The sequence below is a fragment of the Amphiprion ocellaris genome, chromosome 13 (genome assembly GCF_022539595.1).
Source record: "Amphiprion ocellaris isolate individual 3 ecotype Okinawa chromosome 13, ASM2253959v1, whole genome shotgun sequence".
NCBI classification, from domain to species: domain Eukaryota; kingdom Metazoa; phylum Chordata; class Actinopteri; family Pomacentridae; genus Amphiprion; species Amphiprion ocellaris.
In genome coordinates this window covers 13,207,051-13,351,229 of record NC_072778.1, presented here as the reverse complement: position 1 = coordinate 13,351,229, position 144,179 = coordinate 13,207,051, and the positions used below count along the sequence as shown (strand labels likewise).

General features: G+C 40.8%; 1 protein-coding gene across 8 annotated transcripts; it reads left to right on the top strand.

Annotated features, from left to right (window-relative positions):
• The first annotated feature begins 59,268 nt into the window (after window positions 1-59,268).
• On the top strand, window positions 59,269-115,379 carry pcdh19 (protocadherin 19). 8 transcript variants are annotated; one of them, XM_055016639.1, is made up of 5 exons: window positions 59,269-62,593; window positions 65,149-65,263; window positions 89,374-89,433; window positions 91,237-91,420; window positions 112,693-115,379. In XM_055016639.1, the coding sequence occupies exons 1-5, from the start codon at window positions 60,447-60,449 to the stop codon at window positions 113,250-113,252; spliced, it is 3,066 nt and encodes a 1,021-aa protein (XP_054872614.1). In that variant the 5' UTR covers window positions 59,269-60,446; the 3' UTR covers window positions 113,253-115,379. The 8 variants fall into 8 exon arrangements, with proteins under 8 accessions (XP_054872614.1, XP_035805170.2, XP_054872613.1 ...); XM_035949277.2 differs by having other exon boundaries at window positions 65,131-65,263; window positions 89,374-89,432; window positions 91,248-91,420; XM_055016638.1 differs by having other exon boundaries at window positions 65,131-65,263.
• The last annotated feature ends 28,800 nt before the right edge of the window (window positions 115,380-144,179 follow it).

The window sequence follows — 144,179 nt, the reverse complement described above, 5'->3', positions numbered from 1 at the left end:
GCGACAGGGAGGACTGCAATGAATGGATGAATGGGTTGACACGAAGTTCAAGGAAGAAGCTCGGCACATGAATATGAATTGGCTCTCTCTGTTTGTGTTCACTAGGCTGGAATTAGTGCTTTTCATTACTGATGGCTTATAGGCTGACTGTTGGGCTGCCGTCTGGGGTCACAATAAAATGATGTGTTTGCCAAAGGCAGAGAGGCTGGGTCACAAGGGACTAAATGGCCCAGTTATGAAGAGCAGAGCTTATCTCCCTCTCTGAGTCAGCCCCTACCTCCAGCTAAACTAAACATACTCCATGTCCTGTGGGGAGCATATCTGTAAGAAAACTGGGGACAATAAAAGATCACTATCTGTCTTCCCCTTTATCACATTACTTTAAAACACATTTTATGCTATGTATTTTCTATGAGGTCATTTTTACTCACATTGATTTGAAAACATGTCTCTGAATGGTTTCATTCAAGATACAGTATAGCAGTTGCTTCATTTGCTCAGTGCGCAGGAATTCAAAGCATGATGGCAGAGCCTGCTCTGTTCCAGCTCAACTGTTGGATTTTAACCAAAAAAACAGACTTGTACATTTAAAGAGCATGTCCTTTATTGATTAGACCCCCTGCCAGGATCACTGAGTATGATATAAAGCCATCACCATATGCCTGTGTTTAAAGTCCCCTCTTAGAACATAAGCTTGAAATGAGCTTGGGTTATGCGTACTGTGGGGAACTGTTACCACTACTCTTGGCTGCTTTTAATCATACAATGAATAACAGTGAATTATATCAGGGTTTTAGGGTGAAGAGTTGAAATAAATTCTGCCGGTTTTAAAAGATTTCCTTGATGTGTTGGCTTTTAAGCTGGATGTTCCCATTATACTCATCTTCTTTTGACTCTGCTAACATGTTTTGTTCGGGAATATTTGGTAACATGACTCATTTCATTTCTTTTCTTTGTTTAGTACACGATTATCTGTCCACTGAACATGAGTAATGCTGTAGTACTTCTTTCAGGATTTGTTCTCATGTCTGGTCTCAAGACTACTCTTTGATGGTCTTATTCTTTGAAACTAATTTCCATATCTGCAAACAAATGTTGTAGAACTATCACTGTAAACGACAGCTGAATTCTCTAGTGGACCTCAGTCATGCTGCGCTGACATGCTACAACCCCCACCATTAATCTATGGGCTGACATGTATATATTTAAAGGGTGATCATAATGGCACAATAACATCACATTATAATACAGTCTGACAGTCATTAACCCTACAGCTACAGATGCATCAAGTCATATGTGAGTTGATGTCAACTGACACCTTTCAAATTTATTTTTAATTTTGTTTCCATCCTAAACTGTCATTTTCCAGGTCTACAACTTTGACATTAAATAGACTACACTATGTCAGTGTCTATGGCAACAGGAAGAAATTGATCTTAGTTTCTGTGGCGTCTTTGCAAAGGCTGAATGACTGTTTAATAGCAGGCAGACTTAAAGAAATTTTTGCTGCTTTGTCTTGTTTTTTTTGTTGAAAACATTTAGAGAAATAGTTTTCTCGTCACTGCATGTTACCTAACTTGACCAGCTAATTTATACTCTGTACGAAACTAAATGTTGATCTAATGCAGTTTCTTTTGGGTCTCTTCATCAAGTGCTCTCTCATCTACTTGACAACATACATTGTTTATCTTTTGCTCTATACAAAAGAACACATTTAAGTGTTGTTCTGTAGTGAGCAGTGGTATAATGGTGCCATTCCAGGATACAACAGAGCACATTCTGAAGAAGAAAAGCACTGAGAGAGCGCAATACTCCACCAAGGCTGCTCAGTCATTATATGATTTCCGACACATAAGTCCCGATAAGTCCACAGCGGTTGATTTTTAGTAGGATCGCAATCATGTGATCGTCAGCAGGCAGCTGGCGTAGTGTTTACGTTGTCATAGTTACAGTGACGCCGTGCCGCTATCTCGCAATGATACAAAAATCTTTAACAAATCCTTGGATCCAGACTATAATCCGTATCACTGCCAAAATCTAATCAGGTAGTCCTTGTGTCATTTCTGAACTTCCCTGAAAATTTTATTGAAATATATTATTTCATTTTTGAGTAATGTTGCACACAGACAGATTATCAGACTAACAGACGGACAAACGTACACCGATCATCACATACTCTGCCGCATTCCTTGGTGGAGTAAAAGAAGGTATTGTCCAGTTTATCATTGTCATTAGTGAGGTTTAGATAAGTTAAGGCATGAAAACTAATTTTTCAAAGCTGGGGAAACCTTATAATCAGCCCACTTCAGCATCGTATCATTTCCTCCCCCGCTACCAATGCAGTATAATTCATATATGTAAGAATATGTGTATACACCGGTCAGCCACAATATATGTATGTATGTGTGTGCGTGTGTGTGTGTGTGTGTGTGTATATATACATGAAAATGATAGATGCTGTTATTTTTCTTTGGTGTGCAGTGTCGGCCTATTCTATTTGACTTCAGCACCAACATGTTGGTTCACTTTGCTTTGTTCCATAGCTGCTGCTGCAAGTATTCATTGTAAAGTCAAACTGGATGAGGACAAGCGGGTGCATCAAAGTAAAAATAAAGATGAGGAAAAGAGAGTGGATGCTTTCAAGAATGATGCCATGAATAGTCTTTATTTATCAGTCAGCTCCATAGCGCAATAAACAAAAAAGAATCAAATCAAAAATTGTTGTGATCACCCTTTGCTTTTAAAACAACTTCAGTTCTCCCACTTGCACATAGTTTTTCAAGGTTGTTTGGCAGTTAGGTTGTTCGAAGCATTTTGGAGAACTTGCCACGGTCCTCTTGTTGATTTAGGCTGCCTCAGTAGCTTCTGTCTCTTCATGTAGTTCCACATGTATGATGTTGAGATCAGGGCTCTGTTGGGACCAAACCATATGTTGCGGGACTCATTGTTATTCTTGTTGCTGAAGACATTTCCTTAGGTTGTATTTTGGGTCATTTTAATACTGTGGAACTAATTTGGAACCAATCAGATGCCTCCCTGAAGGTAATTTGTAGCTTTTTTTTTTTTAGCTATAATAGCAATCAAAACATCAATGTAATATGAGTCAACATGTTAGCAAATACTAACGGAGGGAGAACTGCCCAAAGCTTTCTAGGAGCTACCCATATTTTCTGTCTGTCCCCTAAAGATTTATTAGGCATGCTTTAACTAACAGGAGGCTCAGGGAACTCCTCCTTGCTGAATTATAGAAATCATTTCCCATTAACTATTTTAATAGAGAGAAGAAATTCAAGGACACCCTCAATGTTAAGATTATCACTTCAAAGACAAGCTGTTGACACTCTGGAAACTGTTAACGATGTAATGAATGAATCATGAGCATCGTTTTTGGTCAGAGGGCTGTTCCTCCTCCCAGCAGTGTGGTCTGGCCCTCATCTGTGTTGTGTTTGTGACACTCTGTAGAAAGGGCCCTTACCTGACTTTCAGTCTACGTCGCAATGACAGGTGGGGAAAGGCGTGAGGAGAGAGAAGTTGTTTTTGAGACGGTGAGGTACAAAGGGGCTTTTGTCGGTCACCTCTATTTCTTGATCATGTGCTGTCATGTCAGAATAACAAGACAATTAAGCAGGGACAAATGACATGGTAATCTCTCTTCTGTGCTGCAGATCAGCAAGAAGACTGCAAAACATGCCTCGGCCTGTGTATTATATGTATCTTGGTAATTAGGTGCATTAGTATACCACCGATAACTTACCACTCACTAAACAGTGTCATCCACATAATCATTTAATTAAAGCCCTCCGGTGAAAATCGAGTTATTTTGCCTTGTTACGTGCCCATATGCTGTCTTTTATATCCTTGAAAAATGAGCAAAATAAGCAGTCAATACCATGGCTGAGCATTTCCACCTTGAAACTGCAATGTACCGACTCAAAAACATAGATTCAGACTTCTAGGGTTTCTGATGTAACAAACCTATAGAACCAATCCTGTCAGCTTGCAGGGTGGACTTCGCAGAACATGTATGACTAAAATACTCCCATATTACAGCTTGTCATTGTGTAGAGCAGAGTACTTTTACAGTGTTTCAGACTTGTAGGTGTGCTGGTGTGCTTGAGCTGCACTTGGGGTGAATGGAAAAAGTGGGGAGTGCACCGTTAATTTGAGAATACAGTGATGCAGAGCCACATCTAAGCCAATGTCATGTAGTAAAAGAATATATTTAAAAAAAAAATGCAAATTTGATACAGATAGGTGAGTTTTGGGGGTTTAATTTTAACGACAGGAGAGGAACCTTTAATACATAACTGAACTCATAGACAGTTTCTGTCTGTAGAATGACAAAGAGTGGAATAAAGAATTGTGATGCTGAATCCTGTGAAGATTTTTCACTGATACGGATCATTCCTTAAAAAAAAATTGATGCGATGATTTATGCCTCATTGAAATGTTGATTAGTCAGTATTTGGGCATTATACATTTTAAAGCCAAACATTTTTAAAAAAATATTACATTTTTTTGTTTAAATGTCAAAATGAAGAGAACTGCTGCCTGTTCCGTCTTTATCTTCATTGGAGGACAGGAACAGGACAAGAACAGCGATTTCATAAACATGTCTAGCTGCATCTATTTTATCAGATTTTTCCGTCCTATCTTGTTTATCCTGCCTTCTGAAGGTGAAGGCTGGAAGGATTCAGCTTTTGTTGTCAAGTTATGTCTGCAGAGCAGTAGGTGGTTCTTTATGGATTTGCTGTTGCTCTCCTATTGAAAACAATGAATGTCATGTTTTTTTCTCCTACAAGGTGATGCAACATGTTCATGGTGATATGTGGAAAGAAATGTACATTGCTGACCACTTCACAGGGCTATAGACAAAGTTTTCATTTGAAGTTTCCAGCCACATCAGTTGAATGTATGGTATGTGTGTTTTTGTGTGATTGTATTGGATTAAAAACATTTATTTGTTACATAATGGAATAATAAAGTGGTGTCAAGCTTCAGTTCAGAACCCGTCCAAAAGGTCACATAAGAAATGACTCAATAATAGCACTGTTTTCAGTGTAACAACTCAAAAAACAGAGCAAAAAACATTTTTTTTAAATGAAGTGTCATCGTGTTGGATATTGCTGGCTGGCTATGAATGGGCTGGTTCCATTTACACTTGTGTATTTCAAAGCTTTTCTTACATTATCACGCTTGTATTTTTAGATTGTTGTCATGAAAGACAAACAAAGCGTGACACAAAGCAGAGATTATTAAACCTTGACTGGTTAGAAAGTCTACCACCCCTATTTATTCCTTTTAAATGACATAAAAACAAATCAAAACTTCATGCATGGAGTCTTGCACAGCTTGCAATGATTTTTTTAAACCACTCCCTAGTGTTAGCTCATATGCTCTGGATTTCTATTCCTCACAGACTTCTGTGAAATCACAAACAGGAAAGGATAAAATATATTTCTAAATTGACAAAGATAAGAAAACAAAACCTTGTTATTCGTGTCTCACAGCTCTCAAAATGCCCTGTGAATAGTTCAACGCTCTGTTGAAATGGAATTACTGAAGAGAGGAGCTCCGCGTGAACTTGACCTAAGAGGCAGCATTTAATGAGAACAAAACTCTGTAGGTGATCAATATGGTATATCAATTCAAACTTTAAATGGAGTGTGCTCACCAGGCTCCTGTTCCATAAATCCACACATGGATTCAAAGTTCTTTCAGACTCTAAATATGTATTCAAAAACCTTTGATGTGGGTTTATTCCATCTGTCTAGTCTTCATTTAAGAGAAATATGCCAGCAGTTTACAGTAAAATCTGCAAAAGAAAACATCATCTGCTAAAAAAAACTAATTAACTGTGTAAGACCCTTGTTCTAAATTGGCATGTCAGCATTGAAAATCCATCAGAATGAGTGCAGTAAACATGCAGCTCTGAGAGCTGTCAGTCAAGGCTATCAGACATGGTTGGAAGGAGAGGACCGCTGTGTTGTGACTGCGGCTCAGAGTCTAAGGTCAACACTCAACTCCCTGCTCCCTCCTCCCATTTTCCATGAGAGCTCCCCACGCAAGCCGACAGGCCAACGATGTCCCCACTGACCGCTGTGATCTGCGGCCAAGTGGCGTCTCCCTCTGCCCGATCAGACCCAGCACCTCTTGTTCGCTGGCCAACTGGCCTTCTTCCCTGCTAGCCGAGGCCAGAGCTCCTCCTGGTTCCGTATGTTCTGTGCTTTTTTTAGGCCTGTGATAGATGCCAGCCGTCCCTGGGCGCCCTGCGAAGCTGCACCAGAGAGGGGGATTAAACAGATTTCTCTTTTTTTCTGAAAAAAGGGGATGGATGAGTGTAATCACCTATAATCTCAAATTCTAGGCCTCTTGATAATGAACCAGGGGCTGTTTCGGCCATTTGGATCAGCTCCCTCCAGTCGCCTACTTAAACCATGAAAAGGACCTGTCATAACAGCCTGAAACTTGTGGAGAGGAAATGAAGTTGAAGTAGATGGGCTCAGTTCTTCTGGGCTGTTTTTTCTGCTCATGCGGGCGCTCAGAAGTCTGAATGCTGAGGACCAAAGTCACTTCGGCCAGCGAGCACTTGGCTATTGATCCTGGCTAAAATGGAAACCCTTAGGAAGTTAAGCTCTCGTCCTGCATGTAATGGGGAGGATAAAACGGCAGACCAGGACATGCACTCTCTCTAATCTTATGAAAACTAAGAAGTAGAGCAGCGTTTTAATTTAGAGGGCTAAGAAAGAAACGGGGAAATGTGCCTTCTTTGCTCTTTCATACAACAAACACATGCATGGCTCAAAAAGAGAAGAATAGAGAATGAGCCTCAAAATTGAATACAAGAAAAACTCAAGAAAATTCTGCTGCTTCTGATTTTAAATATTTTAATTAAAAAAAATTCATGAGTAAAATTTTGCTACAGTACAGGATGAAAATAATCCAAACAAGCAAGACTATATTATATTGTCAAGCAAACAGGTGTTAAAAGATGTATTTTTCCTTACTCAGTGTAGTAACATGTAGAGAGAAAGACGAAGAAATGGGTGTAACTGTATGGATAAATATGCAAATGTGCTCTAACTATGCATTGTTGAGGTGACATCATATTTCAAGGGATGACTTACCTTTGTCATAATACATTGTTAGTGGAAGAAAGTCAAAGGTAGTGGGAGTGTTCATTTGAGTTAAAGACTTACATACTGTCAGAGATATCGATACTGCCAGACAGTCAATGCACTGGGGGTGTGCTTGAAAATAAAATTCATGAAAGAAAGAATAGCAGAGAGAAGAGGTGTGAAAATTAAATGTCATTTCTTGACAGGGATGTCTGAGAATTAATCTGGCAGTGAAGTGTGACAAAGTTGTTTGGTGACAAGGCAGGAGAAGACAATTGTCAACACTTCTTTCCTTCCAACAAGTGCTGGCACCAAAGAAGTGGGTGCAAAGCTAAGAGATGTCGCAGAGCCGGAGACAAGCAGAGGGAGAGAGGTGAACGTGTGTTTTTTGTGCACAGGTATACATGTGTGTGTGTGTGTGTGTGTGTGTGTGTGTGTGTGTGTGTGGTCACGAATACCAGCGAAAGTGTATGTTTTCGTCAGGTGAATATATGAAAGATGCATGACATTTATTGGTTTTCCTGTGTGAAATTTGCAGTGTCTGTATGTAATTCATGTCAGTTTAGAGACATGTAAGTCAGGTAGAGTGAAGAATCATGCAAGTGTCTACAGAATCACACACAACCTCGTCTTAACCATTTTAATGTCTGATTTTTCTTCATTCAGTTTTTTAAAAGTTTAATTAAAACTAGCTTTTCATTTGAAAATGTTTTGGCAGCTCATACAACAGACTGATGGCTGGCATCACTGCAGAACTAAGCTTGTTTGTGGGTATAAGGTTTCTGAACAAAATAGAATTTTTTTTGTGATAAAAGACTTTTTTTTTCATTTCCTTACTTGAAAAAAACAACAGCCTTAGTCGTTTATTGAAATTGTTAAAGGAGTAGTTCAACATTTTAAGAAATACTCTCATATGCTGAGGATATTGATAATCCATCAATGTCCAAACACTAAATGTGGAGCCACAGCAGTAGATTAGTTTCGCAAAGCAGTAACACTGGAAGCCAAGGAGAACAACACACTTGACTCTGTCTAAAGGTAGCAAAAAAATGTTATTATCCCCTCTTTCAAGCATTCATAGTAAATTAAGCCTACTGTGTGCTATAGCTGCGGCACCATTAAAGACTTAAATGGTGCCACATGGGAGTGAAAATGGTTTCGGTCTTTGATTCTTGGCAAGAAAGCGAATAAGCTTATTTTCCATAATTTTCAACAGTATTTAGAGAATGACCCATGTTCACATTTTTCTAATATCGTGCATGTTTCTCAAGAAAAATGCTAGTGGTTAAGTTTAAGTTGATACACTACAAAATAAAAGTCAAAGTAGGACGGAGGTTGGGGTGAATTTGGGATGGGGGGTCAGACAGTGACTTGTTTTCAGCTATTTCACCTTAACAAAGAAGTTTTAATTTGGTTACATGTATCAACCAGGGCAGCAGGATAATTGTAGCTCTTGTATGGCTGATTCTTCACGGTATTATATTTTACAATAATGGATTTTGCACAAAATGACATTGAATTTTACTAAAGCATCATGAAACAAAGTCCCGTCTATGTCTTTGTTTTCGCTTGTTTTATTATATTCAGTTTTGTAATCAGGATTTTCTGACAACTTTTTCTTTTCTTGATTTTGAAAAGGTGTTTGCAAGTTGAAGAATTCGTTTTTTTTGGAATACCTCATGATTTTTTTGTACCCTCCATCCTGGGAGCAAATATGTTCCCTCTAATGGGAACCTTGGTCCAAAAGCTTGACGTCAGTCTGTGCTATCTCTTCACATCTGATGCATCTCATGATTATATCCTGAGTCTCACATTGATCAAAGTCCCCAGTAAGCAGCTAGTTTCACCATAATGGCCTCATTCGATTACAACGTGTAAAGTACTCCATTAGTTCCTCTGTTCATGAATCATTAAGTGCTGGTTATGATCAGCCAGCTTCATGATGAACTGCAGATTGAGGAAATGGAAATTGCTGGAGCTGCCTGAGGTTATAGGTGGATAGAATATTCTTAAAGGCTAAATGAACAATCACATATTAAGGTAGCCTTTGAGATGAGGTACTGTGTGGAGGATAAAAGATCAAGAACCATTTGACCATAAAAAAGATAAAACATGTCAAAACAAAGCAATGGATGGCAGCTTTATTGCATTTTTAGATCTAGGAAATCCACTGAGATAAAGATGAACACAGAAAAACAAATTAACTTTATGGAAAATACTCTCTTTGCTTTGGTGTCATGCCTTCACCCTGTTCCTGTGCGAGTCACTGCACAGTTTTAAGTTTCAAACCTTTATTTATTCAATGAAAATCCAAAATTGTCTGAAGAGAACACCAAAGAGAGGAAAATGTATTTTTTGTGCACATATTTATTTTGTTATTTGATTTTTAAGACTCTCTTAGCGAAGAATGATGAATATGTGTGTCTAAACAAGCCATCCGAATAAAATACGCTGTAACTTTGTGAGCTTCTGGTGCCACATTGACTGGAGATGTATCCATTAGTTTGCTCTGCAAAAGAGGGGGTAAAGGGAATAGAGAAATAGAGAGAACCATATTATCTAAACAGTTTGGCTGATAAAGTTCAACTTGATAAAGGGTGACAGAATTGCCTGTGCACGGAGAGGTGAAGATGTTAAAAGAGGGTGGCAAGTAGACAGAGTCTTGGAGGAACAGACAGCGACTGTTATCCATACGCAATGTGCACTTCTTGGGAGAGTGAAATTGATGAGTTCATCTTCGTCTCATTATTGTCATGATGGATCAGATTGCTGACTTCCCTCAAAGGCGGCTTAATGACTCGTTGACACAAATCTGAATGACTGGCTTCACTGGTGGCATCCATTAGTGTGCCACACAAAGCTCTCAGATGTGCTTAAACAAAATTGATAATTACCAAGAGGTTTCATCATTGTAATGAATGGCATTAATAAAGGGACAATCCATGTTGCATTTAATGCATTCAGTCCTGCCATTGAGGATGCCCAGGCTGTTATGAAGATGATTTTTAACTCCCATCTGTCATTGCTTTGTTTTGATGCAGAAATTAAATAATAATTTAATAATAAACACAGAGAGATGCTGCAGAGTAGGATGTACCAGCACAGTGGAAAGCCAGGTACAAGATCAACTGACTGTATCATTGAATCTGTGTCTTTGATTGAGCTATTTTCACAGCCGGACCTCATGCAATACAGGCTGTAATAACAAGGTGGCAATATTACCATAATTACAGCTCCTTCTTTCTTGTCCAGCCAGCTCTTCCCTCTCTTCCTCCACACCACATCCACCCCTCAGCCCCTTTCTGGTTTGTGTTGTTTCTTGCCGTCGTTAATGCTCAGCCTCTAATGGCCATGGCGTCTTCTTCGACAAGGCTTAAAAACATTTGTCTGCCTCCTCCATCCCCTTACTTATTTAATAATGAGACCACACAAGGCAGTGTCTCTATTCATAATGGGGCAGCAGCGGAGCCATCTTGTTTGGCATACAAATCATGAAGGACTGAGGCAATACGGCATAAGAGATCTAATTGAGAGATAAATTAGACCTCTGCTACTGATTGACTCAAGAATCGGTTGAACTTAGTCCCTGTCGGTATGAGAGCCTGTTGAAAGTCAGTGCCTCCTGCGCATACACACACCGCACGTATCTAAATATGGAGATCTGAAGGCATGGCTGTGTTTGTGCCGGTGTTGTTTCGACATCCTGATGGTTGTTGGCGGCTGTGACAAGCACGCTTCGATGTTTATTTCCCTCTATTTGTGCTGGAGAGTTCAGGATCCCATGCCACCTTGTCTCGTCTCATCTAAAAGAAAACAACAAATCATTTCTCCCAGTTTGAAACAACAGACCGGCAGAGTTGTGGGTGAGGTGGGGAATATTTGCTCAAAGTATGATTTCAGCATGGTTGGCTGACACACAGTCACTCTGACAGCTCCCTGTGTTTCAACATACACAAGAACTCTAAGGTAAACATATACCATCACCACACCACTGTATCATGCTAGTTATACATCCTGGTTCGCTTCACCATTCACTGTGATCTGATTCATTCACACTATTGTATTTCTAGCACACACACAACCTAGTTCATCTCTAGCCTCGTTTAGAAAATGGTAATGTTCCAGCTGCACTGTGTTGCATGCAGTCAAATAGGAGCCCTTCATATTTCACCCCTACAATCCCCAGAGTCTGACTTGTGTTGACGATGGGAGGGGAGGCAGCGATAAACCAGAAAACAGGGACGACACTTAGTACGCAGGTGCTTGTATGAGCTTTACAAAAAGCCAAGGAAGGCCAGCAACTGTCTGTGGGGATTTAACCATGTTACAGCTTTGATGCATTTTAAATTGACCTCGAGCATACTTTGGAGACAAGGATAGAGGGCAGAAACACACAAAGCAGACGATCAATTACTATTCTATAATTGGACAGGGCTTTAATGAGGCTGGCGGATGCAGCCTTGTGCACCTTTGTCAGCCGGAGTCACTGACGTGGGTGGCCCAATCAAAGCATGTCCTCATTAGCATATCTCCGCACATGCAACACTAGCCCTCAGAGTGAACAGCACTTAAAACAGAAACGTTTCTTCTAGGTTCCAATTTCCCTGCGATGACTGACCCTGACTCATTTCTGCATTGCATAATAACTTGCAACTGGCATAGCAACATATTTTATTCTTTAAGCCAAAAAATAAAACCAAGGCAAACTGGCAAGTACAAAAAGAGACAAAAGACACAACAAAAATGGGATATATTATATTTTTAGAAATCACTGAATTGTTGCTTTCAGAGAGAATAACAACAGATCTTTAATTATGCTGCAATAAAAATACTTGAGCTATTCATTTTTTTTGGGCTTGAAATCCTTTAACATTTTAACAGGCAGTGGGAGGCTGAAGGTTGCAGGAAGTGTTTTGGCCTCATAGATGTGCTCCGGTGACCCACTCATCCCCTACATCAGGAATTAGAGATGATTCGGAGGTTCACAATACAGTAAGTCAAAATCAAAACAACAGGGTTTAAGCAATCCTTCTCTCCTCTATTAAAATGTCGAACAGCTGCCACTAAATCTGCGCCATGTGTGATGTTGGTATTTAGGATTACTTCTTCATATATTTCATTGTCACACATTAATTTATTCATATGATTATGATCACTGCTGCTTTATCTGCGTGTGTGTGATGTAAGTGGGGGGTGGACTCGCACAGCTGTTTTTCTTTCCTGTGTGTGTCTGTTTGTGTGTTTAGTGAGGGGTAGAAGCAGATGATGAGGAGGCATCATCTCTGGATGATGCATTGTTTTGTGCAGAGTGTTTGCCTTTTTCTCTACTGTTTACTGTCTTTGTGAGTGTTAGCAAGAACCACTGACCAAAGGAGTTTCCTCTATGCATAATATACCTCAGCCTGACTTGATTATACGCCAACGGTAATAATAACACATACACAAAGGTTACATAACGTGTGTGCAGACTGAATATATTTGGGCATCAGCAGGGGGGAGAAACTGGATGTCGAACATCAGGAAGAAATGTCTTCACTCTTTGTGCTTGTGTCTGACACACATAAGCAGTTTTGATTGAAGGCTGAAATTACATGGGAATGTTGTAAATGGGTGCAAAGGAAGTTCTGTTACACTGTCTGATCATCCTACAAACATGTATTCTGTAGCTTCATGCTGTCAGCAGGAAGACAAAACCTGCTGGCGCTCTCACTCATATGTCCAGCACATTCATTTTATAGGTTTACTACTTTAATACTTGGCTATTTGCCTCCTCTTTACTTCTTGTACAAAGCTGAATAATGCAAAATACAGTATTTACCCACACCTGATGCTCCAGTACTATTTTTTTACAGATAGGGTTATCTCATATCATGCTGCTGGTAACAATGAGTTAACTTGAAGACAAAAGTATTAATTAAGTTGATGATGTATTGCATTCAGTATAGGTGTGAACACTAACTACATACCTATATGGCACTGTGTAATTAGGATGAGGGAATGTGTGAAGGAGTGCGATTAAAAAAGTAAAAACAATGTTTATCTTTTCTCAGAGTGTTAAGAGAAGTGTTTGATTTTGAGGTTTAACCTTTTATTCGGTAGACGTGAATAAAACAGGTGTTTAAGTGTTTTCTAACTTTCCAAAAACAAACACTCTGTGGTTTGGGCAGGACCCCAACAGATGGTTGTCACTGAGTGTAAAATGGAAAGTCTTTGCTAATTTACTGTTTTAAGATTTTTATTGCTAAAAATATATCAAACAATACTGTCTGCATAATTACCATTGTGGTCAAATGTACCAAATAAATCTTCTTTCATTTAATAATAATTGCTCTATGAAATTTGTATTACTACTGAATTAGTGTACAATTATTGTTGTATTTCTGTCTTAGCAACTTTATAGATAGTTACACATGACTTCTGTTTTTGCTTTTTTCTGTTATTCATTTATTAGTTAGTAAATAATGTATTTGTTTTGTGAAAGCAAAATCCAGTCTGTTTAATCATGTATTAACATAAGTAATAGGTTGACCTCATTAACATAATTACTAAAAATGAAAACAAAGTCAACAATAAATAAGATTGCAAACATGCAACATAAACTAAAGAAAATAGTCAAGAAAGCATTTTTCTCTAGCACATTCAAGGTGCTGTGACAAAGTGTCTAACAGTAAAAACATGATGATGGGCATTACAGAAGTAGTCGAACCACACTAAACATTGCAGGTAACTAGTGTTATTTAAGGTGTGATTATACTGGAGTAATTTACATATTATGGATTTAAATGTAGAAAGTGTAAAATACTGATGTACTTGCCTGAAATACGTATTAAGGCCAAAACCCTACTGTGATTTAATTATAGATGCTGACCTAGTTAATGTAATCATATAGCTAGATGCTACAGTATACAGTATAAATTACACAGCGTAACCTAACTAATATAAAAATTGAGGCTAAAACTGCATTATTACTATTATTTTTACATTGAATTATTATATTCATTATTTTTCAACTAAAGCTTTTCTTTCTTTCTTTCTTTCTTGTTTTCTTGCTTTCTTTCTGTGTGCATGTTAGTGCGTATTACTGTATGTTAGTTCATTTACTTCCTCCTTCTGAAACTGTCTACTGTCCCCCTGTTTATCAGGAGAAAGGACTTTTTTGAATTTAAAAAAAAAAAAAGCGTTGTCATTAGCCTCATTCATATGCATTTGTTTCATTAAAGCTAAGTATGATTTTGCTGTTTTGCAGCTCTCCTCTGCTCTCTGTTTCACCATATGTGTGTCTCAGTTTAACCCTGTGTGTTTTCTCTGCTGTTTGGATGAAACAGACACACAGAGCCGAGTAGACATAAAGGGGTAAAGGAGTGACAATTGGTCAATGGTTGCTGCTGTGTTTTACTTTTTATTTTTTGGCTCTTATGCACAATTCCTTCCTGGATGTAAATGAAACTCAAATGGAGAGAGGTATGGTCGTTTTTATGTAAGATGCTGGTGCTTAAGCGTGACATCCAGTGGTTCTAAATGTTGTATGCAGCACCTTTACCAGGTACATGTGCAGTATTGACAAATACATCACATAAGTAGACAGTTAAGTAGCTGGAAATACATGTCCCATAACTGTAGTGTATTAGGTCCCGAGAGTCTAGAGTTTAATATGTGATTCATCATATCCTCAACTGCCTGCTGAGCTCTCTGCATCGATACAAAGCAAGTTGAAATGACTCTGTGTTTTTACAATCAAAGTCAACATCCTGTGTTTTGTCTGTACAGCTGACGCCTCATTATGGTTAGATCACTTAAACCGTAATGTTGTCTCCAGGAAGCAGCCAAGTATTCATGTTTATGCAGCCTGAAACATAAAAATTGACATTTCAAACTTTCCTGTCTCAAAAGTTTGGAGTCGAGATATCGAAGCAGCATATCATATTAGAAAATGTGTATTCAGTTAAACGTTGGACGGATATTTGAACCTTTTCACTAGAGTTCTTTCTAAGTCTGACAATTTGGATTACTTTAAAATACAATGAGCACACAGAAAGAGTTTTGATCACAGCTGTCAGGTAGTAAATAGAACATTTTCTATAAACACACAGTATAATCTCATATCTTTGTGATTCCTTTTTTTTTGCTGCAACAAGATATCTTTGAAGAGAAATGTAATGCACCCTGACACATTTTTTTAATCAACATTTTAAGGAAATGTTTTTCATCAGTATATCTGCCAAATTGGAAAACGTCCCTGAAAGCATCAGGGAAATATTCATTTGTTTTTCATAAAACAACCGCTCACAATTTTTTGTCGTTATAATTAGGCAGCCTTTGTTTAAGGTTTGACAAAGAATGGTGGGGGAAAAAATTTAAAAATCAGTACCGTCATTTAACTAAAACCAAGATCTTTTGTTAACCTGAACCCAAATTTTTTTTGTTTCCTAAACCTAACCACACCTGGTAAACAAAGTTCAACATCAAGACTCTAGTGACGAAGACTATGTTCACCACAACCTCCTCCCAATGACAAGCTTACCAGTTTGCAAGTTCATTTCTTTTTTGTTCTTGTTTTTACCAAAAGTTTTTATACAAAGCCTGAGCAGGGATACACAAGCCGTGCGATTATCTGTCATATTCTCCTCTTCCATCGTGTACATTTTTATGACTGTGAATATATCAGCTCACTTTGAAGTACACAAGGACATACATTGTAAAATGATATTGAGCATGCCCGAGCGTTAGGTACCAGCCAGTGTCACTTACAATCTGTGGTGTACTCACATAAAATTCGCCCCCCTCCCTGCTTCTGTCAGCTGCTAATGGGAATGGACAAGGATATTTCCAATGTTTGACAGGCGGCTAAAGTATACAGAACGCAGAATCAAGAAAGGAACAGAGAGCACAAATGCAAATCTCCCTCTTGGTTAGTCCAACTAGACAAAGTCAAGCCCTTATAAATCTTAACCCAATCTTCCGTTGAATAAAAGTGGTAATCCTTTATTTATTAATAAAATCAAATTGAGCAAATGGGACTTTTGGTTGCTGTCGTCTATTATGCTGAAACTTGAACCCATGGAATGTCTTTCAAACAAATTGAGGCCACATCTCCATGCACGCTGGACATTTTATGGTAGGTTTAGCAGGGAAATCTCAAAGGCTCATTAGATGTCTTCTAGCTGTGCTTGGCAGCTAAAGGGTATCTGCAATTCTTATGTGAAGTGGCAGGCTCCACTCAAATAAGACAAGAGCTATTATGAAACTAGTCCTTTCCAAACTTTAAGAGACATGTTGGAATATTTAATGTCTTTGCCATAGTGGAGGACAGAGGCACCCATGACGATGCCTCCAAGCCCTGGAGTGCTGTAGCCCGTCTCCAGCTAAACTGATAGGCCGCATCATTACCGGGCTTCCACACCGCTGTGGATAGAGTGGGAGAGGCAGGCACCGACAAGGTGAAAAGTGACTGGGATCAGCTCAGTGTAGCTGCTGGGGCTCAGCTGCCCACATATGCGATTCAAATGCAGAGGCTGGCGCGCTGCGACAGGGCTGTGCTGGACCAGGTACATCTGTATCTCTTCCGGCGCAATGTGGAGGAGGTGGTGAGTGACAGCAGGTGGGGATGCAGCCCAATTAGAGCAGGGCTGTTGGAGGATGATGAATGGGGCTGGCTTAGAGAGCCTAGGAGAAACATAGGCATAGGCAGGCTCGAGATGCCCACAGCTGTCTCACTGAATGAGTATAAACATGCTGAGGGGCTGCTCCATACAGAGTAAATGCAGCCACCATCTGCAGCCTGGTGCGCTCTCTCCCGTCTCTTTCCACCTCTCTTTCACAGGCTCTGACAGTTACGTGCTTACCCCCTTGACTGGCGTGGCCTTGAACTAAATTTAGAAAATCATGTAGCTTGACACTGACCCACTGTAGATTCACACAGAGGTACAACTATATATTGCGCACGCACAGTACAAAATGCAGCTTTGTGTGAGTGTAGCGGGTTTCACAGTGCGAAGAGAAGGCTATTGTGTGAAGTGTGAGCACAGCCCCATCACCTGTTGCTAGGGGATATAATCATGCTGCCACTTCAATGTCAAGCTGTCATGGCACACTCAAAAACCTCGGTGATAGTTTAGAGGGGGCAGTTTTACCCACAACATTAATATTTCACATCTATGTAGAAGACCGGCTAAAATGTAATGCACACGTTCTAGTTTAATTCAGCTATTTTCTTTTTTCTTTGAAGAATTTAGGTTCAACCTAAAGAAAGAGAGAATGTAATGCAAACAAATTAGATAAATAATCTACTATCAAAAGCAAAAATCACTGATAGAACACTGTATGTGCTGCAGGAAGCACTGTACTTTGTGTCTAGAGTAAGTCTTTGACAAGAAATCTATATCAAATGTGGAGGGGCTCTGACACACCTGCAGGTGGAGAATATCCCCCAAACCTTTGTGGAAGAGATTAGGGGAGATTTATAATTCAATTTCATTACTGTATGAAATAGGAGGAGACTTCTCGCAGGCCACCTGTCTACTCCTGTCTTTCTATGTCATTACCTTAATCCCCCGGAGTTATGGGGGAAAGGCGCTTAGCTCCCCTTCTCCTCTATAATGTAGGGTTGGTTCAACAGTGTCTTTGAAAGTTAATTATATAAACTTCTTGTTTGCGCAGTGTGAGAAAGACATCGGTTGGCCCTATGCAGGAAAGGGAGTAATGCAGCACAGCAGTGCTTGAGATAAAGAGCATACATTTCACCTGTTAATTCCCTCAAGAGTTACCTTGGCTTGCATCAGTTAGTTGGCGGGGGTGCATGAGTGAGACGATCGAAGAACAGATACAGTAGATTAAGAAAGATAAACAGCATTAGACGACTGTAAGAGAGGAAGGAAGAGGAAGAGAAGGGTGAGATGCAAAGAGGAAAGAGAGCACATGAATGAAAGAAAGTGGGAGAGAGATGCTGTAATGGTTTCCTGTATTGGTGAATACATTTGTCTCATTGCGCCATCTGCTACAAAAACTAACCCTCTTCAAGATCAATGATAATCCATGACTGAAACAAAGCAGATCATTACCATACTGTATGTGGATAGCCTCCATTATATAGCCAATTCTATAAAACAGAGCTAAGAAATGAGGGAGGGCGTGAAATTTACACTGCCCACATCCACCAAATGGTGAAAATGACACCATGCAGAGGATGTGTAAACCCAACAGTCCCCCCAGTTTCACAACAGCAAGCAAGTCTCATACAAGCCTGCCAAGCTCACCATTTGAACACTGATGTGTATCGTGAATTAATACGAGCCATGTTTTAGCTTTTAAAATTTTACAGAGAAAATGAGAAGCCAAGCAGCTTAGACACAACTGTACAGATACATAAGAAGTTGAAAACAGATACATCACAGGAAATACCATTATCATTCTGAGTACATGAATGCCATTCAAGCTACCTGGTCTCCTTGAGAACTGCATTTAGATGTTAGTAATTTGCTTCCTCAGATATGCTTTAAAGTAAAGATAATTATTCTGTGCTTTATGTTCTCTGTGTATGAATGTATTTGCTTGTGTGCATTATCACTAAATAAATGTAATTTCTGTAACACAGAGGGGCAGTTTGAACACTTACCAATAATAAGATATGTCAGATCTGCTGTAGCTTGTGTTTGTGGTCGATCTTCTTATCATTCCTTAGTCGCTATGGATCTCATGCCAAGTTAACTTTTCACTTGCTGTTTGGTTAAGTATATGAAAACGTCATATTTGGGTTGAAACTGACCCTTTCCCAATATGTCTAAAGGTCCTACTCTATTGTCTGGGTTAGCAGGGTGATGAGTTCTGCCACATATTATCTATGATTGGTTTGCTGAAAAGACGTGACAGTATGAAAGCAATGCAACAAATTGCAAAGATCACTTGATTAGAAACGTTTTTGTGATGCATCATGACCGAATGTGATTCAGAAAAAAATGCATTTCCCTCAAAGCATAATTGAGAGCACAGTTCTATAGGCATGTCATTTTTTTTTGAGAGAGTGCTCCATGTCAAGGTCCTGGATCCTAAGATGTCCCAAACAATGACATAAGTAGATGTAAAAATAACAGCAGGCCATCATCATATTTGAAAAGCTAGGACTAGATATCAGCTAAGGTTTTTTGCTTGATAACTGTCTTCATTTGGAATTACTGATTCATTTTCTTTTAAACAACCAGTAGTTTCGCCTACAGCCAGACCTAAACAGGCAGAAGAATACATCAATTTCAGTTCAAAATCCACTAGTTTTAATAAATGTTAATGGTTTAGTTATCTGGGCTCACCTTGATCTGTCATTATGGGTGATTTAATTAAATAAAGATATTTTTACAAGAGCATAGTTGCAGTTTATTGGTCTTAAGACATGAGCAGAGTTTCGGTTCTACATTTTGCTGAAGTCATGATTTTCACCTTGTAAAGGTGAAGGTTGGGGTCCTCTCTTGGCTGACAGGGATAATCCCTCCCTCCAAAACGGTTGTGTTCAAACACTAATCACCGCCCCCAGCATAATTGACTGATCCGAGTTTGGCTCAGGCTAATTTATGTGTGCAGCGCTAAGAAAGCTTAAAGACAATCCTGGGGTGTCATCTATGTGATAGATATCTCCCCTCATGCCCTTGTTGCTGTGTGAAGTCTCGCATGTTTACATATCTAGATTTGACAGGCTTGATGTTAAAATGCAGGCTTCTGGGCATTTTCATGAACGGGTCCCACCCACACCTCAAAGCTCCAAACATACGTGTCTTTGAATATTACGTGTAAATTTCGCTACCGGTGGCAAACATCTTGAATGCCACAATTAATAAACCAGTTTGAACCACAATTCAAGCATCAGACTGACAAATGTACATGTATTTTTGAGATGTGTAGCATGTTCAGATATGTATTGTTTGGTTTTTCAGTTTTTATTGGGGGGTATTTCGGAGGAATTCTCAGGGGATGAATTAATGAAATGCACTGGTTCTGCTTCAAGCCTGATCTTTGGCTTTTGACGTTACCATCCTTTGCTACCCTGAACCAGCGAGTCAGGGATCTGCATTTGAGATGAAGGATTGCTGAATATGTAAATTATATATTCAAGGCACTCATGCTACAACTGCTTCATTTTTTTTTTCGAATTCCACCCATTCAGAATTCTCAGTGCTTTTTTAGAAACATGTTTGTAACGTTAAAAGAGGTAAACAAAAGTCTGTGATCAAGAATTGAACTTATATTGATGATGATGATGTAGTACCTTTATGTCCTCTGTTACAGATTCAATCCACTCTATAAAACTTGTTCAAAAAGATTGTGAATAAAATAAATGTCCAACTATGGGCCATTGTACTATATAATGATCATTCCATGTCCATTATAAAACGCTAAAATCCATTCTCAAGTTTTCCAATTGGAGCTAGCCCTGAAAGGTATTATTATGGGGAGCTGGGACAGAATGTATGCAGGCTTTTTGTACAGTGACCAGGTCTTTTCAGTTGGATACCAGCTCACACTTGTTTTATAAGACTGACTGAGTAAAAGTACTTATTGTCTGTGTGTCCCATGAAAAAACAACAACAACAAAATGATGCATTAGTCCATTTTTAACTATGTTCTTGTATCTCTAGCTTTTAGCTGTATATTCCTTTCTCAGGGGCATAAAATCTGAGCGCTTGCAAGTATATACAGCAACGGGACAGTTTATTTTGGATTCACTCAAAATATATTACTGTGTCCATGTTCATTGTGAGCAAGGAACATGACACAGAGTGCAATACCGTGACTTACTAATGTATATTTAATAGTTTTTGGACAATAATTGAGATGTATCACTGAGAGGAAAAAGCTGTATTAGGTTTTGGATGCATCAACAATACCTGTCAGAGTTTTTGTAGGTGTTGCTGACTGGTAAAAATATGGAATATCATCAGACCTAATCTATGTTTGAGTCATGTCTGTAAACAACCTGCATATAAATGCATTTCCGATAAAGCCTCATCATATGAGCGTAGCCAAATTGGCATCTGTAGTGGCTGCAAACAAGATGGAAATAACAATTCAAGCTGGAGGGTCAGCTGGGGTTGGCATAAGGACTTGGAGACACGGTCTGAATTTGGAGGGTCATCTGGAGGAGTGGCAGTGCTCTGTAACTCATTGCCAGGCACTAAGTACTCGTCTTCCCCGTTGTTATTTGGAAAACACCAGAGAGGAAAAAAATCTACTTTTTCTCCCTGCACAACCCTGTCTCACGGAAGTCATAATTGAAAACTACTAATCTGCAACAGCTAATGCGTTTTAGTTTGCAAATGTTCATCGAGAATGTATCTGTTAAATGATGACTGATAAAGTGTTTAATTTGTTTTCCCAGCAATATCCACTCTTGCAAGACAATGTGTTATCATAACAACTAGAGCATGATTCAATTTGTGAAAGGTTTTGGCACTGGAAAGACTCGGCTGAAGACTCTCCCTTTGATGAAAATCCAGTTTTTCACCCTCTTAACGTGCCTGTAAGATTTTTATACTAGAAGATGTCAAATCATCACTGTCTTCCTTGGAACTGCAGTGTATCAATGAGCATCTGAAAAAGACTGAATCAGACTTTCAGGGTTTTATTTGTAACAAAGTTAAGGAGCCAATCGCTTCAACTTACAGAGTCGGACTCTCCATATTGTTGTTCTTCTACAGAATTGGTTTCCGGCTCAAATATATGTGGCTGAATTGCTCCAGTATTAAACTTTTGGCCATTATAGAGCGTAGAGTAGTTTTACAGTGTTTTATCAGAGTCAAAGTTAAGCAGGTTTGCTCGAGTTGCAGGTCAGCGGCAGCAAGGTGGGTGGAGATAGAGGTGGGAACTAATTACTAGCTTCAAAAATCCACATATTTTGTTCAAACACAGGTGAGTTTTAAGGGGGATAATCAATACCAGGAAAGGAAGGGATGGATTGTGATCTTGGCTAGGTATTGCAAAGGTCAAAAGTGACTTGAAGCCTTAGATGAGATTTATTTATGTTTAACCAAACCAAAAGCACCCCTTTCCAGACTTATTACAGGATTAAAGCCACCCTCCCGACAGTTCTGGTGGAATACAGGCACATAGCAGTTCTTTCATTAAAAGCTGCCACTGAACAGAATCTAAGCAGGAGTTTCCATTAACATATTGTATATTTGGCAAAAACGTAAGGATTCTGTACTTTATAGCAGTGGTAGAATATGCTCATCTAAACCACAGCACGATATTTAGGAAAGCCAAACTGCTGATGATTCTTTTTTTTATTTAAACAATTGTCTGATTTTATCAAATGCACGCACTGCACATGGTAAATGCAAGCACATAAACAGACAATTGCTTTTTATCTTGTTCATTTATTATTAACTGATATGTGATCTGAGAGTAGACACTGTATGTGTTATGAATGTGTTTGATCTACGTGTGACAAAAAGCAGAAACTGGGTCACTACCTGCCGGTATGCAGGCATATCTGTGGTTTGGGGATGCAGTTAGTTGTCTGTTTCAAGGTAAACATATGGCAAGATGGCCACAAAGTTGCCTTATGTATAAAGAGGACTGTGTCAGATAGCCTGCATCATGTACCAGTTGTTACTGGTAGCCACAGGCTCAGTTCCTTAGTCAGGGAGTAGAAAAAAAAATTGCATCACCTACCACTTTGAAAAATTCAAACCCTGAGCACAACACTGACCTGCCCGAAAAATTGTTGTTTGGAGAATTAAATGAATTATGAAAGTGCAGAAAAACAATTTAGTCTTGCATATCCAGCTGCCGTTCTAATAAATCACTGCCACCCAAAAAGAACTAATTTGTGTTGTTGTACTGTGAGCATGATTGATGAGCATGCTCTGGGTTGCAGTAAAGGAGACACAGTTCAACAATGCTCCACTATATCTTTAAAAGTCTCAGTAAAAAAAGAAAAACAGTGTTTCATCTCTTCAACTGCATCCATTATTGATATTGATGTCCTCATACTTTTACATATGACCAGGACTCCTCCCAAACAAAATCCAAAAGAATTATCCCCCCACTAGTTGTTTTGTTGGTGTTTTTGTTTAGCGCTACAAAGACAAACATTTGGCAATCACTCCACCTTGAAATCATGCGGAGCAGCTGTCATTGGTGATTGTACAGTCTGAATTTATTCCTGTCCAGTCTGTATTCTCACTCTGCAGAATCTTAATTGTTGTTGACTATAATGAAAGCTTAACTTCTCCATTTCTCATTCATGCAGTTTTTATAAAAATATTACCTGCCAAAAATAAAAAGCCCCACCAGCTGAGATCATGTCCTAATAATAATGAGCATGGAGTGCATTAGCCTAGCGTGTAGTGTCACACCATGTTATTTCCTATGCTGTGATATTTTTTTGTGAATCTTTTGTTGTCACTGGCAGATGTCCTCTAATTATTAGACCTTTCCTACATGCCAATAAAATTACTAAGGCACATGGGCATTGTTACATACTAACCACACACAAGACAAATGTAAATGTACTCTACATAGCCCGCATGTATGCACAATTTCTGTCTTTGAAACTGGGAGAGAAAGACACAGTGGCAGCACTGACTAGTGCAGCCCTATTGTTGAGTTGGGGCAGATTTGACACCACAGACATCAAATTGATATTAATATGAGAAGCCTTTACCTTTTGAGTTATCGCTCTAGCGGTCAAATGCCTTCCAGGAGCGAGGCACAGCTGAGAACATGAATGTTTAACAAGACTGCTGCATAGTTCACCTCAATGCAAGCCCTCCAGCTCTGAGCTGAATTATTAACCGCTGCAAGCCTGGTCCAAATTCCTACTGAGATTACATTTATAGGTCTACATTCAGCAAAGCGTTGGGGAGCAAGAGATTTTGAAATTTGAGAAATCCCTAATGTAATTACACCCATCGCAAGTGACACTGGTGGCAGCTCCAGGAACACGGCACACTAACTACACTCACTGACTCTATAGGATACCAGTGATTCATTACTGTTATTAAACAAAGTGATGAAAGAAGGACATACAGAATGAGTCAAATAACATCTGATATTTATAGTTCAAGAGCGTTTCGCTTTGTGTACACACAGAGTGACAGGAGAGAAAGACGGTGCTCATTTTAAATGAGAGCTTGAAGACTAAGAGCAAAGGTCTGACCAACATGGCAAACAAACAGGCAAAGACATGTAACTCACTTGTCGACAGACAAAAGTTGACTTCAGTTCAACTTTTTGCAAAAGAGTAAAATTCAACAACAGCCAGCTGAAGGGCAGGTGTGCTCACCTTTTGTTCTTCCATGGTGAAACTTATATTGATTGTAATTTCTATCATGCCTTTTCTGTCTCTGCCAAAATCGTAGAAAAGCTCTTCGTGCTTATTGCTGCTTTACCTGAAGAATACAGTGTGACCCTGTCTGTCTAAGTCACGGAAGGAGGTGTCTGGAATCACACCAATTCCTAGTAAGCCATTTTTATAGTCTGTTTCTTAATATTGCAACTTTATGTTGAATATTGGAAAACAAAAACAGGTCATTAAACAGTAAATATGGCCTGAATTAACAAATATTTATGTTTATTAACAATGTTATGCAGTTAAAATGATCCTACAGCTGTACACTGCATAAGTTGCGTAGGGCCCAAAAGTGAGAGTACAATATAATTATTTATTTATTTACATTAGATAAGCACCAACAGTATTATTGAAAAAAATGACCACCTCATAAATGAACATGTAGCATGCATGTTTAAATGGAGGGAGGATTGTAGTGGAAGCACTGGGGTGTCAGATGTGACTGTGTAGTGGTGGCAAATGGGTTTACATGGCTCATGGGTCAGGTGGAAGGGGAGTTCAGTACCAGCTGTGCTTGATGCATACATACATGATGGATACATACATGATGGATACATACATGATGGATACATACATGATATTGTGCTGAAGCTGCATGTCACTGCAAAAAGTCAGAATCCTCACCAACTGATGATTGATGTTGTTGGTCCTCTGACTACTTTTACTGAAAAGCCCAACCAGGGACGGGGGTTGAAAATTAGCTTCATGCTATATGCAATACATCAGATGTGTTCTATGTTAATTGCATGGTCCCTGATCAAATAAATGAATAAAATGAAAAAAAAAACAAAAACGTGTGTTAGACATGTAAATAAAGACACAGTGGTATTGTGGTCTTGAAGTGTAAAGCTAAGTTCTAGCATTGTAAGTTCAAGGAAAAATGTAAGTAAGAGCTAGGATGAGACATAATCGATGTGTTTGACAAATGTAATTTCATCTGCTGGTGTTGCAGAGTGTAAACATCCAAAAATCCAATAAAGAGGAGGACAGATCTGCTAAGTTCACCCTAAACTGTGATTGCATCCAGGACGGGCTTCCACACAGTGGGGAAATACTGCGCAGTGGATGTGCTAAACAGGAACAGGACTTGTAAGCTATTTAGCCAAATATGCAAACTTTTTTCTTTCTTTCTTTCTTTTTTTTTTTTTAACTTTCTGTGCTTTTAAAAAGTCAAAATAAAATAACAATAATTATCCAAACTCTTTAAATTAAAAAAATAATAATAATAAAAAATTATAATTTGGACCACTGCTATTTGGGGAATGATTTAGAAGCCAGACATCTGTACACCCAGTGAAAAACTTTGTGTTTGACTGTGTGTTTGACAAGATGAATGTCTGTCATATTTTTATTCTGTAACAGAAATGGGATCTCTCTTTATTTGTGCCACTCTGTCCTCCTTTTCCTGTCCTCACTGATGTAAACACACACTTGCAGCCATCTGCACAGACAAGAGCTTTGCAGTCTTTTGACATGCACAGTTTACCTGCGGCTCGCCTGGAATTGCATTAGGAGTGTGATCGGCGAGCTCATGCCATACATAATGAACAGAACGTGCACTATATGTTGCAGTGATGATGTCCAGATTAGAAGGGGCAAACCAGGAGTTGGCCTGATGGGCAGCTGCATTGATAAACAGCTCTCTAATAGGCTGTGGATAGGAACATCCCATCCATGACTGACTCTGACAGCTATCCTGCTCTGCTTCAAAGCAACACATCCACTCTCCTCACTCTCACTCTCCTCAGTAGGCCTCATTTTCACCAGCTGCCTCGGAAAAAGACATGGATGGCAGCCATCTCAACATCCAAACCAACCGCGACACCCATCCACTTTCTCCAGTCTACAAGGTATACTGTACTAAGTAATGCTGTTGTCTGTTAACACTGGGAGTTACCTTCTCATGGTAATTGCTCCATCTGTCTAAGAAGCACCAGTGATGAATGCAGCATGTAACCTGCATGGCGAGCAGAAGCCTGGTTAGAGTGGCTTCCTTTGTGGATGTTGCAGAGGGCAGCGGGGCGATGTGGAGCGAGAGGCCAGTGTGGTATGATAGGAAATCAAGTACACAGACATGTTGCTCATAAAACGCATACGCTCTCCTCGGTACACTGCTAGAAGCACCTTGTACTGCTGCCTGAAATACCGTCAAGCTTCCCCAGGCGCTGGTACAAGTGAGATATGTTAGCAGGTTGGCCTTCTCCATCAAACAGCAGTATATAAGGAACTGTACTGTACACCCATGTGCTATATACTGCCAAAAGGGACTGCGCTGCTTTAGAAATAGTCACTGTAAAGAAGGATACATACATTGCAGAATGTATTATTATCCTTGCTGTTTTAGTAATGAAGGACTTGAGGTTTTGGTTACGGCGCTCTACAACAGATTGATGTAGGTTAAAGTTAGTATCACGATCACTACAATTAATTATATATCCATTATACATGAGAAAGCTTTGACATGCCTTCCCTTCATCATGTGTGAAATCTTGGAATAATTACTGCTGCCTCTGTGGACTAACTGCTGGTGCATAAGAGCTTAATATTGGCTATGTATTATTAAGGGGGTAAAATACAGTATTTTCTGCCTTTTTCTATGCTTCTGATGAGTAGAGGAAGAAAATCAGTGTTTCTGGGCCCTTTCACACTTGTTGTTGACATTATGTGAAAATCCTGCTGCGTGTATAGGAATTCGTCCTACAAGGTGTTTAGCATGTTTAACCCCACTACTGTAATACATCAGTTTTTAAAATCTGATTTCTGCCTTATACTAGTCCATGTAAGTTTAGTCCTCTAATTTTTAGTCATCATGTTAATTAGTCCTCGCTTATCTTGGATTTTGTTCAGTTTTTATGCTTGCAAAATATAGTTCGCTGCAGTATTGCACTACCACTATGTCTGTGTGAATTAATTGCAAATGCAAGGAGCAAAAGGCGCCAACCTGTCACTCACACAATCCACCATTTTTCTGCCTGTGAATACAAAACAGCTGAAAAACAACGGCAAACACGACAAAGAAAAAGTCCACAGCATGTTTTATAAAAGAATAAAATGCTGACAGGGATAATTTTTCTCTCCTCTGAGAGCAGAGCAGGACAACCTAAATGTCAAAACATTCTCAGTCGAACCAACAACAGGGAAGCAACAATGATGAGTGTTATCACCTGCAGATATGAATGTTGCTTCCCGATCTGCACTCAGTTGACTTGGCTGTGTTATTATTCGCCTGCAATCGCGTAGCTCGCTACAGGGTAAAGGAGAGGAAAAAGCGGCCTCGGTCAGGTGAGCCAGGGCAGGAGGGCAGCTAAAATCAATGTCCTGCTCAATAATATTCACTGGGCTCTGAATCTAAAGCCATACATGAAACTCCGCTAACAACAGGGCTGCGCTGCAATTGCTGAGAATTTGAGGAAATGAAAAGAATGGAAACATATTGTGACACTCTGAGCAAATAAATAATGCATTCTTACATATGAGGTTACTTGTAAGGTGTACAGTGAGTGTGATATGTTTGACAAATGAAGCAGATAATCAGGTTTTCACATACTTAACCTGATTTTTAATAATGACAATGATAAGCCTGCTATTTACTACATATTTTCAATACACTGAGACTGAACCTAACCTTTTTTTTATGATCATTGAAGTAGACTACAGGGGAGACACTGGACATGCATTACATCTGCTGAGTCAGTTATCAATACGATTGATGCTTAATGACTGATTGGACCATGTTGGACTACAGACTGCCACAGCCATTTTAAAAGATGCTTCTGATCCAGTTTACATAAAGATTTTATAATCACGTGTTGATGTTTTTGACTGACATCGGTATAGCTGATCAAGCCATTGGTGTCTGCCTTAGTGAAACATTTCCATAGATAACCATACAAGAAGCAAAGCAAACAAGACTACCTCTGGTGTTAAAATGCACTGAACTGGCACAGAGGGAAAACTTTCTAAACTGAGCTTCAACAAAAAATCAAAGAGGCACCACAACCTGACTAATCAGAAACAGTGCAAGGTGCTGATTGTAATCTATGTTCGTTTTGGCGCACAAATGCTTAACAATTGCATAATTGGTTCCTCATTTGTAAGGTTTAAGACTGCCAAAGACTACAAGCAATCTTTGGTGTTGTTTGGCCCAAGTTTATGATTACTACATTATGGTAGAATTGTCTAACAAAAGAGCTGCATTCTATCTCTAACACTTAGTTAAGCTGAACATTTTGTTTCTCCTTCCACCCCTTCTTATATTGTAATACAATATCCACACGTCCCTTCAATTCTGTTACCATACATTCATAGAGCACTTCATTTCCCCACAATAGCACTGTCACTGATCATATTGTACTTTATATTTTCGAAAGAAAAGGTTGAATATTTCTTACTGTGTCATTTATTTTTCTAAAAGTCATAGTATCGTGATTTTATCCTTAACCCTCGTCCTAAATACTGTTAACCCGACCTTTTACCATATATTTTTAAAGCGCTTGAAATGAAAACAACTGCATTTTCAAGGAAAGCAAGGAAACACTGTCCTGGAAAACATAAATGGGGAATTTGACTTTAGCACTGGGAGATCACAGCTTGAATTAACTAACTCAGAACCCTCAGGCTGACTTTAGCTTCAATTTTAAAGGTATTTTTTAAATAGGAGTCATGAGGATTTTAACTCCCATCTCTTAAACTGGAAATATTTGGAATATTAGGAAATTAGAGCAACCAAAAACATTTTAATGCATAGTAGGCTTGTGAGTGATGCTTGAAAAATATCATCCTACTCTTTCATACATGTAGTTGGTAGTTTGTCTAAACAGAATGTCAACAACCAGGTATTAAAAAATAACTACTGGGTCAAGGAATCAGCATAAGCGCATGGAATTTGAATATGTTCCCATACATTTTTAATACATTCTCTATTGAATCAGGGAGTGCTTGCTCTTCAGATTTTCCTCTAACATATAGCTTTCTGTTTTTGTTGTAGGCAGGTTTTTTTGTTTTTTTTTCCCCCCATCCATAGAGCGTGCAGGTCAGGAGCATAGAGTAAAATGAGCAAACACTTTGCCAACCCGCCAGGTCACTTCCCAACTGGGAGCTCTTAAATAAGTGCAACCTTTGAAAGAACTGTTGTTTGCTGAACCAAAAAAGCCGTGGTCGCGCTGGAAATGAGAACACAAGTACTTTTTCTTGTAAGCACTGAGATATCACAGCCAAGAACCTGGTACTCACATTGCCTTGTCAGTCTGGCAAGGTCATTTCGACAAAGGCTTACGGATGAATCAAGCATCTCTGGTTTTGCAGTTTGAGTTGTTCTGAGCCTCACAATGTTAGTTTTGCTTGTCACCGTGCCATTGTGAATGCAATGCGTCCTCCTCCGCCTTTTGTGTCATGTGGCCTCTGTGAAATCAAAATGTAGACTAAATAGAAAGTATGAAGGAAATGAGGCACTTTCTATAAACTCCAGTTCTGAAAGACGAGCCTTGACTATTATTAGAGTTTTCATGCTGTGATTTTAATTGGGTTTCAATTAAATTCAGACCCACAAGCATTTTGCAAATAAAGTTAGTAATAGGATGGAGCAGTCCTTGGTTAAGAATGGAGCAAGGACACAAACACAAACACATTTCCATGTTGTAAGAAGTCCTCACAATAACGCAGTCGGCATACTTACAAATAGGCCAATTATCCTATGTGTGATTGACAGTCAGATAGAATCAAATGCAGCTGCTTGCTTTAAATCCCTGTTCCAAAATGTTCAGATGTTAACATGATAGTTGCTCAGATACTGAAGAGTTTTTATCAGTCTGCACCACAAGTTTATACACAATTAGTATCCAGTTTGTCATTCTTCCTCTGAACAATGCCATTAAACGAAAAATGAGTTTTGTTTTTTCTGTCAACACCAAGATATAGCCACAAACTAATTTAGTGAAGCCTCTAATTTGTAACAAAGAAGGTTCTCTCTGCCAAACGATTCTGTTTCTAGTGACTGTCGACTTTTTTTTTTTTTTTTTTTTACATCCACCATTATGTCAGATTTAGGATGAACTAAACATTGACAGCTATTGGTTATCCACCCTTAAAATCTCCTTGTTGGATAATTATCTGTATTATTTTAACCATTTTGTTACTGTAACTTATTTATCTAATGTGTTAGTAATGAATCTTCAGAAATAAATATGCAAATTCATGTTGTTTTTACCGTAGTGGTATGAAATATGTGGAGTTATTATTTGATATCATAACTCCTACAAGGACTCACATTTGCTCTCTACATATTCTATCATTTCCCTACAATAAAGAACAGTCTAACATAATTGATTCTTCACATTAGCTTCAGTATGATTTGTATTGTTAATCATTGCTTTTTGTTGTGTTTTATCCACTATTGTTTTTTCATTCTTGTAGTTGCTTTCAGGAAAAACTTCAAAGGCCAGCTGCTGTCTTCAGCCTTCATTTGAAGTGTGTTTTGTTCACTGCATAGCTGTGCTCCTACTGTACATGCATAGTGCAGGCAGAATAAGGTTAGAGCCTGGTTTCTCTGTTAGTCATTCTGTCTTTCCTTTTTTCCTGTTTGTAATGAATTCCTGGAATAAATTTGGCAGGTTTGGCACCTTTCTGTGCTCGATTGTAATGCTGCTATTGTTTTAATGGCTTTATACACCAGCCAACCACAACATTAAAACCACAGATAGGTGATGTGAATAACACTGATTATCCCATTACAGTGGCACTTGTCAAGGGGTGAGATATATTAGGCTACAAATGAATAGTCAATTCTTGAAGCTGATGGATTGTAAGCAGGAATAAATGGGCAAGCATAAGAATCTAATTTAAGAAAGTCCAAATTGTGATGGTTAGATGACTGGATCACAGCATCTCGAAAACAGCAGTGTTGTTGCAGGCATGCAGTGGTTAATACCTGCCAAAAGTGCTCCAAGGAAGGGCGACTGGTGTCTCTCATTTAATGTGAGAGAAAGATGCCAGAACACATAGTGCATCACAACATGCTGTGTATGTGACCGCAATGCTGCAGAGCAGTCAGAGTTCCCAAGCTGACCTCAGTCCAATGCCCAAAAAAGCCTACAATGGGCAGGTGAGAGTCAGAGCTGGAGAATGGAGGAATGAAAGAAGGTGTCCTGGTGTGATCACGGTTTCTTTTACATCATGTGGACAGCCATGTGAATGAATAGAGTAGAATAGAACAGAATAGAATAGAATACTCTTTATTGTCATTATACAATGTATAACGAAATTGCAGAGCTTCTTTTCAGTGCAAGGAAATCTTAAAGATAGTGCAAAAACAATCTATTTTTATATATATATATATATATATATATATATATATATATATACAGTGTAAATAACAGAGATAAATAACAAAGTGAATATAAATAACAGTGAATGAGACAGTGGTGTATATTGCACAGATACACTATATTGTTCACTTTGTGTGAGACCTGTGAGAGTTCAGGGTGGTGATGGCTCTCGGAAAGAAACTGTTTTTAAGTCTGTTTGTCCTCGCTTTAATGCATCTGTAGCACCTTCCAGAGGGCAACAGATCAAAAAGCTGAGAACAGGGATGTGAACTGTCCTTGATGATGTTCTGAGCTCTGCTGAGGCACCGGGTGGAGTAGATGTCCATGAGGGAGGGGAGAGGACAGCCAACAATCCTTTGTGCTGCTTTGTTTAATGAAGAAATGGCAGCAGGATGCACTGTCAAAAGAGAGTCTAACGCTGTCTGCTCTTGACAATGTCCAGCTGGGAAACCTTCGACACTTAAACATTGTTGCTGATGACGTACAGTCCTTTTTGGCAGTTTTATGTCTTGATGGCTGTGGCCATTGTTCAAAATGGTTTGAGGAGCATCGCAAAGAATTCAAGGTGTTGAGCTTGCCTCCAATTTCCAGAGATCTTAGTCTGATAAAGAATGTGTCCAGTTTGCTGGAAAACTCTGATTCATGGAAGCCCCACTTTGCCACTTTGGTTTCGTGGAGTCCCTGCCACTATGGCTTACAGCTGTTTTGCAGTGCAAAGGGGTCCTACACAAAAATAGATGCATGGTTTTAATGCTGTACATGGTTTATTTGTAATTGTACATTGTTTACATAATTCAGTACAGCTGATTCCCACACTCAGTAATCATACACGCGATCAATTATTTTATCCATTCACTGAATAATTCACCTTTGTTTAGAGCACCATTTCTTTAGATGATTGCAAAAGACACCATTATGTTAAAAGCAAAAAAAAAAAAAAAGACTCATAAACATGAAATGCTCGCAATCTTAGTCTGACTGCAAAGTCATTCAGATTTTAATTGCTATCAGTGATTTACTAGCACATGTTTTGTGTGAGGGAAAACAATTTGGCTTAGTCATATGTTCAAAGACACATAAAAGACATTACTCCGGAATAGGAAGCCAGCAAGAGCTCTCATCTTTGTTATGGCCCTTGTAACTTGTACTGGTTGATTGGGGCACCTGCAATGAGTAGGATGGGATCTGCATGTTAAAACTTTGTCGTGAAGCCAATGGCTGACAGGTGGAAAGAAGCATCGTAGTGAAACACTACAAAGAAGAGGCAACATTAAGCCCTTCGGTGTGTCCTAACAAGACGTTATCTTGCATGTTGTGAGGTGATTTTTTCTGCTTTACAAGAGTATGCCATCGATCATAGGGTTTGCCACTTGCCAGTTTGTTCCAGTTAGAAAAGCCACCAAATGCATACAGATCAAATCTGATTCTGCTGCTTAAATTTACGTCCATCATCTGTACCCCAAGTGTCTGACATCCACATCCATTTGACAGCTTTGAAGAGAGAAGAAAAAATAGTTTTTTGATGATTATTGTGGGTGAGTGTAAGAGAGCAAATTTTCGAATTCTGGACATCCTTAAATTATTCCACTTGTGCATATTCAAGGCTAAATAGCTAAATGAGGGCTGATATGAAAAGCAGAGAAAGAGGAAAGCATGAGTTGCAATGCTGATGCTTTCGTGCTGCAGGCCCTGAGGCCGCTGCTCCTCTGCCTTCCAGTGGGAGGCAGATAGAGTCATCATTAGAAAAGGCTTGAGAAGAGAGAGAGCTGGAATCAAACAGAGAGCGAGGGAGAAAGAGAGAGAGAAATAACAGGTTTCACCTCAACTCTCTGCTCTCACTGATTCTCTTTGAACTCACAGCCAATTTTGCATGCTTGCACAGACCTACGCCTCTAAGCCACAAGAGCCCAGCGCTTCCGACATCTAACCCCTGCGCTCAACCTGTGGAGCCAACTCCCGCTCGCTACCTCAACCGCCTGCCTCAGAACAAGGGCCAAAGTTGAAGGAGGCAAGTTGACACACCCCTTAGCTCCAGTAATCACCTGTGGCATATACTTCTTTTTCTCTGCTGCCTGTGTGAAACTGCTTTAGCCTGAAGATAAGCTGTTTTACTACAGGAAGCGCAGCAAAGCACATTTTGACAAAATGTGTTGAATAGCAAGTGGGGATGCACTCATTTTTATTACTTAAACCAAGCCAGCTGATATTTCACATTTTATTTCAGGCATAGATATTATAAGCACAGTAATTTATACCATTTTTTGCTGACAAATCTTTTGTGTTTGCTCTTTTTTCAAGTTGGAGTTAAGTTCTACTTATACCATGAATCACAAAACATCCAATATTTATTAATATGCTCTGTAAGACTATGATCAGTGTTCCACTGTCCCTCTGCTGTATTTGCCTACATTGTTGTATTTTAGTATACACTTCAGTAATTCAAGGTTTGTTTATTTTCATTGCTGTATATAATATAGTATCTTTTTAATTGAACCTGTTTCTCACCTACCTCATTTGCTTTTGTTATTTATATGAAATGACTGCTGTGATTGAGATTGCTGGAACTGACAAAGAACTGTTTTATTTGCAGTATCTATAACTATGCATGTTATGTGAAATCCATTTTAATGGGCCATATTATACCTATTGCTAACAAGTTCCCCAGAATGTGTTTTTCAGGTTTCAGCTCAAAATACTGAACAAAATATCCTTATTTCAGCCAAATGGGCAGTTTCAGTGTCTGTAACTTTAAATCCAATCGAACCTTTCATTGCCAGGGCTGATGGCACATCTTTGTTGTAGAGAAGAGCCAGAGGGGGAAGAGGAGGAGTCGGCAAGAGGCCACGCTTGTCCTTTTGTCAAATCATAACAGGATACAAACCTGAACAGTTTGTTCAGAGACAGACTTTCTGACTTTTAAAGAAAGGAAAGAAAACATTTGATGGTCTTTTCTCATTATTTTGCAGTTCTTTAGATGCACAGAGGGACATAATTATGTTCAAAACCAATGAAAGCCTTAATTTTGCATAACATAACCCATTTCAATAGATTTACCTTGAATTTGTTGTCAGAATTCTGTTCATAAAACAGGGAATGCCATAGATCATGTACAGAAAGCTCTTCACATTGGTCAGGATAAAAAATCTTTTACATCCAATGCCACCATTTTAAAAATGACAGCTTTTTATAATATCTGTGCAAGGCAATTACTTTACAGATAATGTTAGATAATTAAAGCTCTTGTTAAAGGTTAAGAAATTGTTCTGGTTGCACAGAATGAAAACGACACAATTTATTGAAGTAATTCTCATCTGCTGAATGAAAGTCAGATGTGCTGAACTCTCCATCACCACCCAGACCTTCATCCTCCTGCTTTACGCCTTGCTTGGCATTGGAGTGTTGGTACAATTATGTACAATATGAATTTAATCACTATGGAGACTGATACTGTGTAGCAGCATCTCACAGACACATTTCTATACTATACAACGACGTTGAACCTCTCCACAGTCTTCACTCTTGCGCCTCATCAACTAGGGGTAGGAACCTTTGGCAATCACCAGATGCAGCTAAGTGAGGAACAAAACCAAACAAATTGCGGTCTTGTTACAGAGAACAGCCTCTGTGTTGCAAAGTTAGTGCTGGGGAAACACTGTATAGACTAACAAAACAGACTATTCCCTCCAGAGTTGTATGAAATATTGTAAAGTGGTGTGGTGTGTTGGTCAGCAAGTCTTGGTTGTTAGGGCAGGAATTCAGTGCTTCCTCTGCTCCCCGAGGTTTTTAGGCAAGGAAGAAGTATTATTGTGGCAATTCAGTGCTGCTGTGTGTCATGTCCTAATGGTACATTTCATCCTAGTTTGTGTTATGATACTTATGTCATGTGAATTGTTTTTTTTTTCATCCATCCGTTTTAGTAACCCTGAGACCACTCTTGAACGCTTTGGTTCTCAGAGAACCTTAACTGCTCTTTTATACAGAGCATCTCTTATTATTCTTGCGTCAGACACTGAACAGAAGATTCTTCACCTTGCATGACCCAACAAAACTCTCCTCCACACACGTCTTCTGTTCTTGTCTCCGCAGGTGAATCCCACAAGAGAGGAATGAGGAGACAATCCTGGAGGTGGCATAGCCCTGAGCTGGATCCCAAATTAGATGAACTGAGAATTAACAAGAGAGGTGACAACCCAGATCCATGAGTCATCCCTTGGTAAGTCTAACACTGCTCCAAAGCTGAGCAAAATGCCACCAGTTTAAGAGGAAGTCATTCATTCCACAGCTGAGGAACGTCTTTGTGTTCTGGAGCTACATTTGCATTGAAAGCCTTTTGTTCTCCATTCTAATTTTTGTTGATGTTGCTGTACTTATTGCATTATTTTCAGTCACATCAATTAACTGAACTTCATGTTAAAAATGACACAACATCTGGGTGGGCTGTACAGATTTAAAAAGTTTCGAATTTGATTTGGAATTAGCTTTAGTTGCTGTCTTTAGGCTTTTAGTCATTCCATCATTGTTACATTCACCAATAAAAGACATTCTAGTCTAGCTATTGCTGTTTCTCACTTCAAAGCCTTCTCAGCAATCTGAGTCTGCAGTTCTCACCATCTTTGATGTATACAGTTACTGTGTTTACAGGTGTTGTTCGTGTCTATTGAGAGGTGAGCAAAGGGTCTCTGTATCTGTTTATGTTGAAGGTAATAAAGTAGTCTCTCTTTCTAAGGTAAATACACTTTACATTTAGGAACTCTGGGTGTTTGAACATTGCCAGACAGACACTGTCGAACACAAAAACACTTTTTACCAGGCATCTACAGATGTCAACGATGGATAGTCTATATTAAAACGCACTCCTTCCTACTGACTGCTTGCTGCTTTTTGAATAGGTTACAGTGGGTAGTGGACAAATATATTACTTTTTAGACACCATTCGCAGCGAGTTCAGGTTGCAACTTATTAGTGTAATAGTTCAAGCAGATAGATCTTTCAAAGTACCTTGAAGTAGAGAAATTTATTTTCTCTCTCTTTGTTAATAAAAAAATCCTGTGCATCTCATTAACAATAATATTTAAAGGTCATTATATGTTGGGTCTTAAAAAAGGTACACTATATTGCCAGAAGTATTCGCTCACTTGCCTTGACATATGAACATAAGTGACACCCATTCCTAATTCCTAATTCCTAGAGTTCAATATGACGTCGGTCCACCCTTTGCAGCTAGAACAGCTTCAACTCTTCTGGGAAGGCTGTCCACAAGGTTTAGGAGTGTGTTTATGGGAATTTTTGACCATTCTTCCAGAAGTGCATTTGTGAGGTCACACACTGATGTTGGACCAGAAGGCCTGGCTCTCAGTCTCCACTCTAATTCATCCCAAAGGTGTTCTATCAGGTAGAGGTCAGGACTCTGTGCAGGCCAGTCAAGTTCATCCACACCAGACTCTGTCATCCATGTCTTTATGGACCTTGCTTTGTGCACTGGTGCACAGTCATGTTGGAAGAGGAAGGGACCAGCTCTAAACTGTTCCCACAAAGTTGGGAGCATGGAATTGTCCAAAATGTCTTGGTATGCTGAAGCATTCAGTTCCTTTCACTGGAACTAAGGGGCCAAGCCCAGCTCCTGAAAAACAAGCCCACACCATAATCCCCCCTCCACCAAACTTTACACTTGGCACAATGCAGTCCCACAAGTACGGTTCTCCTGGCAACCGCCAAACCCAGATTCATCCATCAGATTGCCAGATGGAGAAGCGTGATTCGTCACTCCAGAGAAGGCGTCTCCACTGCTCTAGAGTCCAGTGGTGGCTGCTTTACACCACTGCATCCAACGCTTTGCATTGCACTTGGTGATGTATGGCTTGGATGCAGCTGCTCGGCCATGGAAACGCATTCCATGAAGCTCTCTGCTGAAGCACTGTTCTTGAGCTAATCTGAAGGCCACATGAAGTTTGAAGGTCTGTAGTGATTGACTCTGCAGAAAGTTGGCGACCTCTTGGCACTATGCGCCTCAGCATCCGCTGACCCCGCTCCGTCAGTTTACGTGGCCTACCACTTGGTGGCTGAGTTGCTGTCATTCCCACACACTTCCACTTTCTTATAATACAGCTGACAGTTGACTGTGGAATATTTAGGAGCGAGGAAATGTCACGACTGGATTTGTTGCACAGGTGGCATCCTATCACAGTTCCACGCTGGAATTCACTGAGCTCCTGAGAGCGACCCATTCTTTCACAAATGTTTGTAAAAGCAGTCTGCATGCCTAGGTGCTTGATTTTATACACCTGTGGCCATGGAAGTGATTGGAACACCTGATTCTGATTATTTGGGTGGGTGAGCGAATACTTTTGGCAATATAGTGTAATTGATGAATATTTTCTGCCAGAAATTTTCTTAACAAAATTAACACTGGTTCCATGACTTTTTTTTCCCCAGAATATCATAGCTGAAGACAAAAAAAAATGTAACTCAGTGGAAATCTGACACAAGTCCTCTTTTTAGTTTTCAGTCTATTTAAATATTCTTTCAGCAGTCTCACCTTTGCATTGATACTGCTGCCACATGTTACAGTAGCTCTGTCCAGGCAAGCGACTCTTTATACAAGTTTGAAACATGCATTGGTATGGTCTCCTAAAAATGACTGTGTCAGTTCATGCCATGCATGATGGAACAGGAGATTATACAGCGATGTGAGGTCCAGAATCCAAAAAGACCGGTGGGATCGAACTGTTCACACTGTTTTTCTCCCACAGTTCTCTAAAAATATATGTAATTCACAGCGGAGAAAAATACACATCAGTGTTCACCTGCAGTGTTAATGAAGACCGAGGTAGGCAAGCTGGAGGATGATGGAGCATACCTGTTGAGAAATAGGTTTCACGTTTGGTCATTGCATGTTTTTCTTAAATGTTCAGGAATATCATTAGATCATAATTGCAGTAGCATACTGAGTGTACGGTACTACTATTAATGTCACTAAGTGGGCCTGTTTCCCAGGGAGTGACAGTGGAGCACCTGGAGCTGCATCTATGACAGATCAATTAAAAGTGCCAGGCTCCTGGGTGACTCACTACCACGTGTTTACAGAAAGAGCAGAGATATAATTGTACCTGATTTGCAGTGGAGCACCTGTAGCACTTTATTTGTGCTTTAGGTGCTCCATTCTTTCAAGAAACATGAATGCGGTTTAATTGTAGGTTATAGGAGTGTAATTTATGGAGACAGGGTTGTTTAAGTTAATGCTGTAAATCTGCCAGGGGCAATGGCGATCAAATAGACACTCCTTTAGTTTTAGGTAAGATCAGAGGCATTTTAATTCACCACTTAAAGAATCCTGAATAGAAAACTCTGACAGAATTTCATAACTCCAAAGAGGGGAAACTGTTTGACACATGCCCCTGCCCTCTCCTCAAGAAGTCAATTATCAGCTTTATAACAGCTGGACCAGATGTTGGACACTTATCAAAACTTATTTTGAGTTTCCAGATTTGACAGATATTCTGCTATCTTCCTAGTGGCCATTGAAACTGCAGTCATGGATCTCTCCTTATTATTTAAATAAGGACTTGGTTTAGCTGTTAGTCCAAAATAACTGCCCCGGAGGCATTACCAAGATGGTTGCTGAGTGGCAAGACTTGCTCTAGAGGGACTTTGGTGAGATAAAGTTCGTTAAGCTGTCTACATGGAAACATTTCACATTGTGAAATATCGTACAATCACATGACTATAGTTTCAACTTATGATTTTCTTTCTGTATTAGTTTGTCTGCTGATGCCTGATTAACCAGTTTAATCTCTGAAAATAGTTAAAAATGTGCCTCCAATGCTCCAGTACTCAGGTTGACGTATTGTGTGGTGTTTTTTCAATCAGTAGTCCAAAAGCAAAAGATAGTCATTTACCTAGAAAGTATTCACAGTTTAAAGGCTAAAATTTGTGATTTTTTTGGGTTGCTTTTTTCATTTTAAAGAATTGCTTGAATGATTTTTTTGCTTGTTGTCAATTTTCTTGTTAAAATACTAATCTAAGAATAAATCTACGGAACACCCGACTCATTCTGTTATTAACACAAGAGAGAGATTGTGAAAATAAAAAACATTAAAAGATATAATGTAATATAATATAATATAATATAATATAATATAATATAATATAATATAATATAATATAATATAATATAATATAATATAATATAATATAATATAACATAATATAATATAATATAATATAATAAAAACCTGCATTACCTGTAAACATCAGGGTAGCTTAATGCTAGCGCTCTAATTTTCAGAGAGTCTTAAATAAGCAGAGAGGCAATTTGTCCTTGTAACTCACAGGTGCCACTGAGAACAGCAGAGTGGTCCAGATTGTGGCCCAGACAAGTAATGTTCATTACATTCCTAAGAGACAAAAAAGCATACCATTTGGAATGCATTTGACTTTCTTTTCTATCAAAGAAAGCAAACATCTGGGGGGCAGAACAGCCACTCTGTGCTCTCTACACTCATCCACCCACATGTAGAACGTCTCCTTACTTTGCAGCCATGGTGTGTAGTGAAAGGAAGCCTCTATTACAAATGGTTCTATTAAGTGCCCTCAGTGGAGGATTTTTAAGTAGCCTTGTGGTAATGATGGCTCCCACCTTCTCTGTCTGCTTTCTCTCTGACTGTCTAGCACTTTTCGTCTTTCTTTTTCTTTGCTCCAACCGACCCTGAGAGCACTTGTCTCTTCATCTCTTTTCAGCGACACAGAAAAGAAGATGACTTCTCTCTCTTATTCTACCCCCTTATGCATATCTTAGGCACCGTTAAAAGGGGGGCTTCAGAATTTAGCAGGGCCGTTTAGTATTCAGCCAGGCCAGCTTATGGTAGGAATGAATGCAGATCACTGCTTTCACTTGAGAATGTTTGATACATCCAAAAAATCCCTCGTAGAAATGATTATGGATTCTGGGGGAATCTTGGGCCCTGTTTGAATAGGGCGAGCTGTAGGCTGATTCCACCGCTAAGAAGAACAGAGGAGATCAGCCTTCATTGTCAAGCCTGACAAGATTAAGCTGACTCAAAAAGCTGATCAAACCAAGCGAGATTCTGCGTGGTGAGGCGAGAAGTGGTGGCATAGGTGGCTGCTCTGAGGTGTAAACAGAGTTCTGACATTGACAGGGACACTTCTCATTTCACCCTGCAGGGCCAGACAGAGGCCGTACCCTCCCTTGCAGCACTGCAACCACCTTGTGAGGTGACGCGATGACCATGAAATCCTTATCTCCCTCACTTCAGCACTAGCAGACACTGCTACACAGCGGCGTGGCTGCTGCGGTAAACTCAGTGGCAGTCAGGTTTCATCTGTCTGCTAAGAGATGAATCAACTGGTTTTGTTTCATTTTTCTCCAAAAAAAAAAAATCATTATCTTTAACCTCATTAATCTTGTATGTCTTTATGTATGTTTCCTGAGAAATTCCCCTCACCTCAGTTGCAGACGTTTTATTTTTTTTGCTTCTTTTTGCTCTGTTAATAACTGTCACTTGGTAATGAATGTGGTTATTAAAGGAACAGCTGTACAGAATGGTACCAACATAAATCGGAATTTCTGCTGGAGCAGACAACCCATTTAATAGTGTTACAGATAAATACATCTCATTTGAAATGTCACCTCATGCACCCCTCACCCATCTTCAGTTATTCTGTTTTATGTGTGGTCTCTTATGAGCAGCCATGCTAGTTGATTATAACATTAGAAGAGTTGCCTGCTCAGCAGTCAAAAGTATTACAGCCTCCACTACTGTAACAGCCATGTGTCTTCCCCTCGACATTTTCATCTCCTATGCAAATACAGACCCAATGGAGCCAGTAATCATTCATCAGGAAACTGTCTCCAAATGGTAACTGCTTCTGTCCTGCTCATTCATTATTCATCACCATGGACGGGTCAGGCAGCAAGAGGCTCCACTAGCACCACATACACAGTCAGCCTCATTCCACTGTTTATCTCTGTCACTCTGAGTGTTGAAATAAGGGAAAAGTCCAATGTTCACTTACTTAGCTCTTTGCTAAGCGTCACAACTGAGGCCGTGTAGCTTGGTTCACTTCTCCGCCCCTGGTTTTGATGAAACACTTTGCCCGCTGCTCATACTCCTGTTCATTACTGTGCTTAATGAGAAACTTCTGCATACACTGCAAAGAAACACACAGCCAGAGCACATTTCACAAATAAGAGGGAACTGTATTAAGGAGGAGCTGCGAGTAGAGTTTCATCACAAATGTGACAGGCGATGGGACATGTAAGGAACACCTTCATTCATATCTATAGTCCCTCTCTCTCTCGCTGTCATGTGCAGAGTTCAATTCAAATTACAGGGAAGCAGCAAGAACATCAAACCAACATGTTAACCCAGCAAAGGAAGAAAAATGAGCTTCGTTGGACGCAGCAGCACTGTGCTACTGTGTCTTTTCTTCCGTCTCATCTTGATCCCTGCAGGAATTTTCTGTCTGTGTATTAATAACCACTTCAAAGCGAAAATGCTCCCCTGAATGTGTTGTGCATGCATTTAGAGGTCTATCTTCCTCTGTTATGAACCCCCAGAGCAAACTGCATGTAAACATATCAAAGGCAAATGCACGCCGACCTGCTGGCTGTAGTCTGTCATCGTGTAAGTCAATTGTTTGGGTTTTTAGTTTGATTTGGTTTTTTGTGCAAACGGCTATACCTATGATGAACGATTTCCACGTACCGTTACTTGTCACAATGCAAATAAATGAGAAAAATATCTCTGAAATACTATGAAACTATAGATTGGGAATATTTAAATTTACTTTGCTAATGGAACAAATCCGAAAATAATATATGCTTCCTGTCTTCAAGTTGGCTGATAAGCCAAATTTACGGTAGTTGACTTTTGCCCTACAGCGACAACTTCAGCAGGGAATGCCAGGAGTTTTAGTTTTCAGCTGTGAGGGTTTTGTGAAGTTTATAGAAGGGGCCTGGGTACATCCCCTCTAGTCTGTCATCATACTTAAGTGAAGCATTGTCTAGGCCCTGCAGCTCCCCCAGATAAAACTGCCAGTGGTGCAATTTCCCCAAGACCCCTCGGGGCCCATAATTCTCTTTGTAGGTTGTCTGACAATTTGCTAAGCAGTTGAGTCAGGGACACAGGAAGACTGAGAAGTGCTGTAGCTTGCCGAGTGTTCGATGAACAAGAGGTTCTACAGACAATTCTGCAAGGTTATGTGAGCCATTTAACTTTCAAATTTCACATATTGCAGTAAATGGAAGCAGCCGACAGTGTATACACACACGCACACACACACACCTACACACACACACACACACACGCACACACACACACCTACACACACGCACACACACTGATAAAATGTATACATTCAAATAGCATAGTGTGGCTGTTATTTCGGAGAGCAAATATTTCTTTAGTGGTGATCATCAAAAGAAAAATAAATCCAGCAGATATACAGTAAAAGCCCGAGGAGCCAGAAGGCAAAAGAAGAAAAGGATATTGAGTCCTACTTTATCGAGCATGGTGCTTTCTGGGCAACCCAGATTTAGCGCATCACATGCGTTAATCAACCTGCCAAGTGTAAAAATTGCACCAAAGGAGTATGTTGGCTGTAAGCTAGAATGACATACATTCAGCATGCATGAGGCGCTGCGACTGATGTACAACTGTACGTGGAAGGTGCCAAACCCTGTAATGATGCACACTGTTCCCTTCCACTTGTCATGTTGCAGACATGATTATGAGGAAAGTTTTATTTTTCTGACTGCTTCATATCAAGCCATCTGTAATGCTGCAAAACCATCACTATGCCATTCACAAGGACACCAGTTCCTCTGAAAAAGTTTAATTTATGCAAAAATCTGTTGCGCTGCCTGTAAAGAACTTTATATTTGTGGTGATTTGTGTGTGTCAGGGGAACAGAAGGACAGCAAGAGATGGTCATAAAACCTTTTTTTCTTCTTTTTTTTCCATATTGCTACAGTTAGCCACGGAAGTCAAATCATGTTTCCAATCTTTTCCACATTTTTCCCCTCACAGTAAACCATTCACAATCAACCTGTAATTGATTGTAAGAATGAAATTGCCTGTTACAATCTGGGATAGAATTGCCGGAGGGATGGCATGAGGGAACTAAATAACAAATGAGAGGACAGGATGAAAGACACTGCTTTAATTCACCACAACTGATTTGATAATAAAACTTGAGCCCATTTCACAGTATATCCAATTATGTCTTCAGTGAGTTCTGTCATCACGGCTGTTGGGAGTTTTAAACCTCACAATCAAGTTTGTGGCATATTCAAAACCAGTTTGATGTCTGTCACCTAATGATGTATTTTGAAAACACCTTGACATATTGAGTTATGCATTAGACATAATTAAACAGCAAATGATAATTACATCATAACTTTACATTATTATAAGTTGTCAAAACATTTTAAAGCCATCCCTACCTGGGAAACTTTTATTTCATTGCAAGCTCTCTGGACTAATTTTGCAATTCAAAACACACAAGAGGGCTCCAAGGTGACATGAAGTATGAGACAATTCTTCATGTGAAGGAACTAATTAATTAGGATGTCAAATTCAGGGCGCATCCTTGCCTTCATTTTTCTTCTTAATTGGGGAATAATTTGGAATTTGGAGAGGTGGCAGATCACATTTAATGAAGATTGACACCTGTTATTTCTCCCCGTCTCCGCCACCCACCACTGACTACGATTTATTAATGGCCATGCCCTTCTGTAAGGTACATGTGCTTCCTCAGAGCTCACTGTCGCGGGGGTCATGTCCCAACAGAGAGCGACGATTGGTGGGCTACCAGGTGCCACTCTTAAGGGCAGACCTGGTTGACAGAATACGACTGCTCTTGGGCTTGACTACTCATAAGCCATGTACCAGCTGTCTCTCCCAGAGTGATGACTTCATTTTGACTGCAATGATCCTCCCTGAAAGGCCCCTTGATGCTATTGTCCCCCTGAAACTAATATCAGCTTTAACATATGTCAAAAGGTCAAATACGTGCTTTTTCACCTTTCACACAGCAAATGTTGGCAATGATCAGCCCACACCAAAATTAAAGCGGCTGCCTGGATGTGTAAGGAAGATTAATTGCCCTCTACAGTCTGGTTGTACTTAATCTCGCGTCCTCAAAGTGTGGCTATGTGAGATTAGGTTGCACTAAGCCACTAAGCGCTCGGTGTATACACAGACAGGGACACATTTAGGTGCACGCACACATATGTAAAACATAAAAGACACAGCTCTGTGGGTGGTTGCTCAGAGATACACGGGTTCAACCTGAACAAATGTACGTGGAAACAAACGCTGCACACAGCCAAGCACACACACACACACACAGAGAGAGAGAGAGAGAGAAAGGTGCTAAACCAACCACCAAATGTCAATCTTCAATCCAGAGTAATTCACCGGAGACAGACCCATGCTGCGTTGTCACAGGACAGAGAATCTTAATCAAACCTGAGCTCTGTCAGTCCACTGCTCGCCTTTTTTCCCCCCACACAAAATCAAATTAGAAGAGAGAGGGTGGGATGTTTGTGTGTGGAGAATTACTGGTCTGAAACAAGAGCAACGCTTCCATCAGAATTAATGCTAAATAATCATTGTTTGTGTGTAGCAGATTGGGCAGCTTGAAAGGGTTAAGCATGAGTGGATTAAAACGCCAGCACACATCCATTTCCATACTCTAATCCTCTTAGTGCCCACTCCTAATACGTTTTTATATCTTTCCTATCTCTCACTGAGGTGAAATATCAGATTAGTTGCCAGGCTTTGACTATATCTTATTACAACCTTATCTAACACTGAGGAGTCGTGAGCTTCCAGTCAGGCGGGGCAGACTCTGTGCTGGGCACCAGCCTCACTGCTGCTTGTTTAAAAAATGCAAAATTATGGCTTTAGTGTTGCTGTTGGCTTATAATGGATGATTTGTACATCATCTTTAGATTTGCTCAAGTATTACACTTGCAGATTGCTTTGTTTATAGTGGCATCTCAGAAGTCACTTCTCACCAGTGTGGTGGCAGTTTGACATAAATTAGTTTTGGTGACTGTAGCAGGAAATGTGATATAGTCGCTGTGTTTGGTTGAGGCAGGTAAAAATGACGCCAAGCCTTCCTCTTTGCATCTGGTGCCTACTGTGAGAAAAACAAAGTGCTCTGCAGACATCACGTCTATTGACTCTGACATGTATAAACTTGTTTGCTCACATCCATATGCACACACACACACACACATATATATATATATATATAATAATCCACACTGGGTGTAAATACTGTAAACAAATAGTCTATCAACCTGAGACCTAAATTCAATTTAACACTGCCCCTAGCTGAACTAGATTTCATACTGTTAAAATCAATCATTTTCTTGCAAAAGTTAATGAAACACATGAGAACACAGGAGTTAAATCAATGAATGTGTTCTCATAGAAGGGTCTCTGATGCCATTTTATGGAGATCCATATTTCACAACTATCTCATATAGACAGGAAAAGCCACAGTATTGCTATTGATAGTCTTTATAGTGAATTTTCTGGCATGATAAACTACAGATTAAGTATTTATTTGGAAAATTAGTTTTAGGCACAATGGTGAGCAGTACAGCTTGTACAGTGACATACGAGGTTATGAGATACACTTCAAGTTGCTGTGGCCGGGGGAATGCCTAATCAGGTTACCTTTACAGTGAGCTTTATTCAGAGCTGCTAAAGTGACACTATGCAGAGTTACTTTCTTGTATTTTCCTATAGAAGACATGACCTTTCTGGCTCCTATATGACCTCCAATTTCAGTCTTAGAATATCACAGAGGGGAATATTCAGAGTTGGCTTGTTAAATTCATGTCATTTTAGGAGAACAGGAAGGAAAATAAAACATCCTCTTGTTACCTTTCAAGCCCTCCCAGTCATTCAAAAATAGTAACTTACTATGCCAGCCCTTTACTCACAACACATAAATGGAAAAGTAGCCGAAATTAGCGGTCGTAATTAAATGGCATAGCTTTAATTGACAAGGTAAATCAGATATAAACAAACTGTAGCTCCATTTAAATGAACAGGATCAATTGTAGTTGTGTTAATATTGGATTCTGTTTACACTGAACCACTAACAGTGTTGCTTTGCAGAAATGTTGGTGTTTGTTTTCTTTTTTTCAAGGAAATGGGAGATATTGCAGCTGTCAGACATTTTCATATTTCTCCTACTTGTAATAACTACTGGGAGGAGGGCGTGACTGTTTATTTCCTCATCAAAACCTCAATCAGTACAATATGACATGAAAGCAGCATACAGCGTGTTAGACGTATAGAAATAGTCACGTTAAGTGGTAGTCACAAATAGTACAGGATGTTTTCAATGTTTTGTCAATGTTGTTGCTGCTTTCTTGTTATTGCTATACTATTTCATTTTCCTGTTATTATTTCTTTATAGTTGCTATTGATGGGATGTCAGTGGTAATTTCATTGTTTTCATTTGTTTTGCCATCACTTGTTCTTTTCTCCATTATGTAATTTACATCACCAGCGAAGTATTGAGTGCACACCTCTGCCAGCGTACCCGTCAGCTAACAAAACACTATCAGTTGCCTGTTCACAGTGCCAAACAATTCACCTTTGACTTACAGTTTATACTCTGACTGCAATGCTCATGTACTGTGCCTGCAATGCAGTGCACTTTCATATCAGCATAGTGAGGGGACCAGTTAATCCACGGGGTTAGGATAGTGAAAGTTCTTCTTTATCCACCTTAAGATGATCCTGCTTTGCAGTCCTGTGCAGCTCAGATATCAGTCAAGAGCTGAACAGAGAAAAAGTACATGGGTGTGTATTGAATGTACATCCCGAGGTCTGCAAAGGGCCATGATGGCTCACCCACAGTGTGGAGTTGTTCCACCTTTGTGATCACTGAGGGGCAGAGGAGGACAGCAGTATAAACACATATTGATGGGAAAGTTTAACAGTGTGGCTGCAGGAGAGGCTGGGAGAAGGTGTTTCTAGCTCCACTGTTGTTTGACTCAACTTAATAAGGTGGGCAGTAGTAAGAAAAATGGTCCGTGTGTGGTAGTTGCAGAGTGCATAATTTAGAAGTACCCTGCAGTATTGCGCAAAGTGACCTAACATTGAACTAGAGACTAGACAGAAGGAAAAATTTAGTCTAATGAAAGATAATGTAAACAATGCATCATTTAAAATATTCTGAAAAATATGAAAAACTACCAGAAAGATATGCATTCAGCACATTTGTTTGGTGTCATACATAGACAAACTGAATGTTTACAAGCAACCAACAGAGAACAAAGACTGTCATTTGAGTTTCTAATGTCTGAAAAAAAAACATATTTGAGAAGTACAACCACCTGAAAATATAAGTAAAAAGAAATATTAAAGAGCAGGCACTGCTGCTCTAAACCATATGAAATATCCCACATATAACATTTCAGAGTTCACAGTCAATGCACAGGTCTGAGTGAGTTTTACCACCAGCGCTGCCATTCAGGGTTCACTTCCACGGTGCATTGATCCTGAACTACGTCTTGGAAGATAGCCAGAGCCCAGGGAGCAAGAAGAAAACTGTTGAGTAGCGGTTCCAGAGATGCCCCCCGCCCCCCTCTCTTAAAAGAACTGCTGACATCATCTGCAACTTGACTTATATAGCTCTCATAAATTCAAATACGTGGTTGGCTAAAACACATGAATGAGAAGGAACAACTCAGGTGGAATACAAATAGCCTGGCTTTACAACCAAATCATGAAGCAGTTTCCAGGGAAGCAGAGCACTTGAGTGTGGACATCTCTCTTGCTATCTCTTCCTTTCTCTCTCTCGCTGCCTCTATCTCTGACTGCAGCATGAGGGTAGCTATGGGGAAATTACCCATGAATGAAACAACTGTTGACACAAAGAGAATTATTTTTTTGCCCTTGCTCTACTGTACGGGCAGTGGATTATGAAATCCTGTGATCCATCCTCAGTCCTCAGGCCTCGGTAAACATTAGCTGACACATGGGGGAAAGGAATCCCCATAGCCTCAGGGCCAGATTGCCTCCTGCCAAAATAAGCAACACCACTGTGCTACATAGTACGAGAGATAATGAAGCCAGGAGACTCTAGAAAGAGCAATTATCTTAGATATCCAGGTATTAATGACCTTAGAATACCTTGAGGTTGTGTTGAATAAATGAAAAAGTGAAGCAACATGTGGCTGAAATAGAAATAGAGATATTAAGTGTTATCTTGACATCTGTGAATATATGTAGCCTAATTTTGGGACACCTCTCTTACACTTCTACCGTTTGTCACTGAACAGTGAACACAAATCAAGCAGTGGCTGCTGATGATTAAAGAAGTGTTAAATCAGGCTGATTGTTTAAAAAGATGGGTTAATTGCCATCTATGCAGCCCACACCAACAAAAGACAGCACTGCTTGTTGATTCTGATGACAATTCTGACCTGATTACCTGACAAGGACCTCTAGTGGACATGCCAATTATAACTGTTAGCTGACAGAAAGAAGAGTGGAAAAAGAGTACCGAATAACAGTCATTCTTGAAACCAGTACTGTGATCTTTCAATCCTAACCTAAAAATAAGCCATGTAGTCTTAATGATAGTGGTGGCGAACAGGAAAAAGAATCATAAAAATCAGTTTTGTCATGATCACATTTTTTTGTCATGTCATCCTGGCAATAAAATCAATAAATACTTAACTAGGTCCATTTGGAAAGCAACTGTCCATGACCTTTTTCATTATTTAGTATGGAGGACTTGTTACAGCAGATGTCTGCATCTCTAAACGTGAAGCTGGTTGCTGTGGAAAAATACCATCCTAGATCAACCCTTTATTGATTAAATTAAGGTTAAAATGAACGTATAGTGTCTACACATGGAAAGATAAAAAATTCTCTGCACTTCAGGCCAAATTGATGCAGCGACCAATTAAATAAACACATAACCTCACACCTTGTCTCCATCGTAAAGTCCTAGAAATTGTGAATAAGCTAACAACCCAAAAGCTGCAAAATACAGGATACCGTTTGAGTATAGTGGAGTCATACTGTACCAAACTGCAACTGATGGGCCACAGCACGATTACATTGTTCACACATTACCACACTGTAGCACAATGTTCAGTGCAGCTGATATCACATCTCAAAGGAGCATTGAGCTCAAGTATATCTATCACCAGCTCACAGCAGACCAACACTGTGCTGCCAGTATACATATGAAACTCTTGTATGTCTTTGCATAATTAATTTGTTAATAACCAAAAAATGTGTTGCTATTTTTCCTTTTCTTGGGAACTAAATGTCTCTTGATTATCTCAGATCTGTAGGGGGTATAAGTTTATGCTCCGAATAAGATCGTCGAGATGATCTTAGTGGGAGTTTCGGCATGAGCTAAGATGCTAATTTTACCTTTAAATTTGGTTTAATTGTGGACGTTTGCACTGTGACTGCCGCCTTGGTAATTTGGCTGAAGCTCACAGAGAATCCAGTTGTTCTTGCGTGTGCTGTAACAGTCAAAATCTGCCCTGAACAGTGTCATGGAAGTCTTAAAGCATCTTAAACTCGGCTCAACATGCCAAAGTAAAACATGCTGTCAGGGTTTTGGAAAATATATGTTGCTATGTACAATTTATGCATTCATTTTCAAATTTTAGTTGATATAAACCTTCTGAACCTTTAAAGAACCCACAGTTTACTGCAGCGTAGCTTCAATATGTGCCAATTTGTCATCTGTCCTAATTCCAAGAAGAAGTGAGGAAAGGATCAAAATGCAAACCAGACTCATCTCTCACGCCTGGGCTTGCTTCCATTAGGTAAAGATTACCAACGCTAATATGTTTATTTTAAAATGTTAAGGACCTCCAACTCTCCATGGATCAAAAATCAGTGTGTCATACTAAAATACAATCTGCTTACCCCAGACCACTCTGTACCGAATGCACAATTAGAGTATACTGAACAGCATGATGTGCCTTTCATGTGCCGTCTCCTTAATTGCACATTGCACAGAGGGATATGAGTCTACCAAGGAAATCAATCCTCCTGCATCCGTGCAGTTTTCTGTTATTCAGATATCTGCAAAGGGAACTGCCACCTTCCTGTAGCACCTTACGCCACCTTTAACGCCAAAGGCTTTGAAGACAGCTAATTTCCATACTAATTTCTTTCTTTTCTCCCTCCCCTCACCGTAATTCCAGACCAGGCACGAGGCAAGAAGACATGTGTCGCTTGATCTAATGGCGGAGGACTAATTGCATTCTGGGATACATGCCTGGAATTCAAAATGTTCCACAAAAAAGCATGTTGTGCAAGCAGACCACATACAACATCACGACAATTAATAACCCACCTTCAGGGGGGAAAATTTGGACTGTCCAGCCTCCCAGAAGACTGCACTGCTGCCTTTATTGATATCTGTGGCCAGATAGAGACAGGCCTGCCATCCCCAGGCAGCGTTGCTCCACTGGGGCTCCACTGTGACTGGACTGTTATGAGGCCAACTTAGCCAGCCTGCTCCAATCATAGGAGCACAAACAAGCCCCTAACCACACTGAATGCTAAGCCAGATCAGTCTCGGGGGTGGTTTGTCAGGTTTTGCAGGGATAACATAGCATGAGATTATTTTTTTTCTCTCTCTCTCGCTTACTCTCGCTGACTCTCTCCCTCTATTTCTATCCCTGTGTCTGTTATTTTGAATTCATATCTCTCTGAGGAGGAGAATGCCTTTTCGACACATGCTGACACGCACACACACTCATATCCATACATGGTGGCATAGACACAAATGCGCCTGTGTGCTTACACCCACACACACTCTCACCTCCTATCTCTCCTCGACATAAGCAGCCAAAGCGTTCAGGGTCTCCATTTATATGGTTCAGATGTGGTTCAGCTGTGAAATTAAGATGAGGTGTTGACAAGCTAATGTTGAAATAACAAGACCTACTAATTTGTGGCCAGCCTTATGGAGCCTGTGCCATCTAATGCTCCTGTAGCCCAGTATTAAGGTGATGAAGTGTAACATTTTAAACTGGCACAATCATAGGGCAAAATCCTCATTATCATGAAGGCACTGGTGGCACATTATGAAAGGCAATAAACATGACCCTTCCTCATGTGACTGCATCTATCATGCAGACAACATATGGGTGCCTGCAGGGGTGGCTGTGTTCACCCGCCTGGGGTTTGCTAACAACGCTGCCATGGTCAGTGTAAATGAAAAATGGCATTTTCCTAACAAAACCTCCTTTTTTGTTATCAGCAGGAAGTCAGCATTTGTTAAAGAGAGACTATAACCTTCTCACCAAGGTGTGTGTCTTAAGTAAAAATATGTGCAGCTGTTCTGTTCGGCGTGTTCGGGAGATAGAAAGACGCAACGGCAGGCAGGGAGGATGGGTAGTATGTGTGTGGTTGTGTGGAGGAAGTTGTCATCTGTGAATATAACCTTGTTGTCTCTTTTTACAGCACACAGCCCAGTCAGGCTAGTCGGGATTTACAGTATTACCATGGCTAAATCAGCCACAGCCGCTCAGAACATTTTGGATATTAGATTAGATAGACAGATTAGAGAGGAATTAAAAACCCTAACAATATGTTATCCTCTCCTTGGCCCCATAGGTTGTGAATACAAAGATCAAGAAACATATTTACATAAAAATGACATATGTCACCAGCTATGAAATGCAGCTGGGCATGGCCAAGCACACGCCAACTGAAAAGCCCACCTCGAGACAGTGACCATGACGTCTCCGTTCACTGCTCCACTCTGAGGGGATGAAAAAGATACACAGGCAAACTAATTTGTCTTGACGAGAAAACAGCTGTAAGCACCCCCAAGGGGGCCGACGAGATAAGTGCCATGTTGTTGAGATGGTATCAGATGGCAACAATGTCCCACCCAGGCACCACACTACATTTTCAGGTGTTCTATCCACCATGTTGTGCCTATTAATCAGAGCTGACACTGAATAAACACAACAACACAAAGCTAATTGACTATACGCCAGGTGAACAGAAACTTGTGTGTTCACAGATTCTGTCTATTGTCTGTTCAGATTTTTGGGTTTGTGAGATTTTTGTTATATATATTTTTTAATATGTGTTTTTTTATTTCTTGAATGGGCCCAGACCTCCTAACAAAGACAGCTGATTTTTGCACACAGGAGTAATCAGATCAAAATGAAATCTCTGGCACGGTATTGCGCTTGTGATTACACCTATTGTGCTTCATGCTATGGAACCGGGAAGCAGTGTTAAATATCATGGTTTAAACAGTAAAGCATTCAACAACATGCAGCTCCAAAAAATGTAATCAATACAACAGACATGGTTCAAAACGGACTGACTCAATGAACATTTTTTTACCGCCTCAGGTTGCCTTAAGCATTCATAACTACAGTAAAATGTTCGATTTCCCAATTCAGGACTGCTTTTCGGAGGTCAGTCCTTTTCAGGGGAAAGTGAAATGTGTTAAAAGAATGTTGATTTGGGAGAAACACAACTGTAAATGGTAAATATTTAGAATGATGCAAGGCTCCCAACCATCTGTAAAACATGTCTTTTTCTTCTTTTTCTTTTCTCTCTTTTAAAAAAAAAAAAACAAAAACCCAAAAACACTGCAGTCAGAAAGGGGGAAATCAATGAGTGAACCAAATGTTCACAGTATGCCATGTACTGCAGAGATGTTCTGAATATATAATTAACCTCATTAATTGTTATAATGGTCATTTGTGTTACATTATACAACGCTATAAACTGCCTCCACAAGCATATTCCTTTTGTTTTCCATCCAACTGGGCTATATTATGTCTATATTTAAGAAATTAAAAGAGAAAAAAACATAGGAGATGCTGTCATGGCAAGAAACTAGTCTATATTGTTCTTACATTGAACTTTGTGAACCTAATTTTGCAGGAGAGCAATTTTAAAATTAGAAAATTACAGAAATGACATTCAATAGCAACACACAACATAGTGAATTGCAAATGTTCTAAAACTATAATTCCACTTGAACAAATAGCCATTTAGAGTTTAAATTGCCATTTATCATACAGACATTCAAATAGAAACACTGAGAGCACATTTGGCTCTAAACATGAGAGGACTGTAAACAAAGTCTGTTAATTGCCATCTAACAGCATAAATAGCTAAACCAATTATGCACAAATAGAACAAGCTTCTCTTAAACATATTTCATTTCAGAAGCAAATGGGTCATTGGGCTACAAATTATTAATTGTTTAAACATCAACAAACTGCATATTAAATCAACGTAGCTTTTGATGATCAGGAGCCCCACCAACCACGCAACTTCAAACAGCCCCGTTCAACAATTCTTTCATTCATTTGCATCTGTATGTAACAAGGGACCATCTGCATCCATTTTCTGCTTGTGGTGGACAAAGCAAGGCAACGGCTGTCATTTCATTATTAAACCTGGCAAAAGCTGTTCAACAAAACCAATGATATTTACTAGAAACACATCAGATCAGCCACAACATCAAACCCATTGACAGATAAATTATATAACATCGATAATCTAATTAAAACGCAATGTTCTTCTGGGAAGTCTCGAGCCCTGGGATTCATGTTTATGTTCCGTCAAACCCCTAAAATGGCAACGGCACTCCCCGACAGCAGGGCAATGTACGCGCCACATTGCAAAAACTGCTCACAGAATATAACAAAGAGCCCAGACGATTAACCCGGTCTGCAGATCTTAGTCTGATTGAGCATCCATGGGAGCAAGCCCGATCCACAGAGGCTCCACCCTGCAACCTATAGGACCCAAAGGATCCACTGCCAACATCCTGATGCCAGACGCCACAAAACACCCCCAGAGATATGGTGTCAGCTCCACAACAGGTCAGAGCTGTTTTTGGCAGCACAAAAGCAGACCTACACCGAATTAGGCAGGGAGCTTTAAAGTTGTGGTTGGTCGTTTCTGAGGAGGGAGCAAACATTTGTGCCCAACAAGTTTGTTATCTGAAGTCTTGAGAAAAGTTTTGTTCTATTCAGACACTCCAGCAGATAATAGAGAAAAGCACAGTTTTCTAAATTGCCACAAACAAAATACATATACTTTATTTCCACTCACTGATTCGCAGAGATGTGACTGGGAGGGAAGGAAATGGTGTTGAGTGGTATTAACAGAACGAATGACACAAAGCTAAGCTGTAGCCACTGTGCTCTTTCTTTCTCAACTCAGCCACGGAGGGGGTCCCAGGCCAGTGCTTTGGGGAAATTAGGATTAAAAGCAGGATTAAATTAAAAGTCGCACAACAGCCACCAGCACATCAGAAAATAGTTGCTGAAGAGCAGAAAAAGGGAGCCCATTTTGCTGTTCAATTGTACTTGTTGCCATGTTGGTAAGCCCAAGGGACTCTATGAACTCTCAGATGGATGGTGAGAGTTGATACTAATTGATGTATCATGGACAGGCACAGTGTGGAATGGAGTGGAGGGCGTAACGTCATTGACGAGTGGCCCATAGATTAAGCCTGTCAGTTCCCCTTCCTTTTTATGCCTCTGGCAAGGGGTGCTCAGGAGGAATCAATTTTTTTGAGAAGCTGTATGAGTGAGGACCATAATAATAACATCATCTTCAGCTCCAGCCAAAATAAGCATGGCCATCTTGCCCATTCAGAATCAATGCAGCAGTGTCTCTGCCGACTTATGCTAGCTCCTCTAAGTCCATGTCTGTGCATGGGCCAAGATCCAGTGCTGGGCAGGACATAGAGGTGATAATGCCAGCATCTGTCAGAGAAGCTTAGATATTCCTTTCCAAGCAAGCAGCAGGGACAGACTACAGACGTGTGCCATTCCTTGGCAGCAGAGAAAAAACTGATATGAACTAAAATCAGTCATTCTCTGTGTACTTTCAACTGCACTGGTTCAAGCTTTCCACCACAAATGCTTCAAATATACTCAAAACTGATGCGAGGTTGTGAAATTCCCATGGACTTAAATAGCCTAGCTCTGTCTTCTATCTTCAAGCTTAAGAGCAAACCTCTGCACAGTTTTAAATCGCTCATAGTGCCGTGCTACGTATACGCCAGGAAAAATATTTAGACAGTACCTTCATAGTTGATGACGAAATATCATGTTAAGGTTAATAATAGTAGATTCTTCTGCAAATTAGACACCTATGTTGATGGACGTTAAACAATCGCAACACGTCAGTGCAGTTCCTGTGTTTGGACTTTCAATAATTTCATAAATGTTCTGCACATGTTTCATCAGCAGCAAATGAGGGCTGCTTAAATTAGAATATAAGCTGTGAAGTTAACTCATTAAAGTGGATGTGGATACAGATTTCCCTTTCTGCTATCTTGCCAGCATTGTTTTAAGAGTTGAAGGATGTAGTGGCATATCTGTCTTGATTGATAATTACTTTCCAACTTCACTTGATTTGCAATTAAGGTAAATCCTTCATGTTGTCTTTGAGTGTAGCTATAATAGCAAATATACTGTACTGAGATGAGAACAAAGTGTGGCCAGCCAGATGCTCCTGAGCCGTACTGACAGTTTAATGAATCAGCGGACAAGTAAACACCTTTACTTCTCACAATGAGTTTCCCCTCTGTTTTCTGCTCCCAACAAATGATCACGGTGAAAATAAACACTGATGCTAAACAGTCAATGCCACACGGCTAACAGCAGAAATTTTAAGCATTTTAACGTAGTGGTAAAAATCAATAAAGGACACAAAGGAACATCAACAGCAGGAAGTATATTGAGGTAGATTGTAGCTCATAAATGAAATATGCCACCACTCTCTGAGAGAAAGAAATATGCTGTGGCTAAGTTACTGCTATAGTTTATGATCAACACTGCTGCTGTAGGCAGTGCTGTTGCCTTTATTCACACTGCGCTCATCTGCAGGGGGAGAAACATCTGCAACATTTTTAACCCTCTTAGCCCTCATCGTGTACTGCGGATCTCCAAAGTGGACCACAATTTTTCGAGTCAAGGATGTTTAACTTGACGACGCTGGGTTAATGACAGAAGCCTCAACTGTTGACGAGAACCAAGTCACTGTCTTTACAAAATACACGACAAGGTGCCACAACATAAAGTCCGTATGCCCATTTACTGTCTCCTGTCCGTCCACAGACATCATGCGAGGATGAAAGCACATTTTGGTGTTGCGCATTACTTTAATTGACAGTTAACGGGAGAACTTGCACCTGTTCATACAGTCAAGCACACACTGCAAGCCTCTGCAACACAGTTTTCAGAATGATAGAAGTACAAAATGCAGTTTGCACTATGTTGTGCATACGGCCATTCAGAAAGCCCCCAGGAAAAGAAAAGTCCCCTGCCACTGCCTACGGTTGTTTAACTCGCTGGCATGAAGAATTTATGAGCTTAAAGATTCTTCTGGCACTCTCCTTATGCAACTGCAACATGTCTTGAAAAGTGCTTTGGCCGAGCAAACAAGTTGCTTTGTTGATACTTGTTTGTTTGTCAAGATGCGAATGCATTATGCAGGAGGAGGGGGGGAAATATTTACTGGATCGGAGGCATTTAACAGTGATTCTATTAGATGTGGCGTCACCTTTTCTTCATCTTCAGCAGCAGTTTTGGTGCTGAGTAATTCTAAACTATTAAGGATGATAATTTGCTTTGCTCTGCTGACCTGTAAGATTCAGCCCTGTAGGTGTTAATATATTATTTTCTGAAGCATTATGCCAAAAAAGAGACACAAAAATAAGCCCAGTGAAGGTGCTGGTCACTTGAAATGAATAGCAAAATAAATAAATGAGGTAAGCAACATCTCCATATTGCACATCAATGACCTTATTCTCCTTTCCATATAGAGTTCAATCACTCTATTGATTAACAATGATTGGATATGGCTCGGCTCACCTCCTGGACAGAATATTAATTGTGGTCAAACTGCAGACTTCTATTCCAATATAGAGAGGAAATTGATTCGCCGGTGTGTTTCATTGTTATTCTTGTGGCACGCTGTTGTTTTTCATTTGGGGTGAAACAGTCTGAAGGGGGGCAAAAGTGGACAAAGCTGGAGGAGCGGGATGGAGGTGCTGATGCGGGCTGATGCGGACGCTAGGTGTCACCCTTGTGACTTTGAAACCGGCCTGAACCTCCTTAGGATGTGACGGCGGCGGAGCGCGCCTGTGAGGCTGGAAGGCAGACTGGCTGCATGGGAGGAGGGTGTGTGGTGTGTGTATCTGTTTTGTGTGTGTTTGTGTGCCTCCATCTGAATGAGAAGAGTGAGATTTCAGGGAGGCTGCGGTATGCGCACAGATGAACTTTCTGCTCAGCCCCTTTGCTCGGTGTCTGTGTAGTTTTGTGACTCGCGTTGCCTGGCATGTACCGGTAATGAATTGTTCACATCACACGCAGCCACATGATGTCGGTCTGAATTACACGGAGATAAGAGAGAAGGGACGCTTTGAATAATGGCTAATAATTGATGCGTTATTGTTCCTTTTATCGTGATGATTAGCGGCAGGCTGCAGGTCATAGTCCACCCACCTCATTATTAACCTTCTCAACAAATGATTCCATACACTGAAGGCCGTTTATTATTTTCCACGCCATAAAAATATTTTCTCTCTGATTAAACACTCTATGTAGACTGTAGCTAGAACTGTGTGCCATACAATTACTTGAATTAGTCCTCCTGCATGAATGAAAGAGACCATTGGAAGTAGCCAATAATTGATTTGGTCATAATTTTGTCGGGAAAAATGTTTTATTTTCGTGACTTCTTTATATAAAAAGAAGTTTTTATTGATTTGGCCCGTGGCAAGATTTCCGCCCGGGAGGCTGCTACATCTATAATGTTTGTGTACAATTAGGAATTGCCTCACCATGGCGCCTGGGGTTCAGACTTAGTGCGCACTGAACGCAAGTGATGTAACCTAATGCGTAAAGTTGCAACTTGTGTATAGATCAACATGCCTGTATTTGATTATAGGATGTGCAATGTAAGGTAAGCAGGAAGTGTCACCTGGGGAGGTTACCGATCTTTGTCTCAGACATCTCCATGTTAGTCCACAGTGAGGATCCCCACGGTGTTGTAAAATATGACTTGTTACAAATAATTGACTGCTGCAGCAGAAGAGAAAACAAGGGCAAAAACCTGTGGAAGTTATCCTTCTCTGCCTCTGTTGGGGGAAATTAGTCTGCTATTCTTTTTTTTTCTTTCTTGCCGTGGCACCCATGGGAGCCTTCTTCAAAGACCCCCACGGGCCCCCAGACCCTACTTTTGGAACCGCAGCTCTAACGATCATCTAACACTCAGCGTCGTGTTTCAACGTGCGCGCCGTAATTGCCCGTTGAGTCGTCCATCTGCAGGAGAACAGGTAGTTGGCCGTGTTTCATTGCTGTACTTTGCCCCACCCACCAGCAGCTCCAGCCCTCCCGTGTAACCCCTGATTGGCTGAACGGATTGCGGGTCCTGAGACTGAGCGCTGGGCTCGGAGCTGCGCGTCCTCCAGTGTGCACCAGTGAAGCGAGAGGAGCGCTTGTTGGAGTCAACTAGACAGCCTACTGGCAACGAGTGGCGATTTCTTTTTTACTGCCTCAGCCAGCCTGGATATAGGCTTCTGTGTGCTGCTGCAGCTCAGACTGAAATGAACGTACACTAGGCTCTGGCATCGTTTCTTCCCACTGGCTTTTGGTTACATCTTCAACGGATCTTTCCTTCTTTTTTTTTTCTTTTTAAATGTGTTGCATGGACTAATAATCGGGATACGTGCAGAACCCTATTGTTTTTCCAAGTGAGATACGAGGAAATTAATTAGTAAGTAAAAGCTTCCAGACTTGCAGAGGGGATGTAAGACTAAATCTGCTGGAAATAATAAAACAAACAAAAGGTAACCGGGACTTGAGTGATGTGATGAGACATCCCTGCAATTGCACCCTTGTTCTTTAGGAGAAGATATCCGGACTTAGGCTGTCGAATAATTTTGTGACTGCAGGTCCTTGTAGCTTTTTTTTTTTTGCAGTTTGAAAGCCTATTGCAGCTCGACCGAAGAGGAAATGTTTTGTCACTGCTTGTAATATATCCCACAGAGCAAGATGTTTATCCGAAATGCGACTTAAACACTGACTGGCATCAAGGCGGAGAATTGAACACGGACTTTTGAGCCCCATTACTTCATCGGCGCGGAAGATTTTTATTTTTAATTTTTCTTTGTGGACTTGCTCACAGGAATTCTCATCTTTGCGTCTATGCAGTCCGAGCATTTTCCTCCTTTCAGACGACTTGAAAATGGACAGTTCGTCTTATGAGTTATGTGTAAGAGCAGTTTGCCGCTTGACAAGAGCTGCACGGATTTATGCGACTAAACCACTATTGTGAGAAGATTCAGCATGTTTTCACAGATCTGTCGTCCCCAATGTTTCGTGCGCCGCAGTAGACCGGAGGATGTGCTCTGCCTGAGAAGAGTAAAATAGGCTAAAGGCACTTGTTAGAATTCTAGCTTTCACATCATGATATAATTTGCACAACACGAGAGAAATTCAAACACTTTTTTCTTCCTCCCTGGACATTTCAATGAGATGATTCATTCGCGTAATTCTTCTAGTTTTCTCTGACGTGCAACCCTGTGCGTAATTATCAAGGTCTTTATTAGACACTGAAAAAAAACTCAACAGGTACAATGCAAACCAAGGAGATGGAATTAATACAATTAACTGCTGTGTTCCTCTTGTTTTGGGTCGGAACTGAGGCTGTTATCAACCTGAAGTATGGAATAAACGAGGAGATGAAGCCCGGGTCAGTGATTGGAAACGTGACAAAGGACGCTCTAAAGCAAGGATTTCAGATTGCACCACAGCCCCCGTACTTGAGGGTTATTTCCAATTCAGAACCGCGATGGGTGGAACTGAGTCCAGCCGGAATCCTTACAACCCAAATGAAAATAGATCGGGATGTAGTTTGTCGGCAGAACCCAAAGTGCATTATTTCCCTAGAAGTGATGTCAAACTCTATGGAGATCTGTGTCATCAAAGTTGAAATAGAGGATTTGAACGACAACGCACCCAGATTCCCAACGAGCCACATTGACATTGAAATTTCAGAGAATGCCTCCCCTGGTACCAGGTTTCCCCTAGAGGGGGCAAGCGATCCGGACTCGGGAATCTTTGGAGTGCAGTCATATTCCATTACCCCAAATGAGCTTTTCGGACTAGAAATCAAGACCAGAGGGGATGGGTCCAAAATCGCAGAGCTTGTTGTGCAAAAATCGTTAGACAGGGAGACCCAGTCCCATTATACATATGAAATCAGCGCAGAAGATGGAGGAGACCCCCCAAAGATAGGCGCGGTCCAGTTAAATATCAAGGTGATTGATTCTAATGACAACAACCCCGTTTTTGATGAGCCGGTGTACACAGTTAATGTGATGGAGAATTCCCCCATCAATACATTAGTCATAGACCTGAATGCAACGGATCCTGACGAGGGCACTAATGGAGAGGTTGTGTACTCGTTCAACAGTTACGTCACCGAGAAAACGAGGGACGCTTTCAAAATTGACCCCAGAACCGGGATCATCACCGTCAACGGTGTTTTGGATTATGAAACAACGCAAATATACGAGATCGACGTCCAGGCCAAAGATTTAGGTCCCAACTCCATCCCAGCTCACTGCAAAGTCACAGTGAACGTGATGGATACGAACGATAACCCACCTGTCATCAGTTTACTCTCACTGAACACCGAGATGGTGGAAGTTAGCGAGAACGCGCAGCGTGGATATGTCATTGCGCTGGTGAGGGTGTCAGATAAGGATTCCGGGGCAAACGGCAAAGTGCAGTGCAGGCTGCAGGGCAACGTTCCGTTCCGGCTGCAAGAATACGAGAGCTTCTCCACTATACTTGTTGATGGCAGGCTGGACAGAGAGCAGAAGGACACATACAACCTGACCATCCAAGCGGAGGACAGTGGCATCCCTCCTTTACGCGCCACGAAATCTTTGGTGGTCAAAGTCACGGATGAAAATGACAACCCTCCCCACTTTCTTAAGCCACACTATCAAGAGATGGTGATGGAAAACAACCTCCCTGGCTCGTGTCTGCTCGCAGTATCAGCAGAAGACCCGGACCTGGGCATGAATGGCACAGTTTCCTACTCCATAGTCCCTGGTGAGATTAAGCACATGGATGTAAACACTTATGTCAGCATAAACCCATCAGGCCGCATTTACTCCATGAGATCATTTGATCACGAGTACACCAGGACTTTTGATTTCAAGGTTTTGGCCAGAGACAATGGCAACCCCTCCCTGTCCAGTAACGCCACGGTGCGTATTGTGGTGCTGGATGTCAATGACAACACACCTGTTATGACAAACCCCCCGCTGGTGAATGGCACGGCGGAGGTTTCCATCCCCAGAAACGCTGGAGTGGGTTACATGGTGACCCAGGTGAAGGCAGACGACTACGACGAGGGGGAGAACGGCCGGCTGACCTACACCATCTCAGAGGGAGACAGGGCTTTCTTTGAGATCGACCAGGTGAACGGAGAGGTGCGCTCCACCAGGATGTTTGGAGAAAACGCCAAATCCACCTACGAGATCACGGTGGTGGCGAGGGATCACGGCAAGCCCTCCCTGTCCGCCTCGGCCTACATAGTGGTGTACCTCTCCCCAGACCTGAACGCGCAGGAGCCTATGGGACCTGTCAACCTGTCCCTCATCTTCATCATCGCCCTGGGCTCTATCGCAGCCATCCTGTTTATCACCATGATTTTTGTGGCGGTCAAGTGCAAGAGGGATAACAAGGAGATCCGGACGTACAACTGCAGGTACTGACCACATCCCGTGTGTGTGTGTTTGTATGGAAGAATGTGTGCGTGAGAGTGTGCCAGTTGTCAGTGCTTTGCTTTTGCCATGCAGCATGTAGAGGCCCTAATGTGAGGACTGCAGATTTTCTTTCCACAGCTGAAACTGAGGTAGAAAAAAAGACACACACAACAGGGAGAGAGAGAGAAAAAAAAAACCGCCTGCTTTAAATCAGACACATTCTGCTGCGGCCCGCTGTTCCGCGTAAGGGATACGTGATTGATGGATTTAATCCTTCCATTGTAACCAATTGACTCATAAATACGATGGTTCAACTGTCATGTTCAATTTGCGGGTGTGTTGCCGGACAATTAACGTCCCACTGGCTCAATAGCAGTCCCAGACATTTATTATTTAACGTCCACCGTGGCTGATTGGCTGTTATCAGCTTTAATCTAGTGTGATTATGGACAGTCCTCTAGGATCAGTCAGATTCTCCTACACCAGGAACAACTGCAACCAAATTAAATAAAATCAAACATCAATAGCAATTTAAAAACACTGTAGTTTAGGTGATCTAAAAATGTGTGAGTCACATCAGTCATTAGCTGTTGAGACACTTTCATGGATAAGAGCAGATTATTATTATTTTCCCAAGCTTGTACATTGCATATTCTGTTTTGTTCATCAATCTGAGCATCAGTTCTGGCTTTGATTTCCCTGTGCCACATTACCACTATGAATTTACATATAGATTGGATTTGAGAATTTAACCTGAAGCTATAATCATATTTTCCTCCAAACATAATTTTGGTGATTTGAAGTTAACTTCCTCCTTTAAGCTGTAGTGGTCACGAAAAAAAAAAGCTCTAAAACTTCCTCAGAATTGATTGTATTTCTTTTCAATATTGATAAGGACTTTTTATTGTTTCTTATTCATGTGTCATTGTGTTTGAAATACTCACATGTGTGTATTTTTTAAAGATTTTTAATAATTTCAGAGATTGGATGAGGAAATTAATTCAGCTATAGCTATTCGGCTATAGCTCTAAAGAAAATTGTATCACAAATCATGACTGCTCATCTGTCCCTATGTTCAGGTTGTTATTAAGAGGAAGGCATATCTCCTGTCTGCATATAAACATGTTTCTAGATGTGTTTTCATTCAAAGCTGATTGGAGATGCAGGGAAATCAATGTTCTGACAACTTGCTCGAAAACATTTTGTCATATTTTTAATGTCAGCTATGCATTTATCTTTAGAGAGGAAACAATGATAGACAATATCAAATTCAAAATTCAAAACTGCTCCCAGTACTTCACTCTCCTCGTGTGAGCCACTCTCCCTTTAGGGCGCTTTAATCAGCGCTGATGTGCTCTGCTTTCGAGTCGCCACCTCGAATATGAGCAGCAGTTATCTCCAATTTATTGCTTGTCCTCTGTCAGTCTTTCTGACTCTGAAGATTTCCCTTCCCAGGTTTCAATTTGGGCACAGAGTAGAGAGACAACATGTTAAAATGATAAATGAAAAAGAGATGGAGTATTTTCTACCGTTGCAGCTGCCCATTTTCTTTCCTCTGTATCAAGGGGGAACAGAATGGGGGCGGGAGCTGTTTTCAAGATGCAATCTAAAAGAAAAATGAAAAAGACAAACTACAATGGTGCTTCCTCTTAGCCAGTGTGATTTTAGAAGCGACAGAGGATTAGTGCTGCATTTCAGAGAGGAACTGAGGCCTAGTGTAGCAGAGACATTTCAGACAAGACAAGAGACAGGAGCAGAGGCATTTCTGATATTGCAGTTTCTTTGGCAGCCATAGTTTAGTTGTGGACTTAATGTGGGAAATAACCCATATGCTCTATGCCATAAGGTTAAAAATGACCTATTCCAGAGTTTGAGGTAATGCAGATGGTAAAAAACATCATGCATTATGTGGAATGTGTCTAGTGAGGTTTGTAGTCATCACTGTAGAGTACTTAGCATCTGTTCTCCTGTGGAAAACTGCAAGGCTGTGCGAAGAATGGATGTTTCCTCCAGTCTGAGGATCCTTTGATAAAACATGGCTGTGTTGCTCATTTGCTCTTATTAAAGTCAAAATACTCAGTTCAAGTTTGCAGCAGCCACAGAGAGCAGCTAAATGAATTTGAATCTGCAGTTCTCCTGCACTCCATATTGCTAGTGGGCTCGCTTGGTAATGAAAAAAAATGGAATTAGTGTGGGCTGTGTGCTTTGAATATGATTGCATATACCGGTAGTGCTGCTCAGTATCAGTGTGCTCTTCTGCTTTGCTTCTGTGGTTTTGGCATGTTTGCATATTGTCTGCCTGTTTGTGACATGTCGATTGTTGAGCATGCAAATGCAAACAAACAAGCAGATGACAGCTCCATTGCAAGCCGGGAGTGGGAAGTCACTTAGGTGTGCTGTTCCACCCCTGGACAGAGGCAATGAGCCTTTGTCTGACACCCATGGTCGAACAGCGCCCTAGCTGGCATGGTGGGCGAGGGCTTTGACCGTGTGGGCAGGGAAGGGGAAGGCAGAACACTGCTTTATTGAGTCTGTTCAGTTTCTTCTACCTGCGCAGGGTGGCGGAGTACTCATATGGCAACCAGAAGAAGTCCAGCAAGAAGAAGAAGCTGAGCAAGAACGACATCCGCTTGGTGCCACGAGACGTTGAGGAGACAGACAAGATGAATGTGGTGAGTTGCTCATCTCTCACCTCCTCGCTCAACTACTTCGACTACCACCAGCAGAGCCTGCCGCTGGGCTGCAGGCGCTCCGAGAGCACCTTCCTCAACGTGGAGAACCAGAACTCACGCAATGCAGCTCCCAACCATGGCTATCAGCACCCGTTCACGGGGCAGGGTCACCAGCAGCCAGACCTCATCATCAACGGCATGCCACTGCCAGAGGTGAGATACAATCCACTGTGCTCTGTCCTTGATCCTTGGCTGGGCTGCTTTTGTTTGTTATGGGGCGAGTAAAACGGGAGATTGATTTTAAAATGGATTCGCATGATTAAATGCCGTGTTTTAGTAGCAGTGAAGAAATAGTCACCTTTGTAGATTGAGTTTTCCTTTAATCAGAAATATTAGGTCTCATTGATTAAACTAGATCTTAAGGAAGCGATGTCAAGATGCTGTTGTAATGCTCATTAGCTTCTAGTGATTTTTAACATTCCATATTACCAAAGGATATAGTGTCAGTGAAATGTTCATCTCTTATTGATTGAAAAGCTGAGCTATTTGAAATGGCAATATGTCAGTCAATCTGAGTGGAATCCTTCAAGGCATTTCAAAGTGCCCAGACACTGAAGCTGACCTGTGATGAGAGCGCTTTGCCAAGCAGAATTTGGAGGCCTGACAAAGTGGATTATTTGGCCTCTCTTACTCCACTTGTTTTTTTTTTTTTTTAATATGTGTGTGTGCTGAGCTATTGCAAAAAGAACAGGAGTTTGTGCACCTGCCAGAGGAATTGACCCAGCTAATCAGCTCCACCACACATCATTTCAGGTGCTAACAGAAAGAATAATCATTGCTTAAATCTGTATGTCGTCCATTTGGCTGCAATGTTACCGCATGGCCGCTCTGCACAGCCAGCCATTGAATTATCCTGACATACCATGCATGGCTCCAGCAGAGCAGTGAAGGTCTGACTTGAAAGACTATTCAAGCTGACAGGTGTATGCCGACCAGCTGATCTTTAGTTTATAGATTTTTGTATGTATGAACTCGTCTATTGGATTCTCGTGGCAACCGCCCCGCTTTTTTTCATGACCCACTTCTCCTTGATCCCATGGGAAAACGGGACATTTATGTTTGTGTGTGTGTCAGAGAGGAAACGTGCATCAGCGTGTGTGTTTGTATGAGAATGTGTATCATGCTCAGTCAAATAGACGGCAGCAAATAAGCTCCAGCTCCATGTACACATGCACACACTCACTTGTAATTGATGAGTCCAATCTCCGTTTGACATTCAGCGAGGAGAAGGTGGGGGCGCGGGGTCTGGGAGTGGGGGTCTTAAAACAAGAAGCACAAGGTAGATATTGATATATTGACTGGATGATCCAGCGAGATCCAGGCACCGATGGATCCTGAGGGGTCAATGAGACCTACTTACAGGCATGCTGATTTACTGGGCCTGTCTGGTACTGGGTGAGCGTGTGTGTGAATAACCCAGGTGGAAAGAATGAGGAATGTTGTACGCCGTTACCCTGTGGTGTTATGCGATCGTCGGAGGCAGAGGTGGGGGGATTCAGCAGGTACATGCAGTGACCCGCATGCTGTGATTGTGTTTGCTGCTCGGTCGTGCTACACATGTCTGCACCCTTCCTCGGCCAAATAATGTGGATCTGAGTACACAAAGATATCACCTAAGGTTGTAAAATTTCTCACGCAGCAGCCTGTCTTTTTGGCTGGAGCATTCAGTGCAAAATGAGGACAGCCTTTATTTGCTTCGGCTAAAGAAAAAGTAGAGAGGGAGACAAATAGGGAGGAAGACTGATTTTGATGATTCCATATGCAAAGCTTGGAGTTGCCTTGATAGAGCTGTGTGAGGGCAGATAGCGAGATAAGGAGTGAGCGAGGGTGAATCTGGAGTCTTAGTGCCAGGTGTCTGAGCCCCGACCACATTTTCTCATTTTCTTAGAGGCAGTTGATTGGCTTGATAGAGGCTGGGGCTGTTTAGCATGCAGCTTCCCTCTCGCTCCTTCTTGCACTTGATGTTGACAAACATCTCTTTGACCCGGCCTCTGCACATTTTCTCTGGACTGAGAAGAGAGAGCGTGTGTGTGAGATTGAGAAATTAGGGAGAAGCGTAACGAGAGCATGCCTTATCCTTCAACAGAGTAACCCAGCAAGACGACAGCGTTTTTTTTTTCTCTTCTCCATTGTGACATTTGCAAGACACAGAAGCTATACAGTATATACAAATGTTGCCCTTAAATAAAAAATGTTTTCGGTCTAATTGCAATGCCATTTATAGCACAAGCAAACAACAGTGAAATGACTGATAATTGCTTCGTCACAATGTGCAAGCTTGGGCTTGAAACCACTTGACTCCACAAGTCCTCAACCCATATCCCATTGACTGGCTAGGACACACGAGTGGCTGCACTGTTGTGATTACTGAGGCTGCTTTGTCCCAAAAAATTGTTTTCATCCTGAGGGCAACCTCATAATTATCCATGATTCATTTATCCTCGGCAGAAGAGCTTTTTGTTTTTACACCAGGGCACAGTGATGTCTCCGTGTTTGTTTATTTTCCGAATGTGTAGTTTAAAATTATCGTAGCGATCACAACGTGGTCAGATTTGGTTTGCTAACGGATTCAAAGAGGATATGGGCCCCGTGTCTATTTGTAATTTATGTTTTTTTTGATCGATACAAAGCTCTCCTCTATTGTTAGTTTATGTGGGGCAGAAAGCATCCTGCTTATGTCGGAGCAGCTGGAGTTGAGCTTTTCCTGTTTCAGACAAAGCACACTGGCACAGGCACACATACACACACAAACACACAAGCACACACGCACGCACAGACACAACAAACTTGGCCAAGATAACAGTGACAGGTCTCCCCAAAGGCCTCATACCTGCAATTGCATTGTGTATATTGTATGCTCCCCTGTGAGAATGTGTACCAGTATATCCCTCCTCGAACATCACTGTCCATTGTTTTGAAAAGCATCAGCTATGAGATGTTTGTTAGACCTGCCTGTGGTAGCACTAATATGAACACTCACTGGAGAATAGAGCTGTCTTCCATGGCTTAATTATAGTGAATCACTTGGTGGGGGAGACAATTATACAGTAACGGAATGGCCTTTGGCTAGAATGTGTTTTTGAATTTGTAATGCGTGCTAAGGCTTCTCACACCTGTGATTCCAGATAATGAGGAGCAGGAAAATGAGTTATCTCACCTTATCGATCAGCCTTATTTAGGTACGAGAACGATCATTTTTCCTTCACACAGATGATAAATTAATCAGAGAAACGTGATACAATTACGAAAAAGGTGGTCGTACATTGCACTAAATGGTGTGAAATGTTTAATATTTAGTCAGGAGTTCGTTTCACAAGTTTATTTAATTGATAATTGAAACAATCACCCCCTAGACACTCACCACGCTACTTCTTTAAGTATCCTGTTGATATATGTCTTTGGAATACTGTATTGTAATGTATGCCACATTGTCAGATCCAAAAAAATGGATATACATTATGTGTTTGTTTGTTCAGCTCTCACAGTCAATCAAAGGATGCTAAATGAGAAAAAGAAAATTGAAAGAAAACAACTGACAAGGGATCTCACCGCACCCGTCTTGCTGTTTTTCCCCGTTAGTAAGGAAGATGTTTTGATATTGCTGTAGGAGAGACAACAGGGAGTGGTTCCAGCAAGGCTGCACATCCCTCGCTATCACTTCACATCAGGACAATATGCATGGGAGCGTTCAGACGTGTCATATTGAGCATGCAAAGTAGATGTCATGCTGTCAGTACATACTACACATCTGTTGAAACTGCCAATCTCCCCCTACACACGTACTCATAAATACACATGCACACACAATCTTTCTTATGGAGTGTCACATTTATTTGAAATATGGGCTGTGACATTATCATTTACATCATTATGACCAACTCAGGAATCTCACAGAACGAGGAATGGGAAGCATAATCCAGCATTTTTGATAATCAAACACTGTTGTGATTCTGCATTTAAAGTACCCTTTTAGTGTTGTTGTGATATCGTCAGCTCTCAGTTTAAGATATGGGTAGATGTAAGCGTTGTATAGATTTTCTTGGTAGTTTCTGTCATTTTATGTGATGATCTCAGAGGACAGTTATAGTTCTAATGCCACAGCTGTTCTTCTGAAGTGTAGGTAGTTTTAGAAAATGTGAAATAATCAATATTTTGCCTACATTTCATTAGCTTTTCATTTTTACTGTATAGAAAAATTTAGAAACATTTTGAAGGTCCTTTTTTTGTCAAAAGAAGGCTGCAGATTTTTTGAGCAGGCATTCGAGCTTCATTTTCAGTTTGTCTCAGTAGACTGGATCTGGCAAAATCAATTAGCTTTGTTTGTTTTCTTCAACAAGCTGTGATTGACAGAAAGTAGAGGACATCAGTTTTGGTCGAAAGTGTAACTGGGAGAGAACAACATGGAACACAGAGAGGCAGAAATTGGAAATAGAACCTCTCAGCTCTCATGTTGTGGCTGAATGCAAGCAGCACTGTAAATGGAGGCAGTTGGACGTTCTTTCAAAATGCAAAGGTTCACCATCTGATATTAGCTCTGCAGTATCTGACTGTCAGTCTTGTATGTTTGTGCTTATTGAAAGAGAACAGAATGAATGAGTCTGACATTTTCATTAAATACACTAAAAATATCGAGTCATGGGTCCGCATTTACAACCGGATAACGAGTAGGGTTGGAATAATAAAAAGAGATAAATAAAAAGAGATTATGTAAATAGATTTGAATTTAGACAGATTGTTTCAAAAAGACATTTCAAAATAAAGAAATATCGTCTTTATATTTTTTCAAGGCAGTAATTATTGGATATGTAATGAAATTTTCATAAATTCTGCTTACACTACGAGAATCTAAACAACTTATAAGCAGTGTCTTGGAGAAAAGCTTTATAGAGGAAACATATCCAGACTTTATAAGGATACAAAACCTCTTAAATTCTGAGCTATTTGTCGGAGGCTTATCATAGTGAGAAAGTAACAATAACCGATATGCAGATATTGTGCAATAAGGGAAGGAATACATAAGTGCTTGATCTTAAAAGCCAGAGTTTGATGATGTATTTTTGATCTGTTGGAGGACTTGGAGGTGTAGGTTGCATTCTTTAAAGTCTCCCCTTTTCAAAGCATTTGAAAAAGAATCATTTCATCTCCAAAAGCTTCAGATGCGTGCTGATTGAGTGGCAGATGAACCTGTTAATTATTTAGAGAGGTTATTTGTAAGGCAGAGACTTCAGAAATGCTCCGCTTTTCAAGTGTCAGTGTTTATAAGGTGCCTCATAAAGTGTCTGTCAAAAGTAAATTAACAGTGTGACAGTGATGTACCCGGTGCCCTCTTATAACATTCCTCCGCTGGCTCCTCCTGTCCTGTTTAACACGCAAAAACTGGGGGAAGCTGTGGGTGATTGAGCGACATTACTCAACAAGATGGTTTTCAGTTCATGTACAACCAGCGCTAGTTTTACACTTGGTTGGGTTTTTATAGCCTTGACCCTAACCCGCGACGTCCCATCACTGCATGTCATTCTTGATGTTGCAGAGGTACAATGAAATGACATAACTACCCCAGGCAGCCAGTCACAAGCACCCAGGCCCGCCGGGTTACCACCCTCTCGTTGGGATCAGAGCATCCAGCCAAAAGAGCTTAAGAGTCAAAACACATGAGCGACGGCGTCTGATGTACACATGTCACTGTATGTGTCCTTAACTGCATGTGACTTGCACAGATTATACAGATGGAGTTATTCTGTAGAAAAATGGCAAGGCCTGGAAAACTGAGGATGGCGAAAGAGAGAGAGAGAGAGTGGGAGAGAGATCTATTTATAGCGCGCCAATGATTTTCCTCAACCTGTATTGTTGCCGCCTGAAACATGTTATTTTTCTCTGTAAAATGCAATGTTAGGATGCGGAAGAGGTTTTATTGCACAAATCATATTAACCTCTACAGAAAGCAATCATGTCACTTTCCTATTGCTTGTAGAAGATGCTGTTTTTCTCCTGAAAAACAAATATTACTGTTGTTTCAATGCACTTGCAGATAGAAGAGGCGGGAAAGTGATGGTGGTTTGAGTAGAAGTTTTGCCGCACTTAAACTGTCTGCTTAGAATCTCGACAGTCGAGGATAAAATCATCAAAAACCTTGAGAACAGCAGGTGCAAGAGACTTCAGTAGATGTCAGCAGACACACAAAAGTGCACAGTGACACTAAACTAAAAAAGTGACATCATATGGTTACAATCAACTTAATCATTCTTCTACTTTTTTTGAGACAGTTTAGCTTTAAGATAACAGCGTTGAAAAGAAACATACACCTTCAGTTACTTTAAAAGCTCGACCACATTGAAAGAATTAGGTCTCTTGTAAACCCATTGAGCATCAAAGCAAAGGGGACTTTTGTGGAGCCAAAAATAGTTATATAATGGAAGAAGTGGTCGAGCGATTTATGTTCTAGGGTTTTTACTGGACACGTATCTAAATGCAAAAAGGGGTATAATGGCACCGGGCTTATAGGTTGATGAGTCCACGCGTAAATGAAAAAGGGCTAAATGGAGTGAAGGAAATGGACATAGTGATGATGTTTATCGCTGAGGAAGGGGACATCATTACGCACCTTGTTAAACCCTGCAAGCAATGCTGCGTGGACGTAATTACCCATTTAAATGAGTTTCCTGCGGCGTTGTTTTTTTTTTTTATTTCTCAAATTAAACTCTCTGACACAAATATGCCACATTTTGTTTTCTTTAATGGAAATCCTTCGACACTCAAGTTCCAATGTAGAGGAACATAGAGGTGTGGAAATGTACCATCAGCACGGATTTATTAAGCCATTCTGAAGTTATCGCACATTTTGTAGCTGAGACTCCTGCCGTTCTTTAAGTGGGAAAGCAAGGCTATCGCAGAGTTTTAAGGAAAGTAAAACCACAATAGTTAATGAAAGTCTGAAGAAAACTTTTGACGAGGAAAGGCTCCAGGAGAAAAAAAAACAAGAAAAAGAACCTCATCTCTCATTAATGCAGATTTTGCTGCCTGTGGTGAAAATGCCTGTATTTACATTAGTATAGGAAAGAAAAGGTCAGCTTACACTTTTAAAAACACAAACCCTAAGACTTGTTATGACCAGGAGTGAAATCTATTTGCAGTTTTAGCTCACAATACTATTTTTTCTGTTGCATTCAGTGTGTGTCTAGAGGAATGTGCCCACCTCCGTCCCTGAGGCTTAGGAATATTAAAATAGAAGCATTTGTACAATGTGTATGGGCATGCACTGTAAGAAAACATCGACACTCCTTCAATATATGAGTCTCTCCTTGCAGATAAGAATAACAAAGGACCTGTCATCCATATTTGTGGAAATTATTTTCTTCTTTTCTGATCTGTTATGGAACAACAAAACCAGAATGTTTTTTCAGAAAGTAAGCAAAGTGAGAAAAAAGTAATTACAATTCTCCTGTAATGACTATTGTGTGCGCCAAAACTATTTCCATCCAAATGTGCAATGAGAAAAGGTATTAATTAAAATTCATGGATATCAGGCTTGTAATTTCTTCCACCGTCCGGTCTTAGTTGAACTGCAGGTTGCCAGACTTGTTACCACATTGTTAGGAGAGTTCCCAGGGCTTTCTCCTGAGTGCTGATGCTTTGCTTTTTGAATGGCGGGGAAATGGGGGAGGGATTCTGTGAAACATAACAATACTCGCTGTGAACGGAAACTTTTCCAAGCAGCCAGCTCTGACACCAGGGAGGAATGACCTTTCCAAGTGTCCTGTTTTTTGCCTAAAACAAAGAGGGAGCAGGAGGATGTTAGTTAGCATTTCTCTCCCCCTCTCCTCATATCAGATTAAATGTCAACTTCTGCATGCATAATTGTAGAATGGAAAGGAGGAAGACTTGAAGTGAACCAATTTGCTGGTGGATAGATGAATCCTGTTATATTCACTGCATTGCAGATATTGTCACGGTACTTTCAGTGTCTTTAGTTTAGTCATATGTGGATCTACGTGTTGGGGCTGCACCTCGTTTTACAGTAATTGTAACATCGAGTGAAACTTAATTCAGCTGGAAACAAAACAATTATCCATTTGTCACATGTCTACCTTTTTTAAAGAGTTTTAAAGGAGGTGGAGCAGACAAAAGGGGGCAAACGTCATTGTGCTGCTCTCACAAATGCTGCATTATACCTTTGTTTCGTTCACTCCAGTGGTGGAGCAGCCTTTCCTGCTCCTTCTCCTCCTTTCATTTCAGCAAATTCATACAGTGCTTTTGTTTCTAGACATAAACCTGGATTTGCATTAGGGAGCACATGTATGGGATGTTTGATGAGCACAGAGGCTGTTGGCAGGCGAGCCACTATAGCAGCAATATCAGCCGCCTCAGAGGCATGCAGCAGTATGGCTAGAGGAGCAGCAGGGTAGCGTAATTGTGCATTGTTCATCCACAGAACAGAGGCAGAGCATGTAATGAGCTGTAGCATTTTCACCCAGCCAGCCTAATGGGCTATGACCAAGTATAGGCCTCTCAGAGTCCTTGCATTCCCTCTGCCCTGTGTGGCCAGAGTCTTGGGCCTCCTCTTTTCTTTTCTCCTGCTCTCCCATTCTTCTCTGCCTGATCAGCGTCAGCCATTCCTTCACCCCTGTTATCCCCCTCCTTTATCTCGGCTCCTTTAGCCATTGTCCCCCTGTCTGAGGAGATGGTGGGACCCCTAATGTGTTCAATGTGTGGCTCCTTTTCTCATTCATGATGTCTCCAAACCTCTGAGCAGTTAGTCTGATTCAGGCTGACATAAATCAGAATAGCTCATTGATGGAGCGCCGAATGCACTGTGATTACATTAAAAACCCAAACACTGAATACAAGTAAAAGTTCAGGAGGAGAATCTGCTGATGTTAGTTGTAGGGGATTTGATGTTGGAACTCGGCTCATTTTTCTATCAAAGGCTGTTTTGCATTTTGATTATCTAGTTTTCCTGAAAGCAATTCAGGTGGGCCTGTTTCACTCGGGTTTGTTTTCCTGGGATTAAGGCTTTTCAGAAACGGCCCAGGCATATTATTTACACCCATATCTGGTTTCTAGGGAGGCGGGAAGCCATTTCTTTGCTTGAATGATACCAGGTCAAGTTGGTAAGACAAGAATGTGCACGGGGGAATAGATTAGATATCTACTCTGGAGCTTGAAATATGAAAATCCTACTAATAGTTCTCATTATTATTATTGATAATAGTTGCTATTGCCTTGCGAGGAACTTGACAACCACCTTTCTCGCGTCTTTCTGCTCTCTCATAGCATCAGACAATAATATTCAGGGTTCAGTCGTCTGGCTGTGGAGCACAATGGGACATGAGTTTTGACTTTCCCCTCACGTCCACAATTTGACATACCACTGCAGAGGCAGCCAAGTTAATGAATGAAAAGCACTTGGCCTCTGTCAGGCTGCTCTGAGTGCAGTAGGTTCCCCAGTAACCTCCTTAGTTCAAGATTAGCTGTTCCCAGTTCAGTTTTATGTGGAGCCAGTGAGTAGGGAAGGCAGCATGTCTATACTTGTTAAAGGGAAGATTGCTTATAATCTCTCTGCTTTAATAACAGAGATTGACTCCTCCTTTGGGGAGCACGGCAGGAAGGTCACTATGGAGCTGAGTTCGAGTGCTCTTATCTAGTCCGGGGATTGTAACATCAAAGCAGGCTGTAATGCATTCATGCACAGTGTAAATATTTCTATTGCTTTTTATTACTTTTCTAATTCCTTGAATTTGCTACACTTGCTGTTTATGTAACTTGTAATATTTGCTTTTAAAAATGTTTTATCCTTCTTTAGAAATGTTCTACTTGTCAGTTTTATGCATCAAAGCACTATGTCAAGTTCCTCCTATTTAAAAAAAAATACTTGGCAATAAATCAGATTCTGATGTGTCAAAAAATAAATGCACAATACATGAACTTCGACACTGCAAGCAGGAAAGCACATGTAGCTTCCCAAAATACAAATATTCTTCTTAAAATATACATTTGTAATTTTTGGGGGGCAAATTTCCAATTTTTTTGTTATTGCACATATAAATGCTTCCAGAGTGGGAGTAACAACTCTGATATCTATTCATTCAATGTGAAGATTTATTGGCGAGGAGAGACACAGACATTTAACAGATATATAATGTTTTGATTAGTGAGCTTTAGCAGTGCTTGCATGCAGATTTTTTTTTCTTCCTTTGAATAGAGTCGGGCTAGTTGTTTCCAACAGTTTACCTCCAGTACTAAGTTAATGAGCTTCATTAAACACACTGAAATGAGAGTGGTATCAGCAAAAATGGTGAAGAAGCACATTTCCCAAAATGTGAAACTATTCCCTTAGTTTATTATTGCATTGAAGTATGCTGCCCTTGATTAAATTAAATATTCCTAAAAAAGAGAATCCAGCCTTAGCTCTGTATTTTTTTTTTCTCGTTTTTGATTAACAGGCCATAATGTTGTTCATCCCAAATGTTAATGTGGGGCTGCCCCCTTTTTGTCTGTGTACGACAGGACAGCAGACAAAATACCAAGAGTGCAGGGAGAGGACAGACATGGGAGTAGTGTTCTGACTTTTCATTTGTTCGCTACCCAGTAATGATTATTTTAGCCTCTAAGCCCCAGATTTGGCCTTGTTTTGCGGTGGGAAGCAGCATCAATGGGGACAGAGCAGCCTTGCCCTGGCTGAGAAGCTTGTCTGTGGCTAAGCTGGTTGGCGACCAGAGTCAGGTACACAGCATGGAAGACATTTTGAATGTAGTCGCAGGAGGTCAGCTGGGAAGTGAAAGGGGACAGAGAACATCTGAATGTGAACTTTAGGTGGGTTTATGCTGCTCTGTTACCCCCGTTACTTCGTCTGGTGGCTGATTGAGAAAATGTTCTAATTATAGAATTTCAGCGTTCGCCTTGTTTGTAGCGCTGGTAACAAGCCAGTTGCCAGCTTGCATGAGCAACTGCAGAAAGCTGACTTTTGGTTTAATTTGGAGGACCAGCTATAATCCAGACTAAGTCCCTTAAAGCTGAAGCCTCTCCCCTCCCTCCCCCTCCTCCCACCCCTGCTGGATTACGGGAGTGTCTTTAAAAGGATAAGGACCTGCTTATCACTGCTTCCCTCAACACTTGTTTGGGACTTCAAATGTGGGGGAGGATGCTTCATCGTCACCCAATGGTGGCCAGTGTGGATATGAGTCGTAGAGATTAGGCATCTGACAACTGAGATCAATGATAATCACAATTTACGCTTTTTAAACCCCCGCGTTCACACAGACATATGCATCTTAGCATATGCCTCTGCTCCAGCCCCAGTGAATTTTATCAGTAAATTGAATCTAACTGGGGGGAAAACTGCTAAATTCCACATCTGAACAGCAATTTATCAGTGAAATTCTTATTGCCTTTAATCACTTTCACACATATATATTCATTAACAATTTGATGCAACGGCTTCAGCTTTTACTGTTAAAAAATGTTGGTTTAAAGCTTCTGGAATATCAAGAAGAGTAAATGCTTAAATAAACTGACCTATATTTATTCCTTTATTTAACAGTGTCTCAACACTTACTATTGAATTGAAAAGTCATTTGCTTATCTTATTAGTGCAGCATCACGGTGATGGTTTTGTAGTTTTTCTTCACATTTTTATTAATATATAAATGAATAGTTTTTGAGGTTTGAGGATATCACTGCTTGTGGCCAACAGATTTTGTAGCACATAAAAAACAAAACTTGCCATTTTCACAAAGGATTTGTGTACAGGCTAAACATCTGAGACATTAAATGTTGATTAGTAAGCTTAAGATGGGCAAGAAGATTATCTTTTCCCCTTTTTACAGCTGACTGTGTCTCCTTGTTTCCAGTTTTTAATGCTAAGCTAAGATACACAACAGATGTGCATAGTATTGATCTTCTAGTGTTTCATTTTTAATCTGCAAAACAAATTAAAGCATTTACCAGCGCATGGAACTGTTACCTAAATGTGGCACAGAAATAAACGTAAATCCAAGAAGCCAAGAAATTAACACCAAAATCCCAAAACACCATGGTTTTGTTGATCGTAATGAAAACTTTCTTATGATATTTAATGAGCTAAAACATGTGTCTGTAGCTCAGTTCAGGTGACAGACAGAAGCTGTATCTTAACAGAAGCTTTGAACCACTTTTGAGTTCTTTGTAGCGCTCACTGCTAAGGAGGTGTTGTTGAGACTCGTGAGAGAATTGTGTGTGTGTCTGTGTTTCAGCAGGGAATAGAGGCCAATCTAGCACACGTAAGCATCTGTGTTATTTAAGATGCTATATTTGAGTGTGAGGCCGTTACTTATGTCATCTGGTGTGATGGTGGCAAGGTGAGGGAGCGGTGCGAATTCCTGGTGGATCCAGGCTGCGAACCCTGAGCTCTTTGTTTAGGAGCAATCTGGGACTTGCAGAGAGAGCCAAGCCACATGGGGAGGGCATAGAAATAGAAGTACCTTAGTGTGAGTACTTGTTTACCTCCGTGTCAACATTTTTGACTCAGCTCATTAACCTGTGCACTTGGGTGGATCAGAACATCTCTCGCGTTCTGCCTCTCCCCCCACTCTAACTTCACAATTAATAACGATAGCTAAGGGTACGCATAAACACATTAAACTCAAGCTAATGAACAGATACAACAACGGGGTTACGGAGCAGCTATCACACCTCAAAGGCTGCAAATCGATTTCAGCTGATACCCGCTCACAGATGAACCCTGTAGCACTTTCCTCAAATCTAATCATGGATCCATTTAAACTGCGTTAGCTGGGAGTCTACTTGCCATTAAAATGGGTTTTCAATTCCTATTATTTTGAGAGCATTGGTTAAAAAAGAAGCAAATGGAGAGCTAAAGTAACAACTCTGTCTTCCATCTCGGAAAGACAGAAAAGCAGAGCAGTTGCCACGTTCATGCTCTCCCCTCATCTCATCCCATTACCCATGCAGCCAGCATCCTCTCTAAATTGTTTTGCATGACCTTTGCTACAGTAGCTCTAATTATTACCATCACACAGGCCCTGTAAGGCACACAGCTAATTATACTGGATTTATCTGAAGGGACATTGGTGCCATTCTTCATAGGCATGTCTTGGCTACTGTCAGCGCGGGTGATCTAAACCCAGAATAAGGTTAATTTGGGTAATACAGTAATAGTAATTAGAGTCACAATAATTACAAGCATAGTTGTAATAGCAATGAAGACCAGCCTATTAGTAATAAGGATCCAAATGAACTCACTAGCCATATGCAGTACCTTATGTAATTGAGAAGAACGGCATTGCCAAAAAAAAAAAAAGTAAAAAAGAGCGAGGGTGAGAAGTGCTGCGCGATATGCATAATGACATTATTACGGAGCCACATTGTTGCTGTTTCCTTCCCATTGCTCGGAATTGATGTTTGACAGTGGTAGTTGAAAGATAAATTTTCAAAGGCATTGTGGGATTATCCGTTAATGTAGGTACCAGGACCTCTAGTCATTGCATCTCATAAAGAGTTGTTACTAGAGGAAGCAATATTTTCAAAGCTCCAACATGAATGAAGAAGGGCAGTTGGAGCCGTCTTTTGGCTGGCGGGCAACTCATGTAATGAGCCTAAGAGGGTTCCAATTATTCCACTTGCGATCAAAAAGGAGAAGGAGATTACTTCTCTTGCCTCTTTTTTCTTTGACATTTTACACAGTAACATCTTTTGATAGGGGCTGGGGGAGAGAGGGAAAAACGATTGCCAGTGAGTGCCTGATAGTCTTGAACGGACTCCAGCAGTACAGTCCTTTCTGTCTGGTGAAGACAAGGCAATGCACACATTCTTTTTTTTTTTTTTTTTTGGATGTGTTTGTAATAAAAACTACTTTTCCCAGTGCATGGTACATTAGCTTTCTCTCAGACTATGTCACCTGCACAAGACAGAGAGGAAGCTTTCATTTGACCGCAGGCTTTGGCTACAGCAGACTTGATGGCTGATCGCTGCCATATTTTTCCACAGAGCTGTTGTAAATTGTGAGGAGGCATGTTGGGTACTCACTCACTCTCTGCAGTTGTTTCCCCCCTCTGCTTAACAGTGTAAGTCATGTTCAGCAGAATACAAAGGGGAGTTGAATTATTTGATTGTGTGCAGATTTTTTTCCTCTGCTTTTCCCAGATTACAAGTAAAAGCACATTAAATGCCTGGGGGGGTAACTAAAAGGATTTTTCCACTATAGGACATCAAACTATATCAGCCCAGGAGAAATAAATGATGAAAACAAAAACAAAAGACAAATAATATTATGTACCACTGCACTGAGACAAAGAGAGCTCCTCCAATCTGCATCAGCACAGATAAACATCCACCCCTAAGATATGTTCTTGCTAGATAACAGCTTAGTGTTTGCAACACACACAAACACGGGCGTACAAGCGCACGCAGCGGAGCTTTGATAAGCACCGAAAATTACTACATGTTGTTTATGGTGGCAGAACAAAAGGATTCAAGGTCTTCATTTCAAGAAATCAAGGCATGGAAAGGTGGATGCAGGGTCTAAGATGCATGTCAATTGGATAGATTTAACTTGATAATATAGACATAATTAGAGGGAAACAAGACGTGTGCTCAGGTGTGTGTGTGTATGTGTGTGTGTGTGTGTGTGTGTGTGTGTGTGTGTGTGTGTGTGTGTGTGTGTGTGTGTGTAGGAGATCTGAGAATACAGTGCCTCGCTTTCCCCTGTGGATCCACTGCAGGGGTAGGAGGCGCAGCTCCACCGTCTGTTGCTGTTTTCCACGACCCCGTCTATCCCCCCGCAGTGAAAAACGATGTTTGCCCCCAAAGAAGGCCCTAATACAAATTAAATTAAATGAAGTCAGTGTGGCTAATCCCTGTGTGTTTCAGCTGCTAAAAACACCCCCACTCTAACTCCCCCACTCAGGAATGAGTGGGTCAAGCCTGCTGCATCTGGACCCCTATGCACTAGTCCTGCTCTCAAGCTGCCAGACTCCCAGTCCCTGACGGAGACGACAGCAGGCCTCGCTCAGACTTTCTGCCCTGCTGCCACTGTATGTGTGTGTGTGTGTGTGTGTGTGTGTGCCTTACTGTAAATTTGTGTTGTGTTGCTCCCTCTCTGACTCACATAGTATTTATTCCCCTTTGCTTGCTTTGCCTGTGTGTCTCCATGTGTGCATTTCTTCAAAAAAAAAAGACTTATTGGTGTTTGTGAGTGGCTTATGCATTTCACACATATTTCTAGCTTTTTTTCCCCTTCTGTTTGGATTTTTTTTTTAAATTTACAGTTAAATATAAAATACAAAGGATCCACATGTTTACATCTCTCAGACAATGTGGTAAACAGTAGTGCAATGGAAAACAAGCAGAGTGGTGTGGGACCACAAGCATTAGATGCTGTTTTGTTCTGCCTGTGCCCTGATGGCGTTCTGTCATAGTCCTGTTAACAAGCTGGATTTGCAGATGCGGCGGTGATGTGCAAGCAACTAATACTCGACTGTCAATCCCAGCACTGACAGCTGCCTAGAAGGACCGTCCCAAATATTAGCACCAGATGTGCTTCACGTTGAAGCACCAGTAAACAGGATCAAAAAGCTAACTAGGCTTCCGTGACTGGATCACTGATAGGAGTAGCCTGGCCGTGACGCAGGCTGAAAGATCTGTTAAATGAAAAGCCCCCCCTCTATTATACGTACTTTGGCACCGAGCCCAATCATCCTCCCCAAAATTGAGCACCAGCACTGATTTGGGAGACAAAGTGCGTCAGCTGAGTTTTAGCAGCTGGTGTCCACAGATATTGTGTTTAGGGGGTTGTGGGTTAGGAGGGCGGGCGAGTTTTTGATGAGCTGAAGCCTGGAGTACATGTTTGTGTGTGTATATGTGCGTGTGTGTGTGTGTGTGTGGCAACGGATTGCGCATTTGTGCCGTGTGTTGCAGACCTGAGCACCTGCACACATGCCCTTTGAAAAGCTCCATCACCCCTCCATCCAGCCAACACGCAGTGTAAACATGGTTTGTTTGAGCGAGTGGCCTGGGGTTGTTGGATTAATGAGCGCTGATGAAGTTCCACTTGTATCCTAGGTGCTGCCTCCCTATTTGCTGGAGTGGCTGTGATGTGGTAGTGTGTCTGGAGGCGGTGACTCATTCCCTTTACCCAGTGTCAGATTAAGGCATGTCAATAAACAGACCCACTCAATCCATCTCCGAGTGACTGCATCCGCTCACAGAGCCTCCCAGTCTGTAATGAGCTGCTGCAAATCTCCATCCAACTAAAATGTCTGGAAAGATGCCTTGTCACAGTGAGCAAGAGAAAAAAAGAGAGAGGGAGGGCGCGAGAGACAGAGAGACTACAGCAGCACCGATGTGACTGGCAGCCACCTTTAAGAAGCCGAGAAAAAAATCGTACCGAGCCGTGCTCCACCGTGTTGTAAAGTGCAAGCTGATCTGCTCCCAGCGCAGACTCACAGATTTCTAATTCCTGCTGTCCTCGTGTGCATTGAGTTAATCAAAAATTTATTCTAGGTTTACTGATTTCAAAAGTGACTGAAAGTTATGCTGTTTATTCAGTCGCTGCTCTCATGTAAGCATTTGAGGGGGAATGTGTTTACATAATCTGTAGTGTTACTGAATGTTTATTTTTAAGGCCCAGCCCAGGGGAGGTGGGAGACACCTTTGGGAATATCTTGAGCGCTAATTTAGCGTGCCCCCCCCCCTCCCCCTCAACACTGGCTAATGTAGGCCACAACTGAGGAGAGAAATCGCTTTCTAGTAATTCTTTCAGAAAAATTAAACGACTGCTAAAAACATGTGTTTGTAATGCTTCTTCCCAGGGGGCCGGAAAACCACAAAACCTACCTGGATTAGACGGTCCCCCTTAACATTTCCGGAGTCTGTTCAAAGGAGTCACCACCTACCTCTCATGAGGCGCCATGCACACATTAACGGATTTTGGGATGAGAGGAGTGTGAAAACTTTTCAGTCTGACATCCAAATTAAAGAAAATCCCTCAAGACTTGCCTAAAGGGGAAGTTCCTGCTATTTGAGTTTGATTGGGCTCCACGGGCTTTAGGAAAAGTAAGCCGATTTCTTTCAGGAAACAGCGTAGATAGTCGAGCCTTTTTCCTCCCTCCCACCTTTTTCGCTGTGAAAAACCGTGAATCCTAATGTCACGGAGATACACAGGTTCTCTTTCTGATCTGCAGATAGCACAAGTCTGAAGGCTGGAGCGCTGAACAGGTGTTAAGTGAAACATTATCCGCTCCTGTGTTCCTGGTTGACGCAGTGGACCCCTATTCATTCTAAGTGGACGCGATAACTCTGTCTGAAAGGCTTAAAAGCAGCAGCCTTGTCTGTGCACACAAAGACAAAACAAAAACACAGACCCAGGAAGCCACACAGCTACCAACAGTTTGAAACATGTTGGGCCCGAGCAGTGATTCCCTGTAAGACAACAGCTCTGACTTAAGCTTCTTTAGCGTCAGCCGACTCCGCTGGAATGCAGACGTCTGCAGAGGGGGCCTATTATTTAAAATCTTTTCATCATGCTGAAAGGGAGGGAAATAGCTTTGACGTTGAGAAGCTCATGAATAATGAATGCTGTTTCTATCAATGTATGTATAATTAATCACATCTCTACTAACTGGACTTCTGTGGAGCCTGCAGTCCTGAGTGACATGGAGACTGGTCTGGACTATTGTCTCTGTTACAGAATAAAAGACAGCCGCATGATGTGCAGTTTTCTTTGTGGGTGTGCTACACAGGTGGAGCGAGCAATAGCAGCAGCACTTTGGCCTTTTTTCCTCTTTACAAGAAGCGGGGTGGAGGGAGGTTGTTTTTGGTCAGAATGGACAAATATTTGTTGAATTTCACACAGGAAGGCGAGAAAAATGAGGAGGAAATGCAAGCAGGATGTTGTGTTCACGGATCAGTTTCATTGTGTTTCAGAAAAGCTGTTATTTCGTTTGTTCCAACAATGCTGAACGCTTGTGGTCAGAAATACAAGAGACCCCATGATAGCTTTTTAATTCACCCAGTTTATTTTCTTTTTTTCAGTCACAGAGATTTCAGAAATGTAGAAAGTGCAGCAAAGCAGGGAAGTCTTTTAAAAACGTTCTCTCTGCAGAATCACTCACTTTCATAACATGATTGATTTCCAAATGGGCTACTGGGTTTGGGGTGAATTGATGGGTGATGAAGTGAAATGATGCAGAGAATGTGGCAGCTTATTTGTCACACGTGTACCCCTCTGTCACAATTGGTTGTGTATAATTTGAGTTTGCAGGGGAGCCAGTTGATATTAAATGGTAACAACTCTCTGTATTCATCACGGCAGGCCCCTTTTAGCAGGCAGAAATAGAAAATGTAATCTCATCCACAACCATGGCTTTGCCTCAGGCACTCTTTCACCCTTTTTACCACTGATCCTCCCTCAGGGGCCCTACCCTCTCTAAAGGAAGAGGGAAATCTATAATCTAGCAGATGGCAGAGGGTCTATGGGAAATTTTATAATCAGGAAGAAGGTGGTGACCACCAACCCTTTGCCCTCGACGAGGTGGAGGGCAAAGGGTTGGTGGTTGGAGAGGGTTACTGCATCTCAGCAGCTGAAGAGCGTTTCTTCCTTCTTACATGGTAAACACAAGAAGCCCACTCCAAACAGTTGCGTTTATAGTCTGCGTCTGTGACGTGGGTGTCATGCAGACTGAATCCGAGCTGCTGCTGGGTGCAGACCCAGAGGCGAGGACATCGGGCGCCAGCACAGACCTGCAAGTCAGGGATTGTTGGAGCGGTGCTTTTGTAGGGAAGTGGGAAGAGAGAGTATGTGTGTGCAAGAATGTGAATGTGCAAGAGGCTCAAAGTGAAGCATTTCTTTTCATTCTCACAGTGTATAGGATACGAAAGGTAGACCCACACATACTCCTCTGCATTCTCACCGGCAAAAAAAAATCATGACATGAAAGGACCACATACATCTGCCAACAGCCACTTTTATACGCTGACCATCTTTGATCTGTTGCAGTATTTGCTATAATTTCCTTCCACTCTCTTTTTTTTTTCACCCATCTCTGCTCTTTTTACTTTACAACAACCAAACCTAGCAGGACAATGAAACCTTTTGTTGTTCATTAATTGCAGCTGGTCTGCACTGTAAACCCCCTGGATCTAACTCTCCTCATCCCTTTGTTTAGCAATAGGATATCAATAACAAGGGACATAATGTGTAACATTTCCTTCCGGGACCGAGGGGAGTCCGTGACCGAGCTGCAGCAACGAGGCACATCCTCAGACTGTTCAAACACAAAATGAAGCAGCAAAATTTGATCTGACAGATTTAATTGATTCTGTCTAGTCTGTTGTTCTGTTTGTTTAAACTGTGCCTTTTTGTGTCAGTAAGAGCATTTTATGTCCACCAGGAGCATAGCTGGATGATTTTTGTCAACTAAATTGACAACATTAAGGAGTTGCATCCATGTCAGATAGGAACCACTCACTTATGTAATTGACTTTTTTCCATTTTATCTCAAATGGCAACTTTGCTTAGAAGATAGCTTGTAGTATTCTTTGTTTAAGCACGTTTTAATCTTCTGTAATTTAACAAATGCCAATTATTAAATCCACTATGTTGTCTGAAAAAATCACAATAGTCTGGATTCTTTTTAAAACCATAAATCTTGAAGAAAGAGAAAAGTGTCTTTAAATTTAATTGTAAATGCCAGATTGCCAATGGTGACATTTTATTCATCTTTTACTCAAAATAGCATGTGCATGCCACTTCATCTGTCCATATTTCGCTAGCTTACTTCCTTGTTTAAATGTTATGCTGTGCCGCATCAGCCTCGATAATGCATACAGTAGGGCAGCTGTGCGACTTTTTTTTTTTTTTTTCTCTTTTTCTCTCCTATCTGTGTGACATCTGCTGAACTTGTCGGGTGTTTACTGGTGTAACAACTGGTGTCTTCACTCCCCCACCCCTCCTCTTCTCCCTGGTGCTCTCCATGCCCCACACAATGAATACACTTGCATCCAGACTACAGAACCAATTGTCACGCTGGGAGGAAGGCAAATCAAATCTTACGGCAGCAACTAGGCGAGGAGATTGCTTTTCCTCTCAGTGGCAGAGAGGCAAGTCCGCCGTCCCCGTGCCTCGGCTTTTGCTGGAGAGAAAGAAGCGAAGGGGTGAAAAGGGGAAAAGCAGGGCGGCAGGAGCTGGACCGCAAGTCTCCTGCAGGTCAAATCTCACCCATTTCCTCCCATCTTCACCATCTCTCGCTCTCCGCTCTCTTTCCACTCCTCTCAACACTCATCCTGACACTACCTATCAGTCATCCGGCGACCGGGGACTACATTCCTGCCTCCAGTCCTCCAGATGAAACGGAACAATAATTATGGGGATAGAGTGGCCCTGGCCGCCAAACTGGGGCCGCTCAAATCACAACAACACATTGTCCAACCTGATTAAGTAGCCATTTGTGGCGTTCTCGCTGTAGTTAAGCAGTCCTCATCCTCTTGCCTGAAACTTGACCTCCCAGCATGATATATTGACATGTCCTCCAATTTGAGGTCGGCCAGAAATGTGGGGGAAGACATTACATTTCTTTACAGGAAGCCCAGGCTAATGCATCCAATTCTGCCTCAGAATAGGCACTTTTGAGTGACTCATCAATGCCCAAGGTTATGCCCTCACATGATGGCTGTTTGTTTATTACCACTGACAATTTGATAAATAGAGCAAGTAGACCACCTTTTTTGATTAATGAGGAGCAAAAGTGGTGCAGAAGAACTGGAGCAGAAGAGATGGTGATTCAGGCCTTGTCCACACGTAGCCGGGTATCTCACAAAACGAAGATATTTTTCTACGATTCGGCCTATCATCCACACGAAAAGGCAGATTTACGTCATCAAAAACGATTCTTTTTAAAAACTCCGACCAAAGTGAAGATTTGCGAATTCTCCGTTTTATGCGTCTGCATGTGGACATCAGTAACCGGGGTTTTGCGTTTGGAAACGTCACCGCCTGCGACAAAATATGTTCTTACGTCACATATGCGACCTGTGTTTACATTCGGTAACAGTATGGATGCTCTCACAAGGTTTTGGCCGCTGTTTCTTGTACAGGCGCTTTTTACTTGCTTGTTTTTACAAGCCCAGATACTGCTCCACATTCAACAACACAGGCGAAGGACGACGTTAAGGACGGTTATTCTCCACCACCTTGCTAGGATTTGGGGAACTACTGCCACCTAAAGGTCCGGCATGCTTATGAATGTGCTGAAAAACGCACTTATGCGGTTAGGTGTGGATGAAGTTTTTTTCTAAAAACGAGGTGGTGTGTATGTGTTTTTTTCTAGACGGAGGGGGGCAGGATATTCGGTTTTACAAAAACCCTGCTACGTGTGGACAAGGCCTCAGAGCAGCTGAATAGTATGAATACTATGAAGAGCCTCCTTTGGTTGCTCCTACTACACCCTTGAGAGGGCTCTATGTTTAAAAAAAAGGCCTGAGAGAGGATTGCATTATGGAAAGTACAGTTCCATTTCAGGACAGGGACAGCTTCAGAGTGGGGGCATACTGCTTTCCTCTCGAGGTCATGCTCACACAGAACATACCAACCAAACCAATTACAGGCTGCAGCCGGAGTGACATTCACAAGAAATTTTCTATCTTGTCTTTTAAATGAAGTTTCCCTCTTGTTGCTCATGCCTTGCATTTTCATTAGACTCTCACTGGATGCGTAGTCACTGTAGCAGATGAGGCAGTTTAATTTGTATACACTGGGACTAAAGCGGAACACAGGTGGAACACCAAATTATGCATATACTGAACACGACTGCTGTAGCAAATACACATTATTCTGTCTGTATAATTATCCATCATAGAAATTTTACAGCCAGAGTTCTGCTAAGGGAAAGACATTGTTAATAAAACACTACATACGAATTTGTAAAATGTGGCATAATTTACAAATGAATTAAATAAAAGTGTTAATCTTTAATTAATGATTAATCTGAGTTGCAGTATGTTGCCACTACCGTTACCTTTGATATTTAATGGAGTCAAGCTGAACGGGAACAAAAGGAGTCAGGGCTAATACAAAATAACAAACACTGTGTGCTCCAAATTATGGGATAATAATAAAATGTTAATTGAATTCCTTTTTATAAATTATCTCCTCTATAGTAATGAGTTAAAGTTTAATTAGGGGTAAATGGTAAAAAGGAGATGGAATGATGCTAACCTTCAGCGCATAAACACGTTGCATCATAATTTAAAAAAACCCAATCAGACGCCTGCCCTGCATTGTTGCTTATCGTCATGCGATTTTTCTGCAAAAATAATGAGGAGCAAAGGGGGTGAGAAGGAGAGCAACAGCTTATCTAATGATTCAAGCTAGACGTATGCACATTTGAGAATACTAGAAGATGAGTATACCTCTAATATACATACAGATTCCTGAACCACTGCAAGTGAAGACACAATACCGCTATCAACGTCAGTTAAATAATAATGCAGCACAGCATGCATATGTTATCTTTGAAGCCATGTGAAAATGGCATCAATAGCAAGAAATTGAACAAACAAGGACATGCATTTGGTAGCATATAAAAAAAAAAAACTCTTACATTTTTCATAGACTGCAAACAGGTCATGGAAGCTATTTGCCAGAGGTAAACACGGCACATTCGCTGCTGTGTGATCTGCCAGCATCGTTTTAATTTATTTATGTATTTTTTTTTGTTTATTTATATCAAAAGAGATCCAAGAAGATTGGGACTAATGTTTGACATTTCTTCTGCTCCCCCGTCCCCCGCCCTGCACACACTCCGCTGCATTGTGGTTTCACTGCCACGCAGATGCCGAAAAAGTTCAAAATGTTCAACCCCATTAACATCTCATAAGGAGAGTGTTCGCACAGTCGCACACTGAGTTTTAATCCAAATCTGTCTGGTCACCACGTATGACAGCTGTGCGGGGCCGCTGCTACCCCAACAGCAGGCTCGTGTCAAATGTGTAGCTCACTTGATAATCAGCAACTCTGCTGCAGTGGCGGCATTAACCTTTCCAACCATCAGGGTGACTTTTTTTTTTCCTCCAACAGGGCTTTGATATCGGTATTGTAGACTTTCCTCGGAAGCCAGCCATTGACTCACAGGTTTTATCAGGATACAGTATCTGCACTGTGGAATTTTAAGTGAAGGCTCTGCTTTCTTTCTGTGGAAAACACCTGCATCTTATCAAACTTTGTCAAAAAGGTCACATACTGGCTTTCCACAGGACTGGGAAAGTCCTTTGAGAGGCTTTGATATCCTATGGCCCCTCTGACATCTCCCGAGTGCGAGGAGATGCTCTGCAGATTTAAGAGGGGCTACCTGCTCACTGTATAGCGACTCCTCTGTACATGTGCTCCTCTCGTCAGACGTTTTCCCTGCTAAATAAATGTTGGGAAAAAAAATGAATGTAGGATCCCTTTGAACTGTGTTCTCTAATGTGGGTCAGAGATCTATCGCATGCATATTCTGAAAGCCTTTTCATCTGCAATTGCAGAGTTAAGATTCCCCTGGTACACTCTTAATTTCATCTACTTCTCTCGCACTTATTTATTTAATATTTCTACATTAATGTCTTCTCAAACATGGTAAAAGTGAAGAGTTCAGAGAAGAAAAAAGGGAAACTTTTCTTCTCCCCCTGTCTGCATGATAGTCTGTCCTCCCTAATGACTCCATTTTAAAGACAGTGGGCTGACCGGCAGTGGAGGGAGGGAGCAAGGGATCGAGAGCAGGGAGGGTGAAGAGGAGAAGAGAGGCTGTGCTCACTGCAGCACTCTCCTCAGCTCTCAACTCCCAGTCAGCCTCTCTGTGTGTGTGCTTTGAAAGAGAATAGGACTCAGCCCTTTGAAAGCCAAGGCTGCTCACCAGGGCCTTTGTGTGAAATAACATTTCTACTGAAAGCCAATTACTGCTAACATTATTTTGGTTGCTTCCATTATTAAAAGTACCTCTCTCTGTTGCCCCCATCGTCATCCCCCACCCTCCTCCACCCCCACCCCCACCTGCTCTCCCACCCCGTTCATCACTCTCTTACAGACGGAGAATTATTCCATTGACTCCAGTTACGTGAACAGCAGAGCCCACCTCATTAAAAGGTATGTCTTGATTAGGAACTGTTACCAGCACCTCATTACCATGGTTATCTGTAATTGTTTTATCTAATGGGTGCACAGCTACCGTTACAGAAGTTTGCATGTGTACCTGCATGTTTTTCATTCGGTATAATTGCAATGGGAGGATAAGATTTTGGGATAAATAGCATTACTCAGTAATGCGTTTAGCAGACACTTGTTGAAATGAGCCACACAGTCATACTTTCGGATTATTAAATTATGCAGAGCAGTAGAATCTGCACGGAATGATTTCTGTATTTGCAGATAACCTTATTTTGCTCCTGTGATTTGGTCCATTAGCAACACGTGGCTTGAATTGCATCACATTATGGCTTAAAACTACTGTGCGGTGGCTAAATGATATGCAAAAGATTTCTTCTTTGTTTTTCAAGACAAGCTGTTTCATGAATAGTCAATAATTACATTTGTTTGTTTTCTTTTGTGAGGAAGTGAAGGATAAGTGTTTTCATTGTGCATTGCTATTCAGTCTACCTGAGCCAGGATATTGGATAGGGTTGCAGGAATTCAGCAGCGGGGGTTGGGATGGGGGTCATATAATAATTCCCTCCAGTCATGGAAGGTTTTTGCAACCTCGAAAACAGTTCTCCCTTTCTACCTGCAGCTATAGAACATTCCAGGTTTTCTTTTGTTTGAGGCCATCCCAGCTCTTTTGAAAACCCATTATGGCAATTTTCCCCCCAAAAGATTCCCTGCATTAATGTAAACAAGGAGCATTCAAGTGTGGGCCTCTGCAGCTATACTACAAAGAAATCCCCTCAGGAGCCAGGGAGCCTATGGTCTGGGACAGGTGCAATTACAGTGATAACATCAGAGAGCCGGCATTACCTCCACTGCAGTCCTCTCTCCCAGGCTGGAGAATGTGAGGCTCGGGCTGGGGAATGCAGCTACCTTGCACTGCCCTTCACTTCCTCTACCTTTCTTTTTGTTTGCACACTTTTGTTTACTCTCATTTTCTCCTCAGCCTATTTTCCCTCTCCTTTCTAACCTCTTGTCAATTCCTACATGAACTCATTCATATATTTTCTTTCTCCCCTCCCCCCGCAAGAACACATGTTCATATATTCACCCCTATTTAGTGTTGTTTGTAAAGCAGAATTTGTTCCAGTGGGATGGAAATCAAATGAAGGGAAATCACGCTGTTACTGTGCAGCTGTTGATTGTGCCTGCACACCCCACCCTCTTTGTTGACTGTGAGCCCCAAACAAGACAGATGCTCAGTTTGTATGCTTCCAGTGTTTCCTACATCCATCTTCCTTCCAGGAATTCCTGATTACTCCAGTATTTGTTTGATTGTAGTGAGTGAGTGCCTCCTGTTTGTTCGGTGTGATGCCCTTGAAGTCGGTGCATCCATCCAAAATGTCCCCTTCTTAAACTTCCCATAGCTTCTGTGCTGTCTGTGGAGTTTAAAAAAAATGTTGTGCTTAATCTGAGAAGGCTTTCAGCAGATTTAAAACTACCTTTTTATTACATGGTTCCTGCAAAAAAAAAAAAAAAAAAAAAGAAGCCGGAGACTCTCTTTGTTCTTTGCACAGGTGGAACGTTTAAGTAAGACTTACAGCAAAATAAATTGCTATTCATCTCCTTTGAATTCGCGGAAACGGACCATGTTGGAGGGCAAAGAATCCAAAGAAAATATAAAAAAACGGGGACAGGGAAGGAAAGACAGACAACTGGTCACAAACCATTAGAGGCATAGCAACAAACGAGAGCATGTGAGAGAAGGTGATGTGACAGTTAATCAACATTTCGTTTTCCTCCCTCCTGGCCCCCATGTAGCACATCGACATTCAAGGACCTGGAGGGGAACAGTCTGAAGGACAGTGGCCACGAGGAGAGCGACCAGACCGACAGCGAACACGACGTCCAGAGAGGACACTATGTTGACACGGCTGTCAATGATGTGCTGAACATGACTGTCCCCCCCAATATTTGCCAGCTGCCAGACCAAGGTAAGAAAGTCTGTGATCCTGTGTGTGTGTGTGTGTGTGTGTGTGTGTGTGTGCGTGTGTGTGTGTGTGTGTGTGTGTTTAGAGGACTGCTTTGGAGTATGTTTTCCCAGTTTCAAGATAAAACCACTGTGCATTTGCAGTTTTTATGCTACCAGAACATCTTTTAAGATGCATTATGCCCATTGCAGTTCTCAGATGTGCAAGTATGACTAACATCACAGTTTTTTTAATGTTTTTTTTTTGTCTTTGATGTCCTGCTCGTGCAGCTAATGTGAGGGATCTCTGACAGCTAAGGCTACCCTTTGATACCGGCTTAGGAAATATTATTGACTGATAGTAGCCATGTCTGCTCTTGAAGCTGCGCTGACTTCAGATGTGCTTGAATGGCAGCAATTAGGCTCACAAAGGTAGAAGGTGGAAATCTACATATCTTCATGTGCCCTCATCCATTATTCAGTGGGATCATTTAGCTGGGAATTAATGTTGATGTTTCATTTCTAACTCACCATTTAAAAAGACATCCACTTGGTTGGCAGAAGTCAGAGTAAGGGTCATGTTCATTCTTAACCACTGCCAGTCAGGCTGAGGAAGAGAGTGGGTCAGTAAGTGTGAGAGAAGAGGCGAAAGCAGGATAAAGCTGTCTGGAGCAGACCAGGATGTTGCTATATGCACCTGAGGGTATTTACCGAGCTCAAAGGAAACACCACATGCACAGGTGCAGCGGCTCAGAAGAGCATGAGAGTCAGCGTCTGTGAAAACTGTAGACACGTTTTTTTAGGATGACTTCCATTAGCAGTTTCATTCAGAGTGAGAACAAAACACTGACCATTTTGTATTAGAAACACACTCTTGAGGACACCACTTACAGGTAACACTCGTATCTGAACTTTACTTTCGCACTGTGCTCCCATTTTCGAACTTGTGCCACATTTAGGTTTTCTTCCCTCACTTAACATCGACTTAATTTTGGGTCCCTTTTACCAACTCTGGCCCAGTAAGGCTGTCGGCTTCCTCACTGCTTTCTTCTTCCTCAGCATATATAGAGGAGAAATTTTAATGAGCAAGAGATAACGAAAAGGAATCCTGCTTTATAAAAATGCATAAAGGAAAGAAGATGTGATTTTTTTTTTATTATTTATCCATCTATTTTTATCTGTGGACTGTGAAGTGTGAGGATGGGTAGATTCTGTTCTTTTTCTGGTCCCTGGTATATTTAACTAACCAGATGCTTCACATGGAGCAGTTTGGCTGTTGATGTTGTTTGACTGGGGAATAATAATATTAGATAACATACATTTTAGGTTTTTGAGGATTTTTTTCCCAGCTTTTTACCTTTTTTTAGTTTGGGGCAGCTGAAGATAGATACTAACCCTCTGAACCTCTAGCAGTTTCTGTGATTTTTTTTGTTTTTGCTTCTATCGGGATTTTTTTTTTTTTTTTTTGCTCACTGTGGACTCATTTTTCATTGCAATATAAAGTTCTGCACCTCTATGGAAACAGCAAAACCATTACTACAAGCAGGCTAAATGCAAAAATGTTGTTTGATCAGTGTAGCATGGTCATGTCATTTAAAAAAATGGAAAAAAAGAAAAAACAAAAGTAGATTTTTTTTTTAATATTAATGCTACAGAAATTTAAAGAAACTGGAATTTTAATGTAACTTTTGCCCACAAATGTGACCAATGCTAGAAAAACTAGTGGCTCAACATGCTACAGATATTTTACTATTTACATGTTTTATTTGTCTCCATCCTTAATTGTCTTTATCTGCTCTGTGCCTCTGTGTAAACACAGCTTGCAGTTAAGCCTAATTCAGCCACAATGTCTCTGAATTTTTGTTCCCAGTTTGTCAGCTGCAGTCAAGGCTTCATGTTTGCACCTAAAAGCGGAGAGCTTTTTGTTTTTTACTGAATCTGGTTAGAGCAAACGGTTTATTTTTAGTCGGATTTTTAAGTGAGACCTGTAGAATGAAGTTATTTTGATGAAATATCATGATTTTAAGCTGTGATTTAGTTAATTTTACCGACAAAACCGAAAATGACACACAATATATTTAAAGAGTCTTAGAAGGCTGAAAGCCGACTGATCAAACCTGACTGCGAGTTTCAGGGTTCATGGGGTTAAAACAAAGGAGTAAGTGGGGATTATTTGCAGCAAAGGCCTCTGCAGTGAGAACTCGGCCTCAGTATTTGATGCACACGCTACCAAGTGAGGAATCACAGCACCACCAACCTACATTTTATGTTAATCTTGATGTATGTAGCTATACAAGTAGCTCTTTCTTCTTGGTTGGTAGCTTACACTTTGTATTGACTTATCTGAGATACACAGATATATAAGGTGATGAAGTACAGTGTCCAACTTGCACTGGGTGTTCCCTCAGCAGCATCAGACGATAATGAACAATGAAAAGTGAATTTGCTGACTATCGGTTGCCAGCTGTAATTACTTCACAACCTGCAAAAATTCCTGTGCCTCTAAAAAATGCATGCTGACAGGTCTTCTAGTAGTGGGATCTCATTATTGGAGACAATTAGAAATGATGTACAAGAAGAATATTACAAGTGGGGAGAGCTCTCTGAGGCAGTTCTTTTTTCATTAACACCACCAATGATTGTATCTGTTTCAGCAAAATGGATGTATGCTTCCTGAATGTGTAATGCAGCGCCACATTGCTGGTAAACACAATAAGAGGCTATTTCACAGTGCTGTCCATTCTTTTGACCAGAACAAATAGATGATAACAAAGTAGCTGTTTGGAATTACAATTTGATGGTTTGTTATTGGCTTCTTTTTTTTCTCCTTTTATTGTGATCAGCTGCATACTAACTTCTGGCCAGCAATTTTCTTCAGTAAGGACTTAGCAAAATGGCTTCTCAGAATCTTTTTTTCCCCATTGTTTTTTGGAAGTCAGGCAGCAGCAGTGGTCACACCAGTGAGTAATGAGAAGCTGTTCATAATTATTAAATGAATTGACCAAAGATCACGTGCAGAAATGGAATGACATGGCAAATGAAATTGTCCCTCTATTACCATCTCAACAGTCTAATTACATGGTTAAAGGGCATGGTGGGATGACAGTGATGGGCAGATTCAGCATGACGCACAAGTGAATCCATCTCTACAGTTGTATGAGGATTTTACATAATCAGGGTTTTTTTTTTCTGTAGCTCCTCAGGAGAACACTGGCGCTGTCATTTCCCTGCTTCTTTCTCCTCCATGCACACCGACTTGAGTACAAAAGCAGAAATAGAACAGTTGAGGTTGGTATAATATGAGACGTGCAGCGGTTTCGGTCACGTGACGATGTGGTTTTACTTTGAGCCCATTTGTCTTAATTGACAAAAATGGACACTATCTGCCAGTTGTATTGAGTGAATGGGAGGAATTTTCAGAAAACAAATAGGCATGTTCACTAAACACCCCACTGCTTCGATGTCTTCTGGGAGTAACTGTGTTGTATTGTGCGCCTCTCCTGCCAGCTAAGGCAGAAAACAAGTTGAGAGACTGCAATTGCCAAAGGACAACACAGACACACACACACACACACACACACACACACACACACACACACACACACACACAAGCTGCGGATAGAGCAGCCTTGTTTTTTGTGTGTTTTTTTATTGTTCTGTTTTCTTGTGTTGATAAGCGCAGAGAACAAAAGGAAACTGGAAAGGGGGAAGGAGGAAGGGTTAAACTCTCGGGCTTTTACAGTGCAAATGTTTACCATTCCCAGTGCCATGTAAAGATGTTGTTTGCCTTGGAGACGAGTCGTTACCTTTACACAAAGAACCCGCATTCTCGTCATCTCGTTGGCTTTCACGTGGGAATCCATTTGTGTGACTAGATTCAACCACTAACTAACCCAGCACCATATCACAGTGGGCATTTTCCCTTCTGAAGCAATTTGGGAGTTTGATATTTGGCTTGATGCAGCTTCAACAACACTATTCATCATTCCTGCACCAGCCACTACCAAGGTAACTTTCAGCGAAGTGCTCATGAAGAGATTTTAGATTTAAATCTGAGTGAACAACTCTTTGTTGAATCCCTGCCAAGAATCTAAAGAGGCGTGTGTGCTCTTTTTAAAAACCTGACCTTAAATATCCTCACCCGGTGGATTAGATTAAGGGAGTATCTGAAGAACAAATTACATTAAATCTCTTAAAATCTATAAAGGAAGGGATATCTTTAACATGTAATGGCTCCCTCATATCTGCCAATAGAATAAAAATGGATGATATCGCTGTAACTATAAACTGAGAAGCGCTATATAAAATGAATTCTTCTTTATCTTTATAGGCATGTCTGTGAAGTCAGGGGGATTTGGTTGAAATGTGCGACATGCTAGCTTTGGCTCTGTAGAACCATTAGTGTCAAGGGAGAAGCAAGGGAACTGACTCCGAAGGGGCTGGTGACAAAAGGAGCTTAATCTATTTTTTCGACTTCCTTTGATTGTCATAGCTCACACTTTAATTCCTTGCGGATATGGATGAGCCATGGTTTTCAAGGATTAAGATTCATGTATTGTTAAATCGTTCAAGTTATCTCCGTGGGAGGGAACGGGAGAGAGCATAATGTCATTTTGCAGTGTCCGATTTGTGGGCTTAGAGGTTTGTGGTCTTGATTTTGGAATTGTTTCCAGGTCAATGTGTAAGTGTTCTTCAAATAAAATCCTTTCCTCCTGGCTTATTAGACTCAAAGGGATCCAAGACTGCTCAATTAGTCAGAGCAGGGAACAGGCCTCTTTTATTTCTGACATATTCCTTGGCCTCCACCTCTGGAGACTATCTCTCATCTATCTGTTAACTCCCTGTGGGTGTGTGCCTGAAGCTGGAGCCCAGGAATGGAAGCCCCCTCCATGGGCTGCAGATTCCTCCATATTCCCTCCTTCCATCAGCAGATCCACAGGGTTTCGCTGCTCCTAATTGATTTCAGCTCCCCCCACCTTTCCTTTCTCTTTTTCTCTCTCTCTCTTTCTCCATATGTCTTTCCATCGTTTTCTTCTGATTCCATCTCCTGACTGCAAACATCTCCAATCCACATCTCCCAACTTTGTGCCAGTCAAGCAGTTCCCTTTCCCTGTTGAATTAAAGAAGGAGTAAAGGCACGTCACATGTTCCTGCTGCAAACTTGCCCTAAATTCACCACAGGAACATTTCTAGTTTGCAGTTCTCTGATCTACTAACGAAAATGCTGACAGGTGTCAGAATGAGGAAGGCAACAGGAACAGGGCTGTGCTGACAACACGAGAGGGGGCGAGAGAGTCTGTGTGTGAGGGAGACAGAGATTGAGAGATGAGCGGAGTCTAGTAAGCAGTCTTAGCGAGGGAAAATAAAAAGAGGAAAAGAAGAAACAATTTCTCTGACAGGTAGGGGTGATTTTTTTCCCTCACTCCGAGGTAACTGTGAATGTGCCAGAGGATTTGACTGATTCTCAAGCAACATTTGATTGAATTAAGCATCAAAACTCTTGTTGTGATTCGGGCTAGCGACACGTGTTGCGTTATGATGCTTTATGATTACATCAACATGTAAACTCTATACTGGAACCATCCATTTTGATTTAGGATTTGCCTAATCTAATGTGGAGCCAGTGGAGGTAAAATGGCTGACAGTGACAAAGAGCTGAGTGCAATACGAGCATTAAGGAAGATAGAGTGCAAACACACCGCATGCTCAAACACACCAGAGGATGCTTGCAAGCAGGTGTGGTGAAGGCTGTAATGAACAACCAAGATGCAGATTTTGCCTCTGAGATGTAGAGACTTGAGGAAAAAGAAGGAAATAAAATGTCATTTCAAGCTGTGTCCATCTGTGCTCATGTTTTTTTTATTTTTTATTTTGCTTTCATTGCTGAATGAAATTTTGTGACTCTGTGAGGGGTCTGGCTGTCATATTGAAATTAAACGTAATGTAATAAAGCAGAGCTGACCAATACTGATTTTGCCCCTGCTTAAAAATAGAAGGAAAGATGAGATGTAATTTCTCTTGCTTTCTCTGTTTTTATATAGTTCACTGTGAAGAAAGGTTCTAAATTTTTAATTTTTTTTTAATTGGCTGTGGCCTCTTGTGGTGGTATTTGTTTCCAATGCTTGCATAAGTAAACCAACAAATTCTTTAAAAAATCATGTCCAAACCCACTCTTTTAGTTCCTTAGCCAATTCCGAATGGGAATCAGCTAAGAGATGTGAAAGAGAAAAACAAATGTGACATAATTTGATTCTCTGACAACTTTTTACAAGCATCGCCTCTAGCTGCTCTTCCTCGACGGCTGCCACAGACACAAACACAAATCCATGCAAGGGGTCTTTATTTCCAGCCCAGACTGCACACATATAGTAATGTTATAATACTATAATGGCATCCCCTGAACCCCTCGCTCTGCCAAAGCTCTCCTGAATATACCCAGTGTATTTAATCAGCTCAAGAGGGGACTGCTTATCTCTTTGCACTTGTCATGGATAGCGTATTGAACATATCAGAGAGAGAAATGGGAATAGTTCATTATTTTCTAGGGCTCACAATGAGCCTGATGTATCTCATTGCAGGCCCTCCACTGACAGCTCATTTTCTAGACAATCCTGGCATTCAGTTCACAACGAGGCAGGGCAAGAGAGAGAGACAGCGAGAGACAGAGACAGAGAGAGGGAGGAAACACAGAGGCAGAGAGAAAATGGGGCTCCGGATCTCCATTGCTTATTCATGACGCTGTGGCATGCTAGGTGTGTTAATAATCTCCGTAGAAACCAAGTGAATCACAGTTGTTTGTTGAACACCTAGCCAAGCTGGGCCCCAATTGACAGCAGATGGGAAAACAGGGGGATCAGGATGATCCCAGACAGAGGGAGGGAGATTAAGAACAGGTAATGTGCAGAAGTTGATGGGGGCCGAGTGTGTATTAAAGAGAGAAGGAGAGACTACCTGAATTTTAAATCTGTCTGAGAGTGTGTACATAGGATATAGAATGTGTGTGTGTGTGTGTGTGTGTGTGTGTGTGTGTGTGTGTGTGTGTGTGTGTGTGTGTGTGTGTGTGTGTGTGTGTGTGTGTGTGTGTGTGTGTCTTAAAAGGTTAATCAGGGAAGGAGTGAGAAAGAGGGAGAAAGATAAAGAGATGGCACAGGAGAGAAATGCTATGGGTAGGAGGGGGAAATAGAGCGAAATTCAAGACGCAGAGCTATAGCGTTGTCTCCAGTCCACTCGCCTTTTGTGGCTCTGATTGATTCTGCTTCTTGTCGGAGGAACTGAGGCAGCAGCCATTTTTCTAACCGCACCATTGTGTTTTTAATTCTTTGAGGTCACCGCATGGGCACAACCTCTTCTCCACTGTAATACAAAGCAAGCAGTAATAAGACTGTGGGTTGAAACAGCGGCCTGGATGGGTGAAAGGAACTGCAGCCACATTTATACTGAAATCACAAACACCCCACGGAACAGTTGGAAAAAAGTTATTTAGAAAAAAATGATCGTGGATTAATCGTAGTATAATGACTGTATGGATTTTCTTTTCTCCTGCCATCTTCCTATCTCACTTTTCTCCTCACTTTTTTTCATAGTTTCTGTCTGTCCCCACAGCACCTCTCAGTTATCCTCACTACCCACTTGTTTGCAAGTTTATCTTAGTTTGTTCAGCAGCAGTAAAGACATTCTTAATGTTACTGTGTCTATATTTTATGTGGATTTGTGGACTTTCTGGCATGGACAGGTGGCCATAATCTTCATGTAACATAAATTCATCCTAACTAGAGGTGAACAAAGCATTCTCTCTTTATATACAAATTTCTCACCCACAACTTCCCATCACAGAGTGATGCAGGTTGTTGCACGCACACCTAGCGTGACTGCAAAAGACACAGTGAGCCGAAGCCAATTATGTCTCCTTGAAATGTACCGGTGCAGGTTCTTGTTCACTTTGTTGTCGCGTGTTTGTCAAAATTTAACATGTGAAGTAACAGTTATGGAGACTATCCTCCCAAGGACAATGACAGCAACAGTGGTTTCAGCAAATACACCAAGCAAATGCCCCCTTTATGTTCAAAGCCCTCTGGTCACCATAGTAATTTTGTAGGAACAAAGGAGGGAGTCGGGGGAGGTTTTTCTACAGTGACAAAGTCTGAGGAGGAAGGAGATGGAGGTAAAATTGTTGCATGTTTAATAGGAGTTAGTCCCCCTCATGATTTCTCCTTGAACCAAATCTGAAACGTAGAACAGTTATTTTTCAACAGGGATCTGTTTTTGGAAAGGACAGATAAACTATCTCAACCTGGCGATTTGATATCAAGTCAGACGATGCTTATACATGTTTTGTTGTGATTTGCTGTGCAATTTGGAGTACTTGTGACGCAGTTGGGAATTTCATTACTGCCTTTCTGGGAATGGTCCTTTGAAGGTTCTGACATGGCATCTTGGCAGCACTAGTCTGAACGTCTTAATTTTGAGTTTTACTGGAAATGAGGGAGCATGACTCCAGCATTAGCTCTAATGGCCAGTGGTCAGTTCAGAGAGAGATTTCTATGGCTGTCCTGGGGGAATGCATCCCCAGCTGATTAGCCATTGTTGTCTGTTGTGTCAGGAATGCAGTCTGTGTGTGTAACATTAAAGTTGGCCACCAGAGCTACATTGCCTCTCGGACAGAAAAACAGCAACTCCAGAGCAGCAAACCCATATCTTCTGTTTCTGTCATCGGCGAATGACACTCGTTTTCCAAAAAGCATGACTTACCGCATCCTTGGTAGTGAAATGGTATGACTCTAGACTGATACCATGTAGAGTAAACAACCTGATCAGGACATACTATACACATAGACTAACTCAAAGGAGCCTCAGTGTGTGGCTGGAAGTGGGCAGGATAGTCAGAGTGACTGCCAAAGCAAGGCTTGTATTACAGGGATCCCAGGATATCAGACACCAGGCGGCCTGTGCTCCCTCCAGGCAGGGTAGAGTGTGGCAGCTGGCCCATAGCCCAGATAGCTATAATCAGCTCCATTACCTGTAGCAGTGGCTCCCATTTAGGAGCCCTCATAGTGGAACTATGGCTCCACTGCGGGGATTAAGGATGCTGCAAATTTTTAGGAAAAATACAAATAGCATGCAGTTGCACATGCTGTAGCTACACCTGCTGCAGACACATGCATTGTACACACAGGCATGCATTCATAAATGTGCACCGCACAAACGTGTAGTGAATGGGGAGAGATTTTCTGGGCATTATGGTGTCTTGGCACGAGGCATTTGTTTTATCTTCTCCCTGTGTGAAAGGAAAGATTAAGAATATACTGTGCTCTGTTTAAGGGGAAAATCAGCTGTCTTCTGACAAGTACATTGTAGCCCGCAGTTTTCTGTCCAGAATACAAAGAGACATTTATCACTGCAGCTGGGGTAAGGGAGGAAGAGAGAGGGAGGGGGGGGGTCTCCTGTGCTGCAGCAATGTGCGTTTCTTTTTTTAACCCCTATTACTTCCTTTCTGTGGGAAAAACACTACACCTCCATCCTCCTTAATCCATTTGAGATTTCCTACGTTTTTATTTTGCTTTCATTTCACCGTCTACCCGTCTATGCCTTTGTCATCTCCATCCTGTATTTTTTTTTTATCTTAGTTCTCATCACCTTGGTTCTCCTGACAACATTATAACTCAGATGGAATATGTAGCAGGAATATGTAAAGTTATGTCGTCCTCCTCAGTTGTGGCAACAAAAGGTTACTACCTCAGGCAGAGTGCTGTAATATTTCCATATTTTGCTCTCCTCATGTATATTCAGTGAGAGTGATTTATTCTGTAGCATTTTATAACGGTTGAAATGCAGAATTTCTCTCGCCGAGACTGCATATACTGTAAAACATAGCATGGCAGAACGTGCTCATTGGATTTGTACTCAGCAGAAGTTAAACAGAGGTTAAAGAGAAGTCATCCAAACCACCTCTATCATTACTATCTTTCATTCACCAATTAGTGTCAATGTTTCCCTCGCTGTCCCCTAGATGACCTTGCAGAGATGAGCTCAGTATGCTGTAATTCAACATTTTGAGTCAGTCTCCTCGGTGGTAGGCACCTCGTGGCTGCTAGTGACCCAGATTATAAACTATTGATGAGAGAGTGAGGGCACAGTAACAGAGAGGGGGAGACCTGCTAAGGTGTACGTGGACTCTGAGAGCCTGCCGCGTCCTTTTCTTGGCTGCTAGATGTTTCAACATGTCTTCATATTCAAGAAACCGCTGCCTTTTATCTGCCTGCTTGTTCCTCATTCAGTGATTAACCACGCACACCAGTAATTCAGATTAAAGAAACACACTCTGCTACTCAGTTTAACAAGGTCTTCTTAGCTGAATAAAGACCAAAATTATAATGTGCATAACCTGAACACCGCTCCGAGTTTACCAGTCAGTCTGAATCACTGTCCCATGCACACACTGCAGTCTGCCTGTTTTAACCCGGTTCATTTGTGAGAAAGGTCAAGTGCCCAACAGGATCCTGAGTGGCGTTTCTGCGTTGTGGCATAGCTGGAGGTGGTGGATAATCAAATTAAAGTAAATTCATCAGCATTAAAAAACATTCACAAAGGCCCTCTATTTTTGTATTGTGCTGCTAATAAGATATTTCCTTTAGGCTACTACATATCTTTCTGGGCATTAACCTAATTATCATATCACATTAGTATTTTATGTAAAATCAGGTTAGCGTGAAACATATAAATACTGCACTAACTGCTGCATTAATCTGCTTATTGGCAGAAACAGTGTTGTAATACACAAAAGGTGCTTTTGTTAAATTACATCAGGCTTTAATGTTGTCCCTTCTGTAATTGAATGAGGGACCAAATTCACTCAGTGGATACGTCTTGCCAGTCAAATGTGAATTTTCAAACCTCTCTGTCCCTCACCTCCTTAAAGAGGAGGATAAAAGGTAATGAGAGAGGCCAGCTGTTAAGTTTAATGGCAGACGAGAAAATCTCAGAAAGGCTCTTTTTAATGATGTGCCTCTTATCATGCAGTCCTTGTTAAAGATGAGGCCAGAATGCACAGAGAGGACAGAGAGGAGACTGTAGCCAGACACTGCAAATCCCCCCCTCTCCCCATCATTTATAAGATCTGCAGAGGGGGTGGGGGATCTCAGGCCCTTTTGTGAGTTCATCAGCTCATTGAAGAAATCTTGTGCTCCTTCTCTATTCAGCACGCATCAGCATCAGAAAATAAATAAAGCAAGCAATCAGGCCGTGACCTCTCATATCCACAGTGCTTACAGAGCCCCACCCTCCCCGCTCCTCTTCTCTCCCCACCTCCACCTCCTCTTCCTCCGCTGCACTCCACGTAGGTTTAACTAGCTCGGATTTGCAACTGAGTATGAAGCTTGGTGTTTGGCTTTACCACAGGGCAGGTTGTTCCTCGGCTGTCTCCAGAGAAAAGGAACCCAAGGATCGAGAGGAGCGAGGGAATTGGATCTTTGACACCTGTCACTTCCACTCTGCTGCACCTTGCTCCCTTGCCACACATAAGGACTTTTCATGTCACAGCTCAGCGTGTTATCATGAGTGGGCACAGGGCCTGAGAAATCCAATTACTACCACTGTGTCAGACCCCTGCCGTCATCCTTATGTATGCTATAGTCATGTTCCTAAAATCAGAAAAGATGTGCCTATTAGTTCCCTCTCTTTTCTTCCGACCAGTCTCCCACCTCCATTTCAATCTGTGTGTCTTAGATACGAGCTGCAGCTCTTCCCGTGGACTGCCTCACTACTGACAATCCTTGTGCTGGCTGGTGGGTGGCTAATGCTACGGACATTGGTTCTGACTGTCTTATATTAAGTGGTATCATGGTGCAGGCCTCACTGTAGTGGATAATGGAGAACCTGGGAGAGAATCAGCATGCCTCCCAGATGCCAAACAGATTGGCCTTTGTGACAGGGAAATAGGAAGTGTGTTAGAAAGTGTTAGAGGGCCGCCTCCTTGCTTTTCCCCTGCCCAGTAGGTGTAAATCTGATGTATCTCCACACAATGGGGGCCTCGCTGTGTTTCTCTTATTTCTTTTATCTGCTGTTCACCCCTAAGTGACGTTGTCTATCTGGTTCAGCGGGAAACATGCGGGTTGTTTTTTCAAGCCATGATCTGTTTCTGAAGGTGGCCCACCTCCTCTTACTGTAAACTGCATGTTTGTGCACACTGAGCTGAACCTGCCCATCACACTGCTCACCATAATCACCACGTTACAGTGTCCCATTTACAAAAGTTGTTAAAATTACTGAGAAAGGGGACAAGTGGATTTTTTTTCTCTCTTTTTTTTGAAGAAAGCAGAAAAAATAAGGACATGAAAGAGAGAAGGAACCATGCTGGTGCTTCTGTGACAAGATAAAATGGAATATAAAACACACAGTCCTGGCTAACACAAAGTGAACATGACTGAATGAGAAGCCACATTATATTAATTATGTAAGGCCACTCTTTTGAGGCGAAGCAGCAGCTCACAGAGAGAGAGGAAATCCTAAGATATTGGTTTGCTGCCCGGTGTGCCATCCCCAGTTGTTTGGACACATCGACAAATGCTGAAGTATTTTGTTCATATCAGATGGCTAAAACAAATAGCACTTAGGAGAGGAAAAAGTATTCAGAGGGGAAAACTATGAGCAATGTGTCTTTGCGGCAAATCTGTGAGAATATAATAGGCTTTTTATCTAGGCTGTTTATTGGTTATAGATTATAGTTTGTTGCAAATCTGTTGCAACGAAAATGGTTTGTTGAATTTTTTGGCTGTTGGGACGAAAAGGTGAATGTACAAATAGAAGTAATGGTCTTTAATTTGTCATGGGCTTCTGTTTTATCAAGGAAATGATTGTTTTCTATCTTCCAGTGTTATATTTCCCTGACAGTTGCAGTTAGTAGTTTCTCTCCTGCCCATTAAACTTTGCCGAAACACTTACACTTGTAACAGGGATATATTCCACCTAATAAGGCACCTTTAGGTTTCATTTAAGTGTATCTAATTCTCACTCATAGTTTATTCAATAATGAGATAAAGTGACCTCAGGTTTTTTATCCTCCCGTCTTAACATCAGTGATCACAGTCAATAACGCTGCCATCTTTTAGCCCGCTCTTCTTCTCCTCTCCATCCCCGCTCACTGTATTACTTTCATCTACCCCCCAACCCCATTCATGGATGTAATTTAAGAGCCTGTTTCTGCCCCCTTGCTTCTCGCAGACTCAAGGGTTTAGGAGCAAATTAGCTCGCTAGCTCGGTCAAGCTTAAACACAGAAATGCTGAATTTGTTCCAGTGTATTTAAAGATGTCCTCTGCCGATGCATTGTGGAGGAAACGAGCCAAGCAGACAGAGGCAGGCAGGCAGGCAGGCAGGCAGGCAGGCAGGCAGGCAGGCAGGCAGGCAGGCGGTCTGGCTGCCATGGCGGAGTGGGCAGGTCTGCAACTGGGAGTTTTGGGAGTGCATTGTATTATTGTTGTGGGAATGCAGCTCCTGAGCACAGCTTAATTTAAAGCTCATCATTAGAGGGGCAATTTGGATGCCCAGAATTGACAAGGGTGACATTTGCTATGCCATCATAGCAAGATACTAAACACTGCTTGTAATATGTAAGCAATGCATGCAATATAATGATTTTTAAAAACTTTGTGATATGTATTAACTCAGATTAAGGGCAGTATCTGTGTTTTGCAGCTTTAAGCCATAAAAGCAGCTAAATATATGTGGAATCTATCTATCATTTACAAATGTGTTCAAAGAGGAACGTGCCATAAAAGTTGAGAGCTCAACACAGACGTCACCATATGGCAACTGCAGTTTGCTTGTAATTTATGTTGGTAATGTGGAAATTGGTTAGAAACCAATTGCGTACTATTATAGCAAATCTTTTCACAGAAAATGCTCCTCCAATCAACTAAATTTACAATTCTGACCCAATTTCCTTCAGGCACTTTTCAGAGTTTCCTCTCAGCAGGATGTTTCCATGCAAAATCCTATTTTAACTGCGAGTACATTAAACTGTGTGAACGAGATGAGCTCAAGTTTCAGTTCAATTTTGATTTTAATTGCATGATCTTTTTCATTCTGTAACTTTCATGTTTTAAAATAATTGTCTCTTTAAAACACTTCTAACCCAAAGATGAATTTTCTCTGATGGAAATTCATCACTGAATTACATCCTTGATTAGTTTTTCTTGGAAATGTTATACATGGGTACAAAATTGTCTAATTTAGTACCCCAAAGTTATTAAACTGATTTCTTGTTTCAATGACAGCGATATCGTGGGCATCATTATCTTGTAGCTGAGGAAGGCACAGACATATTACAAGTTATTTTATAATTTGTAGTTATTAGGTGTATGTAATTATATCCAAACTCAAATACACTTAATGACCCTCTTCTCATCAGCGTAGCATATTTGTGAGGAAAGTATGGGTTTATTTTCTAACACAGTTTACTCATCGGGTTATCATTATGTATGTACCTGACTCCAAATATATATCAGATGTTTTAAATCAAGTGTTGTATTTTATTCTTAGTTGTCCAACACATTCAGGTGCATAGCAACATCCCCAAAACATGTAGGAGGAGGATTTAAAAATACCTTTTATAGGCAACAATATCAGCAATTAGCTGTGAAGACAGTGATTGGACACAAATATTAACATAATTTCTCTCATAATAATAATCTCAAGTATTTCAGTGTCCAGTAAAGCATCCATGCTGGAAGAGGTTCATCTTCTCTACCAAATCTCGGCACGTTGTTGGATTGGCAGTGTGGTTGGGCGCTTTTCAGGCAGACACGATACTGGCTTTCCCACTGGCTTCCTGGTGCATCGTGAACACTTAAGTGTATTGTATTGGTGCTGGAGACAGTGTTGAGAAGCTCTCTGGTACCTCTTTAACACAATTCAGCCTTGTGCAGCCAGGCTTAGCTCTTTCTGCCTGGGTTAAATCCAGTTCAGAGTGTCTGTTGAGAGAGGTAAATGGTCACTGGCCCATGTAATGTATGAAAACCAGGCCATGAATTATGATACTGGCCGGTCTAAAAAAAAAAAAACTAGAGATCACACAAGACCAGACCACCATGGATCGTGCCCCTCCAACTGTTGCATATGTCATGACAGCAGCCAAGGGAAACGCTTTCAGAGCGTTTAAAAACTGTTCCAGAGACTCTGCGACCTCTAGGAGCCAGGCCTGGTAGGAGTTGGGCACAATAAGGTGAAAGACTCCTCACAGCAAAACAGTGTGTTTGTTGCCAGGGCAATGAAACCAGCCCGCCCACGTATGTCATCATGACAACTAGCTCACATTGTTTCCACTACATCAAATAGTCCATTGGCTAGTGGTCCTGCTTTTGAACAAAACAGCGCTCTGTGATGACATAGTGATTTATAAAACAGCATAGAGATTGCTTTTTTCCCTTCCTCCCGCTGCTGTTACACAGCTGTTAAACAGATGCTGTTTGTACCAATTTAGAAGCTAGTGCATTGTTTGTCAACACCAGTTTGGAAATTCATTCTTTATACTAGGACTCGTTATAGAATGCATTGGCTCTTCTAGATGGACCCACAGCGAGGGAGGGAGTAAACATTTGCAGAATTTGTCCACAACTATCATGAGCTTTTAAAACATTTATTGACAAGCACTTATAAAGAAAAGCAACTGTAAGGCTTTCTCAAAATGAAGTTAACTTGCCATTTTACATCAGCTTTCTGGGAGGACACAGGCAGGCCCGATGGAAGTGAAAAACTGTCTGACGCACTCCGCAGTGCTGGATGGATTGGATAGTGAATTTGTTCTTGATCAACTGACTGCTACTAACGCTCAGAAATAGAACCAGGGCCACATGAACCCCTGGCTTCACCAGTCACAGGACTAACAAGGCCACTGAGTTTGTCTAAATTTCTTGGCAATTAATATTTGACTCTGAGAGCTGAAGCAATTTTGGTCTGATAGGCAGAAACGAGGGGAAGAGATTTTTGGGTGAAGGATTCATTTAATTACATCAATATACGTGAGACAGCGGTACTGATGAGATGAACGAGGAGGGCAGAAGGAGGAGAATCATCATAAAGGATGGCCTTGTGCAGGGAGCTGTGAGGGATGGATCTGAGGGGTTTCGGGGGGGATAGCTTGATGTGACTGAACCAGATGCTGTAGGGAGAAGGAGAGGACTCGGCGCTGTGCAGAGAATGATGGCTTGCGTGGCGCAGTAAGGGTGCCCCTCTACTGTTTGTAAAAACAAGACCATCACACTCCATCTTGCCGCTCCCGCAGGAGCCAAGCCTCCGGGCTGATTTATGGCCCACAGACTGAATTGGCTGGCTGGGATGACAGCAGTGCTTGGACTCTCCCTGGTGAGTAGTGTAGGAGGCTGCATGGCCAAGCTTCAGCCTCAGCTGGCCGTAGAACTGTCCTCTGCTGTAGTTAGGACAGACTAGATGTTAAGCTCCATTCCCAGTGTTAGGATCAGACGGGGCCAAGCCTGTTAGGTCTTGAACATGCCTTGGACTCTGAGCATCGACCGACCACAAACAGAACATGTCTGTTCTTCTTGGTGCAATGTTTTCAGATTTATTTATTTTTTCCTCCCCTGTGATACTTTTCATCAGCTTCTGCATCACGGCCTCTATCAAGACTCCGTAGTAACAATTTAGATTTAATCAATCTTTGCCATGTGACTGCCAGGACGGAAAATTAATATGGAGAGCAATTAGAAAACAGCCATCTCCCTGTCAAAGATACTCTCGAACACCAAGATGAGAGCAGAAAAGTGGGCGACATTTTAGCAGCAAATGAAAACCTTCTGTATGCCATTCAGACATGGCAGCAGGGTGTTGCATGTCCCCGGAAAGGATCCTCAGGGCTGTGGCCACATTTATTTCACTTTCTGTAGATTTATTTCTTCTGGATTTCACACCAGTCCTTTCAAACAGCAATGAAAAGGGAACACAAGGCATAATGAAAACATTCTTGTTTGCTGTTTCAGTCAACAGAGCTGAATAATTGTCTGCTCAGACTATAGACAGGCTATATTTGAAAGCTTTGTCACAGCATTTTAATGTTTTAATATCAAAGAGAGTGAGGAAAAAACAGGAAAGCAAGGGAAATCAAAGGGAATCAGTAAAGTCTATGCAGGCCCTAAGTAAAGTCTATGTAGGTTTAAATTGCTCTGAATTATTTTCTTCCCTTACAGCTACATCACAGGAAGATGTACATTATACCAATGGCTCCCTGCTCAGGAGTGTCTATTTTCATATGACAAACGGAATCAGGACATTTATTGTTACTGCTACAACAAAAATGTCAGCATACAGAGGAAATACAAAAAGTAGTTTAAGCCAAAAGTGGCAGACATTCTTTGCAAAATGATTTATCATGCCACACTGCTGTTCCAAATTCTTTTTAGGGTTCCTCGTGCTCTAAAACCAAACTGACTGAATTGTGTCACTCTGTAAGTCCCCATCGCCTCGTGGTTCCACTTAGACTATGAAATGCAGAATGAAGATCTTGTCACCTGAATCTGGGTTCAGATCAGCCCAGCCTTGTCTCCGGCCTTCCTATCTGGCCTTCTGTTTCTCGAGCCTGCTTACGCTTATTTTATGGGATTACATCATGGTTTTCAACCTTGAGGCTGAGCGCGCTACTTTTGGAGGGATAAGCGCCTGTGTTTTTCCAAGCCGGGCTCCATGTGTTTGCCAGACAGGACGCAAAATAGCTGGCGAAGGCTCAGGGAGTTTTGCAGGGAGTTGCTTCTCTCTCTCTGAGCACATCCCTTCCCTTTTGTGCCAGAGGATTTTGGTCTTTTGCTGATTCCTCTTTTTTTGCTACATTAGCAACAAACAAATAGCACCTGCAGCTGTATAACATGAAGGGATCATTATATGCAGCGCACAAGGGTATATTGAGCAATGAGCTTGTCAGGTTGTGGGATTCCCACGCTGAAGCTAAAGATCTGTCTGCTGTAACTGGAGGTTCAGACGCCTTCATCTGATTGAGGGAAAGAGACAGGACTGAATCGGCTGCTGGCAGGCTGCAGATACAAGATGAAATGGCAGCGAACGTGTGGGTTTTCTCCCAGTGCTGATGCAAAGTGATGCTATTCCAGGTAACTACAAACAGAGAAACATGGACAGCACTATCAGGAGGATTTGGCTTTTGCATTTGAAGTGGCAATATTTATTATTTCCAATGCCATGCACATCAGTACATATTTAAAGTGCTCTGCAGAGCCTCTGGACCTTGATTCAGTATTAAAGTGCAGCACATCAGATTTGATAGCAGTGATTTGCTACTGATACATGGATGTTTTGGGGCTAAACTACCATTAGATTGTATTGTATTTCTAAATGTGACACACACACACACACACACACACACACACAGCTCCCTTGGTAATTAATAGGCATTAAATTGTAGATCGGAACTGTTCCCAGTGACATCCTGCTCTGCACTGTACTTTTAAGGCTGTTCCTGCTCCTGATTGCCAAGCTTATTTCCTTGATGACTTTGAATGCTCGGTATGATGCGCCTTCACTGTCTTCTATCCTGTTGACTTCCAAACCAAAGTGCTGCAGTAAAAGCCTTTAATTCATCTCGTAGCATTGCAGTTTGCTCTCTTTTTGTTGAAATAGGGAGATTAGGTTTTGTTAGGGGTCGATGGCCTGTCACTTTTTTTATTTAAATTTTGTCTCCTCCATTTTTTGCGGGCCTTTTAGAGCAACATCTGCGTTTTATGAAGCTCTGAGGAGAGGCAGGATGTGTGAGTGTTAATAGCACTTGGCTTTCATAACAATGTCATTTACAACCCAGTTGCTCTCCCATAGACCCCTAAAGGAAAGGAGAGAAAATGACATTCACTGCATATGCATGTGCTGCTAAGTAGCAAGCATACAACGTGTGTATATTTCTTTGTGCCTCAAGGCTTTTCATGCCTTAGAAAGTGCTTTAGGCTATAGAAATAAGCCAAAGTGTTTAGAGGAAATTGCATTAATTACTAAGATGCTTGTAAATTTTTAATCAGTGGAGAAAAAGATCCTCTTTGTCAAATATATCAAACAAGATTTAGGGGGAACATTCTGATTACTAAATGTGGAGCTGAGATTTATGTTACAACCTAAAAATGCATATTACATAGAAAAGTTTTCAATGCCAGTAACTACTGTAATATAATCTCCCTAAATATACTTTTCAAAATAATGACTATCTTTATCATTAGCAATCTATTCAAGAAAAGGCACCAAATTGTTACTTAAAAAGCAGTTACATATTTTTTTCAAAAGGACATAGAGTTTGAATTGGCTTTAATATTACTGTTGCAGTGGACAATCTAATCATGCATTTTTATTTATTTATTTTTTTTATTCATTACCCTCCATTATGTTCTTTGTACCTGGTGCAGACTGTTGTGATTGCATTATTACATTCTGATTGCATATCTTTAAACAAAACCTCCAGCTTATTGCCTTTCCTTGATTGCTGCCATTGCAGTTCCTTGGACCAATCAGTATTCATTCAAACATACATATATACAAGACTGTATAGTGGAAAATAATCTATTTTTTGCTAATTTTTGCCTTTTAGATGATGGTGACTTCATAAAACTGCCTATTTATGCTGCATTGTGTGAAAATTGTGGAATAATATCTCATAAAGTTGAAATTTTATGCTGACATGCTAAGATGTGAAATGATTTTTTTTTTACAGTAGCCCAGATCTGAGATGCTGGTTACAAAGCCATTTCATGTAAGCAGGTGGATTCTGCATTCATTCCGGAAAATGTCATGTCTGTCGCTGTGTGCTCGTTTAGACAGACATGATCAAAAGCTTCTCCATCTGTGCTACCTTTGTCTCACTCTGAACCAGTCCTGTGGACGTTGCTCAGTCATAGTCTGCATTCTTGGGCCGGTATTCACATCTTCTGCACACAGTCGAGACGACTCCTCCACAGTTCCACTCCCTGTATGTGGGTTCAGAAAGCCCACGATACCCTTTACTCACTCATTCCGTCATTTAGCTACTATGTTATCTGTCAGTCTCATCAGATTATACTTTATGAGAGACAGCTCTGGCATATCTGCCCCCGAAAAGCCTGTCTCCAATCTTTAAATATCGATCCCCAGGGCCTTAGCAGAGGTGCCTCTCATGAGTGCAGAAAAGAAGGGAGAAAAACAGATCATTAGTGATTTTAATTAGGTGATCTGTCAAGCTGCGATTGCTAGATGTAAGCGTATGCATTTGGGTCGATCGCAATCCCTCTCACAATCCCTTCTTGTCACCTTGGGCCTCTGGAACGGAGGATGGCTCTTGGTAGGAGTGAAACAAGCAGTCGGGGAGCTCAGAAATATGTCACTGTGTATCTGTGTGGCAGGTTCTTACTTAAGACTGGAGCTGGTGGAAAACGCAACAGTACAGTCGCATAAAAGGATTCTGGAAACTGAGTTGTTCTATTTTCTTTTGTCAAATCATTTTTAAAAGTAATGATATGAATCTTTGTTGTTTTGAACAACATTTTTTATCCAATCTACATGAGACAAATGACAGCAGTGCTCTTTTGTTGAAGCGTACATGTGAATTAAGAACAAACAAAAATTACGGCATTTGAGTTTGAGAGAGAAACTGTAGCATTTTTTGTTGTTATAATGATGCAAAAATGTTCTTGAAAGTTCTTTCCCCAACACAACAAAGTACAGAAGAGCACAGTTATACCAACTCAGACAAATCTTTTTTTCACTCCAGCGTTAAACATCATTACATATTTATAACTCGGCGCCAGATGACAGAGACAGAAAGGGAGAGAGATATGAACCAGGCAGCAACACCACAACTCGTCTGGTGTCTTTCTTTCTGAGATATCTTATTGCACTGTTTAAACCTGCCTTTTATCTAATGTTGCTATAGAAAACCCAATTATACAAGAGCTGCAAATGGACTTTTGATTTAACAATACATAATTTAATTGGCATATTAGACGTGCCCCAAACATCCAGCTCTTGTTTTCCGTGAGAAGCGTTAACGGGACTGCAGTCTTAAGCAGATGTAGATGGAATGCAATACAAGTGAAAGGAAATCGTTGCGAAATGTTTAACTTGGGCTGTTTTAATTAAAACAAAGTGCATCGTTGTTTGTATTTTATTTCTTATATTACTTTATGACAGGTTTGATGTAGTTAAGTCAAATGGAGACCATCTGGGAGGATTATCATCATGAGATCTGTGCGCAATGTATCTGAAAATTAAGCTGGTTTTTAAGATAAAGCTAACTGTCAGGTTTTCTCTTCTTTTTTTCCCCCCTCTCACAGATCCCAGTGAGGGTTTTCACTGCCAGGACGAGTGCCGCATCCTAGGCCACTCTGACCGCTGCTGGATGCCTCGTGTTCCGATCCCGGCACGTGCCAAGTCACCCGAGCACGCCCGTAATGTCATTGCTTTGTCTATTGAGGCCACCACAGTGGATGTGCCACACTATGAGGATGGCACAACCAAGAGGACTTTTGCCACCTTTGGCAAGGATGGGCCTGAAGATGTGGAGCGGGGAGAGATAAAGGGAAAGCGGACTCAGGAGTCTCAGGTGTGTAGCCCTAAGGCTAATGGAGGGGCTGTTCGTGAAGCTGGCAATGGGCGTGAGGCAGCCAGCCCCATCACCTCCCCTGTGCACCTGAAGAGCCCAGTATCCAAGCCGTCATCTGCCTACAACACACTGAAATGCCGCGACGCAGAGCGAATTGCCAACCACAGCCTGCTGCGGCAGCCGGAGGGAAAGGACAGTGAGCCGGCTGTCAGGGAGATCAACACGCTTCTCCACGATGGCCGAGACAAGGAATCCCCCAGCAGCAAGCGCCTGAAGGACATTGTGCTTTAGCGAGTTTCTCTGCGACACACACCAACATGCATACACGCATACAGTGTAAACTCACGTATCGTATATATACCCCGCAATAGCTGTGTGTACACAGAAGGAAATCAGGCTGTGGAAGTAGAGAGACACACCCATTTGCAGTATACAAAATTCAAGAACCAGCTTGGGCTGATAATGACAAACTGTAGTATGCTGCAGCTAGTTGTGTGCTCGAGCCCAGGTAGTGGATGTGGCTTTGTTGTAGTCGCAGTACTTTTTCCTTGTTTGCTTTTTGTTCAGTTTCCTTTCTATCAGTCTGCAACGAGTGGACAGGCAGGTTACTGTTGACCGCGTGGACACGGCCAGTGGAGCTCTCCAGCCCTCGAGCCAAAGCAGGACGCTACATGTTTGGACGCCTGAGGTGCCAGTTCGTACGTACAGTTATGCCTTTTGAACTACTTTTGTATCACAAACTGACATTTGCCTTCTTTGGTTTTGCAGTCTGTTTTAGCTGCCAAAATCGCTCTTTGTTTCTTTGTATAGTGAGCTCCGTCACTGTAATAAACAGCAACAGATATACACAGGATTCATCCAAAAGTATCATCAATTTACTCCTTCAGCAGTTTTCAATACATTCAGGAGAAGAAACGGGAGGCCTCTTGGTCTCATTTGCTCCTCTCCCTGACTAATAAGAGAAACTTTGTCTGCGTATCCCTGAGGACATCCCAGTGTCATCAGACTGTGAGGTCCTTGCAGTATTTATATTTTATCACGGATGGAGCTAAATGAACTCTCGCTATCTGCCAAGCCACTGAACACTGGAAGTGGGACAGACAGACCCTTGTGTTCAAATTGAGCTGTATGAAAAAAAAAGACTTACTGCTTTTGAAATCTCCTGTGCCCAACCTTGATTGTAGCCAGTGGAGCACAAATTAGAACTTTGTGCTTTGGTCTTGTACTTTTTTTGACTTTTGACTATGGGGCTAGGATAGAAGGGATCGTCACTCATGTCTTGCTATGTGAAACTCTGTATAGGGTTTACTATTATCATTTTTAATAACCTGTTGTTATGTGACAATCCCTTTAATGTTTTGTTTCAAGAGAAAAAACAAATAAACATTGGTGTTCAACTGAAGCTACAGTAGCGTTTGTTACACAAACACAAAAATAAAAAAAACATATATGCCAAAATATATTTTATAAATAATTTAAAAATGTATAATGAGAATATTTAATGCTGTGTAGTTATTTTATGAGTAAGTTATACTTGAAATTAACTTGCTTTTGTTCATTTGTCTTTTGCTTTTATATTGAACCTGATTTGTTTTTTTATTTTCAAAATGAACTTGGATTATTTTTTGTTTACTGTGTGATCCCTGGCAACTGTTGACTTGCAGTCTACCTTGTTGTAAAGAGTTTCTTATTGGTCAGTTCTTGTGCCATCCAGTTTCTGTGTGGGCTACTAGAAAATGTAAAAAGACAAAAAAAAGCAACAAAAAAAAGCTATTACAGCACCAACATTAGTGTGTCAGTTCAATGAGCTTAGAGTGAGATAGCAAAAGAAACCAAAAAAGAGACGCAAACAAAACCTTAAAGATTGCAGGATGTTGCTTAATCTTAGTATCTAAGGGAGAGAAAGAACAGCTTCCAGTGTTCTTCAGGCTGTAACAGGGTTCCACCTATTTTATCTGTGCAATAGGTCGGCATTCCTATTGGGCCCAATCAAGTTTAAACACACTTTTTTTCTGCTTCAACCGAGGGCATTTTGATGTGCAGGCTTGCTTTGCTCAGCACTGCTGTCGCCCTGTGCCATCTGTGTTCAGCTGATCTCAAAGATAAGTTTCAGACCACAGTGGTATAAACAGGGCTCTCCCTCCTACAAGCGCCACACAACAGACTGGGTGGAATCATGTTCGAACGAACTAAGGTCTTGGAAGAACCGTGTTGCACATCAGCAATGTGGTTTTATGTTGCTTTGCAGTAAACTATGTACAATGTGGAAAAATATGAATGAACATGGACAAATTGCATACAACAAACTAGATCTTGTAGCTGAATGTTTTGCTGGTCTCACCCATGGCTTCTGGCAACATGAAAATCGGAATAATCACTGAATGTATACAGCAGCTTATAATTAAACTATTAAATGTTCCCTGCTTTGTTTTCTTGTCTTTACTCAAAAAATGTCATGTACATTTAGTGCACCGTTATGTAGATTACGTGAACATACAAAATCATGGAATAACATACGGAGCACTTTAATCAAATCATAGACTAATATTGGCAAAGAGGGCATGTTGATAACAGAAATAAATGTAATTTCTCCATCAAAATTATGACAAAATAAGGACACACTAGCCAAGGTTATATAAACTGATTTCTTAGTTGAGAAAATTAGAAATTTCAGTCAAACTTTAACATTACATTTAATATGCATTGAACCTACAATTAACTCGAATAATCTATACACTAATGTGGGAGGTCAGCACAGTGTCCATCAAGTTTTTTTTAAATGAATTTGGCCTTGCCATAATACATTAACAATCTGTAATATGTGAATGTCTGAGAACAGCACGATAACACATGGACTGATGTCTCTTCTATTTGTCATGATAAAACGGAAATTAACAGTTTCACTTGAGGCTGGCTCCAACTCTGCATTAATATTCCATGCATTCATTGTTGCTCTTTCCCATTATTTCCAAAGCAGACCTTTGGGAATCTTCCAACAAGTGATGTAAGTGTGTGCTAGTGTCTGTTTCTTATAGCAGCGCTCTTTTCATTTGCTAGAGTGGGTCACATGCAGTTTTTGGAGACATTTGCCATCCGTAAATGTCTCTCCGAACACTACAATGTAGACGCTGATCGAGACCACGTAGCCTGTCACTGACACTCACATTCCACTGGCGGTTAATGTGCTTTCTCAGCCAACAGCATGATGTCATTAAACCACCAGATCCTACTTGAAATATTGATTTATTAGTCGACCTTGAGTGGAGAGGTCTAAAAGCTATGAAATAAGTTGAAAGGCAAGACAGCGGCTGATTCTGTCTCTGCGAGTCTACAACACTTTCTATGACATTTTCACTCAATAAAGCCTCCACTTTTCACCTCCCCCCACAGACAGCAGATCTTTCTCTTGAGTAAGTTTGTATGGATTGATAAAGAGAGGGAGAGTATAGATGTAGAACAGGACACATTCCAGCGCCACGGAAAGAGAAGGAAGCAAACAAGCGAAGGGAAAACACACAGCTGCCACACAGCTGCCCTCTATGATAAGAAAAAGAGGTTGGCTTCATTTCTATAATTAATTTGCCATTCCCTCTATACCCCCTGGTGGAGCCAACATGAAAGCTGGTCTGAAAGCGCTCTTGCTAACACATCCATTAGTCTATAAGGAGGATCTTGTTTCTTCCAGCTAAGTTCTCTTCTCGTGGGCAATACCACTATTCAAACCCTGCCCCACTCATATGAATTACTCATGCCCTTTCAGCAGTGTTTAGACCCCTGGGTCTCCATAACAATCCCGCCTGAACCAGAGGTACAATCCTGACGGCAACTGAAGGGCAAAGTATGCATTTTAAAACCCATTTTAGAGAAACCGGTCTCATTATCATTAACCTGAAAAATTGATTTAGCAGTACAATAACCCAATAATTCTTTCTAAAACATATATGTAAAAAACTTTGTCTTCTGTGTCACTCCAGTGTCCCTGTTGGTCAAACCTTATTTGCAATGCAGGAACTCCCCAAACTGATGCTTGTCCACGCATATTTAATTACTCCTGATTCATGGTGGTCATGTAGAATATTCTCCATTATGGTGAGATTTATATCAAAGGTTACCAGGACACACATCCTATTAACATCCTATTAATGTTCCAATTATCATTTTGCAAAATGGTAAGAGAGGGGGAATCAGAGAACAATTAAAATGATTTATTTCTAACATAGACATGCATTGAAAAAGAGCAGGAGGAGAGCCTGCAGCCTCGCATTCCTTCAATACAAAACAGTTTGTCGCCTGTTCTTTTGAGTGAAACCCACCCTAAACCATCCCCCAACCACTGATTGCTCTCGCTCTAGTGACCTCATTCTATCAAAGGGGCTTGCAGCTGCTCCTGCCTCATTATGACCCACTACTCCATTCACTAACCTCCAGTGGAAGTTAGGGTTAACTAACAACATGTCAGACACACTAAAGTAACGCCTTGAACGGAAGCCTGTTGCAATCTGTGAGCAGCACAGTCAAAAAAGATAAAATACTACAATTAATCCACGTTGTCTTATTGGGGCATTTGTGTGAGGGTGTTGTTTTGTCTATAGCTGCAGATTAATTAGTCGATTTGGTGCTTTCTAAAGTTGCTTTAAAATCTAGCGAGACCATTTAAAGGGCGTATATTACAATGACTGCAACTGCAAATACGGTGTCTGAAGATTATAGTTTTCTCTCTGTGGTCCTTTGCAGTTTGCCAAATTCATTTTCTTTCAGGCATGCAAATGAGACACTGACTCTAGGTACTTTAGGCTCACATCTCTTCTCTAATTTTCTCCCACTGAAAAGCAGGTGAAGTGGTCAAGACTTCTGACGCACAAGATAAAGAAGTTCAGACTAAGAAGAAAGAAAAGTTTTTACTTTGACAGCTAATCTTTGTTACTCCCACTCGCAAATCCACTTGCAAATTTAAAACTATTAATTGTCTTCAAAGAAAAGTGGTATGATTTTATTAGTCCGTGGGCAGTTTCCTCAATCGAGTATTTTTAAATGCCTCTATAGGCCATTTAGCAAACAGATAATGGTTTGCTCCTCGGATCCACACCTATAAGCAAGATGATTATCATCACTACGGGAGAGAAATCAAATCAGCCTAATGCTGAGTTCACCTCGCCTCGTATGTGCCCTCACACCACATCTGCACAGCTGTCAATCTGGGCCTGGATGGAGATTTGAGGTCCTTGGTGGATTCTGGTTTGCACTGCACTCTGAATGACAAGTTGGCTGTTCAGGTCTTGCTGCAGACAGAATCATTTGAAAGCGGTGAGCTCTTAGAATGGGATATTAGCACAGAGACTAGTGTGTGGCCTGACAAAGTTGTAGAAATTATGAGGATTCTCTCTTGGTCAAAAGGCAAGGGTATCTCGGCAAGAAGAATGAGCTTTTGTTATAGCTTTATATTGTATTGAGGAGGTTAGTCTTTGTCACAGTGAGAAGGCGACTGGTCATTGCTATCAGTAAGACTGATTACCCTCTCCATCTCCCCACCACAACTACATATCTAATAGGCCTGGCCAGTAGCCACTTCCTTTTGTGGTAGTCACAATGGAACTTTGATCACCACTGAAATGAGCGGCTCAAACAATAGTCTACACTCAGTGAACACAACTGAGCCCTCAGTGAGATGGGGCGCAGCGTCTGCCACATTCCCCCAGCAAGCTTTAATTGGAAGTGATGCTAGACAGATCATATCATAACCATTAGTGATGCCCTGATAAAACTGACCTGGGAGCTGCTCTATAAAGCCTCTTTGTCTGAAAAGGGTCCGATGAGCCCCAGGACCCGTCAGGCTGCCATCTCCAGCAGCAATCGCAGCCTGACCTCAGTCACCTCTCTCAGCCCTTAATGCCCAGGATGCTGGCTCTGGGGCTGTGGAACAGGGGCAGTTGACCTCCCCCTCTCTAGAGGATGAAAACGCTGATAGCGGGGACTAGAAATTAAAGACTGTGGCCTTTGAAAGCCTCCATTATTGTCAGCGGGAGCACAGCAATGAATCTCAGCAGCCTCTCCATGGACATGCATTATCGGAGGGGTGATTATTTGACCCAAACTCTCTGCTTGCCAATGATTTATTTTAGCCTGGCACAGGTACATTCTCTGACCTCTCTGCCCTCCTGGAGTGACACAAAACGCTGGAATTTTGTTGAACTTTGAATCATAATTGGAATAAATGCTCTGGGAATCTTTAGGAAGCATTTGTAATCCATTTTTTAGTCCATCTCAAGCAGTTTTTCTGTCTCTGTGGGATGATGCCTTTTACAGGAATATACTGGGGGCTAAAAAGATTGGATCAATTGTTCCTCTGCTACAGTAATTCAGAAAGATGGATTGCAGTCCAAAGTGAGACCAAAATGTGCTGTGAAAAGCTAAAACCAAAGGAGCATGTCACTTCAAATGTCACTACGCGTGGTTAAAACTACTCTCCTGTCTGGTTGCTTGCAGTCAAGAGAGCAGTTTTCTAAAATATGCAATAACTTCAGAAAACCTTTGCAGGAGTGAGAGGTCTTTGTTTTCTCAAGTGTTACTAGCTGTTGTTCTGTTTCTTGTGATCTTCAGTCACTAAGCTTCTTTTTACACAAGACATAAACCGAGTCTTTTCAAATACTGAGACACCTTTTTCTTTGCATCTGTGTGACTTCACTTAACTTGGCCTGCTTTATTGATAATTTACTATAGATCTGATGACATATTGATTTAAACCTCTTTGTTTTTCTGCTACTACGCAACGTAAAGTTTAAGGCAATCTGCACAGTTTACACGGTTCAGTGCTCATTTCTTGGCCCTCTGGTTTTAAATGGATTGCCAGGGGAAGTAATGCTCCCATTGTGTGCAGGTAAAGGAGAATGCAACACTGAAACTAATCTTGTGGTAGCTATGCCTGCAAAGCTCAATACTCTGCAAGCAGTTAGCTAATGGTGAATGAAAATGAGAGCCTTAGAGCCATCACGCAGCAGTTTTTGCAGTGTGTCTGCCACTGTTGGCTCCAGTCGGCCCTCGTCAGCAGTCTTTTGGCAAATTTCAACAAGTTGGACTAAATTGTCAGTCGATGAAAGAGAGATGTCTTACTGGCTGTTGTGATTTCGCCCATTAGCTGTCATTTCTCCTCATTTGTGTGTCTGCCTTTTCCTTCAGTGTGAGACAAGCAAAAAAAAAAAAAGAAAGAAAACCAGCCAGTTGTGACTTTTCTGACTATTTAGTTGGCACTGGCTTCCTGACCATAAACAGACTGATATATTTCGAATTGGACGAGTAACTTGTTTAGTATGTTTTATTACTATGAGTTTTTAATAGTGAGTAGATGTTTCTGATTAGTTGCATTTTTATTTCCTCTCACACTGGAGCAAAACATGTGTACATGTTAGCTGTCAGCTGGTCACTGGCTATTTTCTTTGAGGATTTAACAAGACAATGGCAAGTCTGCCTTTGTCAACATTAGCTCTTTGAGGTCAGCTGTCAGATGTGTTCAGTGGCCCTAGATGAATAACTTCTGTCATGTTTAAGAAACTTGCAACTGGGAACTTGGGACAGAAACTACCAGAACATGAATTTCAACTACTCTGGCTGTCAGTTGTACCACAAAAATATACTGCAAAAAGATTGAACGCATGCACAAAGGATAATTTCATTCCTCAGCCCTTTTTCCGTTCTCAACAGAAGACACTTCAGTTGCAAGAAGGACAATAGAAAGGTGCCCTTCAGTGATAGAACTTAAATGTCATATAACATATGGTTAAACAGAGTGATTGCTCTTTTTTTTTTTTTACTGTGACCTTGCTTATCTGTTAAGAATGCTTTTTTCAACTTCTGTACTACCTACCTTCAGCACTGAGAATTACAGATGTTTCAGAAAGTATTCAGACCCCTTTACTTATTGCTTATTTCATGGTGTTGTACTTTGAAATGAATAAAATTGACATTTCATCCAAATCAATCTACACTCAGTAACCCATAATGACACAGTGAAAACATGTTTTTAGAAAAATTTGCAAATGTATTAAAAACCAAAATCTCGCATTTACAAAAAATATTCATACCCCTTGCTTTCACACTCCAAATTAGGGTCACTTGTGTCCTGGTCCTATAATAATCTTTCAGATATTTGTGAAACTTTATCACATTCCATCTGCTGCAAATTGAAAAAGGACTGGATATAGTTTATAAAAGAAGACACTTTAAAATACGATAAAGTGCACACAAAGTAAACGGGTCTGAATATTTCCTGAAGCAAGTAGATGCTGACTTTCCAATTGCACCGCAGGCCTGCTTATACTCAGTTCCCAATCTATTGTGTGGCTCACACAAAACAGAAAAGCATAAGTTGCTTAAAGAAAGATATACTGCATTTCCCTGCTGCCAGGGCAAACAAAAAGATTTTAACAGTATTATAGATAAAAGGCTGGCAGCTGGAATACAGAAGCCACTTGTTTTGTCCTGCATGTCACCTAATTAACTTTCTTGTGATGTCCTATTGTGACAGAACAAGTCTTTTTCTATGAGCCGTAGCAAAGAACAACAGTAAGTAACATCTGGTAATTATTTTTATGAATTACTCATGATTGTTTTTGTTGTAAACACAAACCTACACTTATTTACCACAATATTAAAACCACAGACAGGTAAAGTGAATAACATTGCTTATCTCATTACAATACCACCTGAGGAGCCATGAGATATGGAGATTAGGCAGCAAGTGAACAGACAGATCTTGAAGCTGATATGTTGGAAGCAAGAAAAATGACCAACGATAAGAACTTGAGCGATTTTGACAAGGGCCAAACTCTGATGCAGAGACAACTGGGTCAGAGCATCTCCAAAACAGCAGGTCTTGTGCTGTGCTCCCAGTATGCAGTGGTTCACACCTGCCAAAAGTGGTCCAAGGAAGGGTAGAATCATGGCGCTCAAGGCTCATGTGAGAAGTGAAGACCAGCCAGTGTGATCTGATCCCACAGATGAAATATTGTAACACAAATTGCTGAAACACTATGAAAGAAAGGTGTGAAAACACACAGTGCATCACAGTTTGCACCTACAGTGGGCACATAAGCATCAGAGCTGGACCATGGAGGGATGAGAAAAGGTGGTCTGGTCAGATTAATCACCTTTTCTTTCACATCTTGTGGAAGACTGTGTGCATATGTACTGTTTACCTGGGGAAAAGATGGCAGCAGGATGCACTATGAGAAGATGGCAGACCGGCAGTGGTGGTGAGATGCTCTGGGCAATGTTCCGCCAGGAAACCTTGGGTCCTGGCGCTAATGTGAAGGTTCCTTTGACGTGTACCTAAGCACCGATGTTGACCAGACTACATCCCTTCATGGCAACAGTATACTCTAATTGCAGAGGTGTCATTTAGCAGAATAATGCACTTTGCCACACTGAAAAAAAAAAAAACAGCTCAAGATGTTGACTTCAAATATCCAAGATCTTAATCACATCAAGAAACTGTGGGATGTGCTGGAAAAACAAGTCCAATCCATGGAGGCCCCACATGCAACTTACAGGAATTAAAGGACCTATTGCAATTGTTAATTTGCCTGATGCCATAGGAGACATCCTGTGGAGTTCATACTTCAAGTAATCTGTTTTGGAGGACGACTCACACAGTATTAGGTTTTTGGTGTTAATGCAGCTGATGGGTGAATATGTATGACCAACAAAACCAGTGGAGACTGATGCTTAACTACCCTACCACAGCATTTCAAATAATAATATGAATCACATATTGGAGAAATTTTAACATAAGTTGATGTTGTGAAAGTAAAGTTAACCACGAACTCTTAGGTTATCATTTATTATCTGCTAGTAAATTTTATGTAAATGTATCTTTGTTGTTCTAAAACTAATCAGTGTTAGTAGAATAACTTTGCTGTATATAGCTTAATTATAGAGGAGTTACCTTGAGTCAAAAAGGTTACGGTTGGAGGTCAGCCAGAGAAGACAAGTTTACACCCCTAAAAGGTTTTTGTCTCTCCAAAGATGGTCTCAGGTTTCTAACATGGTATGGACACTATGCCATAACGTTTAAACGTTTTATAAATGCAGTTACATTGGACTTGGACCTGAGGGGACAGATGAGTGAAGTCTCTACCTCCTTGTTGAGTAAGGTCTTCCCCGCTGGAATGATGTACTTTCATTTTCCATATGGTTGACAATAATAAATAAACAGTAAACTCAGCAGTGTTATTAGTCTTAGTCTTATTCAAGGGTAGAACCTGGGGCCATAAAATGTCCTCGACAATGTATTATACTGCATGGTATTCATATAGGTCCCCTGTAAACACAGACAAAAATTGTTATTATAACCATGCAATTTTCAGTCAGCTCTGTTTTTGTGTCAGTCTTTGGTTAAATTGATGGACGATTGTGAGTTCAGTTAAATGCTATCAAGGTGATTCACTTTTCCTGCTTCAAGTCACTTTTGACTTTTTCCCTGTTTCACTTAAACGTGCGTTCTGAGAGAAACCTTGAGGACTCATTAAAACTTTGGCTTCACTCAGATAAACAAAAACAACAAACTTAAAAGTTCCCAATGGTTTAACACTTGTATATTTTAAAGGCCACTCTTTGTAGAAAGTTAAGTTTCAGGGTCCAAGCAGCTCGTTTGATCCCACGACCAACACGAACGTCATCAAATGCTAATGAGTGTTTGTTTCCTCCAGCAAGTGGTCAATCAAATATGATGGAGCCTCATCAGCTTATTCATATTTTCAGTATGCATAAATGCATAAACACACAGTGTGCATACATTATGTACATACATACTTACACAAAATGGGAATCAAATTATCAGACAAATTAAGAACATTATATGCAAATAAAATGTTGTGGATATATGCATATATTTACACAAGACTTCTGCAAATAAATACCATTGTACTCGTAAGAGGCAGTGACAAAAAAGAGCTGAATGGATTTCTCCATTCTGCAGAGAAGAATGAGAGATTACTCAGTGAGCTGAAATTGGAACAGTGTGTAGAGTGCATGCTACTTATTGTTCTCTATGTTATTTAAATCCCTGAACAAAAGTGAATGGATCGCCTGAAGCTTTGACTACAGGTGTGTGTAGCTTCTCGTGCAGCTGGTGGAAGAAATTTGCACACAGTTTTTGTGGAGCCTAAGTTGTAGAAATTGTTCGAAACAGATTTATCCTCAACACAAAAGGTGAACATTAAATAGTGGCTGGAACAAAGCATTAGAATAGAAAGAGTGCGCGCTAGCCATCATGGCGAGTAGCTGCATCATCACAAATGCATCTTCACAGATTTCTTGTGGGTGGTTTATGTAATTTGTTACTCGACACCAGGATAGTCAGCACAGCAGTGTATACAGTGTACGTCCATGCTGTGGTATTGTGTTGGTAAATTTCTCTCCAACATATAATAGCTGAAGATTTACCAACACTTGTGGCCTTTCTCTAGATCTACAATACCAGCAAGGCATCTTCATGTGCAACATTCTGCTCGTCATTCTTTTTGTTGTGCATGTTTAATGTTCCCCACAGCTTCATTTAAAAGTCCTAGCTTCAGTGTTCAGTCTTCAATCTGATAAAAGTCTTTCTTTCCTCTTTGGAAACTTGTATTCTGCTCCATCCAATGCAGCAGAGTCTCTCAATGCAATGCTTTTAGAAGTCACAGAACACCCTGGGGAGTAAGTGTCTTTGTTTAATGTGACCTCATGAAGAATAAGTAGCCTGGTGTGAGGTTTTCCCTCGAAACACTTCAACAATGGAAGACCTGGGCGATACCACCAACACTGCAGGAAAGGGAGAGGGGGTTAAAGCTACCGGGGATTCACTGGGAGAAACTATGAGTGTAAGGAGCTCTCCTCCCCCGTCTCTAGTGGTTCTTTTGGCCTCACACCCTGACTCACTTGGGAACTTATTCTCAGATTCAACAGGGATGCTTTTAATGAAGCTGCACCTCAATTTCCAAAGCAAACTAGCATTTTTATGGAACAGTGTGCCACCATTATGGAAGGTCCTTAAGGGATTTAGTCAAGTCTGTATTACAGCTTCAGTGGTGCAGTTCATCAAGTCCCTAGATAAGCAGAGTAGAATATAGCAGCATAAAAGGGAATGTTATCTGTAATGGCTATGAGAATATACCTAATTTCTGTTGTGAGTAGCAAACCCATTGGTTGGACCATTAGACCAGTGTTTTCACAAGGGCCAACATTCTTTGTCTGAGACAGATTTGCTGCCATTTGCTTCATGATAGTTAGAGATGTTACTGAATGTTTTCCAATGCATTTGGAGACAGTAATTGAGATAGCATTTAAAAAAAACAAACATTTGTTTTTGCTACCCTATATTGCCAAAATGTTATGTTCTATTCCGACAAAATTCTTTTCAGCTTGTAGAGTAACAATCTGTCAGTCAACATGACTTTTTGATAATTGATAATCAAACCTGCTGCGTCAAAAATGAAAAAGAAAAAAAACCCACTGTTGTTTTACTCGCATAACTATGATTTAGAGCACAAATAAATTAAACACAAGATAAAAAGTCAAGCATAATTTAAGGCAATATTTTCCTTCATGATTTTCCTACAATATTTCTCCCAATGAGTGGATGAGCCCTAATTTCTAAGACACTGCACATCAGTGGATATTGCTAAGCAATGCTATGATAGGGCCCTTGCTACTGCATTATGTTGCCATAGAAATATGATTATTGTCATGATTATAAATCAAGCAGAGACCAGCGTCCTTGTGCTGCAGTAACTGTTGGGCTAAAAAAAACAAAGACTGGGAAAGAATATTTGATCACCCCAGGGGCTTTATTTCTCTCTTCTAGCACCTTAATACCCAGAAAAAGAGGAAATGGTGTGACAAAACATTTTGTATGATGCCAATACTACTAAAACAAACAAGGAATAGGCTATTAAAGCTGCAGTACTAATGCTTTAATTTCATTTTTTTTCTTTCTTAGCCATCTCTTGAAAAATGGAAAACAAGGGTACTCAATGATTAATTTAATTTTAAGACAGCGCCCACTGGCTCATAAATATCTATCTGTATAAATTTGCCAGATTTGTTTTAATCAGTGTGCTCACAAATGAGCAAAGATTACTGCCAAGGTTTTCCAGATTTTAATCATTTCTGTTGTAAGAAAAGACACATTATAAACCTGGTCAGTCAGTGTCATGTGTGCACTAATCTTTTCCACCATGACTGCACTGAGGTCAACAGAGCAAAGCCTGAGACCATGAAAATACAACTTGGTGGGAAACAAATCATTACAGTTAAGAGAATTCCACTCAGATCCTGCTGCAGCACCGACGATTTTGCCCAGAAACAAAGTATGTTACTGGGTTTATGGAGGCATTCATTAAAATTGGTATTTGGCATGATTAATGATACTTGCAATTTGCAGGGAAAAGTGCTGGCTCTGTTGAGGCTCTGGCAGAGAAATTTAACTGTATTGGGTAAAGGGGTGGGTGGTCCTGACTCCTCTCTGTGGAACCCCACTTGCTCTGTCATGTTGCGCTGTGCTGCAGTGACTCTCGGGGATCAACACTCTGAAACACAATGACTTGATTTTCTTTCGACGAGAAGTCTCTTAATTTTTTTTTTTTTTTGGGCATGATCATTATTTCCTCATTTTGCATTCGTTTCATCAGAGATAATTTATCTCTGCCTGCTTTAATGAAGTGATAATTCCATGATAATTAACGTAATCCTGCACCAAAGCAAATTTGCCTAATGACTGTTGTTTTGATAGTCAGAGTCGGTGCATGGGAGAATGTCCACACTGGGAGAAATCAAGGCTCTGTGCCAGGCAGAGGAAACGGGAGAAAGCAGCGCCAGGAGCCAAAGGACAGAGAAAAGTACCAAAGATTTTACTTTTGTGACCTTAACTTTCTGCTGTGAGTTGAAAGGACCCTAATGGTTTTCATTCAGCAGTTCAAATAACAGGGTGCTAATAGGTCAGCTCAGTGAAAGAAAGCCTATTTGGTCTGCCCTGTTATGTCTGACTACAAATATGAGTGCGTGGAAACGATGAGTCAGGTGAGGGAGGGCTTGGGCCGAGGTATTGTCCCTGACATTTCATTTGTTCAGGGGTACCAACTTTGACATTTCATTTGTTTGATATTTGTTCGGCCCACACACCAGAAAAGTCTAACCTTTTCAAATCCTGGATTAAACAACCATAAATACTCCTGTTGCAGTCAAAACTAATAGATTAGCATCAAATAAGGTGTGAACAATTGATTGTGGCATAAAGATATGCGTTTCTGACCCCGTACATAGAGACCATACAGACCAGGTTTTACACAGATTAGTACTGGCTGCCAGTAAAGTAGTTACTGTTACGAGTATGCCACCAAAACGGATCACTTTGCTATTAAACATTATAGCATGGAACCTGAAAAACGTGCCTGTGTATTTTTCCCCTTAATTAACATTTACGCAACAATGCAGTTTGCTCATCTCTTGCCATTAAACTATTTGCCAGTATTTCCTATTTTGAGCACAAACAGCATGAGAGATGGTTATGCGGAGAAACAAAGAGGCTTAACCACAATAACAATTCTTTACATAAATGGTCAACAGGGTGTATATCTCAGGTACATTAACACTTAGCATGAACTTAGAATAGAAACATAGATTCATGTAGTTTCTTTTTGTTTTTAACTTGATATGGATTGGCTGGACAGGACAAAAAGACATTAAAATGCATAATTTTGTCTACCTGTGGAAATATATCCTCAGAGATGCATCATTATGTATGTAAAAATTATGTACAAGTAACGGTTAATAGCATTTTTCTGTATTCTAAAACAGAGTTGCACCTTGTTAATTATTTTTACCAGGGTGTTTGACCTTGTCTGTGGTTGGCTGACATTATCTTCTTGACATTTTGCATAAGTTAATTTGTTCTTTGCATTTCTCTCTTGCAGTTTTTAGTATATAATAAATCCCACGCTAAACAAATGGATGATTCATACTGATAATGTATACACATCATTAAACTGTCTACATCGAAGGACCAAGCATGTGCATGCTCAATATGACACTACCAGAAGCAGAACACTGTAAAGTAAAAAGAGTTTTGACAGTGCTAGCAAATGAAACAGACATATTTTTTTTTCTTTCTTTCTTTTTTTGTTTGTTATTGGAATTATTTCTGTCAAATAACTACAAAGAAAAAGCACAGAGACAGGCGTGGATTAATGGCTTTAAAGTGAGAGCAGAGCTGGAACATCCAGCAAGCTTGACCTATCCACTGGCTCACTCTGGATGTGGGAACGACTGGCAGCCAACAAATCACCACCGTGTTTGTGTGTTTTACATGATTAAGCATATGGAGGGAGCATTAAATCAGCCCTACCTTACTTGACAAACTGACATCTGTGAGACCCACTTCACCTCTCCATGCACATGTTGTCAGGAAGTGTTTCCATTAAAAAAATTAAGATGAATTGTCTGAAAGAAAAACAAGACAATTACCAATGATGATAATGAGTTAACTGCTTATTTTAGTGAGGTCTCAGGCTACTGAGTGTCAGGTTGATCAGCAATTCGATGCCAAACTGACATGGTAGTCAGCATTAGCACATGATTTCTTTGCATAATACAGCTTTGAGGTTTATAGGAACCACATGTCAGTATACAATGCCTTATAGCTGTTTTCTCATTATATGGACTGATTTAGTTTTATCCATACTTTGTCCATACAGTCATGTTGAAAGCACATAAATAGTGTTGCAGTTGCTGGCTTTAGTTAATATGATACTGGATTACAGGTGAGATCCTGCACGTTGTATCCTGAGAGGGGGTTTGTAGAAGTCATTTGACATCCACAATGCTGCCATCATACTCATATTCAAATGAGACATTTTCACTTTATCCGTGAGGTGACACTGCTATTTATTTTGCACTAATTTATACAGTGACAAGTGTAAACAGACAGCAGCAGATGGCTGCTCAGGAGTGAGCATGAAAATGTTACAGAAACTGTCCCTTATAGGAATGTAAAGAGGAGCTGCATCAGTTGGCAAGTAAAGCACAAGTAATGTAAAGCAGATGAGAGTATTTGGGTGAGAATTAGAATAAGACATGAAAACTGTATATATGAAAGGGCTGTTTAATAAAATGAACACGGAATGTGATTTTTTAAAAAACAAATTCTATCCATTCTTTTAATCATAAGGGAATAAGTATTTCTTGTTCAAACACAAGGCATCTCTACAACAGAATGGATGTCATGAAACAACCAAGTATACTGGAAATGATAATGAGCAGATCGAGAGTGGAGTAACAGACCACAAATCACAAGTTAATGATTTTGTGGATTTTGGTGGACAGGGTCACTTTACTGGACATGTCCATCCAGAGCTGTTTTAAAGGATTTGTGAGAGGACAGATGGTGAAGCGTTTGACATTCACATGCCTGTCTATGGACCTAACTGACATGTCAGCATCCAGCAGCCAACAGCCCGCTGTGGTCTTTTCTTGTCATCGGTGGCATTGTGTCATTTGAATAAAGCTGCATTTTAGGGTGGTCTTTTATTGTCACTGGTCAATGGAGTGTCTGTGTGCTGGTCCCAGTATCTGATCAATGTCCTCTTAGCCACACCTCACTAGAGTGATGATTAACTCAGTGGTTGAGTATTTGTCACCAGTTGTACATCTCCCAAAAGTTTTGTGTAAAATTGACTAAACTATAGAGATGTGATTTTATATTCTTCAGTCAGTAAAGAAGACCATTTGCAGGCTCTGCTTATGTTTTTTCTTAGTATACTTTGTTAATCAGGTAAAACTTCATAAATAGCAGACAGATAACGGTTTGGAAATGCTGAGAAAGTGCATGTATACACAGGTACAGTATATGGAGATGTAGATAAATCCTCTGACTTAACAGCAACACAGATGTGCATTTATTTATTTATTTTTAAATTTTGATTGTGTACAAGCACTGTATTGTCTTCCACCAGAAACATCTGTTCTAAACCAGACATCAAATCTGTGCGTCAGGAAAATGCCCTTTAAAAATTCACATCACACTCTTTAAAAAAAAAAAAAAAAGATTATTATAATGTGCACACTTTATTTTGGTTTAGGTAATTTATTACTGAGTAATTGTCCCATTTAAAAATAGTTCACAAGAAAATGCAGCAATGGTTGAGCCACTTGTCCTTCAAATCCTTCAAATGTTCTGAGGTTACCCCTGGTGGAGAAAGATGGAGTAGGATTAAAGCATAATATCTGAGGTATACATAAAAGATTAACATTTATTTACCTCAGCATATTAATGCTTCTACACATTTGCAGACTTGGACAAAGGGACTGCTTTTCCAAATTGCAATTGGGAGAAATAAGAAAAATCATTTCTTCAAAAAAATACACAACTTAACTAATATTTACCTTCACGGCTGTTGCATGTTTTGATTAGTAATTCCACACTGGTGCCACAATATTGAATGTCAACTCGAAGTGCTAGAATTCTCAAATCCAAAATTATTTTTGATTAATGCATTTTAATCCATCATATAGAAGCTGCAAATGATAACAGATTCTTCTACAAACATAATTAACTTTGTTTAGGATAATTTTGCAAAACATTACTGCTGAGTAGCTGAGAGTTGTTACTGATGTAAATGGTGTGTGTGGAAAGAACTATGAAGAAACTTATAAGTGAGAACTGATCCGGCTCAGAAAGGAAATCTATTGCTGCAATTCATCTCATTTAGTGTGGGGGCATAATGGAAGGTCTTCCAGAGCCTAAAGTCCAGCTGTGGGTAGCTGTGCTGCAGACAATGTTGGCGAAACAGGGTGGTCGCTCATTAAAAAACCTCCAATTTGCTGAGAGAAGAATGACAATGGGTCCAAAAGGCCTCCACAGTGCTGAGGATCTACACACCCTTTCACAGCAGTGGAACTGTTTGTGTGTGGTTGCATCAATTAGGCTGGCTTGTTGGGTTCCTCTCTTCAAAGCACCTAAATAATTTAACCATCAGGGGTCAGATCCTATTAACCAGTGTGACATCAGGTCTGCATTCTGGCAGTGTTTATAGAGCTACAAATTACTGGGAAAGCTAAAGAGAAACAGGGTTAAGAAAGTGCGCCGCTACATGATGCCGCCTTGCACGCTTTCCCTGACAATGAAAGCGTGTCGCTGCTGTAGCTACAAGTATCTAATGCTCTCACTCACTTCGACGATGGGAGCCGTATAAATTGGCTCCGCTGATTCTTTAACTGCTTCATCAAACTAGATTAGGAAGGTGAGCCGGAAGATGGACCCCTGATGGTTAATTGAAGTTTTATTAATGCTGCTGAAATTCAACTGGAAAAAGAGGCAATTTGACCGCAGGGCTAGTGGGGAGCCTTCCACATTGCAGTGTCTTAAACCAATTATAGGTATTTTCCAGTGTCTTTATCCTCACACAGTTTGCAAAGAAACCTATTTCATTTGACCTTGAATGTCCCTTTGTGGTCGTCTGCTCTGAGGAGACAGAGTAGCTCCCTAGTGAGAATTCTATGTATTCTATAATTAATAATTCATCAGCTAACAGATAGCAGTCTGGTGGAAGGACTGACACATTAGCAGTTTGGGGCAGTCTCTCTCAGCCGTAATGAGGTGTTTATGGTTGATTATGTAACTACACTATGTATATTCAAGAGTGACTTTTTCTCCCATTCTACCACTATCTCAATGATTCGCATCACTACTTCTCAAAAAGCATTCTGAGTATTCGGAAAAGGCTTCTCACACTGTTCAAATACTGTCCATGTACAGTATTTTTGCTCAGCTTTGAAGAATAATGTGGTAAGTAGTTTTGAGGCCTCCATAAATGATTAGTTTAAGGTAATGCTTATTCATCGTCTGAAGTTCACACATGGCTCAGCTTCTAAAAAAGACTGACTGCTGCATTCCATTTAGACTTTACAATTTTGGCACCGACTGTGTTTTTTTTTAATGTTTGTGCAGACGCAGTCAGTCTGCACAGTGTGAACCAAAATCACACTGGACAACATGATATTAAAGGAGCAAATTGACATATTGGCAAATAGGCTTCTTTGCTCTCAAAGGGAGCGTTAGATGAGAAGATTGAAATCGTCGTCATACCTGTCTGTTACATGTGAAGCTACAGCCACGAGCTAAGAGCGAGCATAACTTACTATAAAGACCGGAAGAAAGGGGAAGCAGCCACGCTCCCGAGATTCAGAAAGGTACTGTGCACCAGCCAACAAACTCAGAACATCCCAGATGATAGAAAGGGTCACTTTTGTGAATTTTTTGAGGAGATAACAAAGTATAATATGATCATCTGTGAGCTTTATATGCACTGGTAGGCAATATTTCTTAACTATTTTACTTTAAGGGACCTTGTGATTTACTCTTAGCATAACAAGATTATTTCTAAAAATGCTGAACATCAGTGTTGTTTTAGTAGTTATGCATCTTCCCCAATTTTTAATAAATAAGAATTTTTTCCTTTTTTTATGAGTGTGTTGAGAGATTCTCTGATTTCTGATCCAATCTGCATTCCCTTCTGGTCGGTTCATCAGCTGGAAAAAGAGTGCATGATGCTGCTGTCTGTGGCTGTTTACTGAAATCTGTGGATGAATTGACACATTCGCTCGCTAGTGTTACTGGTGTCAAGTAAATTGAAAACAGGCAGTGGTAGCTGTCATAAATGTTACTGTGGTGGTTACAGACTATTTACAGCCTTCCCAGATTAAGGTTTTGCTTCTCCAGCTGGCCATGCACATGCAGTTTTGTCAATTTACTTCACTCTGCACCAGTGACTTCCATGAATATATATTTACACTCTTAAAATGTCTTGTAGTGTGGTATGTATCCACTGAGAATTAGAACATGGACCTATATCTAGCACATTAAAGCCATATATTTTCAAGCGATTATACGTGGTAATTTTTTTTCCGTATGTGTCCCGTGCATTTTTTAGGTGCTATGATCCCCTGTGGACAGGGAAATAAGGTGTCAGCAGCACTCTGCATGTTGATAGAGCATGCCTTCCTGCAGGGTTTGGACCCTCCGAATAGACCCCATTAAGTACACTCAGAAATCGGTGGTAACGGCCTTTTAGACTGACGACCCCCTTCTGCTACTGAAGCTTCCAGTCTGTATAACATTAATATTCATTTTCTTGGTTTTAACGAAGCAGGCAACAAGCATGGGGTGCCCCAGGAGCACTGCGTTTAGCATCAATGGAGATACAGTCAAACAACCAAACACAGAGGGAGGAAGTTGACTGTCTCCTTCCCCTGGGCTCCATATTAATGAGACAATGCCACACTGCAGCCAATTACAGCCACTCCCAGACAGATGCCTTTGGTCCAACACAACCTCCCACTGTAGACTCAGCCCCCACCTCCTCCCAGTCACCATTCCTTTACATGAGCACACATACATCATTTCCCCATGACAAAAATCCATTCAGGATATGCATTATGCATGTTTTTTGCAGATAAAATAGCCACCAACAACTGACTATAAAAGGAAAAGCTTAAGTGATAAAAGACAAAAACAAAATGTCCTGTTAAGCCATATGTGATCTTACATGCTTGAAAACATGCATTATTTCATTCCCTGACAGTTATCCATCCATCTAGTCTCTGAACAGGTCCTGTTCAGGGTCGTGGGGTGGGATGGGGCTTATTCCAGCACACACTGAGCAGGAGGCAGTGCAGATCAGGTGGGGGTCACCAATACATCACAGGCCTAGAATCAAAGTTGCTTAAACTGCTGTCTGCAGTCTTTGAACTACTGTAAACCCAGACAGGCGAGTACAGAGCATGCTTACTCAGACCTCAAAAGACTCTTGGTTGAGTTGGGTTTGAAGCTATAACCTTGTTGCTGTGAAGTAACTACACGCCTTCTCAGCAGAGTATTGTAAGAACTTCGATCCTGGCTCCCTCCAAAATTGCCACACAACAGTGTCAGACAAAGAACCTATAAAATTTCCTCCTCTCAGGGGCCAGTCTAACAGAACACAGAAGGCTCTAAATGAGAGTGCTCTTGAAAGTACCTTAGTATTTGAAAGGCTTTACCTAACCTCTGTGAGATGGCTCATTATTGTCGATTACAAAGCTAAAGCAGTGGCTCAGTGGTAGAGCTACACTTGGCACATTGGCAGTAAGCAGCTGCTGCTGTTTGCCTACTGAACTTTTAGTTGAGACTCAGAGCACTGATTACTGATCAAGCTGAGAAAAGGGCCTGATGGACCGATTGAAAATACATTACCCAGAGATTTGTGAATGTATAGCTGCTGTAAAACTCTTATATAAACTCCAAAAGTTTCTATAAACTGATCACCTCATTCTTCTTAAACAAGTGTTGGCCTAAATATCATGCAGAACAATTATGTGCTGGACAGGGAACAAATATCTCATCCTTTGTGCCTAAAAATCTAATTGCATGCCAGATGTATGAACAGCAATACATGTCTGCTACATGCATATGTACAATAAAAATTAAGTTTTCAATAAAGACTGTGAATAAAGATTGTTCTTTTGTATTTTAGTTACATGTATTATCTGTTAAAATTGAAGGCTGAAATTCACAGTCTTGCACTTGACAAAAACTCTCAACTGTGATATATAGAGGCTCAATATTGTTAAGCAAAGAAACCCTTTGCATACTGACATCGTCTGTGAATATGGAAATAAAAAAGGACTGAATCTGCCACAATCTGGCAGCTAAAAAAGTGTGTGCAGACAAAAGACTGGCCCATTTTGAGAGCGGAGGCAGACAGATACCAATAGCGGCCTGGGGACCTGAAAATCGTTGGGCTTGGCTGGTATTCAGAGTGAATCAGGGCCAGTAGTACGATGCATGGGCCTGATACAACTCAGGGGAGGGAGAAGGAGTGGCATGACTGGAATTAATTTTCTGTGATTGAGGCAATTGCCAAGGTTACTGCAGAGAATCAAACAGTGGAATGTCACAGGAAGTGTTGTTTTCAGAGGCATAGTATCCTTGGTCACAGCTCATACCAAGGAGATGCTAATGATAGCTTTATCTTGCATCCCTTTGAAATACTTGAAAAATAAAAGCATTTCCCATGAGGCATAACTCTTTCTTAGGTATCGACCATTAGTCTTATTTTCAAAGGGAATCTATTCTTTTCAGCCTTCCCAAGTTTTTTAAATCTTTAAAAAAAAAAAAAAAAAAAGGTTTTAATAAGCACAGTGAAAAAGTGAGACATTTATGAAACTAATTCAGGAACTGAAGTTCAAACATCCTTTGCAAAAATATAGTGTACAGCATTTAACCAAAATGAGCAACAGTTGTGCTTTTCTAAATTAAAAATTCTGGTCTACAAGATGCTCTGGTATTGCAGGGTTATCATGGGTATTGATCCGTAGCTCTAGGTTTTCTAAGGAACCAAGGGATTGAGAGGAATAACCATTAACAGAGTTCTGGCAACAGTAATCTCATCCAAATATAAACCAACTATAAACCTTCAGTCAATTGAAAACATATCTCATGAGTCTTATCCAGTGGGATGCTCTCATGATTGCAAACACTCACAGTAAATGTTAGTTAATCATTATTAAAATGTTGAGAAGTGCAAATTAAAGAGGATGTAGAGCACAGACAGAAAATGCCTTTCATATTTATTATAACGATAATGAAACATTTTATTTCTACAGCACCTTTCAAAACCAGAGATACTTTCTCAAAAAAACAAGAACACAACTTTAAAAGATGATAGTAAAACATTGCACAAGACATTTTAAAACTATTGTACAAATTCCAAATTGTGCAGGTGGTTTTTTTTTCTAAAAGCCTTTTTAAATGAAGTGTTTTTTTTTTTAACAATAAGGGGAATTTAATTTTTTAGCATCAAATTAAGTTGTAGTGTTGGGGCTGGATTGGATTTTTTTGCACACTACTAAATACAAACACAGCACTGCTTAGAAAATTGCAAGAAAATTAAAAGAAAGCAATCCATTACAACAGCAACTATAAAGAAAAATTTCTGACAATGTCAACAAAAATAGTAAAAATGGAATTTATGGCAGAGCTGCTGTTACAATTGCTGCAATGTTGCTCCCGTCCACTGGGGGCAGCACTGCTGACACGTAGCACCTGAGAAACCCTATACAGCTTCTTCTTGGAATTGGGATTTATGGAAATAACGGAATAAACATGGACTTTGCTGAAGTAAGTCCTTGTGTAGTTATTTCACAGACGTCTAATTTTTATTTAAGTCATGAAACGTCGCTAAGACGTTTACCTGTCGTCCAGCAGGTGCGTGTTATCAACGGGCCTCCAATTAGCGACATTATTAGCACCTAATTAAGGCCGCAGCTACAATGTGATGAGTTTTTATATATTATTATTATATATATATTTTATATAGTTATTATATATCATTTCGAGGTCGAATGAAAAGTGTGCCCTAAATTTAAGCTTTGCCAGTAAGTAAACAAAAAACACGCTGCCGGGTAGAAACAACTAATCTAAAAAATAAATAAATAAACAAATCACACAGCCAGCAACAGGTGCTGTCATCAGTTAGCGTCGCTGCCAAGAGTAGCCGCAGTCAGACATCTGCAGCAAAGATAGTGGTAGTGTTGGAGCAGACACATTAGTCCCACCGCCAGCATCAGGGCTATCATCAGCCGCGGAAGTGGTGTTTGCTTGGCAAGGCTTGTAAACGACAGCTCTTGCGGGGCAGATAAAGTAAAGATGAGAGAGCAGTTGACGGGCCAATAGTCAGGACAAGCCAGAAGAAGAACTGGGCCAACAGCAGCAGCTCCCTCGTCCACAGTGATGGTGGGAGTTTGGAAAAACGGTGACAGGGAGCTCATCAGTTTGAGCCAGGAAATCAGCCCCTGCAGCCTCACATATGGGCCTGAGAAACCTGCAGGACACTGACACTGGAGGAACCATCTCTCACCAATCACCTGTTGCAATGCTGCCTCCGCAAACAGACCGTCCAAAAAGAATGGCTTCTTTAACCACCATCTGCAGGTTTGGCTGTGACCGTACCTGCTGTCATTGGCCCAGAACTGACTCTGTGCTCTCACTGCTGCTCTGGAGGTGTAATCGATGAATTTGAGGATTGGATGGATATGCTTGCACACACAAGGACAAGGACAAAACCCCTCTAAAGGCAAGATCTGATTCTGGTTTCTCTCCATTTACTTTACACTGTGATACAGTTTGGTGCTTAAATGTTTTTTGTTTTATTTGCTTTTTACTGGGTGTTCATCATGGCTGGTTTCTGTCTGGCTTGCTTGTGTTTGTAAATAAACATCGGTTTATCTCTATGTGACATTGTTTTCATGCGGCTGTCACATCAGCCCGTCGTCGTGCTCAGTGGCTGGTGTGATTGCTCTTTGACAGTCTGTTACCTTTGTTGCAATGTGTGGAGTAGCACTGCTTAGAGTTGAAGTGATGGTGGGCTGCAGCCATCACTATCAGACTATCAGCCCGACTGTCACATCTAGCTGTAATTATGCGACTGTACAGAACATAAGTTAGATATGGATGCTCTTCATTTCCTCTGCAAACATTCAGGCCTAGTTGTGTTCAGTGGTGTGACTGTAGAATGGCTTTAGTCTGTCTGATGTTTGTACAGTCGGAGTAAACTGTGGCAGCTTATGTTGACATGGATGCAGTAGAGAGTGCAAGCCATGGTAATTTACTAGTGCACACAGTAAATATGGGTAAACTGCATTGAATCTATGGTGATGAGATGCTACATACTTAAACATCTGTGCTGTCAGCTTAATCTTCTGCCACTTCTTGTCATTCACTTTTTATTTACTCACACTTCTTATACAATGCTCAGTAACTCTGTTAAGGCTGCAAGTAACAATTTCTTTAATTAATGGTTGAGCAGCTGATTTTTTTTCTAAATTGAATAATAAGTTTCATATATGAAATGTAGAAATAGAGAACATTTTTCAATTTACAAAGACAAAAGACAATGGAAACAAATCGCTATAAAGAGGATTATGCAGCAGTTGTTGTTTGAGAGTGTTTATATGAAGATGTCAATACGCTCCTTGTACTTTGTTCAACGATCTGTGAACTAGAAGTGCACAAATTGTCTGAGCAAGAGAACATTTAGCAGACAAGGACACATGGAATGAAAGTGATAATTCTAACAATTTAAAGAAATGAAATGAGTTATTAATACATAATATATCTGTGGAAAGCCTGCGGCTATTCTCTTTGATTTTGTTCAATTTAACCAAGTTTAATTATCCAATCCTGACAAGTATTGCTGTGCAAAAACCACATGCTTTATTCTTCGTATTGATAAATGTTTTTTTCTGCAGTTTAGAAAATTACTGTAATGGCATTATGTATATAAAAAAGAATCATCTGTTCATATTAATGTGAAATTGGTATATGGTTAATATAAAGTTTGACCAAAATGATCCTGGTTTGCCATGCCTTTCCAGTGTCTTGTTGCTGATCAATTCAATGCTTCTTGTCTTGTTTTCTAACACTGGTAATTTAATGCAGAAATCTACTGCAATTAAGGTAGAAGCCTGAACAGCTATATTATCTTACTGATATTACTGATATTATCTTGCCTATAGGAAGAAGTATAGAATTTTGAAATGAATATACATGTAGAAGCATTTTGTAATCCAACTTTAGCACAGTCCAGTTCATTTTAGAAAAAGTTGTTTGCAGGACCTTTTGTCTCAGAAGCCTAACACATCTGCAAGTGTTGCCCTACAATTGCATCCCATTCTTCACTAACATAATGTACATGTAAGCACTCTCAGTTGCAAACTAAACAGCAGAATGGGGATGTTATTGTAGTGGAGTGTTACTGTGCATTTAGAGCACAGTTAATTTGGTCCAAAGGAAAAGATGTGAGAGGTGTAGCCACTGCAAAGTTATAGGTGCTTGACTTGGGGAGAATTACACTGCAGTAGAAGTGGGATTTAGAGATATCGTGAATATGCTTACATTACATTTCATTATAGAAGTGGAAGTTGGGGTTGAACATTATCGTCCCATAGAAATTAATTTGTTTAAGCAAAATGCACAGCAGAGAGAGATGAGAGGTTCGGAACAGAGTGATCAGGAGAGTCCCAGGCAGTCAGATCTGCATATTTTTGTTTGTGTCGTATGCTTGCAGAAATGCACTGTATTTCAAAAACAGTAACACACACCATATCAAGCCATTGTGTGGTGACATGTACTGTGTGATAGCATTTAAGAGAAGCTGAGATAATATTTAAGATTAATCTTCTGGACTCAAGTCACCCTTGTAGAACTCAGTCACGTAAGAGATGTACTGTAGCCGTTCTTGTTCTCATTGTGGCACACAGACAGTAAAGCATTTTAGCTGTGCTTCAAATTAATACATTTATGAGGAGCAAATTGTGACTTGAAAAATGCTTGCAGTAAGACAATGCCTGCATAATATCACTTGAATGCTGAATGATGGCAGCCACTAACAAGCAGTTTTAAATCTACCATGAGTGAGACTGCAAAAATAAGCAAATGGCTCCAGTATCAAATGTAGTATCAGAGTGATTTCAACAGGAGACACTGCACTGTAATTTTGATTCTTGCTCTGTCTATACCTACATATTTTTTTTGAAGCAAAAAAAAAAGAATAAAACCACTATTACACTATAGAAGCTGTACAATTCTGCCATAAATATAGTCTTACAAGCATCAAATTCAAACTAGAATAAGGCTGCATCACAAAGACTGGTGGAAAACACATATCACTGTGTGAGGATGGCAATTCTGTTGACTTAAATGATCAGTATACAGAGGTTTAACCAATGAGCATGTTTACTGATAGTATGCTTGACATCATCTAAAGGAAGATACAGTGCAGCATTTTTCACACCTTTATGTACTGAGACAAAAAAACCAATACTAGAAACATAACCTGAGATTATGTTACGTGGCGACCATTACCTATAGTATACTGGAATCAACTCAGTATTCACCATTGGCAGTAACTTTCCAACCTTGCAAAGGTCGCTTTTGCCTCTGACAATTTGCTATTAGGTCTTCGTAATGCTATGTGGGCAGACAGAGGTGACCTGTGCCCTTCCTCTTGCTTCCCACAAGGCAAAGAGAGACTCCTGTCTTGTCTAGGTCAACTTCCCTTTCAAGCAGACAGCTCTTCAAACTGTAGGGACTGCAGTCACCTCTGAGCCACCTATGTGCCTCACAGAGAGCCTTGGCCCTCTCACCTCTTGCAATTACTGCCCAGAACCCCTCGCTGCTGTTGCATCTGCAGAAGCTGTAAAGAGAGAAGTGTAAACAAAGAGGTGGTTTAGATGTACCACTGACACTTTTGGCCAATTACTCATGTCTGTGGTCTGCAATTGGCTGTCTGGAAGGGGGAAAATGGGTCTGAAGTGAAACATCATTGAGTTCCAACCACAGTAAATATGATTTTGTTTTGTTTTTCCTCCATACCTTCTGTGCAGACATAGAATTCTTCAGGATTTCAAGCATACAATTGGCATTCAAAATTATTTTTAGTTGATGATTGTTTGATTAGTTCCTCTGTGGAATATCATAAACCTTTAAAAACAAGATTGTACGTTTTGAAGGAGGCATTCTTTGTACTACTGAGAGATTCAGAAAGTCTTGCATTGTCTTGTCAGGCTGCACTCGTGTTGGGTACCTGTGCCAGTAAAGTCTGTTTAAACAGCAGTGGCATGCAGGGAGCAGCACTTTTTCTGCCAGGTTTGTATGCATTTTCACAATCAAGCGGTTCTACTCAGAGGAATCAATGCTGGCTGGTGTGAGAGGGATGATAGATGGGATGTGTATAAGTGCACGTTTTGATTGTGCTGCTGCACGGGCCAGGAAGGAGGGTGAGTTGCATACAGTCATTTTCTCAGCTCGGATGATGTATCATAGTCTGCTGCTCTCATGTTGGATGGCGACTGCAAAAGAATAAGTTACAATGAAAGGTAAAATGGACTCAATGATGGCTGTTGCTACAAGCTTGAGTCCTTAAGATGGAGAGGATGTTACACCTTCTTTGCAGAATTTGTCAGTCATCATTGTCAGTTACTATCTAATCATTGCCAAACTGCATGAGTTTCAATGACCCTTGGAGGTAAGTCACTTGCTCTTTAAGAAAACCGACAGCAGCACTTCTATATGTAAAAAATGTCTTCCGTGAAAAATGTAGGTTGAGGTTTCTATCAAAGATCAAAGAGCCAATTTATCCACAAATGCTTAGCATGCCTTTGATCATATGTGTATTGCTTGGTAATGCCATACATACAGAAGAGATGTGAGTGCATGCAGCCCCTTATGGCCTAGCCTGAGCCTGTGACCCATATAAGCACAAATCTTCATCATCTTTCACATAAAATTACACTGTGTGGCTCGGTCATTCTTGGTCTTTATGACTTCTACCCTATAGCTAGTTACCACGGGAATAAGAAGACAAGTAAGATTTCATCACTGCTTGTATAATTTGAAGATTAATGTATAGTTCAGCAAGGTCATAATATTAGTCATTTTTCATTAGTTTTCATGGAAGTGGAGATTCAATCCAAGCAGCCGCATACCAATGAAGAAGCTGGAACTAAGGCCCGTTTGGTATTTAGACATGAAAAATAATTTGAACAATTCATCTGAGTAGCTGCTGCTGCTTTTCTTTTCACTGAGTAATTGATGGGTTTCAGCTCAAAACTTAAATTAATGTGATAATAATAGAATATGGAGGATAAAGGATAAAACCACTTTCCATTAGAGTACCAAGGGATGTTATCCTGTGTAATATAGTACCAGTGAAGTATGTTCCCCAGAGTACCGTCATTTCCAAGGTTGTGGCCGTATTTTGCTGTAGAATACTTAATAGTTAAACGATGCTGCAGATATATACATTTTTTTAACCCTACAAACAATTAAAATGAAACAAAATTTTTGAAACTACTGCTTTTGAAAAAGAGAATGAATTTCCAACGTCAAATGAATGGTACGGTAAAGGGAAAGAAACAAGAGAAAGGTCGACAATATAAGACAGAAAACCCATTACTGGTCTCCTTCACGGTTTCCACCATACCTCCCGTGTTCTTCTGAATTAACTTTCAAGGGCACAGAGTTTCAGCAAATATTTCATTTCCCAAGATGGCCATCACTCAAGCTATCACTTGAACAACTCAAATCCGTCTTTTGTAAAGGAAAAAGGGAAAAAGATAGAGGGTATATAGAAAGTGGAAGATGACTGAGATTACTTTGTGCTTTTTTTGAGTGTCAGTATCTCGAGACAGAAGTCGGGAAAAGTGAAGATTGGAACCTTTCAGATTTCTCTGATGTCAGCGGACAGTACATTTTTCAGACACATCTATGGTATTAAAATGAAATTGAATTATTTTTATTATTTACCGTGACTGCACCTTTGCAGATAATTTCAAAGGTTTCATTCCTTCTAATTAAGATAAACAGGACCTATTTCTAGGTTAAAAGAAACCCGCATATGACATTGTGTTAAATATTATTTTTTGCTTAGTTCAAATATGTCTATTTTTAATTGAATGTGTCTTTCTTGGCTAGGCTGTCCATTAATCATTTGATGGTGTGAGCAACACGGCAGTTGCCCAGCTGTGGCGTAAATTAGGTTTCAAAGAGAAGGTTTATTTTTAAAATCAGAGAGCTAACTGTTCTTATTTGGGTTGATTTTGTCTACATAGAAAGGCTTAGTGAAAAGTATTAAAGAACAAACGGCAGCATGTGGAATCAATGCATTTCATTTCCTTTACACATGTTGGACTCTTTGTACACAAGAGAAACATCACGATGAGCCTCATAGCACTTTGAGGAGTAATGGTCTGTTTTCATAAAGCATATCAGCAGAGCGATAACACGGTGTCAGCATTTCTTCAGCTGAATTAGGCATGTTGACAGCAAGCAAGACTAAAACCAAAAAAAACTATTGTCTGGACTGCGTCAAACGAAAGGGCATTTAAACATTTATTGCACTTTGGTGTAAACTGCCTTTTTTTTTTCACCGTGTTTGAATATCGTCAGCTTTCTTTCATCATTCTTTTGGGAAGAACAATGCAGGAGTAGTGTGTATAAAGTGCCTGTGTTCATGGAGTGGGGACACTGAGGACAAGGCTCTGGAGGTCAATGACTTGCTGGTGCTGCTTTCACCATGTTGAAACAACAAGCAGAAGGTCACATTGCTTCCACCAGGATATGAAAAGAAAAAAAACAGTGCATTAGCTAGCCTTTGTTCCTTTCACATACATGGACTTTTCCCACTGGTGCTGCTGGTTCTTTGTCCCCAGGGCCTCAACGGGTCACAAGCTTTCGGGGTAGAAAGGACAGGGGGTTGTCATACTGCCTTCCAAAGGTCGGTGTCTATGTCTGTCATACCCCTAAGCCATCAATGGGAAACAACTGTTGCTATGCTATCGCAATACAGGGATATTAAAGCTATTTATCTAGACGCCCTGCCTCTGCCGAGACAGCTTGGAGGGGCTCTGATGCATGCTTAATACACTAATCACACTCACTCCCTAGGACCCCTATTGGCTGCCCTAATCGCTTTCTCTCACGGTTTCTCTCTTTCTCATAACTTTGATAACCCATGCCATGCAAACACAAATTGACAAGTGGTACACTCACAAAACTACTGACATCTCCTGCACAAATACATCACCGTGTGCTTGTGATGTCTTCTGCTGTCTTTTATATAGAAACCCACTCAGAACAGGCTGACAGCGGTGTGCCTTCAGGGAACTTGTTTATTTCTCAAATGTAGACAGCTGCCTATGAGAGCTGTTTATAGACACGATCCCATCTTGACACACTTCTTCTGCATGTCCATCTGTGGTCTATATATTAAATCATGTGAGCTAAGTATGCACATGTGGTTGCTGGTACTATGCATTTTCTAGCAGTGCAGCTGATGTAATAGACATGATATGATTAGCAAGGCCTGGACTTTTTCAGAAATGGTAAGCATTTGATTTCTGCTCAAGTTTGCTGCTCACAGGACTTCAACTAATAATTAGTTTAGTGGCTGACAAATCAGATTATTTTCTCTATTATGTTATGATTTTGTGGATAATCACTGGTTTATGAAGTGAAAATGGTCAGTCCGTCACAGTTTCCTGAGGCCAGTGATGTCCTCATGTTAGTCTGATCAACAGTCCAAAATTTGAAGATTTTTAATTTAAAAGGAGAGAAACCCTCTAAGTACTAATCACTAAGTGGGAACTAGGCAATGTTTG

Bases quoted from the DNA above. Each gene is read 5' to 3' on its own strand.
- pcdh19 (XM_055016636.1), top strand. From the start codon at position 60,447: ATGCAAACCAAGGAGATGGAATTAATACAATTAACTGCTGTGTTCCTC. The intron at 62,594-65,130 runs GTACTGACCACA...GAGTCTGTTCAG, and splicing joins ATCCGGACGTACAACTGCAG to TTTCTTCTACCTGCGCAGGG. The intron at 89,434-91,236 runs TATGTCTTGATT...CCTCCCTCCTGG, and splicing joins GAGCCCACCTCATTAAAAGG to CCCCCATGTAGCACATCGAC.